The sequence below is a fragment of the Dermacentor variabilis genome, chromosome 1 (assembly GCF_050947875.1).
Source record: "Dermacentor variabilis isolate Ectoservices chromosome 1, ASM5094787v1, whole genome shotgun sequence".
NCBI lineage: Eukaryota > Metazoa > Arthropoda > Arachnida > Ixodida > Ixodidae > Dermacentor > Dermacentor variabilis.
The window spans coordinates 287,566,349-287,710,527 of record NC_134568.1 but is presented as its reverse complement, the minus strand read 5'-3'; the positions used below and the strand labels follow the sequence as shown (position 1 = coordinate 287,710,527).

The 144,179-nt window shown below is 46.9% G+C and overlaps 1 protein-coding gene across 4 annotated transcripts; it reads left to right on the top strand.

Annotated features, from left to right (window-relative positions):
* The first annotated feature begins 24,676 nt into the window (after positions 1 to 24,676).
* LOC142566775 (monocarboxylate transporter 5-like) lies at positions 24,677 to 141,889 on the top strand. Of its 4 annotated transcripts, XM_075677659.1 has the most exons (6): positions 24,677 to 24,789; positions 29,898 to 30,005; positions 117,758 to 117,985; positions 136,015 to 136,158; positions 139,169 to 140,344; positions 141,378 to 141,889. In XM_075677659.1, the coding sequence occupies exons 1-6, from the start codon at positions 24,750 to 24,752 to the stop codon at positions 141,536 to 141,538; spliced, it is 1,857 nt and encodes a 618-aa protein (XP_075533774.1). In that variant the 5' UTR covers positions 24,677 to 24,749; the 3' UTR covers positions 141,539 to 141,889. The 4 variants fall into 4 exon arrangements, with proteins under 4 accessions (XP_075533774.1, XP_075533781.1, XP_075533786.1 ...); XM_075677666.1 differs by lacking the exon at positions 29,898 to 30,005 and having other exon boundaries at positions 24,682 to 24,789; XM_075677671.1 differs by lacking the exons at positions 24,677 to 24,789; positions 29,898 to 30,005 and adding an exon at positions 41,078 to 41,159.
* Positions 141,890 to 144,179: the final 2,290 nt, after the last annotated feature.

Genomic DNA, 144,179 nt, shown 5'->3' with positions numbered 1-144,179 from the left:
GAGAGATGGTCTGCAGCCATTGGAGAGGGCAGTGATCCGTCTCAATGATAAACCTCGAGCCGGCTAGATAGCATGACAATTTCTGAACGGCCCACACGAGACATGCACACTCTTTCTCGGTGGCGCTATACGCCTGCTCACGACTGGTCAGCTTACGACTAGCATACAGGACGGGGTGTTCTACTTCTCCATTTTCCCGTTGGCACAGTACAACGCCCATGCCTCGCTCACTAGCATCGCACTGAACAATGAACCCTTTTGTATAGTCTGGCGATCGTAGCACAGGCTGGTTTGTTAGGGCACTCTTTAGGGCGCTAAAAGCTCTTTCCTTTGTCTCGTCCCAGACGACTGTTTGAGGCTCTGACTTTCTTAGAGCATCCGTCAGGGGAGCCGCGATATCAGAGTACCTGGGAATGTACCTCTGATAGTAGCCGGCGACACCTAAGAACGACCGAATATCGGTCTTTGTGCGCGGTTGCGGAAAGTCTCGCACAGCGGCCACTTTTATTTCAGAGGGGCGGCGACGACCCTGACCAATCACGTGACCGAGGTAGACAACCTCGGCCTGTGCTAACTGGCACTTAGGAGCCTTGACTGTCAAGCCCGCTTCGCGCAGGCGGGTTAGCACTGCCCGCAAGTGTGCCATATGCTCAGACCAGGATGCGGAGAATATCGCTACGTCGTCTAGATACGGTAAAGCGAATTCTTGCTGTCCCCGCAACACTTTATCCATGAGGCTTGAAAAACAGTATGGCGCGTTCTTCAAACCAAAACTCAACACTTTAGGACGGAATGTTCCCATTAGTGAAATGAACGCCGCATACCTACTAGCCTCTTCTGTAAGTGGAAACTGCCAATAACCCCTGACAAGATCTAGGGTGGAAATAAACTGAGCGCTACTAACTTTCTCAAGGCGCTCCTCGATGTTAGGGATCGGATAAATTTGATCCTTAGTGATGGAATTAAGCCTGCGGTAGTCGACGCAAGGACGAGGTTCCTTGCCCGGTACCTCAACTAAAATCAAAGGGGAGGTATAATCACTCTCACCTGCCTCAATAACACCGAGCTGTAGCATTTTCTTTACCTCAGCCTCCATAATATCGCTCTGGCGGTGTGACACCCGATACGCCTTGGATCGTACTGGCTCTGGGGAGGTAAGTTCTATGTCATGAGTAAGGACAGAAGTCCTACCAGGCCTCTCAGAGAACAGACCTTGAAACTCTTGTAATAGCTGGTGTAGTTCGGTTTTCTGCTCAGGCGACAGCGGTGCTTTACTGATAAGGTCACTAATGACTTGACCGGTGTCTTCCCTGTTCGTCACTGAGCCTAGTCCCGGAAGCTCGACCGGAAGCTCTTCAGGAACGTTTACCATCATGCACACCACTGCTTCCCTTTGTCTATAAGGTTTGAGCAGATTACAGTGGTAAACTTGCTGTGCTTTCCGCTTTCCTGGCAGACGTACCACGTAGTTAACGTCCGACAGTTTCTGAACAATTCGTGCTGGGCCCTCCCACTGCACGTCTAGTTTGTTGTTTAGCGATGTGCGCAATATCATGACCTCATCGCCCACCTCAAAACGACGGGCCCTGGCTGTCCGATCATAATAAACCTTGGCCCTCTGCTGGGCCTTTGTCATTGCTTCACCTGACAACTCCTGTGCCCTTCTTAAGCGTTCGAGGAGCTTAAGCACGTACTCCACCACGACTGGGTCGTCGCCCCTACCTTCCCATGATTCTCGAAGCATGCGAAGCGGAGATCGAAGCGAGCGACCGTACACCAGTTCAGCTGGCGAAAACCCCGTAGCCGCATGCGGCGCGGTCCTTAAAGCAAACATCACCCCAGGCAGACACAGCTCCCAGTCAGTTCGATGTTCAAAACACAACGCTCTCAACACGCGCTTCATGACGGAGTGGAGCTTCTCAACGGAATTCGACTGTGGGTGGTACACTGAGCTGTGTAACAGCTTTACCCCACACCTTTCGAGAAAAGTTGTCGTCAAAGCGCTAGTAAACACTGTGCCCTGATCTGATTGGATTTCCGCAGGGAAACCAACTCGCGCAAATATGGACAGTAGTACATTAACTATCTCAACTGAGCTGAGTTCTTTAAGCGGCACTGCTTCAGGGAACTTTGTCGCTGGGCAGATCACAGTCAAAATGTGTCTGTACCCCGTGGCTGTTACCGGCAGAGGTCCCACTGTATCAATAACGAGCCGTCTAAAAGGCTCCGTAATGATAGGTACCAATTTCAACGGGGCCCTCAATTTGTCCCCTGGTTTGCCCACCCGCTGAAAAGTGTCACATGTCCTCACGAAATGGTCTGCGTCCCGAAAACACCCTGGCCAATAGTACTCTTGCAAGAGACGGTCCTTAGTTTTCTTAACTCCTAGGTGTCCGGACCACGAACCCCCATGCGACAAGCGCAACAGATCCTGACGATAGCATTGAGGCACGATCAGCTGATCGAACTCCACTCCTCGGCGGTCTAGATACTTCCGGTACAGGACTCCACCTCTTTCCACAAAACGCGCAGTTTTCCTGGCGATACCTTCTTTGACATTGCAGCGTATGTTTTCTAGGCTACCATCCTTCTTTTGCTCGGCTATCAAAGCCGACCGGCTGACTTTTAGCAACCTATCAAGTCCGTCTGACGTAGGCGCGATGAGCAAATCAGTAGATAGCTCTTCTAACTTTCCCGTGTCGGGCGTTTCCTCTCCAGTATCTGGCGCCTTTAACGTTACAGACTCAAGTTTATTCAGTTCGGGCGTGCTCTGAATATCAGCTTGCTGCGCCTCTGACCCTTTTTCGTTGTTTGATAACGTCGGCCTCGCAACTACCGCCTTTGCAGCGAGCTCCCGAACCTTCGATCTGGTTAAGGCCTGAACACTAGCTTCACCAAACAAAAGCCCCTTCTCGCGCAGGAGGTGATCGGACCTGTTTGAAAATAGGTACGGGTACTGGGTGGCAGCATAGATGACACTGCCGCCTCTGTCTCAAGAGCTCCGAAAGGTCCTTCAATAAGCACCTTTGCTACTGGCAGACACACGCTATGAGCTTCCACGGCTTGCTTGATCCACGCGCACTCGCCCGTGAACATATGGGGTTCTACATAAGACGGGTGAACTACATCCATCGTAGCTGCGGAATCGCGAAGCACTCGGCACTCTTTCCCGTTCACGAGGAGGTCTCGCATGTAAGGCTCGAGAAGCTTCATGTTCTCGTCAGTGCTGCCTAATGAAAAAAACACAACTTTTGGTGTTGTTTCCGGACACTGCGCCGAAAAGTGACCCGGCTTCTGGCACGTATAACAAACGCGCGCTTGCCTCATCTCGAACCGCTTTCTGCGTTCGGCTTCGGCTGCCGCCGTCTCCTTAGGTTCGGTCGCACTGCTTCCACTCGCATCCGCACTACACGTGTTCCCCTTTGCTCTCATGGGTGTGAACTTCGGCCTCTCAAACTTCGAGCCAAATTCACCCTTTTGACCGTCCTTAGCTCCGCGAGCCCGACGCGTCACAAACTCCTCGGCTAGCTCAGCGGCTTTAGCCACCGTACAAACGTCTGGCCTATCCAAGACCCAGTATCGCACGTTCTCCGGTAACCGACTATAAAACTGTTCTAGCCCGAAGCACTGCAGAACTTTATCGTGGTCACCAAACGCTTTCTCTTCTTTGAGCCACTCCTGCATGTTCGACATAAGCCTATACGCAAACTCTGTATATGACTCACTTTTGCCTTTCTCATTTTCCCGAAACTTCCGACGGAACGCCTCCGCAGACAGCCGGTACTTTTTTAGAAGACTCGATTTCACTGTGTCGAAATCCTCTGCCTCCTCTCTATCCAAGCGAGCGACTACGTCGGCCGCCTCGCCGGGTAACAAAGTGAGCAAGTGCTGTGGCCACGTTTCCCGAGAGAACCCCTGCTTCTCGCACGTTCGCTCAAAGTTAACCAGGAACAAACCAATGTCCTCTCCAAGCTTAAACGGCCGCATCAGGTCAGTCATTTTGAACAATACTCGTTCTCCTGCACCGTGTGCCTGACTTCCATTACGAGCGCGTTCCATCTCTACCTCGAGACGCTTCATTTCCAAAGCGTGTTCGCGCTCTTCTTTTTCTTTCTGTTCTTTACGTTCACGCTCTTCTTTTTCTTTCTGTTCTTTAAGTTCGCGCTCTTCTTTTTCTTTTTGCTCTTTAAGTTCGCGCTCCTGTCTTTTTGCAGTCTCCCTCTCTTCAATGGTCTCAAGGCATTCCGACAGCTCGTCATCCTCAGCCTCTAACTCAAGAATAGTCCTTAGCAGTTCAGGTTTTCTTAGTTTGTCTGAGACATCCAGACCCAACTCTCTTGCAAGCTCCAACAATTTCGGTTTGCGCAACGACTTCAAATCCATGGCTGCTCTGAATGCTGCTTTCTCTACTGCTTACTATTGTCTTGCCGCAAACTAACCCGGCAGCAACGACAACCACAATTACCAGCTCTGTTTCTGACACTAACAAAAGCCTGGCAAAGCTCAGAAGAAGAAAGTCCCGCACTCACCAAACCTCGCAGGCAGGAATTCCGCGCAGTCGTTCCGCTGCAGGCAACCAGTCGTCACACAGGGCTCGTTGCACTGCTCCCGGATCGTCGTTGAGCTGCTCAGCATACAGTCAACTGCATCTCTTCGCTGCTGGCCTCCGTTGTCGCGATCTCACCGCTGGCAGACAGTTGTTTGGTGTCGGAGGCGATCCCACCGCTGCCACCAGATGTTTGGATCGCACCGCTGGTGCGATCGGTTGTTGGGAACTCGGCGCTGACGCCCGTGGTTGTACCTGGGTCGCAAGCCCCAAGGGTAGCGTTGGCCTGGCGGCCTGGGGTACAACTGGAAGCATCCGAAGGTCCCGGCAAAGCATGAGTCGACTGGTAACAACAAAACAACTTGTTTATTTTAACATCGCAAAGAGTTGGCGGTCAGGTTGACCGAAGTAGAGAGACGGGAGAGCACTTTACTCAACAGAAGAAATCGGAGCCCTCCTTTTGGCGTCCGGGGGCAGCTGTTTTTATACTCTCGCAGTTGAGGGCAAGAAGGAACCCCTCAATAGACGAGCACGTGAATGTACAATGGGCTAATGGTGACGCACACTGTCGTAGCGCTGCCGGTCGGGCACAATGACTGGAATGAGAGGGTGATCCCTGCTTTCGCATCGCCTGGTTCAGGCACAATGACTGGAATGAGAGGGTGATCCCTGCTTTCGCATCGCCTGGTTTGGGCACAATGGCACATACACTCACACACGCACATGAAGACACGTGGCATCGGAACATGCCTGGAAACGCCTGGAAACACCTGGCGGGGAGCGTTGCGGCGACGACGAACGGGCCAAAATGTCTGCCGCCCCGCCGCAGTCGCGCCGGCAAAACCGCGTGTCGCAGGCGAAACGCAACAGCAGTCAAGAAAACTCAAGCGAGAGCTATTCCAAACTTCGAATGCAAGAAGTTTGGACACTATGCCAACAATTGTCCAGACCTGCGGCAGGGGTTTCATGAGTTGAAGCCCCAGAAAGAGAGCAGCGAATTCGTAGCAAGGGCGGAGATAATTGTATCGGACAGTTTTCGGCCGCAGGTGGAGCAGGCTGATAAGGGGCACCAGCAAGCGGCGTCGCAAGTGTTAAAGGGGGTAGATTTGAAAGTTGGGGAAAATTCCGTCAGGGATTGTCTCGATTAAGGTGCAGAGGTACCTGTGTTAATGACAGAGATGGTGCCCGAGGTTTGTAAGGGCAAGAGTTCAGGTAAAATTAAGTTAAAAGGCACATTTGGTCAGGTTGTTGACGCTGAGTTGCTTTATGTACCACTGTCTCTAGGCGGAAAGGATGGACGCAGCCACCAACACGTGCTGACTCTGTGTGCAGACACCTAGGTGTTGTCACAAGGGATAGCGCATTGTTAATGCCATAGGCACATGAACTTCTTAAACGCGTGAAAAGGGAGCTGGATGTAGAAGCGCAGGATATAGCCACTATCGAGCAAGTGTTTATCATCAAAGATAGTGCGGTCGCATACTGGCCGGCAGGGGGTCCAGAGCTCGATGATGAGACGGAGGAGATTATGATCGTGGTGTCAGTGGGCCTAGCTGGAAGTGAAGCTGTGGGTTCAGATGATGTAACGCCGATGGCTAGCTTCAGGGCAGAACAGAAAGAGGACGATTCGCTGCATGAAGTTTGTATGGAAGCAGTTGAATGTGCGCACGGAAGGAATGTGCAGGATAGATTACCTTTTCATGAAAAGAAAATAATGGCCAAATTCAGAAGAAATGGGTCTTGCCCGAATCCAAAAGGACAGAAGATTTAGAACTCGCGCACGACAGACCGAGTGGGGAATCCTTGTCTGAGGAAGAAACGAAGCAAATGATTAGGAGTTTCAAGCCCTGGAAACAAAGAAGGATCTGAGAACTGGGCTCGGCTTTGTAACGTATTACCGCGATCATGCTCCTGAATATTATAAAGGTGCGTGCCCTCTCTCTGAGTTGCCCGACTGTGGGATACCCAAGGTGCTCCCCACAGAATGAGTAGGCAGGAAACGCATTTTGTGCAGTAAATAATTCGTTAGTATCACTGCCGCAGGTGGTGGCCTCTGGTCATGGTCGCGATTTTATGTTGACAATCGATGTTTCCGAGACACCGGTAGGGACCTGCCTACCGCAGCTACGAACACCGGTCGCATTCATTAATAAAAGGTTGGCGGTAGCACAGGCAAAGTGGTTAATCATAGAGAGAAAGGTGTTTGTGGCCGTGGAGATGCTAGGGAGGCTTCGCACTACTTGGAGCGAGAATAAAGGTGGCCACGGACCATAATCAGCAGGCATTTCAGGCGGGCTCTAGATCCACCAACGCGAGGTTGCTGCGCTGGTCATATGCGCTACAAACTTGCAAATTTGATAAAGGTTAGGGTGAGTAAAAGCCTGATACGGGAAATGCGCAGCCAATGTGGCTTTGCTAAGATCTTGCGTGTATAGGCCTGTGTATGTGCGCGTGCAGGTTAGTACGCACGTGCCCATTTCCAGTGTTCGCGGGTGCTGCGGTCGACAAGCCTCAAGGCGGACAGCGAAGCTATTTTGTCGTTTTTACCACAGATGCATGGTGGAGCTGAGAGCAGATTTGTGCCCTTCCTTCATGAATTATAAAGGTACTTCGTGGTGTGTTGTGTGGTGTTTGCGGGTGGTGTGTGTGAAATGTCACGCTGACAAGTATCCCCGTAACATTCTTGGTGGGGAGGAGTGGAGTTCAGCGTTGTTTGTGCGGGCGGCTGCACGTAAGGGTCACGCGGAGTGGCCAGAAGAGACGCGTGGTTCGACACCAAGACGGCTGCTGAGAGTTATAGCCATCGAAGGTGGGGGAGCCGTGGTTTACGAAGAGCGCGTAAGCGAGTAGACTGAGTCGGGGCTTCCGCCGGTCGCTTCGCAGAAGCAGTGCCGTGGCTTTGAAGGCGACCCCTCGCCGCTGAACCGCACCATGCCGAGACATTCCGCAAACGGACCAGATGCCCTAACGGGGCGTGGAAGTGTTTTCTGCGGGGGAGTGTGCCTTGCTTGTTTGTGAGACAAGAGACTCGTTGCACTGCAAATGATTTGTGGCAACGGCCTTGACGTATTAGAACTCCGGCTAGTGTCACCTTGGAGCCCCGTTTCGTGCACACTGCGCGCACCGCAGTGTGATTGGACGAACGATGGGGCGAGGGGGATGTTGGGGATGCTTTTAGGTGCGTGCAGGGCCATTGGAAGGGGATTCGGTGGAGATTAGGTTAAGAGAAAGAAGACCAAAATTGTAAGGTGACTGTAACCTTTGACTCGTAGTCTCATGTCTGTGTAAATAGTTTCGCCTACGCAATAAATAGGCCGTGATTGAGGCCACATTGAACCATTCGCAGCCGCTTTTGTATTTGTCTGTAATGAAGTTTTCGTTAAATCGTAACGTACTTCGCGTTATACGAAGTACATTACGTATTCATACTGAGACTTACTTCATGTATACCCATTGCGGGAACTCGGACGTGCAACGTTGAGGGGGCCCATTTCTGCATCTACGCGCTCTTATCTAGCAGCATAGGCTTTCCTTCCATTATCGAGAGACAGTTTCCTGAACACATGCGCCCGGCAAGGCAAACGCCAATTCCTCCTTCCCTTGCGTGGGCCAGCCAACTGGATGAAATAAATAAATAAATAAATAAATAAATAAATAAACCTCCCTACCGTATCGTTTTCTTCATGTTCTCTCTCGTTACGTTTCTGTTTAACTTTCTTTGCGCTTCTTCGCTTTGTACCCGCGCCGCGGTGGCTCAGCCATTATGGCGCTTTATCTCCTGCTGGCCACGAGAATGCAGATTAGATTCAGTGCCGCCGCGACCGCGTTCCGACAGGGCGAAATGGAGAAATGCATGCGCACGGCGCGCCAGTATTTCGGTGCCACGTTAAAGTGCCCAAAATCAATGCACGGCTTTCCACTATACGCATGCCTCATAGGAAAGCTGTTGCTTAGGAACGTAAAACCCCATAAATATATTACCCAGCTTTATAAGTTATCTTCGAGAGCAGCCGTTCACCCGCTGCAGGTGGCATTGCAGTTTTGCCTTTTCCTGCTTTGCTTTCACGGTTCGTGTTAATGCCATGCACGTCCCCGTCGCCCTACCCCGCACTCACCGTCACACGCGCACTTCAAATTGCAGACCGCTGCAAACTCAGGCGCTGCGTGTGATCCACGGTCGCACACAGCAGCTGACATAAATTTGGCACGTGTTTTGAAAGGTAACGCCATCTTGTGAATCCGAGAAGTTGAACGCTCGAAGAAAATAACGCCTAGTTTGACAAAGATAGTCTTCTGTTTTGAAAGGTAACGCCGTCTTGTGAATCCCAGAAGTTGAACGCTCGAAGAATATCACGCCTAGTTTGACAAAGATAGTCTTCATCGGTCTGTCAATTCGTTTGTGCAATCCAACAATGCGTTCTACGGCTGTAGGCCAATGGGATCGGGTGTGTATTCTAGTGGCAGCGTGCGGTAAAATGGTCATAACATATTTTATTGAGGGATATTCCAACATAATACTCGTCATAAAGGGTGTCATACCCAACCGTAAGACCCTTCCCAAGGCTCAGACTACTCTACATTTCCCACACTCGGCAGAGATACCCCATTCATGTCCTCACACGTGCATCGTCCTTCACTTCGCTCACACGGCTTGTTTCTCTTTGCCTTCTTTCTTTCCTCCTTTCTTTTCCTTTCTTTCCTTTTCTTTCTTTGTTTTTTTTTACAGGCAACATGCGTGTTCGGTTGTCAATTTCCCGCAGCGCAACGTCAAGAAAATTTTATCTCCCGATGCAGGTGCACTTCGCGCATTAAGATTACACGAAGATTGCATGCTGCCTTGACGCCGGTGTGCAACTCGAAACGATTGCGAACCGTCGGAGACGGGGCTCACCAGTTCGCAGAGCAATCTTTCTCTGCTCTTATCGCTGTTTGTTCCCTCACTCGTGCCCGGGCACCAATAACGAAGACGAAATGAAACGAGAAAGCAACATCTTGCGTCCGTGATCAAAGCCGCGGGGTCAAGGAAGTCTGCTTGCAAGTACTCTATGCGTTCGATGTCGACTGTCGGCCGGCATTCGTGGTGTTCCCACGAACGCCAGCGCCAGAAATTGGCCACCATGCCACCACGCCAGGTGGAAGCTGCCCGCCAGCTTGCCATTGGCTTCGACATTGCGTAGAAAACGGCTGGCTCCCGGCGTCTAGTCAGCTAACGCAATTCCCACGGAGCCGTCGCGACGTATATATTTACTCGTACGGAGATGCCGCCGGCCGGAAGTTTGAATGGCCTTGTGTCACGCTCTGTTCTCGACGATATCCGAGTAATGTAAAGGCAACTATGATGCCACGGTAGATGTGGCGCGAAACTATGCACGCGGGCACAGGACACATAAACGAGAATAAACGCCCCAAGTTTATTTTGAGCAAGCACTTTATGCAGCGGGTTGGAAAGCAGGGGCATCTTAGATATAGGAGGCGCAGGGACGCTTAGTGATATGACCCCAAGGACGAAATTCAGCAGAATGCAAGGATAGTTACGTGTCAGTGAAGACAGTTATTACTACACTTAATGCAAAACGCTTCGAGGGTTTCTCTTGAGTTTAATCTCCCCAATCACACCCATTGTTATACGGAGTTTTAGAAATGGCATTCCCCAAGCGGCTTAGCGTACCCAAAAGCCCTAAATCCTTTGCATTATTTTGTATACCCGGCCGATAGTGGAACACCGTAGTTCTTAATTTTGCCGCTATACTTGCCATCATCACCTGTTCCGTACCACAGCCTCGCTCTTTGCATGCCTACCTTCGGCTCAACGCTGCCGTGAGTCGGTCTCCTTGCGTAGCTCAACCTGATAGTGTGGAAAAGCCTACTTCCAGAGCGAGAGAGGGGGAGGAGAGAGAGAGGGAGAGGAAAGGCACGGAAGTTAACCAGAAGCGAGTTTCCGGTTTGCTACCCTGCACTGGCGTGGGGGATGTAGTGGTTGTGAAGACGACAAAGAGCGAGAGGAGAAAAAAAAGGAACAAGAAAAAAAGAAGAAAGAGAAAAAGGAAACAGGTAGCAGAAAAGGCGTGCCAGTCACAGGCGTTCACACAGGCCGATCGATTTCAAGAAGCGCAGTAGCGCTTGCACGGCCTTCTGATTCGATGTTAATTCGCGTCGATGTTTCTGAATTCTTTCTTCCGACAGAGGCTGGTCGTCCAACTGGTTCAGCACTACGGAAAGCGATTGTCTCTGCACACTTCGCTGCCGGCACTGGCAAAAAACACGACGAATCGTTTCCGCGTCGCCGCAATCGCCACATGCATGCTGCGGTGTCGGCCATTCCTATGCGGAACGCGTAGGCAGTGGAAGAATGCCGCACCCAACCATATCCTACACAAGAGGGTCGTGTCTCTTCGGGGAAGTCTTGGTGGAATTCGGAGGCTTAAGGTTAATTCTACTCTGATGTAGTGCATTGGCGTGCAAGTAAGCGGAGCATCCTTGCAGCATCTGTCCTAGACAGCGGGATCGATAGGCGGTTGTCTTCTGCATAAGCTAAACGAGCTGCTTGATCGGCGCGTTCATTGGCGATCATACACCACAGTGACTTGGTAACTGAGTGAGTGAGTGAGTGAGTGAGTGAGTGAGTGAGTGAGTGAGTGAGTGAGTGAGTGAGTGAGTGAGTGAGTGAGTGAGTGAAAACTTTATTGAGTTCTAGTAATTGTGTTTTTCTGCGGCTGGGGCGGTTTCTTCAGGGGAGTCTTCCTCCTTGTGTCTCCCCGGAGGTCTTCACCCGCTGCTTCGTCCGTCCTCTATCGTAATGGTCGGCCACGCTCAGTCCAGGGCTCCGCTGGCCTCTGCTGTCCGTCGTGCACGCCGCACTAGACATAGCTGGTCTTCGCAGCGGTCGTTGGACGGCAGTTCTTCACATTGCTCCGCACTTGGGTGTGATATTCATTCATTCAAATAGCTCACAGGCTCCTTTACATGGGAGTATTGTATGAGTGGGACAATATGCATGACAGTCGCATATGATTGGGACTGCGCCAGTTTGTTGACATGCCCGTGTTACGTGGTATAATGTGGGTTTCTCATTGCACCATCCTGCTAAGGGACTTGCGCGGTGGGGGTACCGCTTCCTGCTGGCTCTGTAATTGTCTAAAATGGCCGAGTACTCTCGGGGTACAGGCGTGGGTTCCTCGAGGCTGTCGACGTTGGACGCTCGGGAATTTGTGTACCCTCGAGATATCCTGTCCGCCTCTTGGTTCCCTGCCACCACCCTGTGTCCCGGTAATCATACGATCTTGTGTGTGATTGCTTCATGTGGTTCTGTGCCTGCTTGTTGTGTTTCACAGTCTACTGAGCAGGGTATGCGGAGTGCTCGGCGACTGATTCTGCCATGCAAGTAGTTGCGGCAGGATGTTTGCGAGTCCGAGAGTATTGTTAGAGACTGTCCGATCCGATAGCCCTCCGCTGCCGCTAGAGCAAAGGCCACTGTAGGCTCGACAACCGGGCAGTCTTGTAGCGAAACCTATGGTTTTCTCTCATAGCGCCGAGTCGACCATCGTTGCTACTGCATTCTTGCTTCCGTTTTGTCTGGTATATATGGCTGCGTCGACATACACCGTTGTCTTTTGGGAGCGTAAGTTTTCTGGAGGTATTCGGCCTTTGCCTCCCTGCGACCTTGGAGACCGAGCTCTCCTCCAGAGACTCGGCTACGTTGAGCAGATACGGGAAATCTCGAGGGCCGAAGCTATCCCCGACGAGTACCGCAGCACGCTTAAAATAGCACCAATCCCAAGGTAGCCGCTGAAAAATTATTTAATGTTCTTTCTCAGTCAGGTGGTGTATGGCTTCTGTGATTTCAAATACCAACTGTTCATGCGGACCACGCCGTAAGACTGACAAACACTGTAGTGCCGTCTTCGAGTCGCAGAAAATCGACCATTTGTGTGTTGGTTCGTCATTAATGAAGTGTAGTGTGACTCGAAGCGCTGCGAGTTCTGCTGCCGTCGGCGTTGTCAAGTGATATGTATTGAAATTGATAGTCAGTGTATATGTGGGTGTAATGCTGGTACTCGTCATTTCATATGAGTAAGGTAAGCTGTTTAAGAGCCGGTGATGCCATATCTGCTTTTTTCCGGCCGCCAGGTATTGTCAGGTTGATCTTTGGTTGAATGAGGCAGCAAGGGGGAGTCGAAGGTCTCGCGGCAGGTGTGAAGCAAGATGGTATAGCTTCACGATGTGCGGATACCGTTCGGCAGAACTAGGCACGTGGTCTCTCCGCAGGTAGAGAAGCTAGATGGTGGCAAGGAGTGCGGGCAAGGTGCCTTACGTGCACTGTTCGTGCTTCAATTGTGACGTGGGTCTTGATGAGGTGATTGCAATAGTTGCCCCCGTTGACGCACTTCGAGAAAGACCTAGACAAATACTGAGCGCCTCAGCCTGAACACTTTGATTAGTACGTATGCTTGTTTTACATGCATTAGTCAATACTGGCAAACTGTACCGCAAGAAGCCGAGAAAAGATACTCTATATAGTTGCAGCACAGCGCTTGTGGACATTGCCGAGGTCTTTCCAGTGAAGAACTTGAGAAGGTGACAGATGCCTGTCAACTGCTTCTTCATGTACAAAACATGGAGGCTCCATGAGATATCTCTGTCAATTATGACACCCAAGAATTTGTAAGACCGTACAAATTGTATCATCTGCCCATTTATTAATGCACTGCAGTGCGTCATGGGCTTACGCGTAAATACCACAAGTGCACAATTATCCGATAAAATCTCCAGGTCTTGATTGCGGAGGTAGAGTGTAGTCTGAGTGGCAGCCTTTAGGAGCCTTGCGCACAGCTATAAGCGCGTCACTCCGGACGCCCAAACACATATGTCGTCTGCGTACATTGGTAATTCAACTGTGTTTGGAAGGTGGTCAAGGAGACCAATCAGCGTGAGATTGAACAAAGTAGGGCTCAGTATGCCGCCATAGGGGACGCCACAGTAGGTGTAATCTACAAGGGTGTGGCCGTCCTCGGTGCTCGCAAAGAAATATCGCGAAGAGAGATAGCTATGTATTCATCTAAACATCCGACCACCGAGGCCTGCCTCTTCGAGAGCGGTGAGGGTGCCTTCATGTGTAAGGTTGTCGTACGTCTCTTTGACGTTGAAGAAAGAAGAAGCGCAGAGACGTTTACATCCTTTTTGCTGCAGAACGTAGGTAACTAGGGCGGCGACATTATCAATCAATGAGTGGCCACGTCGGAAGCCTGCCATGGCATCTGGGTAGACGTTGTGGTATTCCAAGTACCACTCTAGGCGTCCGAGGAGCATACTCTCCATGACTTTGGCCACACAGCTCGCCAATGCAATCGGGCGATACGATGAAAGCTCCAACGGAGACTTGCCAGGCTTCAGTAGCGGAACTACGCGACTAGTCTTCCAATTTGGGGGAAGTGTGTCAGTCAGCCAGGATTCCTTATACATTGCAAGCAGAGCACTCCTCGTCCGCTCACCCAAATGTCACAGAGCTCTGCAAGGAACTCCGTCATGTCCTAGGGAAGACGTACGCGGCTGGCTGCACAAAGCTAGTGCCGCCTTGATTTCATGGATGGAAATGGTAGATCCAAGCGGGGGTCACGTGGTGGCGGGTAGATGATGGATTATAATAAGTTGTTGCAAGCTGTGAGTTGTCCGGATAATCTGGCACAGAAGCTTTCTGCGATATCAATATCTCGTCGCTGTTGGAAGAGGGCCAGAGCCTTGAATGGAGACCGCTGTACGGGTGGTGTCGTAAGCCCTCGCACTTCCAGTATTTCGCTTATCCCCTATAGGTTCCAGTGCCACCAATGCAATAGGGAAGCTCGACGATATTATCCAGCGCATCTCACTTTAACTGAATCATACATGAATGATACATGATGTGGGCACACTTTTCAGAGCACAGAATCCAGGAAATTGGCCGCCATTCCCGCTTTCACCATTTTAGAACACGTGCACCGAAGCGACGAGTCATTGCTTGACTGCAGGTAAGAGGCCCAACAGAAATATTGAATACGTGGGACTCTATGGCCGCGAGTGCGTGTGTAAAGGCACTTCACGGCCGTGCATGTTATCTAAAGTAGATTAAGCCTCGTCAACCATAACATGTTCCGTCACTCACTCAAATTGTTTATTAACATTTTAATTGATCTTAAGGGCCATGTAGCAAGGACATAATTTGGTTTGAAGAATTCGCGCAGTTTGAAAAGCATCATGCATTGCTGAGGTCTTCAACGACGAAAAGTTGAATTTTCTTTAGCTCCGATTCTGCAACAGGGCGCTCATGCAGCGACGGAAGCGCTGCCCACGTTGTTCTCGACACTGTCGTGATGCCAGACGGATCACTCGGATGGCTTGTCGGGGCATCCAATATGTCGTCGCGCGCTGGTAACGAAAGCGACGGTCGCTCGGTGAAAGATGATCTTCGCGAGATGTAAGAGGCGCGCAGAGGCGCTGAAGCCGTTTACGCAAAGAAACTAAACGAGATGGCAAGCATCACGTGGGTAGTGCTGCGCACTATTTTTGAATGGAAGCGGGAAAGGTGACTTTTTGCCATTGGAGACCTTAAGAAAGGATGACACTTTTAAAGTTGCGTAAATTACTTTTGGCATCCGCAGCGTCTTCCTGTGTAGTAAGAGGAGGAAGAGAAAGGAAAGAAAGGTAGGGAAATCAACCAGACGCAAGTTCGGTATGCTACCCTATGCACGTAGGGAAGGGGTTTAATGGATGAAAATAAATAGAGGGAGGGAGAAGGTATAATTACTGCAGACACGTGCGTTTGTCCACCATTTCACGCCTACAATCGGTCACTGAGGCCAGTAGATTTCATGAACCGTAGCAATGCCCGCGTCGCTTTGTAAGCCTGCGACGCGTGGGGCCATGGTCGACGAATTTTTGCCTTTGAAAATGACCTGCTCTCTAATCGGTTTAACACACTCCAAAAAAGTCGCGTTCGATGTCGTAAAGATTACAAAAACAAAACACGTTTTCGGTCATCTCTTCACAGTTGCACGAGTCACAAATGGGCGTGTCGAACATTCCAATAAGCAATGCGTAGGCTTTCGTAAAATCCACCCCTAAACAGAGGCGTAACAGCAAAGTTGCATCATAGCGGGAGGAGCGCGATGGAATCTGCAGCTTCAATTTAGTATGAAGCCTGTGGAGACTACAGTTCGAGGCAATGGGAGTGTTACACGAAGCTTGAGTCTTGGTTTGAGCAACGAAACGAACATCTCTCCCAGCGTCTCTCATTGACAAGGGTGTGGGAATTGTCAGGGTTTCCTTGTGGACTGACCGGGCAGCGCCATCAGCAAGATCATTAACGACGATCCCACAGTGTCCCGGAAGCAATAGGAAGATGATGTCATGTCGGTTTGTGACGATTTGATGGAGATATTCTCTAGTCTCAAACACCAGTTGTTCATGGGTCTGGCGTCGTAAGGCTGGCTGCAGAGTCTGAAGAACTGCCTTGGAGTCACAAAAACCGACTCACTTTCGAGGTTTTGCGTGTGCGATGTAATTGATAGCAGCACGTAGGGCGGTAAGTTCTGTTGCGGTAGATGTCGTTTTGTGGGACACATTGAACCTGATTGTGACTTGCAAAGGCGGGATCACAACAGAGACAGACCCATTGGTGTAAATGTGCGTCATTTGTTCATGCGCCTCGTTGAGTAATACCACTGTCAATTGTCGTAGAGCCACTGTGGATTGACGATCTTCTTTGTAATTTAGAGGTATACGTGTGGCTGTCTTAGAGCACCACAGGGCAACAGTGGTCATGCTACTAGTGTAAAGCGGGACGGAAGGTAGCCTTGTTCTGCCGCAACAAGTTTTGAAAATGTGGCTTCAGGTCCTTGCGCCGGCGAAGCAGCAATATAGTGATTGGGGACGCGACAGAGATATGGAATGTGTGCACTGAGGTTGTCAGCTGTGATGTACGTTGGCATCAAGTAGTCTGTAGCAATCGTGATTGTTGCATGAGTGGAAGCGCATAGTGGTAGTCTAAGACATTTCCGTAGAGCCTGGCCTTGCAAACTTTCGAAGGTGCGAATATATAGCAGATTGAGCGGCGTTCAATAATAGCGTTCGGTCGAAGCCTGTTGAATACTGTATCTGATCACGCGGAAGCAGCCGTGAAGTCGTGATCTGACTCCGTGGGCAACCGAACGCAGGAACTTGCCCTGGGTATGCGACAGAATCCATCGGCCTCTGATTTTGAGAACGTGTGGGCTTCTTGGTAATGACGAAATTGAAACTAGGAAATCTCAGGTACTACTCCTCAACCTCAGCCCGCGTACTATCAGCAGAATGGCACTACTTGTTCTCACAGTTAATGTGACCGGATGTTTTCTACGCAAGCACTGATGTGAAACGAAACTGCTTAAATTAAACGAACTGTTTCTTTTAGAATGGTATACTGAATATATCATGGTATGTAATTAAGCGAAGAAACGGACCTTTTTTTCCTGCACCTTGTCCCCACTTTGTGGGTGGTGTCTGCTGGCTGCTTTCTTGCCGAGTACACAACTTGGGTCACTGGGTGTGTGCCACTGGAAATGTGGCGCTATATGCCCGAACAGATAATAAAACTTAGTGCTCTGTCACTCCGTGAAGAAGGATGACCAGCGAAGCTGAGCATGTGGGCCCCTTAATGGCGAACTGCACCTCCGCCGCGGGTCGCCCCGGTGTCGCACTATCTTCGGGATCGGCCGACGTATGGGGAGTGCTTACAACGCCTGCTTCACCTCCGCCACGGGTCGGTTGCGCGAACGAGCGCGCAAATGTCGCTCTTTCGCGACGTTTGCGCACTGTTACGTTTCGCCTACGACGCGCGGTTTAGCCGGCGCGACTGCAACAAAGCGGCAGACATTTTGGCCCGTTCGGCGTCGCCGCTACGCTCCCCGCCAAGCGCGTCCAGGCATGTTCCGATGCCACGTGTCTTCATGTGCGTGTGTGAGTGTATGTGCCATTGTGCCCGACCGGAGGCGATACGACAGTAGAAGTCACCTTCTCCTCCCAGCCATTGTGCCCGACCGGAGGCGATACGACAGTAGAAGTCACCTTCTCCTCCCAGCCATTGTGCCCGACCGGAGGCGATACGACAGTAGAAGTCACCTTCTCCTCCCAGCCATTGTGCCCGACCGGAGGCGCTACGACAGTAGGAGTTACCTTCTCCTCCCAGCCATTGTGCCCGACCGGAGGCGATACGACAGTAGGAGTTACCTTCTCCTCCCAGTCTTTGTGCCCGACCGGCGGCGCTACGACAGTATGCGTCACCTTATCCCATAATCACGTGCTCGTCTATTGAGGGGTTCCTTCTTGCCCTCAACTGCGAGAGTATAAAAACAGCTGCCCCCGGACGCCAAAAAGGAGGGCTCCGATTTCTTCTGTTGAGTAAAGTGCTCTCCCGTCTCTCTACTTCGGTCAACCTGACCGCCAACTCTTTGCGATGTTAAAATAAACAAGTTGTTTTGTTGTTACCAGTCGACTCATGCTTTGCCGGGACCTTCGGATGCTTCCAGTTGTACCCCAGGCCGCCAGGCCAACGCTACCCTTGGGGCTTGCGACCCAGGTACAACCACGGGCGTCAGCGCCGAGTTCCCAACAGGTCGTACCAGTGGTGCGACCACAACAACCGTTGCCATCGGTGGGATTCAAACAGCACCCATTCGAGCTTCTTGGCAAGTCGCCGCTCCTTGCGTTCCCGCTTTTCTTCCTGAGAACGAACTGCACGCGGCCGAGCCATCGTGAGTCCAAAGGGCAACTGATAAAAGCTCTGGCGCAATCTCGACGTCGGGGAACGCACAACATACACGATTGGTTGGGGATACAATGATGTCTCATTCTACTTGGGCCGCGTCAACCACGGCGCGTACGACCGCAGGTGGCGTCTGACGCGGACGCCGGAGGAGAAGGCTTGAGTTTTGTGTCGACACACGGACACGATCCTGGGAAAACTAGCCCTTAACAGCTGCGCTGTAAAAGTGGGCCGCTGGATATGTACCCAAATAGGCAACTTCGGACTCTAGATAAGTTTGGACACTAGGTATGTGAAACTGGGCACCTGCCGCTTGGGGGTACGCGAACATTCTCGACCACCCCTCCAGAATGGGCATGTATCACTAGGTAAGGTGCCCGAATATAGAAGCAGAGCAGAAGGCGAGAAGTGAAGTCGGAGACGGAAATGTGAAAAAGTCGGCTACAGAAGAGTGAAGAAGTCAACAGAAGCAGCTGAATGTGAAGAAAGAAGTGAAGAAAACAAAATGAGACCAAAGCGTGCATTGAGCGAGGAGCGTTGAGTTACACTGTAAAAAGAAAAAAAAAGCTGTCAATTTGAAGAAAAATTACCGAAACTTTCTGTAACGCAAAGAAAATTTTCTTTCAATGCTCTATGACAGAAGCCTGTTAAAAGAAAAAAAAAAAGAAATCTGTTCTTTTTGATGTCCATGCAGCCCATAAATCGAGTCAAAACTGAAATATAACTGTTCTAAATTATTGCAACTGCATCAGAAACTATAAAATAAAATTTCAATTTTTTTTCTTTTCGTACAGGCAGTTCTTTTTGCATATACCATGCACGGCGCGCTGTTTGCGGTACTGGTTTGATACTCCGTGCCATAATCAAGATGGCTGCTCTTCGAGTCAAAGCATGTCTGCATTGCTACGTTTCTCCTTTCGCCAATCTTAATAGGTGAGTGTTTTTTCCTTTTAAGTATATTACAAAGAGTGCACGACGTATTCTTTTACACGATACGTTCTGCGTGTTCATGACATAGAACAGGAGTACAATGCGCTCAAGGAAAATTCAGGCGGACAGTGACAAAATTTAGCGACTGCGTGTTCCGACATTTCAGCGTACGTTGCGCTTTGTAAGACAACGCGGGGTTTGGGTCTTAAATTTAGCTTTAGTTTTTTTGTTATAGCACACGTAAGGACTAGCCAGTGGGCTTGACAAAGGTATTATGGTCTATTCTTGCCTTTTCGGAATGTAGTTTTTGCTGTGGCTGCTAGCAAGAAAAACAAAACGTGGGTGAGTTCTGAACAAAGTTCATCCAGCGACGTTAGCTCTTAGCTACGATCAAGTGTTGAGTTTCTTGAAGTGACCGGAAAGTGCGACGTTTTTTTTCTTGTGTAATATTTTATTTTATTTATTTGGATGCTGGCACATGAACCCGGCGGGTATGAAGGCACAAGGCATCCAGTAATGGTTTTGTTGCTTCATTAGCTGCGGTTGGAGTGTTTTAGTGCGTTAACGTCGGGAAATGATTCTGCCTGGCCACTGACTACGTCGTTTCATTTTGAAAATAGTTAGCGGGAACACTGGACCGCGTGGCTTTGTGCCCTAACTGCGCATTTTAAACGCACAGCGCAGAAGGTGCCAGCACCTGAGCCACGAAGATATGCGGTCGTCACGCTCGTGGTCACAAAGAATTGCTCGCATGTCGTCCGCTAGCCTCACTTCCTAACTCTGACAAAGAACAACTAAGTGTACTAATTATGAACTACACAAATAAGAAACAAATGGTCAAAATTTGCATAAGTTGGACTGCGGCAAAATATTTAGTAAAAGAAAGTAAGAAAATGCAACATTTCGTCATTGTTTCGCGTAACTAATACGATACAGTTAACGTGATGTGTCAACTGCTTTACATTATCGGGACTATTTTCTGCCTTCTGTCATTTTGCTTGATATTGTTACAAAAAATAGCTGACGTGCGATTTGTTTGCAAAGTACACCCGGCGACAAAAGTTTACGGACCACGGGATCTGCGAAAACATTCAATTCCCGAGCAGCCTGGAGCAGTAGCCAGTGAAACTGTACGCGATAATGTTAGCATATTCTAGTCGAGGCCCGAAATGCAAATACCAGACTGCATTATGAGGTTGCGGAGATATTCAGCTTTTTCTCAGATCTCGTGGCCCGCAATACTTTGTCGCCGGCTGTACGTACGGTGCACTCGAAGGGTCGTATATGTGTTTATATATAAAATGCTGTAAATATCTGGTACTGAAGCAAATTTTCATTTTCCGTGTCTTCTCTTGTTCTTTAGTTCGAAAAAATAAAAAAACGCGCGCGGAGCACATAGCACAGTTCGGCCGATTGACGTGGATTATCTGAAGAAGTGGACTTTATTTCAGCGACAGAATGGCAATCGCCAGGTAGCTGATTAAAACGATTCACTGTATAACTTCATAATTATTCTCTTTGGGGCATATGTACGAATTCAGAAATTGAGGCCATGAAGCGATCAAGTTACTGCACTATAGCAGAAATTCGAACACTAGTGCCACTTTCAAGACATCCGTTTCCAAAATCTGCTAAAAAAGCATTGGCGTTACAGTTAAACTCACTCTGAACCATTTCAATCATGCATTAGAAAAGCTATAAGCTGGAACGTCCATGAATTTCACTGCAGACTTGAAGGCCGGATATCTCAAAACTCTCGTGAGGCATAAGATGGGGTCACCTGGCGCAAGTTAGGGATAATGATATCGCCGGGAGGGACCTTCGTCCTGCTGTAGACACAACTAGGTTGCTAATGACGATGCTACTAATCATCGATGATCATCATCCTCTCCAAAGTGTTGCTAGATTTACGATTTCTGCTAAACAAGCATCACTTCGCCACTGATCGGCTTCAATTTCACAATTTCAACATGTGCCCTAAAGTGAATAGTAAGATTAGTTTCGAAGAATCATCAAAAACGAAGTCATGAGAGAATGTGGATATTCGTTTTTAATATCACACTAACTGGCTTCATGGTTTTAAAAAATGTTTCAACGATAGTCGCACAGACGGTTTGTTAATATTGTCATGAATAGGTGCCATGCATACAAACAAAACCAACAAAACAACCATGATAGTGGGAGGGGGGTAATTACACTTGCAACTGAATCGGTGGAGCCCAACCTGGGAGCTTTTTCTTTGTTTGTCTTCATTGACTGTTGTTCCTTTAAAATGAAGCAATCGTCATTTCGAGTGTGTCTCTTTTTGTATGCTTAACTGTGTTTAAAAAATAAAATCACTGACGCCTAAATTAACATGAGGGTCACACATACTCTAGCTTCGTGCATACTGACAACAATAAAATGAAGCTTGTCAATGCAATGTTCTGTTAGGCTTTTACATTTTTGAAACAAACAGCGACCACCAACGTAAAGTTATCTGTGTTTTGCGTATGTGTTTCTTGTGTGTATATATATATATATATATATATATATATATATATATATATATATATATATATATATATATATATATATATATATATATGTGTGTGTGTGTGTGTGTGTGTGTGTGTGTGTGTGTGTTTTGTGCATGTGTGTTGAGAACGTGTTGTATGTGTTTGTGGAGGGGAGGGGGTGCGCGTACATTTTGTCCTATGCTGGGCGCTGCTCGTTTCAAAGTGTGTACGGTGCCACTGACTGGTCACGTACTAATATTCTGCAGTTACCTGAAAAAAAATAGTCGTGTGACTTGTATAAACATTATTTGGAATAAGAAATAGAAACAGCGCGACACAGGATGAGCGAGGATGAGTGAGTGACGTCACACACGGTACTCAGATACGTAGACACTGCAAGGGTTTGTTGACCACTGTTCACTAAAATAGTCTTATGCGAAAGTGCTTCACTGAGCTCTGTACAATCATGCTGCTGGTAGATGCATACTATACATCCAGTGTTGTTTTTCAGGTCAGTCACAGCATCACGCGTTGAAAGTGGATCCAAGGTCCAGAGCCCAAGCACGCAGCACGGCCTTGCACCAAAAGTTGTCTCCATAAAGAGATGTCTTCACGATTGAAGTTTTAAACCAAACGTTTTCAACAACATAATGCGGAGGTCACGTCGAGTTTTTTTTTTTCAACACCATTATGGTTTCATATGTAAGCTGGTCCTTTTGCACTGTAGTAAGGAGTTCGCTGTTTCTCTTTTGTTTTCATGTGGCTTATTTAGCCATCAGTATTTCTTGCTTTAAAATAACATACTTTTCTATTTTTGTACGAAACAAACTGTAGACTGGCTCTTCGTAGCATCATTTACCTGTGTTAGCTCTGCCACCTGCTCTTTGTCACGCATGGCTCCATGAAATATCTTGTTCCTTGGTTTATAGGGAAATAAACAAGCGCTAAAATGAAATTAGGTTAAACGATTTTCAGGTGAGAACAGTTGCTATTTTGCCAGTCAGCGACGACACTTGAACCAATGTCTGGCTTTTCACAAAAGTTCCTTTTCAAATCAAAAAGGCATTCGCTCGTACCTGCATTTTGAAAATACGCACATCTCTTTAATGTACACTTCACAATACCTAGACACTGTGACAGAATGCGCACTACCATGATGCCTCATACACACTTCACACCTAGAGCTTGATGCTATTGAGTGTCGCAAATTTGTGCATGAATACATGCGGTGACCAATTAAAAAATATTTATTGACAGGGTCGGGGGAGTTCAGTAAACTGGCTATCAGTGCCTATTATACACAAGCACGTGCGTATCTATTTATTTTTTTCTGTTCTTCCTTCTTTACGTACGCGTGCGATCCATGGCAAGCGGAAGCTTATCTATAGCCTGGGAAATTCACTTTTAAGCTGTTATAACACCTGGAGGAAAACCGATGTTGCTTGTTTCCTGAACCTAGTGCGCATAAGCATTTCTATTAATATTCACATTCATCTGTCAAGGGATCGTTTGATGTAAAATGAAACAAAAATGAGTTTTCTTCTGCAATGTCTTAAATTACAAATTCTTTCTTACAGCGACTGAGAGAAAAAGCGCTTGCCATATTTAACAGCAGCGAAAAAAAAAAAGACACGCACGAGCACTACGTATGACCTTTGCCTTTTCGCGCTACAGTTAAATATTTTCAGCTGTTACCACACAGCCAAATTTTTGTTTTGAGACCAGCTGCGTATTTATATATTTGTTATTTATAAAGATTCTGTGAGGCATGATAGAAAACTCAAACAGGAGAGAAGTTCAGAGGGAAATGGATGCTAGAAGTGATAAACAGTTGTCGAACAAGGAATATCGACTGCAGTCAACGTTTCGACAAAGAAAATTCTCTTCGTGAAGGCAGCACCTGCCCTCACGAAGAGAAATGCCCTTTCAAAGCGTTGGCTTCAGCGACATTCCTGGCTCGCCCACTACTCACCACGATAAAAAAAATTGTCTTTACACATCAAATTTCTGTGCAGTGGAACAGAAAAGAACGTCATGTGGCAGAAACATGTAAACAGAAAACAGAACTTTTTCTCTAATACAAAACAGATAACTGTCACGCAATATTTCTGTTATGGAAAAACTGAAAATAAAAGCTTGTTAAATAACAGAAAAATGAAAAATAGAAAACAGAGCTTTACAGAAATTTTCTGGCAAGGCAGCTGCCAGAAATTTGTTTAAGGAAATATTTGTTACAGTGTACATAAAAGTTAAAAGGACAGAAAACTTGATTACCTTTCAGTAAACATCAAAGAAAGCGATCGCCTAGTACAGATTCACACATGTGTGTGGAATCCGCCGATTTACTTATCCTTTTTTCCACTTTTCTGTTAAGCCAGATGACTTCTTCTCAAAGTTCATTGTCTGTTGGTGCCATGCGTCAGCGTTTTGTGAGATTGGCTCCGTGGCGTCGCACTGAACTTATCTCTATTTTCTTCATGTATTTTCCTGCGTTTTATCGCATGTCTGATGGCGCCTCCATTGCCAGTACTCCCCTTTTTTTCCGCGGTCGAAGACCACTGCAAGGTTTGTCGCAGGTGTTCGTCTAAGGTCCCGCTATGTCCTTTGTTTCCCGCCGGTGTCAAATGCCAGCGTGAAGTCATGCGAGCCAGTAGCGTCTCCGGTTCCACGCCGTTGCCCGTTCTTTCAACTCGCATTCGCGAAGTCGTGTTCGGCTGCCCTATGGTGTGATATTCACTGTCTTCTCTCTTTCTTCTGCTTCCGACCAGGTCTCTCGTAGTGTGCGCTTTAAAGCTGCTTCTAAGTGTGGCAGATGGTCTGCCATACTATGCTCGTCACTCTCATGAGTCAGTGCGAGCTACTAGGAGAAAGGTGACCACAGAGAGCAAAAGAGAGAGAGGGAGGAAGAGAAATCAAGGCAGGGAAGTGAAACACAGCAGGTTTCTGGTTGTGCTCTCTATACTGTGTGGCAGTGTACAAAGTGACGGTAGACGGGGAAAAGGAGATGGTGAAAGAAGGAGCACCGTCCGCACACACACGTGAAGGTGTGTATGACAACGCTGACTAATCGTTGTAGAATTCTGATGCCATTCAAAACCGACTTTGCCCACGTCTGCTGATAATGTTTCTCTTGCGATAGCTAACAGTCGTGCAACGTGTCTAGCCCGTTAGAGAGCGTTGTTCTTTGCACAACATAGCGAGGGCAGTTTGAAAAAAGGTGCGCCAACTTCTTGCTACACCCATAGACCTTACATTGAGGCTATAAGTTATTCCACAAATGAGCGCATTATTAAACACCGGGCCAGAGCCGTCACGAAAGTGGTTAGTCATGGCGCCAAGGCGAGCGGGAGACAAAACTGCACATGGGCATCCAAGGAGTTAAGACACTGGTTTGTGAAGTCGACGGCATTTCAACGCCAGGGTTAGCTCACGGGCACCCGCACGAAGGACATCGACTGATTTTGATCTCGGTAATAAAAATCAATTTTATGAATGCTGATCGGGTAAGTGCTCTCGATCATACCCATCGGCGACGCGGTAACGTGGTCATAGCCACTGAAATACGATGTCCTTCGCTTCACAGAATATAGGGGGGTGAATTTTTCTTAGTCAGGGAAAAGCTGCTGCCGGATTTGTGGTATATGAAACATTTACTTAGATTCTATACCTCTTACGTCACAGTGGCACATACCCGTCCTGGAGTATCGGTGAAGAATGGGCAAATACCCAGTGAAACCCGCTCAGTTGCAGATTATTTATTTCTTATTTGACAAATACTATCACCCTCGCGCAGGCTACTTAAGGGTGTGGGTTTCAAAGTGCACAAAAACGTACAGATATCACAGTTACTTGCAGAATACAACAAAAGGTACATGATGCAAATAATCAATCCTCGTGAGCAGAAAAATACTCGTCAAATGGCGACAGAATACAGGCGGTCACTATCACGCTTTATGAAACATACAAGTGAAAGAGTACATACCAACTTTTTTTCTATGTGAGGAAGTGCGAGTCCACTTTCGCCACAAAATTGTCTACACAGTCCATTTCGACAACTTCTCGAGAAAAGGCGTTTTATAACTCTAGAGACCTCGACAAAAAAATCATGAGCCATTCCACTCTTTGAAGGTGGATGCCCAGCGAACCTATTAAGCGCCCGACACAGAGGTGACCCAGAATATCGAACAAAGGTACGAACATCTTTATTGTTCTAATCTGTGGTCATCGTGGCGATATAGCTACGCACACACATTCGCGTATCACCTCTGTTATTAAATGCGTCCGTCACGCAATACAATGAATTGCTCATACCCCCGTAAACGCGGCCTCCCCATTACGGCGACAAAAGAGAAGCGAAATTGTACGCTGGAATGATCAGCGCCAACGGAGTCAGCTGTGAAAGAAGACGACGCTCGAGCCATTGATGATGATAGCTTTTTGCACTACGGAACCAGCTGCGGAAAAAGAAGGCGACGACGAACGCGCGAACAGTGGCACTAGCGCGTTTGCGCGGTTGGCGCCGATAATTTTTAACAGCCGTTTTTGAAAAAAAGTTGTAGAAAACATTTTTTTCGAAAACATCTGTTCTTACCCTTGTGCCTGGGACCTCTTTTGGTTCCACGTGTGACAAGGGTAATTCAAGGGCGCGTTAGAGGTCCCCGAGCCCACAGGAGTATGTGCAATTGGACTTGGACCCTTTCTGCACTATCACCAGGACAGGCGCATATGATCATTTTTTTGTCAACATCTCGGACACATTTTTTTCCAGATCCTAGCGACAGACAGCCTCGCTGTAAAAAAGAAAAAAAAAAGGAATTTGAATGTGTCGCTGCATGTGACATGCAGCCTGAGGTGCTTATCATAGCGGTGCCTAGCGGAATGGCAATGGGGCAGTTTCAAGTGCTCGTGATTATTGATGTTGACACAATCGTAACAAAGCACGAAAAGGAAGTTCATCCAAGCCACTCGTCGTCGACAAGAAAGTGTATAGGTATTCCTGCTACATTTCGGAGAGCACGCACGCTAGCGTGGCGGGAAGCGGCTCATACACAGCTGCTACGCATACACACAAACCGCAAGTCAAGGGAATGAGGCAATGAAAGCTCCGCCTTTATTATATATATATATATATATATATATATATATATATATATATATATATATATATATATATATATATATATATATATATAGAGAGAGAGAGAGAGAGAGAGAGAGAGAGAGAAAGAGAGAGAGAGAGAGAAGAACAAACACTTCGAATGCAAGAGGAACCATAAGTTAGCTTCTCCGTGACTTGACAGCGGTGCTGACGTTTTCGTGTTGTGGAGTTGTAGTAGACGTCAAATGGGGTATACGGAAAATTACACTTGGTCAGACATATTTCGCATGACCACTGCTTTAATTGAACTAAAGAAATAATAATAATATTTGGGGTTCTACGTGCCAAAACCACTTTCTGATTATGAGGCACAAGAAAGCAATCGATCGATTGGTGTAAATGTGCAGGCAGCTGCTCTGATTTTCGTATAAGTTGACGATGATGATGTGGACTGCTTCAGAGCTGCGTCAACGACATTTTACTCATGTTTTGTTCGGCTTTCTTGTGACGTTGAGAAGGACAATGCGCACCTGAAATAAATGCAGTCATGGACGGTTCTGGTAGCGCATGCAGCGCGATGAGAGCACGGTGCATTCAAATAAACTGACACCACTTTGCATGCAAGCGCGCGCTGGAAACCTTTCAAGTTCTTTTATGTAATTAGAGGGCAGAAACATCAGTGTTTATGTGGGTTATATAACCACACAAGGTATCTGACGAACAGCTGCCGTAGTTCTTTGCAAGGACTACGATCAGCTCTTTTTTTAAGCGCACATAAGGGCTATTGATTTCCTTACTCTATCTTTCTTTTGGACAAGAGAGCACGTTTCTATTGCAACAACGATATAGGTATCAGATATGCGATCCTTCTTACCATAGGCGAGGCCACGCGGCGCTAATGTAGACTCCGTCCTGCACCTGTGTATAGAATGGTTCCGCTTCCGATACTGCCTGGGTATAAATTTTTTTGTCTTTGCATGCAATGAACCTTTAAACAAAATTTATTTTTGAATGCAATGCATCCAGGAGAGAAAGCTGCTTCAGTTGCGTTCTCTTGTTATACGTAACGCCCACCATGGTATTCTTAACAATACACATTAATTTAACTTCTTCAGGGCACAGTACTATGTGAATCAACACATAACAGGATTGATTCAGAGAGGGAATTCCCTGTCTTGATGTGTGCAAAGGACTGACATCTCAAAGCAACCTTAAAAGGAACCTAAATAAATATACTAAATAATGTACTATTTCTCAACCCCCTCTACAAATGTTTCGTTAAAACAGCGCTCAATATATAATAAAGATCTGCTAAACATAGCGAGTGTTTTTAGCTAACTTGTGCCAAGCCTGACAAAATCCAGGTATGCGCTACGAGAATACAACCAGCTCAGTATTATTCACTGTCCTATTGAGCAACTGAGGGTATATTTAACATGAGCTCAAGTCATTAGTTAGCAAAAACAATTTAACCGAGTCTAAACATCTAAAAAAAAAAGGGTGTTAAAGCGTAGGATTTCTTGTTGGGAGCCCTCAGAAAGGAGCACGATCATTGAACCTATTATTCTAGTTGCCAACGCCAAGACCAAATGGTGCGGTATCTATAAAATTGAACCGGACAGGCGGTTTCCTATAGTATGTTTCGAGTGAATGATCGCGGACGGCATAGCGCCTGCGAACATATGCTTTTGTTTTATGTGTTCGGCCTACTTCAAAACTTTGACAAATATTTGCTAACAGTGCGGAGAGTGAGGTTTGGAGTAACGATGTGACGAAGGTTTGGCGGGCCGATGTCTTGACACATTGCAGACGCAGCTACTTTCATCCATTCTAACGGTGAAAGTCGCAACGTTTTTACTCCGGCAGTATCATGCCTGAAAACTGAAGAGTGAATGGACTTTTTTTTCAATAATTTCTAGCATCACACGTTTTGTTTATTTTCAATAGGCCTTTATGCGCGTGGAGAAATATTCATAACATGGCAAGAACCTTTCAGCAGAATCTTAACAGCGCTTCATGTCATTCGAAGATGAAGTATGCAGAGCGACCACTTGCTTCGCGACCTTTTGTCGGTATCGTCAAGCAGGTGTACAGCTTCATCGACCCACAGTGTTCACCAGAGCTAGAAGGCTTGCAGCCCCTCCGATTTTACAAGAAGCTTGAGAGAAAGCAGAGGCGGAAACAGAGATATACGAATACTTTGAAATTTGCGTCTCTCATCGGAAGCGCCCACGTATGAGAGTAAACGTTTTCTTTGATGTCTCTGAACATGAGCCGCCTTCGGTCTTAAAAGACCGGGGTGACATCTATTATAAGACGTACTGAGGATTCAACGAATGCCATCAAACAGACCGCTTTTTCGCAAGCAAGAGATGCAACGCCTAAATCTTACTAAATGCGGCTCGTGTGGGTCACAAAGAAGTTGACTTAGGCTCTCGCTAATTTCGAGTTGCGCAACCCTGCTCTCTATACAAACATTTGCCTCCGCAGCTTGGATCCGAGTCTACAGCTCCGTCTTCCTACGAGAATATTGCGTGCTGAAGAAAAGCTTCTGTGGCGCCCGCGCCTCGGCTTGACCTTCTTAAACGCCTCCTCATTCCGCAAAGGAATGGCTGGCACCCCTACACGAGACAACTTTGGCTGCGAGGAGACGAATAAGCATCCTATTTATGAATGGCCTCGTTACAGTGCGCCAAGACGAGAACTCTCTACCACACTAGAAAGGCTGGACAATCGTCTCTTGTCGGAAGAAAGAATCCTCGGACACTCGTCCAGACCGTCCTCAGCACAGAAGGCCTTCAATGCGTTGTTGCGCTTTTTCAGGACATTCGGACTTAGAGAGTCGTTGTGTGCTACACCGCGCTTATGTGTTTGTTATAAGTTAGGCTGTGGGGTTGAGTGTCTCTTTCTCCACGCACACACACGCACGCACACCTTCATCGCAGCTTAATCGGTATATTCGTTTCCCATGATGCTACAGTGGCCTGGGAGGCACTGAAAAGTGATGTCATGTCCTTTTTCTGCTAGTTGCTGATATAACTGCCTTATTTCCAGCGCAAGTTGGTCTTGTGCCACACGACGTAGACCGGATAGCAGACAATGCAGGGCTGCCTTCGAATGAAGATCTGTCACCTTCGTGGCCGCAGCAGTCGACGTTATTCGGTGAGAGGTTTTAAACTCAATGGTCACGGCTTTTTCGGGGAAGATTACAGCTCGATCTTGCCAATCCGTGAACAGTTGTCAAGCCATCAGTGTAAGTCTGAAGATGGTCCTTGCATGGCTCGTCCAGCATGAGTAGAGGCAGCTGCTCGAAAGTTGGCGGCTTGAATACTGCTTTCGTTCGAATTCCTGATACCGAGAGTCGAAGTCGTCGGTGAGCCAAACACCAAGGAACTGATAGCAGCCTCTCGCAGGCGTATAATCTCTAGGGAAGCAGTAACGGTACGCCGATATTTCCTGGCAAAAGCAGGCACTGGGCTGGTTTTTCGGCAGTGAGGCGAGGTTGTCGAAAGGGGCGCGGGGAATGTGCTTGATGTGTGCTCTGAGAACTTCCAATGTCATATGAGTTGCGACTGGTTAATCTTGAGCTATCACAGTTCTTTCCACTGTCGATGTGCAGCGCGGCAATACAATAAAAACTCCGAGTGCCTGCGTCCGACCACTCTCGATTGTGCGGATGTTACTACTGCGGGTATTACTCAGTACAGGTAAGCTGTACCTCAGATACCCAAGAAGCAACGCCCTGTAGAGTTGCAAAATGGCGTGCACTGACATATACCCCATGTTTTCCCTCCAAGAAAATTGAAAAGGTGTGAAATGACCGTTAAACGTTTCTTCGGGTAGGCAACATGGGGACGTCAGCTGATGTCTCGATCAATGATTGCCACTAAGAAACTGTGCGTACTGGCGTAACAGAGGTTTTGAAAATCGATAAAATGGCGTAGGACGTCATTGGCTTCCACGTAGGCGCGACCAGCGCACATTTCTCTGGTGAAATCCGGAGGCCTTATTCGCTAAGATACGCAGATATTGAAGTCGCGACTTTTTGAAGCCTCGCGCGCACCTGAGGAGGTGTTAAACCTGACGTCTACACGCAGATGTCGTCGGCGTACAATGACATCTGGACAGCCCTTGGTGTTCGTTCCACGAGACCGATAAGATTAAGATTGAAAAGTATGGGGCTCAAGACGCCACCCTGTGGAGCACTACAGTGTGTGTAGTGTTGAGAGGTCGAACCGTTATTGGTTTGCGCAAAAAATAACCTCATGTGTAAGTAGTTGCGGGTGCACACATACACTCGGCCACCAAGGCCAACCGATTCAATAGCATTAAGTATGGCGCCGCCCAATTGCGCTGGCTATAGTTGCGTAGGGAAGGTGACGGAACGCGTCATCCTTGCCGGATTGGAGTGGTACCTGGAACACTACAAAGTTTATCCAAACGTTATGGCCCGTTTTCGACGTCTCCACTGCTCCGTTGATAATCTCATCGATCTGGTCACTTACGTTCAACATCAAAAGATATGTAACGCCCCGAATCTGCATAGGAATGCGGCCACTCCAGCCGGTAATCAAACTGGGGACCTCGTGTTCAGCAACGCAATGCGATAGCCAGTGCCCGATCCATCGCGGAGGCTAAATGCCATCAAATAATCGATTAATATGGCGTATTGATTATGGATTTTAGCCTACAATGCAGTCGTCTGCAAAAAAAAGAAGAAAAAGTGCACGTGAGTCGAACGATAGGTATATTAAGTAAATGTAGAAAAGAAGGGGCCCCAGGACTAATCTTTGCAAGACGCCGTGGAAAACAGGTCAAAAAGTGGTTTAAATGTTGCCATCCGGACATATTGGAGTCTTTCTGAAAGGTAAAAATCAATCCACTGTGGGACGTGAGCATACTTTAGGAGTAGTCGGAGTTTTACCATGTACGTGCTATGTGATATTCGATCCAACGCTTTTTTCATTCAATAGGATGACGATAACGATTTTTCGACGTTCATCTACCGAAACGGGATTGTAAACAATAAAAGAAGTTGCTCGATTCTGTGAAAGAGCTTAAATGCTCGGAAACAAAATTATCCAGACGCCTTCTACACGCGCATAACGAGAAAGCTGGCTTGTAGTGCATGACACAAAATTCAGTACCAGTCTCCTGACTACATTATGCCAATTTCCAGTTGTTAGGAATCTGCATTTTATCAGCGCTAGCTGTAAATACGATACACAGATATTTGCATCACTGTTCAGCCAATCCAACGTAGAAAGCATTTACAATACCGTCCAGTCCAGATGATTTCTTTATGTCTGAGTGAGTGAAGTTGAAGAGTGAAAAACATCCCGCGTTCATTCATTACGAGATCCAATAAATTACACAGCTGAAAGAGCTGCTGCTGGGCAATTTCTGTGTGCTCATTTGCCCCATAAACCTGCTCCTGGAAGCTACTCCGGCAGGGATGGATCGGACTGTAAACAAGTGTGCTTTTCTTTCGTCCCTGGTTAATTTGTCCTGATCTATCTGCCAAGGAAACGCCATTCGTGCCCTGTCGCCAACAGGCGCGGTGTCACCGCAAACTGTAAGCCGATTGCCCTCGTTGGCCTGCACTCTGCGTGATGCAAGCCAGCGGGAAAGCAACGGCACGTGCGAATGGCCATTCGAGACGCACGGTTCGCGGATTCTTTGCTCTGCGTCTGTGCGTGTGATAGAAGAAAACAGTGCGAGGTGAACCGGGCGAAAGGAGTTACATGTCGACAGTCATGTGACGATTGCCCTAAATGGTCTTTTTTAATTAGAGCAGCAACCCTGTGTGTCTCTATATACTGCGAAAAAATAGGTTCTGTAGCACGGCGTTCGCGAAGAGTTTAGAAGCCACACTACGTGCAGTTGTTGACATTGCCAGGAGGCATTCTGGGCGCCCTGTAAAACTCACTACTCCAAGGTTCAAAATATTCAGGGCAGCAGACGTCATCGCTCTCTAGGTGTTCGGAGTGCCAGAAATGTATTAGAAGCTTTATGATCAGTCACAGTGGCTATTCCTGTCATTGGCGCAATGTCTCCAGAACGTTTGAAGAAGTTTGTCGTTTTAAATGATTGCCCGAGACCTGGAAGAACTACATCAGAGGGAGAGGTGGCGAGGGGAAGAGGCATAGAAGAATGGCGTAGCCGGAAGGACAGGACTGTGACCGTTAGATCGTAGGAATGAAGGCGCATGCCGACAAATTAAGGTCAATGTCCGCGGGGCGCATACGACAGAAGGACATACGCATGCAGGAGGGGATGCTGCCGAGTCGTTGTATTGGTGAAATGATTTACCCTGCTGTTACAATGGCAGGATATATCAGTGGCACGCAAGTGTCCTGCCATAGCCCCCTCCTAGTGTCTGGCTTAATATATATGAAAGACCTAATGGTGAAACAAGAAATGAAATTGATTTCATACTTTCTGCCGATCCCAGCATAGTGCAGGATGTAGACGGGATAGGTAAGGTAAAGTGCATTGATCATAGGTTATTGAGGGCTAGGATTCACCTCAATTTGAAGAGAGAAAGAGTCAAATTGGTCAAGAAGAAACAGGTCAACCTAGAGGCAGTAAGGGTAAAAGCAGACGAATTCAGGTTGGTACTTGCAAAGATATATGCAGCTTAGATCAGCGAGATGAAGATGACATAGAGGTAATGAATGACACCGTAACTAGGCTGGCTTCAAAGGCAAGGCACCAAAGTAACCAATAGGCAAGCTCTCCCAAGTAACAAAGGACCTAATAAAGAAACGACAAAGAATGAAAGTGTCCAACTCAAGAGGTCAGATAGAATTCGCGGAACTGTAGAAATTCATCAACAAGGAGAAAATAGGGGATATTCGAAATTATAACGTGGGAAAGACTGAGGAAGCAGTAAAAAATGGACACAGCATGAAATCAGTGAGAAGGAAACTTGGCATCGGACAAACCAATATGTATGCACTGACAGATAAGCAGGGCAATATCATCAGCAATCTCAAAGATATAGTAAAAGCAGTGGAAGAATTCTGAACTGACCTGTACAGTACCCAAAGCAGCCACGATACCTCCATTCGAAGTAATAATGAACAGGTTACACAGAGTCCTTCTATAACTAGCGATGAAGTTAGAAGGGCCTTGAAAGAGATGAAACGGAGAAAAGCGGCAGGAGAAAATGGGATACCAGTCAATTTAATCACAGATGGAGGAGACATAATGCTTGAAAAACTGGCGGCTTTTTATACGAACCGACTACCGACTTCAAGAGTCCCAGAGAACGTGAAGGATGCCAACATTATACTAATCCACAAGAAGGGAGACGTTAAAGAATTGAAAAATTATGGGCCCATTAGCTTACTTCCAGTATTATATAAAATATTCACCAATATAATCTCCAATAGACTACGGGCAACACTGCACTTCAGCCATACAAGGGAACAGGCTGGTTTCAGGAAGGGATACTCTGCAATGGATGACATACATGTCATTATTCAAGTTATCGAGAAATGCGCAGAGTGCAATCAGCCTCTCTGTAGGCTTTCATAGATTACGAAAAGGCATTTGATTCAGCAGAGATACCAGCAATCATAGAGGCATTATGTAATCAAGGAGTACAGGACGCTTGCGTAAATATATTAGAAAGTATCTACAGAGATGTCACAGCTACCTTAATCTCCACAAGAAAAGTAGGAATACACCTATAAAGAAAGGGGTCAGACAAGGAGACACAATCTCTTCAATGCTATTCACTGCGTGCTTGGAAGTAGTACTCAAGCTATTAAACTGGGAAGGCTTAGCAGTAAGGATAGACGGTGAATATCTCAGCAACCTTCGGTTTGCCGATGACAGTGTTCTATTTAGCAATACTGCAGACGAGTTACAACAAATGATTGAGGACCTTAACAGAGAGGGTGCAAGGGCGGGGTTGAAGATGAATATGCAGAAGACAAAAATAATGATGAATAGCCGGGCAAGGGAACAAGAGTTCAGGATCACCAGTCAGCCTCTAGAGTCAGTGAAGGAGTACGTTTACCTAGGTCAATTAATCACAGGCAACCCTGATCATGAGAGGGAAATTCAAAGAAGAATAAAAATGGGTTGTATCGCATACGGCAGACATTGTCAGCTCCCGACTGGAAGCTTACCATTACCATTGAAAAGGAAGGTGTACAATCAGTGCATTTTAACGGTGCTCACATATGGTGCAGAGACTTGGAGACTGACAAGGAAGCTTGAGAACAAGTTAAGGACCGCGCAAAGAGTGATTGCACAAAGATTGCTAGGCATAATGTTAAGGGACAGAAAGAAAGCGGTTTGGATCAGAGAGCGAACGGGTATAGCCGATATCTTAATTGACATTGAGAGAAAAAAAATTGAGCTGGGCAGGTCATGTAATACGCATGTTAGATAACCGTTGGACCATTAGGGTTACAAAATGGGTACCATGCAAGAGAAGGGAAGCGCAGTCGAGGACGACAGAAGACTAGGTAGGGCGATGACATTAGGAAATTCCCGGAAGCTAGTTGGAATCGGTTGGCGCAGGGCAGGGGTAATTGGAGATCGCAGGGAGAGGCCTTCGGTCTGCAGTGGACATAAAATAGGATGATGATGGTGATGATGATGACATATACTACGTAGATGTTTTGTGTATTTCATAGTCTTAAAAAAAGTCACAGGCCTGCGCGGCACACGCAGCACAGTCACAGCGTAAGCTGGAGGAGCGCCTACATCACGACAGGCTTCGCGGCGAAACATCTTCGCGTCGTTTTCACGAGTGCGATCTGAACTGTCCGCCCAGCGTCGACGGCGAGCTGCGCCTGGCCCTGCTCTCTGCAAAGCGGTCTGCTGAGCCGGATGATGGCTGGTTGCATCCGCGTGCGTAGCTTTACGAATCACTTCTTCAAGTTCGTGCCTTACGAGGAGACGCCATAACATGTACGGAAGAGCGAACACAGGTATCCGGACTACGTGTCGCACATGTCACATCCCTTGACCCGTGGCACTGTGCGTTGCTGTTGGTGATGGGGATGAGAGTGATGGCATCCCCTTCGAAACGGGATGGCGACAAATAGTCGCCTAGCCTGCTACATATAGGGTCAGCTACATACAGCATGCAACTGCTATATGCAACTGCTACATGTCGGGACACCTTGTGGAATATAACGTATCTGCAATGCAAAGTTTGTACGTATCGACGCTACGCGACGCGCATGTCAAATGGCACAAGGCGATGGTAATGATGACGATGCTGATTTAACGGCATTCCCCTTAGAAACGGGGCGGTGAAAAACAGTCACCTAGGCTGCTTGAATTAATTAGGTATGTCGTACATGCTTTCCATTACATCAACATTTATACATCTGGATAATCATCTATTCCTTCCTCAAGACTTGTCTATCTACCTTGCACCGCTGCCTATGCAGCTGCTACATGGCGTGCCACTTGGTGTAATAATATGCAACTGCAATGCAAAGGGAGCACGTATAGACGCTACGCGGCGCGAATCTCACATCGCAAGCCAAATGCCATGATACGATGCTGACGATGATGATCATTTATACGCATCCCCTTCGAAACGCGGTAGTGACCTAGCCAGCTTGATTTAATCAGGTACATAATGTATATTTTTTCTACCATTCTTGTATACATCTCCTTAAACTTATTTTTCTTCCTCAAATATTCTTTAACTGCCTTGTATCGCTACATGGCGTTCTGCCTGGTGTAATAATATGCAAGTGTAATGCAAAACGAACACGTATCGACGCTACGCAGCGCGCCTGTCAAATCCCGTGTCTTCTCACGCGCTAGGACACGTTTATATGGCATTTTTCCGCCGCGTGCTAGCAAGCACGTAAGCACATTCAAAAATTTCACCGAATCTTTGCCACGTTTATCTGGTGTTCTACGTGGGAGCGAACATCAAGGACAAATTTGTTCCGTCGAGTAAAGAAAGGTGGTCTGTCGGTGTGCCACTTGTTCCTTCAGCAAGTTGTATAACGTTTCATATGGATAAGGGACGTAAGAGACCCGTTTCTGTGTTTTTTTTTTCAAACCGTGCTAACAGTTTCAATCCCTGATTTTTTTGTTTCTTCAACCATTGGCCCTCATTACACAAATTCAAGGTTCTTGCGTGAAGTTGTAACGTCCTATTGTTTTCTTAGGACAAGATTTTCCCTTGAGTACCTCTCCAATATAAAAAGAAAGCGTCTAATGAAGGATCTCATTGTGAGTGTGTTCCCTGTTCCATTGTATCGGTTAATGTTTCAAGAAAGGCCTGGGCAAGACGTACTTAAAAGGGTTCAAAATATGTGAATACCAGTAAACGTTAAAATATTTTTCTTCAAGATTCACACGGGAACCTTGCCTGTTAAAACGTGGTTAGAGGAAAGAGGGATTTATGTGCCACGGGGAAGCAGATGCTTTCTGTGCAACAAAGCGGAAACGATCGAACATGTTTTCATTGATTGTAGTAATACCATATTCTTCTTGGATATATGACAGAGAACATTAAAGATAGACCTACCCCTCAATCCACATGGCATTCGTTTTTTACCACCTGAAAGCGGTTTTGAACAGATGGATGTTATCTTTTTACTTGGGCTGCACGCAGTCTGGCGTAGTCTGTTGGCATATAGACATCGTGGTGTTAAAGGCCGATCTGTGTATGAATATTTTGTGGAAACGGTTGTAAAGGTGCGTAACGTGTACAAGACGAATGACTGCGATGAAGCTGCAGTGTCAATGCTTGATACTTTAACCCATATAAAACGAGTGGGCTGTATGATCACAAACTTTTTTGAGGCTTGTAGCCAAGGTGGAAATAAAGAAAAAAAAAAGCTGGCGTGGCTCTAAGTGTTACAGTAGCTGTCTCCCACAAAGCGGGCCCGCGTTCGAACCCGTTGGGAACTGGGTCTTTTTTTCTTTTCTCTCAATCGCGGCGATAGCTGCTACGGACACCGGCGGTGGCGGACACCATCGCCACATAAACGGCTGTTGGAATGAGCACATAACAGCTTACGCTGTAAAATACAGAGGCACTGTATTCGGGCATTGATGTATATGTGCGCAGTTCATAAACATTATATGTGTCTTATTAGAAGTGGTAATTAATTATTGTGGGAGCCTTCATCCTGACTTCCGCAAACAAGAGGAGGAACGGCTTTCCCACATAACAATTCATCTCCAGATGGCGGAATTTCGCGCAACTTCGTTAGCCTGAATCGAAATCGGGAGGTTCCACGCGAAGTTTGGAATGATATTCAAGGTCTCTCATTGGAAATTGCTATGATCTTGCATGGCTTATCATTTAGAATACCGGAAACAATATGTTTCCTCAGGTGCATTTACTTGCGAACTGCAAGGCATTAAAGGCAGTGTACTTCAAAGAAGCCTATTGAGACCGCTGTTGTTTTTTTGTTTACATCAATGAATTATGGACGCCTTCGCATTTCCATCAACTGTTTCGCCGATGCCACAACATCGCGGATTTCAGGCCGAGGTGTTTTACCTAAATTTTTTTCTTAGGAAAAACGATATTTCTAAACTATGAACTCAAACGAAGACAAAAGCAGTCCTCTTCCGACCTAAAACAAAACTATCACATTGCCTTATATCCACCTCGGATCCGATACATGAAATAGTGGATTGCACAAAGATATTGGGTGTGACCATTTTCAGTACCCAGCTGGGACGAACACATAGGTGAAACACACATAAATCCGTGCAAAATTATTGGTTCAATTAATAAAAATAAAGACCTTTTACCTGAACGGATAAATCTTTAAATCTAGAATTCCTTATGTTAGGCCAGTTTAATATGTCCTCTTGGTTTCGGGAATGACGACAAAAAAAAAAAAAAAAAAGACAGCTCATCAATTTTTCAAAAGAAAGCAAATCGGGTAATGAGGAACATTCCATTTTATTCGCATACGCAAGAAATCTTTGATCGATATCTGATAATGAAAATCAATCACCGCTACAGCTACCACCTTACGTAATCTTACTTCATAGCTAACACCGGCAATAACTCATTTAATATCGACCTGCCATTTTTAAAGAAAAGTATAGTACATCTACAATACACGATATTCAGAAACATGGTTTCTACATACAAGTCTAAACAGTTTTCTTGCAATCGATGACTTACACACTTCCCCATTTATTAGAGAAATTCTCAGACAACTGCATTGACCCCACGTGCATGCCACGGAAAACATTACATGATATAATAATAAAACGAATAATTCAGGTCATAGCGCTGGATTCACAGGAGCAAGAAAGATCTGCAGCACAAAGGGGAAAACATTCAGTGACAGTATAATATATGAAACACTTAAAAACCTCACAAAGGCAAGCGAAGCGAAACATGCAATATCATTCCAGTGGATACCAGGGCATTGCAACATTCCTGGCAACACAGCAGCCGATGAAGCAGCACGACAAGCGCACCTCAAAGATGATACGACTCGGCTCCCAATATCAAAGAATGAATTACGCTGCAACATAAAGACAACGTCTTTCAAAATGTCTAGAAACACTTAGCTTGACCAGAATTCTAAGAGCACGGACTTAACCATATTGATCCGTTCATTGAATTCAAATTTTCAATATCATTAGACAGAACTATAGAAACCCTTATTCATCGTTTAAGACTAGGCACTGCCTACACAAAGCATTTCTTACGAATTGGCCGAAGCCGAAGGCGCTCGGCCGAAGAATTGGCCGAGCGGAAACCCCCGAATGTGATTGTGGATTTGTAGACGAAGATATATATCACCTCCTTCTAGATTGACCACATCACGACACACCAAGATGCCGACTTAAATCAGCGCTAATTAAATTAGACCGCAGACCTTTCAGTTTAAGGAAACTTTTGGGCCCTTGGCCAACAACGGCCTTGCAGGAGAGCGCTTTAAAAGCACTAAAGACTTTCCTTGAAGACAGCGGCATTGTTGGACGTTATTAGGGCTTTCATTGTTCCCTTCATTTCAATGTCACTGTATATATGCATCTGTTTGTGAATTATGTTGACTGTTCTGTTGTGACTGTATGCGATAATGCATTTACACGATGTATGTACCACCCGCGGACTAGACACATTATTATTAGGCGACAGTATCGTTTGTACTTTTGAGGCTTTCATCTACATAAGTGTGGAGACATTTACCTTGTATATTGTATGTACCACGTGTTCCTTACGTCATAGTCTTCCTGCGGAAACGTTGCGTGATAAGTCCTGGTGCTTGTGTGAAAAGATTATTTGATATGCAATCTTGAACCCTGTATGATGTATGACGGAATCACCCAAGAGATAAGGAGTAGGCGGCGCCTTAAATTGTGCGCCAACATCTCCTTATATCATATCAATAAAAAAAAAAAAACGACAAGACGTGCACTAACTATCACGTGATTTTATTTCAGAAGAGTATGGTGCTTATACAGACAAAACGAGTAGGAATCATCGCACGCGCATACCAACATTTTCCAGATATGCACTTTCTTTTCTGCTCGGGGTAATGGACGGGGCGCTGTGGCACGTAGCGCCTTCTTTTGTAATCAAGCTTGCTTCATAAATCTCTCACGTAACCTTACCCGTATTTTTAAACACGACAGAACAATCCTTAAACAGTGGTTTACGCCCGCAGTCGTCACAGCGCACGGAGACATGCCCTTCCCGATAACAGTTCAGTTTTTGCTTATGTTCCCTTAACTTAACATTAAAGCATCAGCTGTCTGCCCTTTGTACACTTTGCAGCATGATAAAGGGAAGCGATATACGACACCTTGTGCACAGTGCACAAACGGCGGTCGGTGATTCTTCGCGCATCCTCGACGAGTCCTAAACGGATCGGATGCTGATATCCGGATCGGATAAACGGATTATGTATGCTTAACAGCTCTTGCGGAGCTGAAAATACGACGTCCCCTTCCACTTTTCGGGCCACTTTCACACGGTTTAAATAAAGTTAAAGAACTGAAACATCGAACCCATGACCTCGAGCTCGACAGCGCAAGGCCACAGCCATTAAGCTACCGCGGCGGGTGTCAATAGAATGCAAAAGGCCAATTTGCCGCCAACGGAATGTACGCTCAACGACCGTCAGCAACTATACGCTTCATGCTTACCGTGGAGTATGTTTTCTTCTGTGTCAACATTGTGATCCTGGTGTGTGAGGACTGCACTTTTCCAGTATTCACTTTGAAAAAAAAACAAGGACGTTGAACTGAATTACAGAGGCGATGGCAGCGAAGAATGTGAAAATCATGGAGATGTTATCTGGCACATGGAAACTGCAAAGCTTCACATAGTTGTTTCAAAAGGTAAGTTTGCAAAGAGTGACCAGAGACACAAATATGACGTTCTTGCCCTGTATGCAAGACCCATCGCAGGCTCAACAGCCTTGTGTACTCTTTGGTAAGACGATAAATGAGTGCTGCACGTCGGGCGACCAGGGAACGCTTCCAACTTTAATAGGACAGAAATAGAAAGACGCATATAGCAGTGGTGGAGAGCGAGTGGAAGGAAATACAGGGAGGTCTACACGGCGCGTGTTCGGTTTGCTACTTTGCACTTGGAAAGGGGTAAAATGAGATAAAAGAAAAAAAAATGAAGATAGAGCGGTAACACTTCTATACTCTTAATCTGATAAACCCTACTGCTACCTTTAGTGCCACATAAATTATATTTTATAAGTTACAAACGTCGTTGTTTTGATGTCTTAATTGTTTTCGAGAGCTTAAATGTTTCTAGGTGCTGCAGAGAGTTCATGGCCTGAATATACAGGCTTCGCACCATGTAACCCTGACGTGGTATACCTCTGTATTGTCGAAACCTTTATATTTTATCCTATAAGCGCGAAAGAGGGCAAGAAGGAACTGGATGCGGCGACGAGGATCAGCAGGAGGACATGCAGGGAGCACGTAAGCGCGCTACTTGTGCCGCGGTTCATTTCGCCGTTATGCTGCGCAAGTTGGAGCAGGTCGCGTTCGAGTTGCACCGAAGAAGTTATGATGCATGTCACACACACACAAATATGTTTGGGACATTCTGAGCGGCTGCTGCGACTAGCAGCCATGGCAAAAAGGTCTGAGGTTTTACGTGCCATTCGTTCATTCGGAAGGCAGCGCTATAGCGCACACATAATGGACGACTACTGCGACCACTGTCCCAGCAGCCACGACAGGATCTCTGAACTCGGCTAGTGAACTTTCGTAGTAGCCCACTTGTCCAATGTCAGAACCCTGAAATATCGGTTACATCTACAGTTACAATCACATGTTCTCTAAAACGGACAGTCTTTTCATGTTATAAGATGTTTTAACCCGTGCCGTGACGGCCGCTCACGAGTCCCCAGTGACAGCGATTTCTTCTCTTTTGAGTGCTCACTTGCACGTGTGAACCGAAAGGGGGGCGGGGGGCACCGGGCAATTAAGGCTTGTTTCGTACGTTACCTCCAACACAAACATATTGTTGAGTACCTCATAACCGCTAAGAAGTCGACGGGCTTATTTTATAAATGACGACAGTGCCAAGCGTATCTAAACGTAATACCGTTTTCTTTTCAATGGCAGCAAGCTGCACGGTGGCTGTATGGGCGAGAACGTTCTTGTCAGAGGTCCTGGAGCACGGTGTATGTTCGTCGGCTTGTTTGTTTTTATAACTAGATAAAATCTAGCTGCAATGACACTTTCGAGGCATGAAAGGAATATTTGCGAAGGCTTTCACATTCTAACGTTGGTCGAAGCACACCAAGAATATTGAATAAACATAGCAGTGACCCTTTACCTGGAGTCATGAACTCAGCTTTGTACGGTATCTTGTTATTGCTGCCTTTTTAGCATGCCCTAAAGGTGTTCTTGACTTGCGCGTCACTGACAACGCTAGTGTATGTGTTGCACAAAATTAGTCTCTACGAATGATAATGGGAAAAAAGGTCTGGGCTTTTACGTGCCAAAATCCCGATCCGATTATGAAGCACGCCGTAGTGGGGGATTTCGGATTAATTTTGACCACCCGGGGTTCTTTACCGTGCACACAATGCACGAGACACGGGCGTTTTTGGCATTACACCCCTATCGAAATTTCGCCACCGCCGGGCCGGGATTGGTTCCCACGCCCTCGCGCTCAATAGAATGATAATGGACAGCCCTGAGATTATACTACTTATAATGGCAAAAAGTGGCGTAATGAACATGTTGTACATATGAGCACATTTTTGTTTTTGTTTCGTGTTGCACATTTTGCGTCATAATGTAGATTTGTCCCTGTTTCATCACTTCGAACGAAAACCAAGTAATACGGCAGCAAATGGAGCTAGCGCCTGTCTGTGCTGATTAGCAGTCAGGCTTTTCAGTGTGCTCTAGTATGATATTTGCAATGACTGAGCACATAATTTAACTATTGAATGGTCACAGCATCAACTTTACTCCTAGCGCATGACAGATAGTTTAGCGCACCTGTATGCTCTGTGGCCGAGCGGATATTTCTACTACTATGACGTAAATGTTATGTTTTATGCAGACTTCAGGTCTTGTGTGTGCAGACATGTTAAATGAGATTGGAAGCAGGAGCATAGTGTCGTATACCACGGTAAGAAAATACACAAAACATACTGATGCACTTTGTGTCATCAAATGCATTCAATATATAATTCGAAGACTAGTATAATAATGCAATATTCAATTTTACATTTATAATTGATTATATACACCTAGATGTGATTAGTTGTACTTGTAGTTTGTATGCTGTACCATTAGCTTTCATAAATGTATTCCATGTGTACGTAATGAGCTGTAAAATACCCCATTACAGGGACCTCAAACTCTAGAGTAACAGGCGCGGCCTTAGACAGAAAACTGCGATGCTTTCTTCATAGGGGCAGTGCAAGAGGCATCGCATTTAAGCAGTCCGCAAGGGGAAATAAACCACCAGTTGTCTTATTGACATTCATTTCTGTAATTAACTGTAATTAACATTAACATTGCTTACAAACTTTAGCATGTCCAGTATCTCTCCTTTTTTCACGTTGTCAAACTAAAAAGATTGTATTTCGCTTACACATCATATTTAGACATACTCTATCCGTGTTCTACTTATCCCATGCATTTTGTTTATCACTGCAGCGCTCAACCGTTGTTCGCATACACTATGTAATGAAACCAATATATGTTGTCTTTGGTGACTCACGTGCTTGATGACGCCACCCTGAAAGTTTGTAAAATTTATGATAAACAAACTCGTTCATTGTTTGCTCACCGTTTGCCTGAGCGCAGGTGACGTTGTAAAATAAAGCAAAAATAGGTAAAGGAGGCGATGTTGCACTTATTTTAGAATAGCACAAAAATCTGCAAATGTGCACCTTTTCATGAAGCTGGCGATACTAGGAGCGTGTAGCCGGGCGTACATGCAGGGCTGCTCGTCTCGCTTACAAACCTTCAACGAGGCCACTTGATTTCAGAAATTGCAGCAATACATACGCTGCTTTCTGCACCTGCGATGCATGAGCCAACAGGGGATCGTGACAACAGGGGATCGTAACAGGGGAAATTCTTGAATCAAGGGCGACAGTAGTGCAGAAAAAAAGAAAGAAACGCCCTGGCAAAATTGTGTAGCCTTTAGTAAGCGTAAAGCAAAGGACAGCGCCTCAGCTGTTAATTGAGAGCCGGATACTTCGCAGTGACGGTCTCACGTGCTTTGCTCTTCCTCGCTGTGTCTGTAGCTCGCTACTCGGCCGTGCTCGAAGCTCGTTGCGGTATCTCGATCTTTGCTGGAGGTTGGCGCTCCTCCAACGTGCCAGCAGGACGTCGAACTCGCTCGGCGGTGGATTTCTTGGCCTTTCGTTATTCCTTCTGGTGCGACGGTCTTATCTGGCTGTAATCTTAAAGAAGAGGGCCGTTTGCGTGCTGCTTTGTATACGCACGTAATGCCATGCATCACGCTCCTACTTGACTGTTATCTTGAAATGCCATTCTGTGCATTGGGTGCTACAAACTCGTATTTCTGTACACGAACTATGTACATTATAGCACTTAAGGGTATGGATACGTGCGCAACACTACGTGTTCTTGAGATAAGGAGTATCCAGCGCGTTATTCGCGCGCCGACATTGTTTTATGATGTCAATCATAAAAAAAAGAGAGATACCCTATCACTCTGGAAACTTTTATGCTCGTAGTTCTTACCGCTTTCCTACAACAAACCTTTAAAAATATTTGCACTTTTCCGAGAAGCTCCATAGGACATTGACTGTCTTTGAACAAGTTTTGACGACATTTAGAATTTAATCATGCTGAGAACTCTTACGACTCGCATGATTTTCTATACGTAGATTTTTCAGACTCCCACAGCTTTTGCCTCGTTATCTTGTTTTGTTACATTTGTACATTGAACTAGCCTTACTGCTAACCTAACCTCGCAGCCTGAGACTTTGAATATGCCGGACGCAAGCATACATGACTTTGGAATCCTGGAATGAACTGTTAAAAGCTCATGCCCTAAACAGTACGTTGTTTTGCGCCGTGTCCCTTGCAGGGATTCTCCCTTGGAGCATGGTTTCCATAATAAGTACTCCTACGCTGCGCGTAACGCAGCCCTTGATGTAAGGGTTCCTCACAACATACCCGCGGGTCATATCTAGCCTGATGGAGTTGACTAGCACTTGAATTGCCGCTGCAAAGGCAGACGGCCCTGGACAAGATGAGCTGCAACGCCTGGGGCGGTAGTTGCACCGAGCCGCAGCCTTCGACAACGAGAGCCGAGCTGTGACCGTCTTTCGTTCTCCCGCCCAAATAGGTTGCACATGCCACCGTAAGCAGATCCCATTCACTTTCGTTCTACCTATAGTCTGAACCCTGTCATCTTCCAACTTCCAATTCTTAGTTGACTTGATCGTGCCCTCCCCCCCCCCCAACACACACACACACACAAAGAAGAGAACCATGTGCGTCACCAAGCGAAACATCACTGGCTTACCACGTCGGCCGGACCATAGTGGCTCACCTTGAGTACGAAATCGACCACCTTTGTATTTTCCCCCTATCCCTACCGTTACCAGCAAACTTCGTTCCAAGGAGCAGTAGTCTTCCGGTTCTCGCAGCCTGCACGATATTCACTAGGGCTACCGACTGGCTCACGCCGCACATCTCATCGCACCATCGCACATCACGTGTAGTGTTTAGATGCTGCCCATATATACAGGCGCGGACGGCTGTACGGCTGTAGTGGGCCCGTAATATACATATACCAGTATCTGCAAATCCTTATACCGTGTGTTGTAGGTAACGCGGACCAAGAGGTTGGAAAAAATAAATAAATAAAGGTATGAGATACCCCGATGCGACCAGCGGTGCTTTTTAAGTAGTCGCGTCGCGCACGCTGGTGAATGTTTATGCTATTATTGATTATATCTAATTAGTCCAAATTAAGTGGCTAAATTTGCAATTACTTGCATAATTGCGTAAGCTCCAATGCTAACTGGTGCATCGCATTCGAAAACACCGTACTCAACAGTTGCCAGCTCGCTACGTTTTCCCCAGTCATCTTTCCTTGTTTGAAAGTTGAGGCGCAAAACGCGGAAAACAGCGCGAAGGCGGGCCCCCCGTGTTTTGCGCGCGCGACAACAGCACTCTCAAAAGGGTTTGCCGTAGCCAGCGCTGTAGCTTTCCTGGTTGATTTCGCTGAGCATCGGACGACCACCTGCATGGTGACGCCAGGCATTCACGAGAGAGAGAGAGAGAGAGAGAGAGAGAGAGAGAGAGAGAGAGAGAGAGAGAAACGATGCATAGAAATGCAGGGAGGTTAACCAGAGGTAGTTCCGGTTGGCTACCCTGCACGGGTGGAAGGGTTTAGGGGAAAAAAAGAGAAAGAGAGTGGAAGATAGATAGATAGAATATATATATATATATATATATATATATATATATATATAGAGAGAGAGAGAGAGAGAGAGAGAGAGACGAGCACCAACAAACCCCGTACAATATGGAGCGGTAGGGTGCGGCGTTCCTAAAGCCTACCGTGAAGCCCTGCAGACCGCGGGAACATTAGTAGGGCCTTCAGCGCGACTGTTCTTTGGGAGCACTGCCCTAAAGCATTTAGTTCTGATAGTGGACGATAGTCCAATCGGTCCAGCACTCTGCACATCACTTCTCTTTGGGCACTATATCGCGCACTGACACAGATAATGTGTACGAGCGTCTCATCGCTGCTGCATGTATCGCACGTGGGGCTGTTGGCCATTTCAATAAGGAAAGCATATGAGTTTGTAAATGCAACGCCTAGCCACAGACGGTACAGCATGGTCTGGTCACGTCGTGTTAACCTAGGCGGTACATGCATCCGTATATCCAGAGTCAACGAACGCAAACGACACATGGCGAAAACCTTCGAATCTCACAGGGGCAGAGTACATTCATGGGACATCAATCGCAGCCGAGCCGTATTCTCTTTCGCAAAATTCTCTTTCGCAAGTGTCATCTACGATTGGCCATCGGCGCGGCTATCGCCGCGTTATCAAACCGATCGCTCTTATGAGTGGCGGGTGTCCGAACGCTAGCCACTCAGGAAATTCGATCATTGAAGAAAGAGAAGCTTTGAATACTGATCCTAGTTCACTCCGAGGTTATAACGAGACAACATATCTATCACTTCTAACCTAAGTTGTTCCGCCATGTGTCCCTCACAGAACTCCTTCAAGATGAATAATTTCAAGTATTAGCCACCCATTTTGTTCCTATTGTACATTCAAGCCGAGGAAAGCACGATCAAGCCCGAATGCAAAGTCGATCTTCAACGCGAACGTTCGACTTTTCAAGATTCATGAATTTCTTCAAGCTTGATCTTGGCGTCATAGTATACAACCTCACCTTAACTGTAGCTACAGTAACGACTCATTCCGCCAGCAGTGGTTTTAGGCTAGCAGATGACCAGTCATACGGCTGAAGGCAGAGTCCTCAACAAGTAGAAACTGCCTTCTGTTCTCCGTGACAAATTTTATGTAGCTTTTTAGTGTCGTTTTCTATGTAATGGGTCATGCGACACAAACCGGTACGATGTCGGCCAAAACATACTTTGAATAATTACGTGTAAGTGCGCCTAAGATGCACCAACAGTTGATACCTATAATGCACTACGTGTGTCTTGTCCTTTCTTTCGTGCTCGTATCTTAGGCGCATTTACACGCATTCATTGCTTTGATTATTGAATTGCCTCAGCTTTGCAGCAGTAGACGCTTCGTAGTATGCAGCAGAACTGATAGCTGCAGGTGAGCTGGTACCTATTCATACTTTGGGTCGCGCATGAAGCCACGGAGGAAGGAAAAAGATAGAAGGGAGCATACCGCAACGCGATTGAAGGCAGACGTGCAGGCCCAAGACGTGATCGCACGCCAAAGGGCGCGGTTGGTTTGGTTTTAGTGTTCCTGCTCTGCAGGCAGAGCCACGGCAGGGCAGCCGAACAAGCGCGCACCGAATAAAAATTACTGGCATAGTTAGCTACTGGGAACCAAATGTCTCAGCTTGCTCCGTGATCTCGACGCAAGAGGTCCCGTGTTCTGTGGCTTCACGCAGCGTTCGCTTGCCAAGGCTGGCTGCGCGCGACGTAACGCTCCCTCCTACATTTTTCCTTCCTCCATGCATGAAGCACACGGACGAAAGAAAGGACCAGACGACACCAGTGCAAACTCTCAACTGCGCTCATGTCGACTGGTCCTTTCCTTCGTCCGTGACTTTCATGTGCAACCCAAAGTATGAATAGGAATGCTTCGTGGTAATTTGTTGCTGACCGTTTCACTGGTGCCACATTTTCAGCGAGCAATTGTTCGAACTGATCTTTGTGAAGCAGCTGAACTGGGCACTGCGATTTCCCGCTGTGGTCTCCAAACACTTCGTGCTAGCAGCTGCCGATCAGGCACATCGACTTCTTCGGGGCGATCTGTTACTTAATATTCCTTGCGGGATTCGTTCGGTCGCGCCTAAATTAGCGTAGGCACATGGGAAAAGAAACACGAACGGAAATGGCAAGCTTGGCGGCCTTGGGAGCAGTGCTAATTGCTGCAAGGGAAGCACGACCGAGACAGAAGACTTGGCATAACTCACAGGGCGCTAACTTGCAAAATACTTCCACGGAACCACAGGTATAATGCACAAATGCTTGGTTAATTATTAAGGACGAAGGCTAAAAGACACAGCCAAAGAAAAATAAAAGGAATATACTGAACATAACGTGGCCGTTTTTTTTTTGTGCTGAATATATTCCTGTTGTCTAAAGCGCACGAAGTGCTGCATTGATTATCTGATAGAGATAAAAAGGGCATGTTGAAGCTCATCCCACCTAATCTGCAGACGCGGGGACATCGCCGCAGCTGCGGCTGCTGTCCCAACTGCTGTGGCTATGTCCATGCAAGAACAAGTCCACAAGAGAGAAGTTACTTAGATGTTCCGGGATACGAATAGAGCAGACTCCAGACTGCGAATGGTCAGTTATGAACAATAAATTCCACAGACCATTTATGCAGCATTGAACAAGGGCCTGCGTGCATTCATTTAATTATAACATCCCGTATGACAGCCCCGTGAGGTAAAAAGAAAATTGACAAAAAGAAGTAAAGTCTCGCCTAAGAAAATTGAATTGAATAGATTAGCACATTCAGCCCAGTTCAAAAACTACTTCTCGCGCTTCTTTTTACTCCCAGGAGCCGGTTAGCCATACAAGCACATGTCGGAATCAATATGAAGCGAAGCGTTAGTAAAGCGGTTGTATAAATGCTACAACACTAAATGTAATGAGTACAATTGTGTTTATATTCATCCTATGCTACCTGCAACCTCACGCAATGTTTAAGTTTATGCATTACGCCGTTCACAAGCTATGCCGAAATGAAAACCCAAAATCAGGCGGATGCACACTGTCAGACATCTACGCATGACTAACGCGATGTATGATGCTTGTCGAAGGAAGAATGGGGATGAGAGGTGTATGGGAGCAGAGAAGTACAACGCATATCTAACTACGCATGACAATTCTAGGGTCGAATTCACAAAGCTTTTCACTCGTAAGTGCTGTTTGCCATCGGCCCCCCGCCCTCGCTGATAATATAGGGTATTTTTTTTTTAGCTGCACCAAGTTTTTAAATATTGCCTGTGGCAGATAGCATATTTGAAGAAGAAACGCTGTTGTATGCATTCAAGGGCACAGAATAGAACTGGAACATCAACGCATGTCGTCAGACACAATGAATATTAATATCTCGAAACTGGTGCATCCAGATAATTCGTTCTAGTTGGGTGCTCCATCAAACTCACCGGCTACAATTCGTAGATTAAAATATGTGCCGAAAAGTAATTAATTAGAAAAGTTCATTAGCGTAATTGTTTTATTTATTCAATTAAACATTTTGATTTCTCGTAGACGTAATGACCGCCTCATCGAGTATAATTTAGATGAAGGGTTAGAATTGTGCCATCTGCCAGAGAATTTTTTTAAATTTGATGCAGCAAAAAAAAAGAAAAATACTACGTCCTTCGTCACGATTCGCTGGTATTTTCTCTTAGGAACAGATTCAGTTTAAGCTAAACCTGTCTTAAAAAGTTGTTCTTTTTAGCTTAATACTGATTCCCGCGCTTATGTGGGAATCGGTATTAAACGACGCTTTCGTTAATGTCTGCTCAAATGTAACTGTAACTGTCACTGTAACACAGTAACTGTGACAGTAACTGTCATGCAAATGTAATGCTAATGAACTTAAATGCTTGCAGAAAATGACATCAATGAAGTTGTATTTCACGCAAATAAGATGGTAATGACGAAAGGGCAATGCAATGTTTAACCAAACGTAACGCGGTCGGGCAAGCGGCTAGGCAAATGTAACGTAATGACGCAAAAGTTTCGATGCGGGCATGGCCTCTACTTAAGGAAGAAAGAAATGCACATTAAACGCACACAGTTTCTTAAGAATGCGCATCGTAAGCAACGTTATTTTTCGTAATCGCCGATACGAGTAAGCAGTACCATTTCACACTCTTGCACGGGCATCATGTTATGACGTGAAGGAATGCAGGCTCGCATCTTCTCAAATCTCTTCCTATTCTTCGTGTTGTTTCTGACTCTCGCCAACGATGAGAAGCGGCGCGTGCGTGGAGAAAGAGGAGACGCAATGATATACGTTCAAATTTTCGATTGCTTTTGCGAACACGTGGCCAAGCGCACCGCCACTTTTTCACGTGGAAGTGATGGCTGGCTGGGGTGACGGCTGACAAGACGCACACCGAAGACGTTTTCCATTAAGGTTGGTGATCACCGGTTTTACGCTTTTCTCAGGTCGACATTGAAATCTCCGGTGATGATCAACGGTGTCGCTTTGCCGTGGCTGTTATCGTAGTCAGTGATAACTGCACCCTTAGCATACCGAACACAGGGCGAGGGAGTCTTGCTTTTGAGTTCCCGATGGACCAACGTAAATGGCGCGGTCAAGGCAATGTCCACTTTCCTCACAGTTCTGTCGGGCTATGCAGGCGTCGCCGATACTGTCTTTAAAGATGCACTCGGCCTCTGTGTCAGCTCTCTGTGTCAACAGTAAATATACTCTCTCGCAGAGGAAAACCCTTACATAATGCACAATTCATACGGAAGGAAAGAATGCGAGAGGACAGAGGGCCTTTCCTTCCGTATGAATTATGCGCAAGTATATTCCTCGACGAAAGAATATTTCACCAACCAGCCCAAGCAGCTACATTGTAACAGCTCGATCCACGGTTTGGTCGCATTCTTGGCTGGTTGCTTGCTTGCTCCTTTTACCATGGTGCTTGCCCACTACGGCGATGGCTCACGTTGCCAACCTAAAGGAATAAAATGTGTATCGAATTAAAAAAAATTCATCACTTGTTCGTAAAGTCCAGGGGCGCTATTCTTTTTCTATTCCAATTCTGCAATCAGCCCTCCGCGATTTGTCAAAAACTTTTTTGAACCACCCCACTTCACCTGTCTGTCATGCGACGTCACGAAAATCGCGATAGCTCGCCTACTGATATGACGCGTACACACTGATTATCCCTGATTTGACTGAAAAAAAGAAAAACAGTTATTTCTAATTCGACGCTTTTGCGCCATTAGCCCTCGACTATTGGTCAGAAGTTTTCGGGTTGCATCCACTTCGCCTGCCTGTCACGCCACGTCACAAAACCGCAAGAACTCACCGCGTCAAAGTGACGTGTACGCGTTAAAGATGCATTAATATGCCGAACAAAACTGAACTTTCTTCTGAATAGATGCAGGCTGCCCCTTTCCGAAAGGAATAAAAGATGGCTGCCGCCGATCGCTCAGGCGCTGGCTACTTGCATCTGCCGGAGAGCATGGGTTTATGTGCGTATAATAAAACTTTTTGCATGGCTGTGTGTAACGTTTGCGAGCACTTTCGGCACGATTACGACCTCGTTCTGCCAACTGTTCTTTGCTGAGGATCGGTTTTAGCGTCATTCTTAAGCTTCCGTTGCACGCCGCCGCGATTTTCGACCAGCCACTGCAAGCTAAGCAAGGGAAAGCGGACCAATCGCAGACGCCGGTACCACCCTCTTCATCCGCTTATCGATTTTCAGTGCAGTGGCTCGGACTATCGAATCCCTCTCCACTTGAGCGTGCTCCTCACCTCTTGTCAGCCAATTAGATAAGACAAGCCGCTCAGTGTAGGCAATGTTATTCGTTTTTAGAGCAAACAAAAGTGACTTCCTAGAAATGAGGAGAGCGTTTGATTGATCTCTTCAGACAAACCTGCGGGTGACCGCCCGATGCTTGCGTCGGCGGTTACGCAAATTTGACGTCAGGAGATTGGAATAAAGACATATTGGAATGGTTTTACGTTATAGGACCCCAGGAGTGCGCCACTGCCTTCTGATATAAATGAGGTCACTGCTGAATTAAACCACGCAATAATTAGGCACTATGAACAGTTATTTGCTAAAATTAAAAATGACCCTTTAGGAAGGTATGGGATGAAGTTAGGGACCTAATTTCAAAGAAATGAGAGAAAACAGGAATAAACAGCAGACGTGGGGTCATTGGCAGGCAGAGAAGCAGCAGCTGCTTTTAATGAATATTTTGTGTACAGAACCCAGCAGAGCGACAGGATGGAACCCGTAGCCATTCCTGCACTGAATGAATTCAGTCTTACTAACTCAGTAATACTTACATCTGTTAAATCTGCAGAAGCTGGGCAACTACTGCATAAAGTCAAGAACAATGTTTCCTTGAAATATCATGTGGATATAATTGCGCCTGTCACAGATCACACCATAAGGAGAATGCCTGAAAGAGGTATCTTTTCAGATCGCCTGAAGAAAACGCGAGTATGCCCAATTTACAAAGGAGGAGATGAACATTTAATGACAAATTACCTTCCGAAATCTGTTCTACCTGTTCTATCAAAGGTGTTCGAGAGTGAACTGAATGTTGAATTACAGAAGTTTTTCAGTAAGCATAGCATAGGTAACCAGACATGCAGTATGGTATCAAAAAAAGAAAAGAAGATCTTGCCAAGAAACTCTTCTTAACATCAAACATGACATACTAACTATCGAAAACAGAATGTAAACATTACGGTTATTTCTAGACCTCAGGACAGCATTTGATTAAGAGAGAGAGGGAGAGAGAGATAAGAAAGAAGGCAGGAATGTTAACCAGTATGTCACAATATATTAATGAGTAAACTGGAACAGTATGGTGTACGAGGTATCGCACCGGAACCTTTACCACTTCACTTAACCCATCGTTATGAGTCATCATCATCATCATCAGCCTAGTTACGCCCACTGCAGGGCAAAGGCCTCTCCCATACTTCTCCAACTACCCCGGTCATGTACTAATTGTGGCCATGTTGTCCCTGCAAACGTCTTAATGTCATCCGCCCACCTAACTTTCTGCCGCCCCCTGCTACGCATCCCTTCCCTTGGAATCCAGTCCGTAACCCTTAGTGACCATCGGTTATCTTCCCTCCTCATTACATGTCCGGCCCATGCCCATTTCTTTTTCTTGATTTCAACTAAGATGTCGTTTACCCGCGTTTGTTGCCTCACCCAATCTGCTCTTTTCTTATCCCTTAATGTCACACCCATCATTCTTCTTTCCATAGCTCGTTGCGTCGTCCTCAATTTCAGCAGAACCCTTTTCGTAAGTCTCCAGGTTTCTGCCCCATATGTGAGTACTGGTAACACACAGCTGTTATACACTTTTCTTTTGAGGGATAGTGGCATCCTGCTGTTCATGATTTGAGAATGCCTGCCAAACGCACCCCAGCCCATTCTTATTCTTCTGGTTATTTCAGCCTCATGATCCGGATCCGTGGTCACTACCTGCCCTAAGTAGATGTAGTCCCTTACCCCTTCCAGTGCTTCGCTACCTATCGTAAACTGCTGTTCTCTTCCTTCTCTTCGTTATGAGTAGGTTAGTATAAATAGTGATGTTATCTTACGCTGAAATAATAAAGGGTGTTGTACAAGCATAAATTGTTGGACCACTTGTTTGTAATCTATATTAATGACCTGTGCGACATCCCGAAGTCTCTTCAATTAGTTTTGTGTGGAAGACGATACTAACATATTCTTAAAGCTACAACTATAACAGAGGTCGAATTGAAATGTAACAATTACCAGAAGCAACTGTCATGCTGGTTACGACAGAATAAGCTACAAAGGAATTCTTCCAAAACGAGATATATCATATTTGCTCCTGCTAATAAACTTCGTAATTGCAATGGAGCTATTCTCTTTGAAGATAGGACGATAGAGCAGTGAATATGTCTTAAAATTTGTCGGAGTGTTGTTCCAAGAAGGTTTGGCCTGGAGCACACATATCGACAAGATTTCTATGGGACTAAGCAGAACTGTTGGCTACTTATATAGACCAAGTTCACTTGTTCCTCCATGGCTGAAAAGTTCCTTACACTGCGTACCTTTTTTACTCAGGATTGCAATATTGCCTATTAATCTGGGCCACTACTTTGCATAAAAGGAACTATAATAAATTGATAGTACTAGAAAAAATTACGCCAGAAATCATCTCACGATGACTGTCGATGGTAATGCGATTAGCATTCGAGCAATGTAGTGACATACGATATTTCTGAAGTCACATTTATTTGATAGATGTGCTGGTCATTCTGCTACTTTCGTTGCTTAAGCTATATGCGACACACTCTGGTATCGTCCTACTTTGCTGTGTCATTTGCATACCAAGCTCGCCACGAGCACGGTGACATGGCGTCGACGCAGTGACGAAGTTAAATGACGGAGAAGGAATGACGTCGACGGAACGACAAAGAAGTGGCATAACGACGACGGCATGACATCGCTAAATTGACGATGACGACACGGACGTTTTTTGCCTTTCGCCCCCATCTAAATGCGATTTGATCCCGCGACCTGGTGCTTAGCAGTGCAACACCACAGCCGCTAAGCCACCGCGGGGGTTAATCAGATCGCGAAGCAGGAATGACAATGATTAAACGACCACGATGGCATCACGACCACGAGCACATACGTAGTGGCCAAAGCGGGTAGTCCACTTGGGCCACTGGGCCAGCGTAAAGAAAGAAAGAAAGAAAGAAAGAAAGAAAGAAAGAAAGAAGGAAAGAAAGAAAGAAAGAAAGAAAGAGAAAAGACAGACAGACAGACAGACAGACAGACAGACGACGGCAAACCAGTTATATTACTACAATTCAATACAATACATTAAAGAAAAATCACAGTACATCCAGAATGTACCCGCCAATCTGCACTATAGCATGCGTCGACACATTGTGCGTACGCCAAAAATAAGAACCAATTAGGAAAAGCAACTACTCAGTTACCAGGCGGCTTCAATATTAAATCGCCTACGTGATTATCGTGACGAAATTATGGACGGTTCATATGAATCACCTACATTATTTTTCATTAAAACAATATTGCGTTCGTCTGAATGAAGCCGTAGTATGAATCATCAGTATTATTATTTCCTGTCTTCTTTTTTTCAAATTAGAGTTCTATCTTGAAACATAGTGTAGCTTGAGTGTACTCTGTCGGATATTTGTATTTTTATAAATGTTTATGTAGCGAAAGTAAGGTTGCATATCATGGCACCAGACTGAAATGTCGTTATGGCTGTGTGATTTGTGGGCTGCGTATTGCTTGCGTACCGAATTGTTGTAGGAGCAGAAGCCTTTGTCATGCCATACGGCCTTTAGCTTCTGCTTTTTTCTTGTTATACATAGCAGACAAATATAAATCAATTCATTGAAACTTCTAGCGCGCCTTTCCGCTGTATATTTCTTATTTAAGGGGAGTGATAATTATGTAACCACGACACGACCAGGACGGAACGACAGCAGCAGCATGACGTTGACGGCATGCCGACGACTGCATGATTACGGCAACGTGACGACATAAAGATAAATGCACGACGACAGCGAGGTGACGGAGATGGCATATGACGAATGAATGACCATAGAGAAGTGACGACGACGGGATGATGACGTCGTAGTTACTAGGAAATATTATATCCAGTACTGGTCTGCACTATACCAGAACGATGAAGAAATGACGACGACGTGGCCCCAGGGGCACACGACCAGAAGCATATATCCAGTGGCGCATGCCCTGTCCCCCTATGATTAATATACGTTGCGATATAATCGGTAAGACAGCAGCAGCCAGCAACCTAAATGGGGAGAAGAGCCACATAAAGCTTCGCTTTAGAAACCGGGAAGATAACGCCTACGATTACTATCCAAGCATGCGAATAAACGAAACGCGTCATGTACGAGACGTGTACTGCATCCGAGCTCCTCTGCCGCGCTTCGTTCTGGACACGCTGCGCCTTCTGGCAGAACTGCCGGCAAGTCCGCGCCTGCCCAGTGGCACACACACAGTGACCAAAGTTGGCGTCAGAAAGGTTCGTTGAAGACTGGCACATATGCAGTGGCACATATATCCAATGGCACACGCCCGCGGCAACGGCCCACCTTTTAGACTGCACTATCCTTCTGATGGGCCCATATTTTTGGTGGAACAGGTGGATAGCTAGATAGGCGGAAAGAAAACTGATCTGACAATTCCAAGGGGGCTATTCACATTAAAAGTCAGTGTCAGTCAGATGACAGCTGCAAGAGCGCAGCTGTCATTAGGACCCGTATTCAGAAAAAAGCTTTTACGTTAGAATTGCTTCAAACATATGTGTTTCGCGTACCGGCCCATATTATTGTGTTCCTGTGGTTCTTGTGTGCGCTGTGTTTTGCACCAACGAGGAGCGCCGTGCGTGCCTAAACATGAACACTCGAATGCTTGTGCGCTGATCAGAAAAAAATTTTGTTATGTGTATGGTAACTTTAGAACCCATCAAAGAAAACAACGCTAAATATACGGACGAGAAAAAAGACAGGACTAGTGCCGACCGTCAACAATTGCTTTTATTGTGTGTGCACAAATACATAGCTTGAAAAGTAACGGGAGTTGAGGGGAAGCGAAAGAGGGGGAGAATGAAGCAGGCACGACCCAAGGTGGGCCCCCAGTCTGAAGCAGGCACGTACCCAAGGGGGGTCCCGGGCACGCCCCCCCCCCGAATTTAAGACGCATACCACCCCCCCCCTCCCCGCCCACGCCACCACTTCTCACACACATTCCTAAAGCGCCGCCGCATCAATGTTGAAACTTGACAGCTATTCGGTGGTCAACAGTTTGCTGCCTTTTTTACTTCCTTTGGATGACGGTAGTTATCGGCATCTCCAGGGGTGTAAAGGCCAGTTTCCTCATCGATTCGGCTCCTCATCATCGAACTCGAGATGCATTCAGTTGTCACCGTCTTTTCGACGGTGGCGCGCATCGTTGTTGGTTCGTTATTTCAACCTTTTTGTTTAGACTGATCCAGGGATCAGGAAAGGGATTGGGTTCGTGGTCAGCTGGTCTGTGTGCACGTGAAACGAGTTACGGCCAGAGAAAACGCCAATTGCGTTTAACTTTTCCTTTTGCTTCATTATTTCCTCGAGTGACGGCTCGCCGCGACGCTGGCAGATCGTCGGAACCAAATCCCGCGATATGGGTTAAATAAAGTGCAAATTAAAATAATACGAAACAGCGTCCATCATTACACCCTGCAATAATCCTTAAACTCATAGGCAATATGACTGTCACTCGTTAGCTAGTCTGGTTTTCCCTTATTGTAGAGCTCTTTTCTTGCAAAATTGCCAACTGGAAAGAACAGTCGCAAGGAGGTGAGAAATTAAGCGATCTACTAAGGCAGAGAGCCAAGGCAACAGCCAAACAGGAAGGCAAAGCGAAAATTAGCAAATTGAACCGTTGTTTATGAAAATATTTATGGATCAATATATTTTTATTTAGAAAGGACGTAGAAGAGAAAAAGGAAGTGGAGAACAGTTCCGTGTGTTCTGAATGATGCTTCTACCGTTATCATTCGAGCCGCCTAATGTAGCGACTTCTCTGCTGTGCTTATGTGGGTGTTTTTCTAACCTTCCGTGGTGGGCCTAGCACGCCTAGAATCACAGCGTCCTGCGCCCTACGCCGTTGTAGGGGACTGGCAGCCACGCATCGTTACGTAACTTCCCAAATAACAATGCAAGTCGGTTGTGGCACTTAACTTGGTAGAGCAGTAAACGAAGGATCCAAAAAGACTTATTGTTCCGCAAATATATATTTCTCTATAAATCTTCCGGAGCTAATTAAAAAAAATTGCTATAGTCGGATGCAAATTAAGTCTGCAGTGAAGCCCCGCCCACGCCCTCATAACTGCCGGCCGCTGTTCCACCGCGAGGCTGCAAATAATTCGTACTTCAAACTTTTCCTGTTACCCAAATAAGGCGGTAACCACAAAAATGAAATTATTAGTGCGTAATTTTGTAACTTTTCCCTCGCCTATTATAGTGGAATGGCCAAAGCCTAATTATTTATTGAACTGAAATAACATGCTTGCTTCGCTGCAACTATTTATTGTCAAGTTTCACTTCAGTTGGCAGTGAAGTTTCATGATTAAAACAGTTTCAACAGTGAAATTAACAGCACCGCAGACTTTTGAAGACTGAAATGCTCAGACTCCATACACTTTGCCCTTGTCTGTTGCACACCTCATTGCTTCCGCCTATGAAGAGACTCTTCAAGAACAGCAGACGCTCCGGAGGAATCAAGTACGACGTCACTTTGAAAAGGCCGCATGACAACGATTTTGTTTGCTTCTGTGATTGGCTGACGAAGTAACAAAACTCCGCGCGGTTTATGTGCCTTGGTGTCCAATGGCTGTTTTTTTTAAGTTGTATTCTGCTCAAATAATCTTTATTTTAAACTTTGGCTTCTTTACTTGTTCTTGGCAGTGTTCTTCCTCTGGTTCTTTCCTGCGCATGTCCATTTGACATAGATTCTTGTTTGCCAAGTAAAGGAGAGGTGTATGGCACAGGCGTACATGTAAAATACACCTTATTTCATTTCTCTTTTGTGGGTTTACGCGTTTTTATGGCGAATGGTGGCCGTTATTCACATTTGTACTAGTAAAGGTACCTCCCCCTCATTTGCATAGAAGTTACCTTGGGTTGGGCACCCCTCGAAAAAAAAAAAGAAATCCTGGGTACGTGCCTGGTCTAAAAAACGAACGAATAGGTCATGATTAGTACCGGAGAAATCTGTACTCCTTGTCGGTGACGAGTGAAGTGGCGCTGACGCATCACGGCCCTTTGCACACCGTCGTAAAGGTTTCAAAGATTTCACGGGCGGGATTGTCTCGATAGCTGCGGAGAACCTTACTCAGGGGCGCACCTTCCATTTGGCGCAGTGAATAGTCTTGTTGTTCCCATTCTTATTCTTGATGTTGCACGCATGCTCCCGCAAGCGGTCATGGAGACACCGTCCTGTCTGGCCGATATACGCGCTCGCCCTGTTTCCTTCTTTACTCGAACATGTCTTTAGCACTGTTTTCCGCAATGGATTCGTAGCAACAAGCTCGCGTTCATACCCTCTTAACTTTAGAACTGTTGTTGGTGTAGTTTTTTTATCTATTGTTTGTTTGACGTTTCTTTTAGCTCATCTTTGAATTAAAACAGAAGTACCCGGCGTCTAAAACACCAATATCTCCTTGCATTCAATTAATCATTATAATAAAAAACGCATTTGCAAGAGAAATTTCGGGCGAATCCCGATGCGTGACATATTATTAGCGAAGGTGGCCAGCCAATGGCAAATAAAGAAAGAAAAGCTGTGAATTCGGTATGGGTGACCGGTGGCAGCGACCCCCACATTGAGGGCGCGCTGCAAGCCGCCGTCGACGCAATAGAAGACCAGCTGGAAGGCACCGGACTGAGATGTTCGCCGAGCAAATCGGAGCTTCTCATACTCCCACCTACCAAAAACAGCAGAGGCAAGACCAGACAACGCGAAAACGAAAAAATCAGAATCGTCACCAAATCCGGCAACGTGATTCCCGAGGTCGGCAAAATTAGGATTCTAGGCATGGTCATCGAAAAGCACGGAAGAAACGGCGAAACCATCACCAGTCTCAAGGCAAAAGCAGCCAACGCGATTCGACTCCTCAAACGAGTCACTTCCTGAAGGGCTGGCATGAGAGAGGAGAGCCTAATTAGGCTCGTCCAATCTTTCGTCATCAGCCACGTCGCGTACGTTGCAGCCTACCACAGATGGCTGCAACACGAACGAAACAAAATCAACGTGCTCATCAGGAGAGCGTACAAGATGGCGCTGGGTCTGTTCGAGTCCACGAGCACGACCCGCTTGTTACAACTCGGGATACACAATACGCTCGACGAAATAGCCGAAGCGCAACGGACCTCTCAACTGGAGCGGCTGTCCATGACCAAAGCCGGGAGGAAGATACTGGACGATCAGGGAATTGGACGCTCGAACGAGGTGGAGATGAAGCTCCCCGTCCCCGAAGAGGTCCGACGCCAGACCGGAATCGACCCCATACCGAAGAACATGAATCCAGAGTTCAACAAGGGAAGAAGAGCGGCGAGGGCTAAGGCTCTCATCGATCAGCATGCCAACGACAAACACGCGCGGTAAGTGGACGCGGCCGAATACCAACGGAACGCCTTCGCAGCGGTCGTCATAGAGGCGTCAACCGGCGCCACGAGGACAGCAGCGAGCGTGAGAAGCGCCGGAGCGGAACAAGCGGAGGAGGTAGCCATCGCCCTGGCCTTCGCCAACGCTGACTGCCACACGGTGCTGAGTGACTCAAGACAGGCGGTGCGAAACTTCGCCAAAAGCCAAATCTGCAGGGAGGCTGAGCGCGTACTGCTAGCGGTCAAACTATAGAAGAACGAAAAGTACGACTGAAGTGGTTCCCGGCGCACGCGGGCGACGCGTCGGAACGCAATGAGAACCATAATGAGACGGCACACGCAGCGGCGCGAGCGCTAACCAACCGCGCCCCGGCGACAGACCGTCCGACGTGGTTCGGAACCAAGGACCGCATGACGGATTACAATGAAATCACAAAGCCCTATACCGCCTGGCTCGCAGGACTCTCCCACCCCCGCACCCGAGACTGAGTCGAGCGGAGGCGGAAGTACTAAGACAGCTCCAGACCGGATCGCTACCGAGCCCGAGACTGATGAATCGCATGTACCCCGAAACATATCCGACAGATATGTGCAGAGTCTGCCGGAGGGAGACCGCAGACTACACGCACATCTTGTGGGACTGCGTCAATTATCCAGAAGAAGCAAAATCAAGAACGCTCCCACCGCGGCTCGAGGCAGCCGCGAAGAGCTACGACCGAGACGATCAGCTCTGGGCCGTTCAGCAGGTTCTCGAGGCGCTCGAAAGGCACGGACCCAGCGAGCCGGCAACGGCGAGCGGAGACCCGCGCCGAGTAACGGCGACTTCGAGGATGACGTAGGCCCTCGTCGGGGCGCGCGAGCGCCCAACTGCAGGCATAAATAAAGTTGGCTCCAATCCAATCCAATGTGAATTCGGTCCCAGCTTCGCCCTGCTTGCAAACGATGTGCCACATGCAGTAAGCTACGTCACAATGGAGGCTTGCCGTTATGTCGATATCCACGCGTCTGAATTTGAAATCAGCTGACAGGGTGTCAAATTTGATTATGAATATCTCGGAACAAAAAACGTTCCAGGATAATCAAACAAAATGGAGCTGTCCTTAAAAATGATTTTCTTTACGTTTCAAATATAAATATATACCACAATCGTGATAGCAAAAAAAAAAAAAAAAAAAGGTTAATTGAGACGTTTTTGATAATGTGTTTGCTGACTATTTGTCGCAAGAATGTCTGCCAAAGCGCATAAACTGCCGGTGCAGGCAGAGTTTGCGTACATAGAAAAGCAGTTGTATTAAAATTACCGTTAGATTAGCTTTAAGTAACCTGTACTTATCTACGAGTTTTATGTCGCGATTTAATGTTTTATTACGTAGAACACATCTGCGCCCACTGCCATTATTTCGCGGGGATCAATACCATGCTATATACACTGGCTTGCTGTGGCCTACTCGGCGATACAGTTCTGAAGGACGCGATACACGGGATAGTAGGCTACGAAAGCTTCGTCAAAAAAAAAAAAAGGAAAACTCAGTGCCCTTTCACTCTGTGAAGAAGGTGACCAGCGAAGCTGTGTATCTGGGCCCCTTAATGGCGAACTGCACCTCCTTCGCGGGTCGGCCTGACATTGCTGTCACTTTCTTCGGTTTATCTGCCCACGTATGGGGAGTTTTTTGCTTACCACGCCAACGACACGAAAATTTCCTCGGACGGTAGAGGTACACAGCTTCGCTGTAAAAACACACTTGAGAAACAAATGGCAGAACCGAAGACTGTCAGTTGAAATTATCGCGTTCTCTCCAGAAAGAAATAAACACTGCAACGTTCCGATTTCCCTCTTGTTCAAGCAAAGAATAGATTCTTTTCCCTCGCAGTTTTCACCTTTCGGATCGTTAGCGTTACGGCAGTTTGTACTGACCTGTTTCTCGGGATACGAAGCACGAGATGATGAGGATGTACCAGGACAATTACACTCTAAGAAAAATCCCGGGGAAAACGGGAGCATCTGGGCAGTTAGTCCTAAAAAGGGCGCTTTCGTCCCTCAAGGGACTAAGTGGTGCATGAATGTGCGTGCCATGTGCAAATTTTGGAGAGTAAGTGTTTAGTCCCTGGTCGGAAAGAGAGCAACGGGAGGACGAACGACAGCAGTTACTCCCCATGAACTCCGCTGTTTTCGTCCGTGTCGTGGACTGATCTGGCGAAAACGGTATTTTCTATATTATAAGTCGTGAATAGTTCGAAGTTCGCGCACTGTCTATTGAATTTACATGCCAAGTAGCACTTTGCCTCTTCGTGAGAAAAATTGCGGGAAAATTAAAAGCTGGAATGTGAAGAGCCATGCCCTTCGTGCGCACACCATAAGTGAGCGATACGCATTAAACGAGCAAGTCATTGATAGACTGCTAGATTTTTTTTTTTTGGTCAATAGTACCATTCCTTCCGTTCCAAGGAGAGTACAAGCTTAAGTGAAGCGACGTGTAGCTCAAACGGGACACGCTAAGCGACTAGAAATTGGCCTTCCCTGTCGTCTTGGGTGTCCCCCGTTTAAGCTCGCTGCACGTATACATCGCGTAGTGCCTCAGTTTAAATCGCCCTAAGAGTAATCGAGCAGATTTCTTTTCGAAGTCGCTTATGATTGCCAGTACACTCAACGTTAGACTTTCCCCGCATAGCATACACAAAATGCCGAGTCGCGTTTACATTGCCGCACCTGTGTTCCCAAGCTTAACCTTGTCTCAATATCCTGTCCTGCTAACCGACTTGCCGTGGTGAAATGGTTAGAGTACCTGACTTGTGAGCGCGAGGACGGGAGTTCGGATCCTGCTTTCCGGCACCTTTTTTCAGCTCAGTAATTTTTTTATCGGGATATAAATGCCTGATTTCATTAATTCCACCTTTGCGGAGCATCGGAAAGAATCTCCGTTACTCCCTTGAAGAGCATCGGAAAAGGGCAACTGTTAGCCCTCGAAGGAGTAACAGCATGGGGAGTAACAGTTCATCCCCTCACACTTACCCCCTAAAGGGAGCCAACCAACCCTGATGCTGGATATATTATCAGTGAAGGCGGCCGGCCAAGGTCAAACAGCATTTATGAACGAAAATGTTATGTATTTGGCCCCAGATAACTATGCCCCGTTGGATAACGGACAAAAACTCAGCATGGATCTTGTTGCAGTATACCTGCCTCGTACTGGGCTGCATGCTTTTATCGAATGTTTCCGAAAAAATTGTTTTGCCTCTGCTCTGGCGGAAATTCCAAGGGATTAAAAAAAATTAGGCATACCAGCCGGCGAGGAAGGAATTTTCTGGCGACTTCTGAGAGCAATTATTACTACACATTCCTAGACATACATTTTATCACTGCTCCAAGGAAGGAAGGAAGGAAAAAGTAGAGAAGGAAAGGCAGGGAGGTTAACCAGTTTAGCGTAACCGGTTTGCTACCCTACACATGGGAGAGGGATGGGTGCGATGAAAGATGGGGAAGGGGGAGAGAGAGAGAGAGAGCACATAGTACAGCACACAAACATCGTCCGGTAGAGTCTATCAATCTGGCATTGTACGTGATAACACTGTCAGAGCCGCTTGTCCAATCCCGTCTCTTTCAAAAACTGAAGTAGTCCCTTCGTCGCCTTCACCTGCGATGTCTTCTGTCGGCGGCATGTGAAAATCGTGTCGAGGGACAATGGTCTAGTGTCAAGGTGCGCGAGAACGGATGCCAGGGACTGTCGCTGAACATTATATTCAGGACAGTCGCACAGAATGTGTTGCAGCGTCTCCTCGCAAAGACAGGCATTGCAGAGAGCGTTGTCGGCCATTCCAATGCGGAATGAGTAAGATTTCGTGAAAGCCACCCCTAACCATAAGCGATAAAGCAGAGTCGCCTCGCTTCGGCGGAGTCCAGTTGGCATATAGAGATGCATCAAAGAGGGCAGGTGGTATTGACGGTTGCTCTGGTTGGTCTGGCTGTTTGGTGTGCACCATGAAGAGAGCGTCATCTCCTGTGCAAGCACTCGAAGTCTGCTAGCTGCGTCGGATCGTGAAAGCGGTATGGCCTCTTCTTGTGCGTCTTCAAGAGCTGCCCGAGCTGCATTATCGGCGTCTTCGTTTCCAGTGACGCCGCAGTGACTTGGCAGCCACTGAAACGTCACGTGGTGTCCTTTCTCCTGTAATGTATGGAGTAGGCATCTAATATCGAATACGAGCTGTTCGAACGGCCCGCGACGCAGAGCTGATAGTACAGATTGTAGGGCTGCCTTTGAGTCGCTGAAGATGGACCATTGTCGAGGTGGCTCCCGACTGACGAAACGGAGTGCAGCGCGAAGAGCAGCTAGTTCAGCAGATGTCGATGTTGTCGGGTGGTCAGTCCTAAAGCTGATGGTAATAGCTTTTGCTGGGACAACCACAGCACCGGACGAACACTGGATGTTTGTGGAACCATCAGTATAAATGTGTTCACTGTCCGCGTACCTCTCGTGCAGAAGAAGCAGAGACAGTTGTTTGAGGACAGGCGACGACAGTTCAGACTTTTTTCCGATTCCTGGTACACTGAGATGTACTGTGGGGCTGATAAGACACCAAGGGGGTATCGATGGTTTAGATGCAGCGGTGAAGCCCGAGGGAAGTTTGTCGTTGTACTTGTTGATAGTTTTAGAGAATGATGATTCGTGCCTGTCTGAAGGTAGTGCTGCAAGGTGGTGATAGGGAGCACGTGCAAAATGTCTGATGTGCGTTCTCAGGGCTTCCACCGTAATGTGAGTTCGCATTGGATGGTCCCGAGCAATCGCAAGAGTCGCCTCTGTTGACGTACATCTGGGCAAACCAAGGCAGACTCTGAGTGCTTGAGCTTGTACTGCCTGCAGAACACGAATATTTGTCTTGCAGGTGTTGTTCAGTACAGGTAGACTGTATCTTAAAAAACCGAGAAAGAGAGCTCTGTAGAGTTTAAGCATTGCGTCTACTGACATCCCCCACGTCTTCCCTGTCAAGTATTTGAACAACTGGCAAGTAGCTGTCAGGCGCCGTTTCATGTAGGCCACGTGTGGGCTCCAACAGAGGTCTCGGTCAATAATGACGCCAAGGAATCTGTGGTTTCGGACATAGGAAATGGTCCGCCCATTGATTGAGATGATATAAGGCGTCATCGGTTTCCGAGTAAATGCGACTAGTGCGCATTTTTCAGGTGAAATACTGAGACCCTGTTTACACAAGTAGTTCGCTGTCAAAGTGGCCGCTCTTTGAAGTCGCGCACGTATCTGAGGACGTGTGACTGCCGAAGTCCAGACACAGATGTCGTCAGCGTATGTTGAAATCTTGATGGTAGTTGGCAAGCATTCAGCAAGTCCAACAAGAGCGAGGTTGAATAGCGTCGGGCTGAGAGCACCGCCTTGAGGAACGCCCCTGCTGGTATAGCGTCGCGTAGTTGGGCCATCGTCAGTTAACACATAGAATGATCTTGCAGACAGGTAACTTGCAATCCACAAAAAAACTCGACCACCTAGGCCAACCGTCGCAAGAGCGTCGAGAATGGCCTCATGTAATACGTTATCGTATGCCCCTTTCACATCTAAGAATAAAGCTGCAGATAAACGCTTACGGGACCTTTCGTGCTGGACATATGAAACGAGATCAACTACACTGTCGATGGAAGAGCGGTCACGTCGGAAACCAGCCATGGAAAGCGGATAAATCTTGTAAAATTCAAGGTACCATTCCAGGCGGCCAAGGATCATCCGTTCCATTATCTTTCCGACACAGCTGGCCAGTGCTATTGGGCGGTAAGAGGTGAGTTCTAATGGGGATTTGCCCTGCTTTAAGAGTGGCACCAGGCGGCTTACTTTCCATTCGTCAGGAACATTTCCCTCCTGCCATGAGGAGTTGTAAAGGCTCAACAATTCTATCCGAGCGGACTCTCCGAGATAGCACAAGGCCCGGTATGATATACCATCTGGACCCGGAGATGATGAGCGCCTGCAGAGAGCTAGTGCCGCTTCGAGCTCCTCCATTGTAAAAGGAAGGTCCATGCGGCAATCACGGGAATGGGGGACGTCAGCTCGGGCTGGAGGATCTGGACGAGCCGCTTGGTCTGCGATCCGCGCACAAAAGTCTTCTGCGACATCGATGTCTTGCCGCCCTTGGAAAAGCGCTAGCGCCTTGAATGGAAAACGCCGTTCCGGAAGGCAACGCAGACCTTGCACCGTTTTCCAAATGTGAGACAGTGGCTTGCGGGGGTCGAGTGTCTGGCAAAACGTTGCCCACCGTTCCGACGCTAATCTATCCATACGACGCTGAATCTTCTTTTGCATCCTCCTGGCTGCCCTAAGGTCATGGATTGATTTTGTACGTCGATATCGACGTTCCGCCCGGCGACGAAGCGCTCGAAGTCGCTCTAATTCTATGTCGAAGTCATTTCGCGTGGAAGAGATCGTCATCATGCGAGTGGCGTTTTGCATCGTCATTTTAATCGTTTGCTCTAACCCAGAGGGTAGGCCCTCGCGGCAGGCATCTTCCATCTCAGATTTGAAGTTGGCCCATTGAATCGTCCGAATGGTATTCCGTGAGCCTGATGTAGACGACATGCCTTTGATGTTCAGATAGGTGGGAATGTGGTCACTCCCATGTGTCTCAATGTCTGGAAACCACTTCACACATCTGGCGAGAGAGTTGGAGACGAAAGCAAGGTCGAGGCAGCTGCCGTATGTCACGCCTCGAAGAAAGGTGGGGCTACCATCGTTCAGGAGAGTAAGGCCATAGTTGTGGGCGATACTTGCTAATATTCGTCCTCTTGCATTTGTCCTTGTACTTCCCCATGCTGGATGGTGTGCATTGAAATCTCCTATGATGACCCATGGGGCGGGACAAACACTCAAGATATCCGCAAATCTTTTGGTATCGAAATTGCTGGAAGGCGATATATACACGCCTATGAGAGTAAACAAGAGTTTGTTCTTTTTAACTGTGATGCATAGATATTGATTGTCGTCGTGGGGCGCAATTGGTTGCAAAACATAGGTGAGTTCACGACGAACAAAAACGACGATTTTGCTGCATGCACCGTTTGTTGATGAGATGATAAACTCGTATCCTGACAGTCTTATTGGTTTCGACAAGTTGGGCTCACAAATGACGATGAGTGGAAACCCATTGGTGTAGACAAACTGACGAAAATCTGAAATTCGTGATTTTAGCCCTCTGGCGTTCCACTGGATGACGGACGCTGCTTTGACTTCTTTCCGGAAGGATGGGGTAGGAGTAGCCATCTGTCTAGTTGAGGGATGCAAGCACTGGGCTTACGGCGTCCAACACTTTAAGTGCGCTTCGAGCAGATGGTGTCCTCATGTCCACTAAAAGCGTTCGAATGGCCTCCATGAGAGAACGTAGCACCGAGATGACTTGACGGTCTGTTTTAGGTGAATCATCCATGGCCGGAGAAGGATCAGGTGGGGCCCCGACCTTCTGAGGTTCTGTCGCAAGGGAGCGGCTCGGTAGCGTAGGCCATTCCTCTAAAGATAGAGTCTTTTCTGTTTCCTTCGTGGAAGTGGTGGGCCCTTTCGCGGCGCGGCTAACTGGCACCGCAGAGGAGTGGGTACTGTCACTTCGCGCATGCGTCTTCTTCGAAGACGTACGATGGTGCCGACGCCGACGCCGACGCCGGACTACTTTGGCTGCCTCCCTGTGGGCCGAATTGTCTCTGGCCATTTGCTTGAGAACCGCGCGTTCCCTCTTGATGCGGGGACAGTCTTTCGACGAGGCCGCGTGAGGGCCGCTACAGTTAGCACACTTCAGGACCGTGGCACCGCAGGTCTGTTCTGCATGAGGTTCAGCGCAACGGGGACACAGTAGCGAGTTGGGACACACGCCCTTGACGTGTCCTAGCCTGAAACACTGATGGCATTGAAGCGGCTTCTGGATGAATGGTCGGACCGGATGTCGAAAATGTCCGACTTTAACGTGGGATGGGATACAATCCCCCTTGAATATTACTTTTACGCAGCGCGTATTCCCAAGGCGGCGCACTTGCGTAATGATCGTGCCTTCGTATGCCGGCTTGATGAGGCTAGGTAAGTCATCATTAGGAATGGCTATGTCGATGTCGTAAATCACACCGGCTATGGATGTGTCGTCGATCGGGATAAAGGGGCGCATTTTGATTCCGCCTAGCTCCGTGATCGCTTGAAGTTTTCCAAGCGCGCTCGCGTTGTACACGTCTATGGCGAGTATATTCTTGCGTGGATTTATTCTTATATCTTTAATTTGATCCGGCACCGCACGTTCCAGAAAAATGGATAGGGCTTGCCTGTTCAGCAATCGTAGGTTGCTTGATGGCTCTTCCGGCATATAAATGATGACGTGTGGCCAGCGCGCAGGCCTTGACCTCATAGTCGTTGTGCTCGCAGGAGTTGACGGCGCTGTGTTGACGATTTTTCTTCTCGCCCTCTTACTCCGGACGGGTATGAAGCCGTCGTCGGATGAGTCGTCCGACATGGAGTACAGCTCGGTGTCTTCGGTGTCGCTGGGGGAGCCAACTCGCTTCCTTGCGGTTGACGGCAGTGATGACGTCTGGCCAGGCGGGCCTCTAGCATGCTCCGCGTCCATGGCTGCAAGACGGGGAGGCGAGGCACCTCGAAAGCCGAAGATTTTACCAAAAATTCACAGAGCACAGAAACAAGTGTTCTGCCAAGAAGACACTTCGTCGTCTTCCTCCATCACTGCTCCAAAAAGTGTTCATCGGTTATGGGATTCACTGGCTAGCTTGGCTACGAGAGACGCCGTAGTGGAGGGTTCTAGATTAAAAGTGTGACCATCTTTAACGCGCCTCTAGAATACGCGAGAGTCTTACGATCCCTTCACATAGGAATGTTGCAATCGCCACTGGGAACCGAACCCGGAACCTCGCGTATAGCAACAGAACGCCAGAGCCGTACCGTGGCGGGCGTAAGAAATGCGTTCCTGGGGAAGCTACTCATATATGTGAATACATCGTCAACGTTGTTGTAGTAAAACATACGTGTGTTTTTTTCTTTCGTTTTCTTTTATTCACGGAAAAGAGTGAACATAGAACTTTAATGACAACAGAAAACTTAAACCCACCTATTATAAGTTGGGTTTGTGACTCCGCGGACGAGTGTGACTAGCCTATAGGGAGGGTAAGGAAAACTAAAAGAAAGAAAGAAAGAAAAGAAAGAAAGAAAGAAAGCCCAATTGATATGACTTTTGCAGACTGGTCAACTTCCATTTAAGTTTGCACGGCGTACATATAAATTTGCTAGTGCCTGGTGCGAAGTCTGACAGATAAAGAGAACGAAAAATGTCACGAATCGGAAACAGAACGGGGGAGGAACTTGGCTGGGAATATCTTTATTTGAAGAAGAGGCCACCATAAGGCGAGCAGTAGATATGATCACAAGGCCAGACGGAGAGCATCTAGAAGCACGAGTAATACGAGATAACCGAAGAAACGCTGCGGCTAGCGCAGGATACGTTCGACAAAAGGCCTGCGTAATCGTTACAACCCTGTTCTCTACATGCAACACTTGCAAGAAGTCAGTGGCCATGGTACCACAGCTACTGCCGGAAATCTTTATCTGATCAACAAAGGGAACCACGGACAGCTTTCACAGAGCGTTCGGCAAATGCGCACCTGTCCCACTCTCTGACAGCATGCCATACGAATATTCCTGGGCGTTAGTAAGTAGGCGGGTCTGCCCGATGTACGACGTTCCATAAGTCCGGGGAGATTCGCATTCCCATACTACCCGCGTAATCTGCAATAAGCCATATGTGCTTGTCACCGCGGCCTCGTTCGTGCTGCCTGTCCGCAATATGTGTTCAAAGCTGAGCAAACTTGCGTGAAAGTCACCTCGTTTGCGTTAGCATCACGTCAGTGTGGCTGAAAGGCGGTGAACTGTTTGTACTTGGAACGGCTCCAGCGGTAGAGGAGAGACTCAGCTATTTTGCGTGGCTGTCACTTTCTCGCCGCTCGCGACATGACATTGTGCGCATGTACGGGGCTCATCTAAATGTTATAGTTTTGCTATCCAACTCGTCAAATAAATAATTAGTAGCGAGCCGAGCACTATACCGATTTGTCTTTCTTTCTCACAACCACTCGCCCCCCCCCCTTTCTTTTTAACCTCTTCTAAGTTTTAGAAACTACAAACCAAGAGGCAACGAAGAGTGCACGAAAGAAAAGAAAAAAGAATGCGATAAAACGCACATTAGCCGTCGTTTCTTCCTTTGCGGTCCTGCGCTGGCTTTCTGTGCTGAATCATGGATACGCAACTCGGCTGGCAAGCCAGTTTATTCAACAGTGAACTGAATTGCCCAACGGTATAAGTCTCTCTAGCTGGTAATGCTTCTTTTTCATTTTTTATGTCGCATCTTGTAGTTCGTGGGATCTTGTGGCCCATAGGCAAAGCACATGTGCGTTGACCTTGGCGCAAAAGTGCGAAGTGACGTCAGTCGCAGCTCCTCCTTTGAAAATTAAGGCATCCAATATACGAGGGCGCGGGTTCACGACACCATTTGACTCGCGGTCGACTTGAGTCAATCGTGATAAACGAGTGCTGCGGCCACCGCAGACAACCGGCAGCGGCTGCCAGTCACAGACCGGTCGCGAGCGATTGGCGCGCATAAACGGCCGGCGTGAAGTGAAAGTGAAGGGAGGCGTCGACGTGCGGGGGGGAAGGGCACAATGCCGAAACGCGAGATTCGAGGTCTCCTTAGCCGACGCGAAATTGATTGCGCACACACTGACTCGCCTCTAAGCGAGCGTGGCGAGGGGAAACGTTGAATCAGCAAATGAAAGGCCGCAAAACCACCCAAAGGGGATGAACAAAAAAAGAAAGAAACAAGAGCGAAAGAACAAGGAGCATACAAGGAGAATCTGGGAGGAAGAGAGCATCGCTTGGGGCTCGTTCGTAACGCCGCCACCGGGAAAAGCAGACGGCGTCACCGCGGCTTCACAGCGCGTTGCGTAGCTGCCGGAGGAGCGGCAGTGCGCGACGTTCCCTTTCGACGGCCGCCGCACTCATCCGACCGGTCTCTCCGCGCGTACGCTGCCTGCGGCCGACAGATTCGGGAGTCCCCCCCATCCTTCTCCGTCGTTGCCGGCACTGTGACCTGGCGCTGGCGGCTAGCGCAGACCCACTTTTGCGCTGATTCCGAGTCGTCATCTCCACCCGCTGCACAGGTGAGCTCGTGGCCCCCCCGGCCGCGCAACGCACCATGACAGCTCCCGCGCGCGTGGGTGCTTTTCTTTTTTCTTTTTTTTTTTACTGCACATTTCTTCGCCAAGTTTATGTTTGGTGTCTCACTGTTTTCTCGCACGTGGTTTTCTTCCTGAGGACTCTGCGGTCAATCGTGTCGGAGGAGACCCGGTTGCGCCGCAGTGACACTGAAAGCTGCATGCGAATGTCAAAAGGCAAAGGTGCATACCATTCTTGTTTTCTCTCCTTCTACGAACACGATGTTATCTTTCGGGATCGATTAGTGAAGAAATCTGCACAGCAAGTACTACTTCCATTCTAGCCACTTCGACGTACGGCATGCCAGGTTCAGTTTCGATATTTGTACGGCGAGGAACGTTCCCACTTGAATTCATTGTTTTCTGAACATAGTATGTCTATGCAAGAGAAAAAAAAATTTAGAAAATAGAGCTTGACCGAGTGTTCCATCCCGCACTGATTCCAGCGACCATTTAGCTGCATTTACGGGCCTACGGCAGTGATGCGCGTGTTTATAGCGGGGCAGTATCAGTCATGAGTATAATTACAACACACTATTTACTCCGTAGAATGACTGGCAGTATGTGAGCTCAACAAGTGTGCAAATCAGCTTGGAGTCTCATAATTCAGGGCCTGTATTCACAAAAATATTTAACACTAGAATTGTTCGCAAGAGCAAGTTCCAGGGAATTCTGATGCTGGACATATGAGCGAAGCCGGCCAGCCAATGGCAGAGCGCACTTTCTGAATTCGGTCCCAGTACTGCATGTCACGGAGAAAGAGACACATCCGTTTGACAAAGCGGCTGCCTATGAGTTTCTCCTCAAATTTCAAGTTTCTCTATGTAAAAATTTAAGTTCATTATTACTGCAAACCTACTTCGTGCCGTAAAAGTAATGTACTGCCACCCTTTGAATCATGTGTCTTAACGACCTCCATCGACTTTTCCCCGACATGAGCACATTGGAAGCAACACTAAGTGCATAAGTTATTTTGGTCACTGACGTGGTTATCAAACGCTTATTGATAGCTCATTGAGTGTGAGATAGAAGCGTCCTCAGCGCTCAATAGAATTCATGCGCGTACCACGGGCGTGTTTGACGGTATGCGCCGATGAGTTGCACATCCCGCGTCGTCACCTGCATTAACTCAGTGATTTAGCAACAGCGAGCGGCTTAGCCGTCATATAGGACGACGTTTCACTTTATCCACTGGGTCTATTTGGGAGTGATATGGTGTGTACTGAAAGCGATGTATGGTTTTCTGCGGCATTCGAAAACAAGATTGCGCTCAGTTGACAAGAGTTATTCACTTTATATTAATTTAGGGGGTTTACGTGCCAAAACCACTTTCTGACTATGAGGCACGCCGTAGTGGGGGACTCCGAAAATTTCGACCACCTGGGGCTCTTTAACGTGCACCTAAATCTAAGTACACGGGTGTTCTCGCATTTCGCCCCCATCGAAATGCGGCCGCCGTGGCCGGTATTCGATCCCGCGACCTCGTACTCAGCAGCCTATAAGAACATGGCCACTGAGCAATCACGGCGGGTGTTATTCACTTTGAAACATTGAATAGCTGGACAACACCATAGGCACAACGAAGTATGTTGTCTTGGATCGCTCTTCATAAAAAAAAGGAAAAAAAGAAAAACAAGACGCAGAGCGGAGGACCAAATTTTCTGCCTTGTCCGGTGGTAGCGAGGTCGGCCAATATTTCCTGCACCCTCTTCGCGTACTCATATTGGCCACTAGCGCTTTAGTGCTATTGTAGTACTATCAAGCATGACACGGCAAGAGAGAAACTCCGGAGTCCCGGTCCTGGCCTGCACTTTCTGCTACAGCTGCAACTGAGCTCATCATGCGTAACAGCAAGTAAGCTATATATATTATTGCTCATATGAGAGACTATAGCGTGGCATTTCCAAACTTCATTTGTTGACTGATTGACCAATGCTTCGTTTTTCTTTTCTTTCGTGCTTCCTGCCGTTAACATTGCACATTTCAGTTTAACTGACAATCTTGCGCTAGTGTAAATTGTCACTGTGACTTCCACACTAATTGACGTCATTTGTTACTGCCGGCAAGCCGTGGTAATTTCGAGACAAGCTTTCGGGCTCGAGTCAGGCGTTCTTCCGTGACCTGCACGAGCCTGAACGGCCGTTAACTGTCGCAACTCCGTCTCGCGTCCTAGTCTCCACCTTATGGTAGTTTTTACCCTTGGCGATCCTCGTTTTTCTCTTTCCTCCCTTGCTTAACGACAAGAGAAGAGCGCTTTTCTTTCTTTTTTTCGCTGTACTCGTCCCATTCCATCCGCACATTTATTATTGCCCTCGAGGCTGACACGCCTCAGTTGATGCCTCGTCGCGGGTGAGGCACGCACGATGCGCATGTCGTGGTGCAATGCGGAAGGTTGGACTGCCAAGGACAGCGCGAAGAGACAGCGGCTCCGAGCAGGCATTTCTGTGGCGCGTCTATGCGAACCTTTCATATGAACATCCATGCGTCTTAGTTGAAGCATGGCCGGTCGCTGTATGCTTGACAGTGTGTCGGGAAGAGATGAGGGATGAACATCGAGGATGCTGCTTCTTACTAATAGTTGCGTATACGGTTCTCTTCTGTCTGGTGTACGCACATCGCATCATTATTTTTTTTTACATTCTTTTATTTTTATTTTTCGTTCCTATTCAACTGTAGTATTTTCGCTCTGAAGTACCGTCCTGGCTTTTTTTCGCCCACTTCTTTTTTCTTTAATCTTTAATTGTATTGTAGCCCGCAGTATCTATTTTAGAGTGAGCACTATTACTGCGACAGTGGTTAAGTGCTTGAAACTATAGTTTGCTTTGTCCGTCCTTCCGTCTGTGCTTTTCAGCTACGCTGAGCACGACCGCTGTCGTCATCGACGTTAGCTGTCGTCGTTAGGCCGTGTCCTCATCGCCAGCTTCACGGTCGCCATGGGCAGTAAAAAAAGCAAAAAAAAAAAACTATTCATCGCTGTTAATATGGTCATACTCGCGCGGCAGACAACCAAGTCCCAGCAAACCGGCTTACATACAACGGCATTTCTCCTCAAAAGTGGTGTCAATGGGCGCGTCCTTGCTCCACGTAATCAGACAACAAATCACGACATCATACCAGCATAATTTATAGTACGTACTCTCTATAGTACTCTCTAAAGTACGCAAACCTGCCACTATAACAGTGTATGGTATTCAACACTTCCATAATGGAGGCGAAACACCTAAATTGTTGCAACACACATCAGGTGCTACGTACGAACAGGGAATCCCGCGCGAAGGATAGCGCCTGGGCAGGAAAGAGCAGGTCTCTTTCTTCTGCAGCGCTTCTGCGCTCCCCTTTGCAAAAATCATGGCAAACCAACTAGCTCAACAGCTTACTATCCTAAGAAAAACTATGCCTACCACTACCACAGGGATTCGAACTCACGTCGCTGCAGAGGTGTGAACTGAGGAGCCGGACGCGCTAACCATTATGCTAACGCGCAACAATAGCGCTTGGTAATTTGTGCGAAGGCTTGCGCTGCACAGAGGCTGAGTGCAGTGACATCTGTGCATGTGTTTCGGTCACTGATGAGGAAAATTAGTCCAATAAAAGGACAACGCACACAGGAATACAAGACAAACACTTGTGTGCGTTGTCTTTTTGTCGCGCTAATTTTCCTTCAACAATGCAAGGCCAACTATCGCAACAATTAATTCTTCTGGATGGATTTCGGAGTTCACAAGTTCACTCTATATATAGCAGACTAGGATGGCGTTGTGGGCATCGTATGGGAGTTGTTGTGGTGGTGTATTTGTGTGTAATTATTCGTCGTCATGGCTGTGAGAACATTGCCGGCGGCACAAACGAGGCGTACATGGCAATGATGAGGATTAGCCTCAAACATGGCACATATGTGCTTTAATTGAAGGATGCGCCAAGGGTCAGGCGGTTCGTGTAAAACGGCATCGAAAGTACCGACGGCCGTCACAATGACGAAACACAGAAGAGACAAAAAATAAATACGATGCACGGTATTGTCTGAATCATTTACTCGAAAAAAAAAAAAAAGGATAGCTTTGGCGAAAACTGATATCACAGGACTTTCGCCATACAGATGTGACTACAAGGTTCTAGAAAACTAATGTACATTCGAACTCAATGGAACGAGCGCTCAAGTCAATATATGTATTTGCGATATTATATCATAACATGCGATACAGCATACATCACTACATTCAATGCATGTACCGAAACCAAGTTGTGTGCATTGCAAAAAAAAAAAAAAGAGAAGTCACGGTATGATTTATCCTAACAGGATTTTTCTTTCTGTAATAGCACAAAAGATAGTATCTGTTTATATATTATTCCAAATCCTATTTTTTACTACATTCAGTTAACACATGTAGGGTCTTCGGGTGCCGCAGGAGTACGGACCACCGGGGGTACGAACTTAGCGAGCCACAGGGCCGCGTCAGCCGTCAGCTTCTAGCGCTGCTGCGCGCGAGCTCAGGCCACAAGGAGCTACCGAGCGACGCACGCAAAAACACAGTATTGCCATGAGTCAACGGAAACCATTTATTGCATGCGGCAGCGCCCGACACCCGGGGCGGCGGGCAACCAAAAGGGTCCCGCACCTAGGGCGAAAAATAGTCAAGAGCGTATTTTTTATTTTACCACTATCCTTGTATGTTCTTTTTATTTAATTTTGTATAGTGCGCATGAAAGCGTCTTAGTTATCAGAACGAAATGTTAATACTACTTTCTGGGCTGAGGTAGCAATTAGCTACTGCATGAAAGGCTCAGTTATCTTTGGTGCATTAGCCCCTACCAGCTTCCTTGCCAGACTGGTAGAGGGGTATTTAAGAAGAGGAGGATGTGGGGATTTGCGCATTTGTCGTGCCAATGCGTGGGCGCATTCACCCGTTCTGCCATCCCTACGCCTCACTCGCTCCTCACTCCGAACGGGTTGCGAGAGGTGGCGCTCCACTCGCGATGGTTCGTGGTGAGGCTGGGGCTAAGACTTAGCCCCGGCCTCACCACGAACCATCGCTAGTGGAGCCTTTAGTTACAGTGCCAGGTGTAGTTACACGGTGCCTTTGCCCGTGCGGGGAGCGCGTACCTTGTGTTGATCCTCTCCGGACGCTAAGCCGAAGAACGGGCGCTATAGGCCTCGCGCGAGGTCGTATACCACGCCGAGCCGCACTTATCAGAGGCCCGAGACGAAGGAGATTGCCCGAGCTCTCGCGAGTTGGCCCATTGGTTATCGCGAAAGCAAGGGCCCTATAACGTAAAACTGTTCCAATATGTTTTTATTCCAATCTCCTGACGTCAAATTTGCGTAACCGCCAACGCAAGCACCGGGCGGTCACCCGCAGGGTTGTCTGAACAGACCAATCAAACGCTCTCCTCGTTCATAGGAGGTCACTTCTGTTTGCTTGAAAAACCAATAACATGGCCTACACTGAGCGGCTTGTCTTATCTAATTCGCTGACAAGAGGCGAGGAGCACGCTCAAGGGGAGATGGTATCGATGGGGACGAGCCACTGCACTGAAAGTCGATGACCGGATGGAGAAGGTGGTGGCGGCGTCTGCGATTGGTCCGCTTTCCCTTACTTAGCTTACAGTGGCTGGTCGAAAATCGCGGTGTCATGCAACGGAAGTTTAAGAATGACGCTGAAACGGATCCTCAGCAAAGAAGAATTGGCAGAATGAGGTCGTAAACGTGCTGAAAGTGCTCTAAACGTTACACAGCCACGCAAGGAGCTTTATTATACGCAAATAAACCCATGCTCTCCGGCAGGTACGAGTAGCCAGCGCCTGAGCGATCGGCGGCAGCCATCTTTTATTCTTTTCGGAACGGGGCAACCCGCGGCTATTCAGCAGAAAAGTCAGTTTTGTTCGGCATGTTAATGCATCTTTAATGCGTACACGTCACTTTGACGCGGTGAGTGTTTGCGGTTTTGCGACGTCGCGTGACAGGTAGGTGAAGTGGGTGCAGCCCGAAAACTTTTGACCAATAGCCGCGGGGGCTAATGGCGAAAAGGCGACGAATCAGAAATAACTATTTTTTCTTTTTTCCGTCAAATCATGCACAATCAGTCTGTACACGTCATATCAGATGGGGAGCTATCGCAGTTTTGGGGTGGTCCAAAAAAGTTTTTGACCAGTCGCGGAGGGCTGTTCAAAAGGGGCACGTCGCTGCTCTCGCAGCGACGTGCCCCTGACTATTTTTCGCCCTAGACGCGTGACCCCTTTGGTTCCCCGCCGCCTCGGTACCGGGCGGTTGTGCTGTGTTGGGTGCCGTCGGATGCATTAAAGGTTTTCCGTCCAACTCAGGACAATACTATCTTCTTGCGCGCGTTGCTCGGTAGCCCTTTGTGGCTGACGGCCGACGCGGCCTTATGGATCGCTAAGCTCGTACCCGCGGTGGTCTGTACTCCTGTGAGACCCGAAGACCCCACACACATTAACCACACACTCCCCTCCCGCGCTATAACCGGCGGCTTCTCGGCCATTCCCCCGTAGTGGGGGACCGCAATTATTTGAGGAAGAAGCAAGCATAAAAAACACGATGACGGTCTCCACTGTGAGAGGATGCTGCTGTCGAAATAAATGAGCTCAGAGCCGGAGGAATCGCTGAAGACTGTAGTTTTTTTTATGCTTTTACTTTTCTTTCTTTCAGGACAGCCACAACAAAGGGGTTCAAACTTAATCTCGCGCATAGCCCTCGGCAGGAAATTTGCAAGCTTACATTATTTGGCAACGCCTTGGAAGAACGAAACGAACTAGGGGAAAGCCTTACCTCACACAGCCAGCCTTGGAAGCTAACTCTCTATGAAGCCATTCCTTTCTCTTTTTCCCTCGGAAAGTCGGTCCAGCACGTGACTGAGTGTCAGCCTATCGGCCGAGAATGTTTGGTTCCCGGCAGCTTTTTAATAGACGCGCACCTCTTCGGCTGCTCTACCTGCAAAGCACAGACAGACCTCCTGAAGCACTGAAGCCTATGGTGTTGTGACGTGACATATGAATGCGTTGGGCCGCCTCGTTTGGCTTCGATAGGCATAACCAGATCGTGGTTTTTGGCACTTAAAACCCCTGACTTTCATTAATATTTTGGCTTTAATCGTGTTGCGGCGGTGCTTCCTGCTAGTTCTTTCTGCACTCGAATTGTAAACGCATACTCGGCACGGTTCCACAGCAGGGACTTTGAACGCAAGGCTTGTTCAGATGCGCCGCTACGCGTTGTAGCGAGCAATGAACGAAGTGCCGAAGTCCCGGATTATCCATGTAGAGGTGGTGGCAGTGTCATTCGCGGCGCCATCGCGCAATTAATGTCAGTGCTGGCGGTGCTTCGCGTGTGTTCGACCGCCAAGAGCGAGCCTATACTCCGGCTCGCCTTGGCGTTTTACTGCACGAATCTTTTAGGATGAAATGGTGAGATCTAATTTATACTGGGTGAAGCACAGCCCCGTTACAACTTGACAGCGCGTGTCGGATACACGCCCTGTTAAGCTGCCTGTGAACCACTTCAATCTCGCTGCGATTGATTTTGCCATCACTCATATCTGAGAACTTTAAGAGTCGGTGAAAACGAGTCATTCGAACGGCTCTCGTCATGTTATCTCCCGTATTTATTCTCGTCATATTTTTATTCACAATAACAGAAAAGGTTATTGGAAACTGCCTTTGTGAGCCAATGTGACTTGCACACGCTACACCGACTTTCAACGCCGCTAAGGGTACATACGATAAGAGGCTTTGTCTACAGACATGTCCTATACATTCCGCCTATCGTTCATCTAACCATTAAATACATTGGTAAACACATGCGATCTAGCAAGGCGAAATACTCCTGTAATTCATAAGTTCTTGCACTCATCGCACATTTTCAAATAGTAATTCTGGAATTATATATCTTGTTCGAGATACAAAATTTAGTACTCGGCTAAATATTTCGTCGGTTTGCTAGGTTTAGTTAAGGATCTATGAGCCATTACGAGCAATGCGTAAGGCCTACTCGACATTACCAACAAAATTGCCGACACCTAAATGTCATCCATCAGCTTAGGCAGAACATGTTAGTGCACTGACTTAAAGCGAGGGAGTTTTTGTTCGCTTAGTCCGAGCCACAATTTCCATTACTATAGGGTCATTTGTCGGCGCATAAATACGGTTATACGACAACGTTCGCCACTGCAGTCAGCCTGGAAGCAACACTTCTGTGCCGGCTTTGGCTCGGCGGGGCATTCACGAACTCCTATTAATTCCGCATTGGAATGGCCGACAGCCCTACTTTTAACACCTGCGGCTGCGAGGAGACGATTGAGCACCTCCTTTGTGACTGTCCCTGTTACAAAGTGCCAAGAAAAGGGCTCGTGACCGTGCTCGAAAAACTGGACAATCGCACCCTTTACAGAGGAAAAAGCTCTAGGACACTGGTCCAGACGGGCTTCGGCACTCAAGGCCTGAAGGGCTTTGCTGAAGTTTTTAAAGACATGCGAATTGTGCGACTGCCTTTGAATGTTGTAGTGCGTAGTATCGCGTTACTGTGTGAATATTCTTGTTTCCATTTTTCCCCTCTTCTTTCTCCTTTTATACCCCTTTCCCTAGCAAAGGGTAGCCAGCCGGTACTTACACTGGCTAATCTCCCTGTCTTTCCTCCCCTTTGTCTCCTTCCTTCCTCCTTCCAGGATTCGTAAGTGTTAAATTAGGAAAGTTACATGGCCGGCGCAGGCTATAGTAGTTCCGTAAGTGTGCATCACAGAACAATAACTAACTCACCCAGAAAGCTGTTTTTTTTTTTTAAGAGCAAACAGAGTGAATTCAAAGCATGCTCTCCGTGATAGCGTTAGTTGAACGCATCTCACGACTCACTTTGCCAACAGCTGTGCCACTGGGTGGAGATGGCATATTGCGGTCGTATGCCTGTTAAAGCGTCAGTCGCAAACAAAGTATACCGCGCGCTTCGGCAATGCGGCAGTCCTCTCCGCAGCATAGCGCATGCGTCGGCAATGCGCCGCACAGCGCGTGCCGAATCATCGCCCTGCGTAAAATTAAAGGGCAAAAGAACGAGCCTCCATGACGCAAATTGCCTCCCGTGCGCAGTACATGCATCTTCGTTGGAGATGTCAAGACGAAGCGTGCAGTGGGGCTCGTCCTCAATGAAACGTTATAATGAATAAGTGATGCTCCTGTTCCTTGCGTCCAAGTAGGCATTCTTTTCGCGCAACAGAGTAAAGAAGAAAGGCTCGATACAACGGCTAATGCAATGGCGTTGCTCCTACGCAAGGAAAGTCATATACAGCTTCTGGGAGCTTCCTCGTTACTCAGGAAGCTCGACTTGCTTGTATATTGAGTGAATGTTTGGTGCGGGCCTCCTGCGAGCAGCGGGAGAGCAGGACGAAGCCGGTTGGGCCTTTTCGGGGCCTTGTAAAAACACTGACGTCCACTCCACACACTTCACGGGGAAGACACGCTGTGACACTTCGCGCGTAACCATTTCTGATATATTCTTTTTTTTTTTTTGCCTTCGTGTTTTATTCATGCAGGGAACAAACCACCGGGCTTGACGGCCATAGTTCTTGTGTCCGTCTCTCGTAGGCTGGCGTAAGAACGTTTCACGAAGTTTTCTGCGACGTTGTGCAGCAGAGCACTTTTGCAATATGGCTTGGCTTGACGCAACAAAGATGAATAATACCGCTTGTAGGAAACGACGCCACGGCGACCGACGTAGCATGTCGTCGCCCCTGCATTTATTCGGCAAGGCAACAGGGCGAGCGCAGTGGCGGCTGCGGTGTCTACCACAGCCAGTGTCGTGTGATGGCGTTCTCCGTGACTCGGGTGCCACGATGGTAACAGTGATTACGATGGCATGTGATTGGCAATGAAGATGATGCTGCACATTGCTACACCCCCTCCCCCCCCCCCCCCCATACACACATGCACAGAAATGAAGAAAAACATTCTGAGGCTTAACGCACCAAAACTACTATGTGGTTATGAGGCACGCCGTGAGGGCGGACTCAGGATTAATTTTGACCCGCTGGGGCTCTTTGACGTGCGCCCAATGCACGGTGCACGAGCGTCTTTTTTTTTTTTTCGCATTTCGCCCCCCTTCGAAATGTGGCCGCTACAGCCGGGAGTCGTACTGGCTACCTCGATCGGGCTCAGCAGCGCATGCTATAGCCGCTATGCCACCACGGTGGGTCAGAAATGAAATCGAAATGAGAACGGTGAGGCGCACATGCATATTCCCCGAGAAAAATACCGCATATTAAGAGTGTGAATGAAGGTGCTCTTTAGTGGCGCAAGGGCGCGGTATGGCCAAAGAGAGCCCATTAATAGTGTGTGTTGTTGAAAAAGAGCACCGGTTTTTGTCGCATGAACTCTTGCGCCATTGCTGTGGGAGCCGCGTGATGGCCGAGGATCGAGATGTCGAGAGATCTTGGGGAGAAGTTGTGTTGCAAGGCACGCGGCACGTGGCAATGTCGTTAAACGTCTGCAGGGAGGAGCCGTGTCACTGTTGGCACAGAAGGGCAAGCAGACAGCGGAAGTGGAGCTCGCCCGCCTGCGCACAGGGCTGGTCGAAGCAGACACGACGGCTTTTTTGTCCTTTGGGGAAGGCACTACAGTGTGGCTCGTTCGGTTAATGTTGACGATGTGTCAACAGTCGCGCCCTGGGCGTTCGCGCAGGCAGCTACGTTGGCGGCTTAAACGAAGGACCGTGCATTGCAGACTGCCTTGGCGAGTGCTGGTGCTAGAGACACATTCGCCGCAGGACTCTAGGGAGCGTGGGTTGACGGGCGTACCAGGCAGACTGCCGCGTATACAGTAGGGTGAGTAATCGCTGGGTACTTCGTCGCGTGGCCACTCGGCTAAGCCCTGATGGTGAAGAAGCTTCATTAGTGCCAAAACCAGGCGGAAGAAGTGGGGTCATACGCCACGAGGCCATAAAGGTCGTAAAGCAGGGCTGTGGTACGATGCACCGTTGTTTGCCGTTTCTCAGATCCTTCTGTGCTACTCGTCTAAGTCGGCACTGTGCAAGAACGAAAGAAAAGCTTCGTAATGGTGGTTGCAATATCTGGATAAGACTGTGGCATTCAAGAAAGGCCTGGAACACGGTTGTCCTAACTGTGCGTAGATTGATTATAGAGATGTTCCGAGAATATGCAACACACTGATGTAGATACAGAGTTATCTTTCCTCTGTCTGCTTCGCCCTGTCTGTTTTTCGCACGTAAAGCTTACGTTTAGATTTTGCCGTATATAGCTTAGCTTCCATAGCGCCTCCTGTAACATAATTTCTGTAATTTCTGTAATTTTTTAATAATTTCTGTAACAAGCAATAGCATCGAACGCCTTTTCGGATGGCACAAAACTGAAATGTCGTTCATATTTGGAAGCTCACCTTGCTTATACGTGGATGTGTGCATTGCTGTACGATAAGCACCCGTTCGGCCAAACCACACCTCCCATAAAGCCACTCGTGAGCGAAGCTAGACCGCAGCAGCGTGTCTGTTTTACTTCTCGTTATGTACACGAATCTCTGCACGAAAATGGCGTGGGCATGTCAAAACAGCCTGGGCATCATCAGTACCTTTAACGGTGTTTACGAACGACGCAAGAACGTGGCGCGACCTTTCCTGTCTAAACTGTTCCTGATGCGAGCGGCGATGTTCGTTGTTTACTTTTCCCTCTCGTTCAGCCGGAAAGCGCTCGGAGTCAATTGCTTCGCCAGAAAAATATAAGCCACTGAGAAGAGAGCCTGGACGTGTCCTTGACTTTCTGACGTGCCACCACTATTGACAGTTGCGATAGAGATAGAGCTGCGGTCAGGCGTGAAGCGCACGCCACGGCGAAAAGAAGCTAGGTAAACGTTTCGGTTTCGAAGCAGTGCGCCTCTTCAGAATGCAGTCCAGGCGGATTTCCAAGGTTGCAAAAACCAGCAGCCATGGCTTGATTCGTGGGGCGCAGTGAGGTTCTCTCTTCATTAATCAGTGAACGATGAAGGCGACAGTTTCATTTTAGTCTTACAAAGCAACACGGCGACGATCGCCGAGCATGCGCTTCGCAGCTACAGCCCAGAGAAGATGGCGGACGCGGTCAGTGTTGCCAGATCACTAAGGATTTTTAATATGCCCTATAGCCTCACACCAAACTTGCGGGAATGAATATGATCTAGAAATGCGCATTTATCCTGCGTTAGGGAAACGGAGGGCTGACTTACGCATACCTGCGCGTGCTTAGGAATATGAAGTGGTTCAACTATCTGACTCGTAGGTTGATCCTTGTGTTTCATCACGATAGCGGTGCAAGCAAAGTCCAGCGCGTCACCACATGTGCGACAATGGCTAGACAAATGGGAGCTGTGTGTGCCTTCTGATGAATTGTGTTGTTCTTTCGGGTGAACGATGATACAATGCCCAGTCCGGCCAATCTAGACCCCACTACCAGAAAGTGGAACTTTGTACACAACGTCATGTACTTAACTTATACAACTTACACGTATAAAACTTATCTACACAACATACACAACTTGTACACAAGTGGAACCGTGTATATACAACTTTTTGCAATTGGAAACCTCACATGTGAAACACAAGCCACGGCCTCTTTCTTTAAGCACCTTGAGAACGTTAACCATCGCCGTGGTGCAGTTCGACCCTTCCACAAAAAGCAAATGGTTGTCGACGTAGCTGAACACACGCGAAAGCAAGCCTGTTAGGCCTGACTCAAAAGGAAAGGTTGCTCAGCACTGGTGCCACCCTGGAGCCAGTATGATGCCTGAATATTGAACGTACAGACTAATTACATATTAATCCACAGAGTTGGTAATTATGGAGCCTGATACTGCCTGCATAATGACACTCCTGGGAAATCTAGCAGCGCTAACATGAGCAGTCAAACGGCAATAAGGGAAAATCGGGCCACTTATCGATGCCTTGGCTAGAGAATCTTCAATTTCATTTATAATTAGTCCTTTATGGCCAGGCACCCACATCAAACGCACGCTTCTCAAGTACCCAGGTAGCAATGAATGAAACGTCCTCATTACGCGAGAATCACAAGAAGCAGTAAGGGATGAGCACAATGATAACGAATCAGTGATTATCATGGCTGACGTAATTGATGGTCCTAATTTGCGTAATGCCAGCGGGTGCAATCACTCCTGAAACGGACCGCGTTATTGTCTTCAGTTACCGTTTCCTTAACGTATGTCATCAATTGTCGCGAAGAAGAATATTGAAAGGTCTTGAACGTCGATGCTAAAACGCGCTGGAAGTCTTGCAAATGCTTTTTGCAATTGCTTTCTGCAATAGCATTTAGACACGTTAACAATTCTGGCCCCTTTTCTCAGATGTAATACAAGCCAAGCAGTTTTTTTTTCTTAGAAATAGCAAATTTGTAGTAATTCTGCACCCGCACTCGGTTTCGCACCATCTCAAGAAGGTTGGCAAAAGGTACGAGGTTGATGTGTTGTCCGCAACAACAACAACAACAACAACAACAACAACAACAACAACAACAACAACAACAACAACAACAACAACAACAACAACAACAACAACAACAACAACAACAACAACAACAACAACAACAACAACAACAACAACAACAACAACAACAACGACGACGACGACGACGACGACAACAACAACAACAACAAAAACAACAACAACAACAAAAACAACAACAACAACAACAAAAACAACAACAAAAACAACAACAAAAACAAAAACAAACTTTTGCGACGATGTTTTGCGTCTATTCAAAGTAGGGCTGAAGGCAAACATGTCCATCACGACAGTGGGACTTTAAAACTTTAAGCCTTAAAACGCTCCCACAGGTTTGCGCCCTGCGGTGCTGGCGTTGTGTGCAAGGTTCCACTTTCCGGTAGTGGGGTCTAGATTTGGCGGAATGGGCATTGTATCACCGTTCGCCCGAAAGAACAAGAGAATTTCATCAAAAGGCACACCGAGCTCCCATTTGGCCCGCCTCTGTCGCACGTGTGCGTGGGCGCCGGATTTTGCTATAATGCCGCTATCGCCATGGAACACGAGGATCAGCGTACCCGTGAGATAGTTGAAGCAATTCATATTCATAAGCCATCGCATGTAGGGGCCAGTCCTCCATTTCCCTAACAAATAATCAGTGCGCATCTCCAGGTCATATTTAATCACACGTGTTTTGTGGAACGCTATTGTAAAAGGTGTTGGTTGCTTCTTCCTCCGTTATCGTTTTGGCGCGTTCTCTGTTGTATATATTCGTCACGCGCATGCAATGAACTTTCGGTGCAGTGCTTGTGTCGTCCCGTATATTCCTGTCTGTGTTCATTTTTTGAGCTGCTTCATCACGAATGTAATCAAACTCACCCAGTTTTCTGTGCTTGTCATCTTGTTGCACTCTGTCACTTAGCCATTGGCAGTAGCATGGCAAGTTGAGTACTGGTTCCACATAGAGGTGCACAAGCGCGAAAGAAAAAAGAACCTGGAAATTTAAAAAAAGAAAGTTTTTTTCTGCTTCTGGGAATTAAAAAAAAAGAAAAAGAAGGTTAAAATATATCCGCTAAAATGAAGCGCATTGAAATACTTCCCGTGAAACTTAGGTTGCATTACTTTAAGAGTATAAAAAAGTTCATGTGACGTTATTTGCTATGACACAGTTCCGTAAAAAAAAAACACAAAAAAACGTACACTGACCGCATAATTACGCTACAAGTTTCGAGTAAAAACCCAAGGACGTTTCAGCTCGCACACTGAAGTCTTGTTCACATTAATCTTGATGTTACATCACAATAGTTTTTTACGTGACGCTTTATGCTCCTCCATTAAAAAAAATGTACACCGACCGCATAAGTACGCCACAAGTTTCAAGGAAAAAACAAAGGACGTTTCAGCTCGCACACTCAAGCCTTGTTCACATTAATCTTGATGTTACATCACATTAGTTTTTTACATGACTCTTTGTGCTCCTCCGTCGTTTCTTTCCTTCGTAGCCAACATCGACTAGGCGTCAGTTGTCGCGGGAATCCAACCTTTCATGCATGAAAAAACGTTTTCGCTCACAGGGATCCCTAACAGCTCTGGTTTCTCCATGGACGCACATGCACCGGCACGCTGAGCAGACTGTGCCGCTGATCAAGTGCGATGTTGCGCACGAGCTGAACGATTGGCATATTTCTATGCAGCATTGTCCAATAGCTACGCTGTGCTTGCGCATCTTGACGCCAAAGCACAATCCTCTGGTTCCGCCCGAATTTCCACCGTTTAGATACAAAAGCTCGCTCCCCGCTTCAGCCTTGATCTTCAGAAATAATTACGACAGCATACATTGTTCTCTGTAACGGAACAGCTTGGCTAAGCTTTCGGTCTCATTCTACGAAGGAAATCCTCCATACAAGTTGCCTTCCTTGACACTCATTTTTATCTGCGAGGCTTTAATGCTGCCGTCTTCCGGTGGCGGGCTGTCTGCCTGCTGTTGCGTTTCGCCTGCGACACGTGGCTTTGCCGGCGCGACTGCGGCGGGGCGGCAGACATTTTGGCCCGATCGTCGTCGCCGCAACGCTCATCGGCAGGTGTTTCCAGGCGCGACTGCGGCGATGCGACCGCAAAGGATCACCCTCTCATTCCAGTCATTGTGCCCGAACCAGGCGATGCGAAAGCAGGGATCATCCTCTCATTACAGTCATTGTGCCCGACCGGCAGCGCTACGACAGGGTGCTACGAGATCGTGCTCGACATGGTGCTACGGCAGCGCTACGACAGTGTGCGTCACCATTAGCCCATTGTACATTCACGTGCTCGTCTTTTGAGGGGTTCCTTCTTGCCCTCAACTGCGAGAGTATAAAAACAGCTGCCCCCGGACGCCAAAAGGAGGGCTCCGATTTCTTCTGTTGAGTGAAGTGCTCTCCCGTCTCTCTACTTCGGTCAAACCTGACCGCCAACTCTTTGCGATGTTAAAATAAACAAGTTGTTTCGTTGTTACCAGTCGACTCATGCTTTGCCGGGACCTTCGGATGCTTCCAGTTGTACCCCAGGCCGCCAGGCCAACGCTACCCTTGGGGCTTGCGACCCAGGTACAACCACGGGCGTCAGCGCCGAGTTCCCAACAGATCGTACCAGCGGTGCGATCCAAACATCTGGTTGGCAGCGGTGAGATCGCCTCCGACTTCAAACAACTGTCTGCCAGCGGTGAGATCGCGACAACGGAGGCCAGCAGCGAAGAGATGCAGTTGACTGTATGCTGAGCAGCTCATCGACGATCCGGGAGCAGTGCAACGAGCCCTGTGTGATGACTGGTTGCCTGCAGCGGAACGACTGCGCTGGACTCTTGGCTGCGAGGATTGGTGAGTGCGGGACTTTCTTCTTCTGAGCTTTGCCAGGCTTTTGTTAGTGTTAGAAACAGAGCTGGTATTTGTGGTTGTCGTTGCTGCCGGGTTAGTTTGCGGCAAGACAATAGTAAGCAGTAGAGAAAGCAGCATTCAGAGCAGCCATGGATTTGAAGTCGTTGCGCAAACCGAAATTGTTGGAGCTTGCAAGAGAGTTGGGTCTGGATGTCTCAGACAAACTAAGAAAACCTGAACTGCTAAAGGCTATTCTTGAGTTAGAGGCTGAGGATGACGAGCTGTCGGAATGCCTTGAGACTATTGAGGAGAGGTCAAAAAGACAGGAGCGGGAACTTAAAGAACAGAAAGAAAAAGAAGAGCGTGAACGTAAAGAACAGAAAGAGCGAGAGCAACAAGAGAAAAAAGAAGAGCGCGAACACGCTTTGGAAATGAAGCGTCTTGAGGTAGAAATGGAACGCGCTCGTAATGGAAGTCAGGCACACGGTGCAGGGGAACGCGTATTGTTCAAAATGACTGACCTGATGCGGCCGTTTAAGCTTGGAGAGGACATTGGTTTGTTCCTGGTTAACTTTGAGCGAACGTGCGAGAAGCAGGGGTTCTCTCGGGAAACGTGGCCACAGCGCTTGCTCACTTTGTTACCCGGCGAGGCGGCCGACGTAGTCGCTCGCTTGGATAGAGAGGAGGCAGAGGATTTCGACAAAGTAAAATCGAGTCTGCTAAAAAAGTACCGGCTGTCTGCGGAGGCGTTCCGTCGGAAGTTTCGGGAAAATGAGAAAGGCAGAAGTGAGTCATATACAGAGTTTGCGTATAGGCTTATGTCGAACATGCAGGAGTGGCTCAAAGAAGAGAAAGCGTTTGGTGACCACGATAAAGTTCTGCAGTGTTTCGGGCTAGAACAGTTTTATAGTCGGTTACCGGAGAACGTGCGATACTGGGTCTTGGATAGGCCAGACGTTTGTACGGTGGCTAAAGCCGCTGAGCTAGCCGAGGAGTTTGTGACGCGTCGGGCTCGCGGAGCTAAGGACGGTCAAAAGGGTGAATTTGGCTCGAAGTTTGAGAGGCCGAAGTTCACACCCATGAGATTAAAGGGGGACACGCGTAGTGAGGGTGCGAGTAAAAGCAGTCCGACCAAACGTAAAGAGACGGCGGCAGCCAAACGCAGAAAGCGGTTCGAGATGAGGCGAGCGGGCGTTTGTTATACGTGCCAGAAGCCGGGTCACTTTTCGGCGCAGTGTCCGGAAACAACACCAAAAGTTGTGTTTTTTTCAATAGGCAGCACTGACGAGAACATGAAGCTTCTCGAGCCTTACATGCGAGACCTCCTCGTGAACGGGAAAGAGTGCCGAGTGCTTCGCGATTCCGCAGCTACGATGGATGTAGTTCACCCGTCTTATGTAGAACCCCATATGTTCACGGGCGAGTGCGCATGGATCAAGCAAGCCGTGGAAGCTCATAGCGTGTGTCTGCCGGTAGCAAAAGTGCTTATTGAAGGACCTTTCGGAGCGCTTGAGACGGAGGCGGCAGTGTCATCTATGCTGCCACCCCAGTACCCGTACCTATTTTCAAACAGGTCCGATCACCTCCTGCGCGAGAAGGGGCTTTTGTTTGGTGAAGCTAGTGTTCAGGCCTTAACCAGATCGAAGGTTCGGGAGCTCGCTGCAAAGGCGGTAGTTGCGGGGCCGACGTTATCAAACAACGAAAAAGGGTCAGAGGCGCAGCAAGCTGATATTCCGAGCACGCCCGAACTGAATAAACTTGAGTCTGTAACGTTAAAGGCGCCAGATACTGGAGAGGAAACGCCCGACGCGGGAAAGTTAGAAGAGCTATCTACTGATTTGCTCATCGCGCCTACGTCAGACGGACTTGATAGGTTGCTAAAAGTCAGCCGGACGGCTTTGATAGCCGAGCAAAAAAAGGATGGCAGCCTGGAAAACGTGCGCTGCAATGTCAAAGAAGGTATCGCCAGGAAAACTGCGCGTTTTGTGGAAAGAGGTGGAGTCCTGTACCGGAAGTATCTAGACCGCAGAGGAGTGGAGTTCGATCAGCTGATCGTGCCTCAATGCTATCGTCAGGATCTGTTGCGCTTGTCACACGGGGGTTCGTGGTCCGGACACCTTGTAGTTAAGAAAACTAAGGACCGTCTCTTGCAAGAGTACTATTGGCCAGGGTGTTTTCGGGACGCAGACCATTTCGTGAGGACATGTGACACTTGTCAGCGGGTGGGCAAACCAGGGGACAAATCGAGGGCGCCGTTGAAATTGGTACCTATCATTACGGAGCCTTTTAGACGGCTCGTTATTGATACTGTGGGACCTCTGCCGGTAACAGCCACGGGGTACAGACACATTTTGACTGTGATCTGCCCAGCGACAAAGTTCCCTGAAGCAGTGCCGCTTAAAGAACTCAGCTCAGTTGAGATAGTTAATGCACTACTGTCCATATTTGCGCGAGTTGGTTTCCCTGCGGAAATCCAATCAGATCAGGGCACAGTGTTTTCTAGCGCTTTGACGACAACTTTTCTCGAAAGGTGTGGGGTAAAGCTGTTACACAGCTCAGTGTACCACCCACAGTCGAATTCCGTTGAGAAGCTCCACTCCGTCATGAAGCGCGTGTTGAGAGCCTTGTGTTTTGAACATCAAACTGACTGGGAGCTGTGTCTGCCTGGGGTGATGTTTGCTTTAAGGACCGCGCCGCATGCGGCTACGGGGTTTTCGCCAGCTGAACTGGTGTACGGTCGCTCGCTTCGATCTCCGCTTCGCATGCTTCGAGATTCATGGGAAGGTAGGGGCGGCGACCCAGTCGTGGTGGAGTACGTACTTAAGCTCCTCGAACGCTTAAGAAGGGCACAGGAGTTGTCAGGTGAAGCAATGACAAAGGCCCAGCAGAGGGCCAAGGTTTATTATGATCGGACAGCCAGGGCCCGTCGTTTTGAGGTGGGCGATGAGGTCATGATATTGCGCACATCGCTAAACAACAAACTAGACGTGCAGTGGGAGGGCCCAGCACGAATTGTTCAGAAACTGTCGGACGTTAACTACGTGGTAAGTCTGCCAGGAAAGCGGAAAGCACAGCAAGTTTACCACTGTAATCTGCTCAAACCTTATAGACAAAGGGAAGCAGTGGTGTGCATGATGGTAAACGTTCCTGAAGAGCTTCCGGTCGAGCTTCCGGGACTAGGCTCAGTGACGAACAGGGAAGACACCGGTCAAGTCATTAGTGACCTTATCAGTAAAGCACCGCTGTCGCCCGAGCAGAAAACCGAACTACACCAGCTATTACAAGAGTTTCAAGGTCTGTTCTCTGAGAGGCCTGGTAGGACTACTGTACTTACTCATGATATAGAACTTACCTCCACAGAGCCAGTACGATCCAAGGCGTATCGGGTGTCACCCCGCCAGAGCGATATTATGGAGGCTGAGGTAAAGAAAATGCTACAGCTCGGTGTTATTGAGGCAGGTGAGAGTGATTATACCTCCCCTTTGATTTTAGTTGAGGTACCGGGCAAGGAACCTCGTCCTTGCGTCGACTACCGCAGGCTTAATTCCATCACTAAGGATCAAATTTATCCGATCCCTAACATCGAGGAGCGCCTTGAGAAAGTTAGTAGCGCTCAGTTTATTTCCACCCTAGATCTTGTCAGGGGTTATTGGCAGGTTCCACTTACAGAAGAGGCTAGTAGGTATGCGGCGTTCATTTCACCAATGGGAACATTCCGTCCTAAAGTGTTGAGTTTTGGTTTGAAGAACGCGCCATACTGTTTTTCAAGTCTCATGGATAAAGTGTTGCGGGGACAGCAAGAATTCGCTTTACCGTATCTAGACGACGTAGCGATATTCTCCGCATCCTGGTCTGAGCATATGGCACACTTGCGGGCAGTGCTAACCCGCCTGCGCGAAGCGGGCTTGACAGTCAAGGCTCCTAAGTGCCAGTTAGCACAGGCCGAGGTTGTCTACCTCGGTCACGTGATTGGTCAGGGTCGTCGCCGCCCCTCTGAAATAAAAGTGGCCGCTGTGCGAGACTTTCCGCAACCGCGCACGAAGACCGATATTCGGTCGTTCTTAGGTGTCGCCGGCTACTATCAGAGGTACATTCCCAGGTACTCTGATATCGCGGCTCCCCTGACGGATGCTCTAAGAAAAACAGAGCCTCAAACAGTCGTCTGGGACGAGACAAAGGAAAGAGCTTTTAGCGCCCTAAAGAGTGCCCTAACAAACCAGCCTGTGCTACGATCGCCAGACTATACAAAAGGGTTCATTGTTCAGTGCGATGCTAGTGAGCGAGGCATGGGCGTTGTACTATGCCAACGGGAAAAGGGAGAAGTAGAACACCCCGTCCTGTATGCTAGTCGTAAGCTGACCAGTCGTGAGCAGGCGTATAGCGCCACCGAGAAAGAGTGTGCATGTCTCGTGTGGGCCGTTCAGAAATTGTCATGCTATCTAGCCGGCTCGAGGTTTATCATTGAGACGGATCACTGCCCTCTCCAATGGCTGCAGACCATCTCTCCCAAAAATGGCCGCCTCCTGCGCTGGAGCCTCGCTTTACAACAATATTCCTTTGAGGTGCGTTACAAAAAGGGGAGTCTCAACGGTAACGCCGATGGCTTAAGTAGAAGCCCCTAACGTAGGAATCAGCCTCAAAATTGTTTGTTACTGATGTTTTTCTTCCTGAGGCAGGATTTTTTTTAACATATTGCTTTTGTTTAGTGTTTCAAAGTGATGATATGCTTTCTAGTGCAATTTTTCAATTTGTGGACGCGTTCTGAGTGATGCTAGACTACTGTAAGGAACTAGGCAGTGGTATAAAAAGGGGAAAGAGCCTGGCAGGGCTTAGTGAGGGTTGTGCCGTGCTTGCTGACTGAGCGGTTGAGTTTCAGCGTAGTTCTAACGCTTGCCGGGAACGAGAACAAAAATGTGAACTCTCCCGAAGTCACTTTGCAGTGTCCCGTGCGAACCTGAACAAGAGAACGAGGCCTTCTCTGTGCGCTGCGCTCAAGAAACGTCGAGGGACGCCCGACTTCGGTTATGAGCATCATCGAGCGACATCCCTCCGGACAGCGGATGCAGTCCCCTGTCCATCGGGATCTCCTTCCCCCGGCGGGGCGGTCTGTTGCGTTTCGCCTGCGACACGTGGCTTTGCCGGCGCGACTGCGGCGGGGCGGCAGACATTTTGGCCCGATCGTCGTCGCCGCAACGCTCATCGGCAGGTGTTTCCAGGCGCGACTGCGGCGATGCGACCGCAAAGGATCACCCTCTCATTCCAGTCATTGTGCCCGAACCAGGCGATGCGAAAGCAGGGATCATCCTCTCATTACAGTCATTGTGCCCGACCGGCAGCGCTACGACAGGGTGCTACGAGATCGTGCTCGACATGGTGCTACGGCAGCGCTACGACAGGGTGCTACGAGATCGTGCTCGACATGGTGCTACGGCAGCGCTACGACAGTGTGCGTCACCATTAGCCCATTGTACATTCACGTGCTCGTCTTTTGAGGGGTTCCTTCTTGCCCTCAACTGCGAGAGTATAAAAACAGCTGCCCCCGGACGCCAAAAGGAGGGCTCCGATTTCTTCTGTTGAGTGAAGTGCTCTCCCGTCTCTCTACTTCGGTCAAACCTGACCGCCAACTCTTTGCGATGTTAAAATAAACAAGTTGTTTCGTTGTTACCAGTCGACTCATGCTTTGCCGGGACCTTCGGATGCTTCCAGTTGTACCCCAGGCCGCCAGGCCAACGCTACCCTTAGGGCTTGCGACCCAGGTACAACCACGGGCGTCAGCGCCGAGTTCCCAACAGATCGTACCAGCGGTGCGATCCAAACACTGCACAACTAGAATGGACGCACTCATTGAGCAAGATCTTCAATATGATACTGCAGTCAAGAAATAATTTGATTCACTAGACTTGAGGTCAGCCGGGCAATTGGGGTATGTATTAAAGAGAAACTAAAGAAGCGTTCTAGGTCGAACTGCATTAGCAAATAATGCTTCAGCAATGTCAAAGCGGCCACTTTTACGGTGAGAGGAGGAGGCTTATCTTGGGCAGATAACATGCAACACCCAAAGACGGGGCGGCGACGCCGCCCTGAAGTTCCCCCCACCGGCTCGTCATGACGTCATGGATTTTGATAGCATCTGCTGGAGTCTACAGTTTGTCATTAAGGAATGACTACCTTTGCATTCTCGAAGAACCAATGGACCCAACCTAGCGAGTTTTGAGAAGTTTTCATGCGACAGTATACGGGAAAATACTTCAAAATCTCTGACGTCACACGTACTGGCGTCGATGTTGGGGAAATTCAGTAAAGAAATTTCGGTATTAATTTTCTCAGTGGCCGAGACTTCCTAGCGACATGAATTGAAATAGACACAAAACTTGTTAAGGCCGGATGACAGCAAATATTTTGACTGCCGCTTTCCCACTGTTCCGTGCGTCTAAAGGCGCCCAGAGGTTTGATCCAGCTTTCGCTACGGCGAACAGGCATCATGAAATTAACCACGTCGCAGACACAATGCATCCGCATAAACAGCTCCGGAAAACTAAACTTCGTTAAGCGTACAGGCAGTGCACCAGCACCGATTCGCTAAAAGTGCAAAAGATCGGTATCGGTAGATACATGGTCGGTAGGTGATAATTTTAAAAGTTACGAAGAATATCTGAAAAATAAATAAATTATAGAGTTTTACGCGCCAAATCCACGATCAGATTATGAAGCACGCCGTAGTGAGAGACTCCGGAAATTTCGACCATTTGGGGTTTTTTACCGTGCACCTAAACTTAAGTATACACGGGTGTTTTCACATATTCGTCCCCATCGAAATGCGGCCGCCGCGGCCGGGATTAGGATATTTTTCGAATGTTTCGGAAATTTTCGAGGGAAAAAACTTCTTTTTCATTGTTTCATTCACGATGTCAAGAGAGAGAGAGAAATAGAAGAGAAGAAAGGCAGGGAGGTTGACCAGACGCATGTGCCGTTCGGTAATTTCACATCATTGTCAACTCCACAAACTTTACTTCTACTCTGTCACCCTCATGCACCTTTCACGCACCTTTCACGCAGCCAATTCTGTCAACTCATTGCAGGACGGCGCATATACTGAAGGACTTTACCATAGCACGCCGTTGCCCATGAGTCGGAAAGCTCTTTCTCTCCCCAATCCCCTTCCCCACGCAGAGCACAGCCTGTCAGCGATGTCTGTACGTCGGCCAAAATCCCTGCCTTTCATTAAAGGGTTGTCTCTTCTCCCACATCCTTAGCACTGTCAACTATGTGTCGACCCGCTTTTGCGGAGCAGTGCTCCAGGTCAGCGGAAGGCACATATTGACCGCGATGTGAGCCGCGCGCGCGGCGCAGTCGGCTGCCGCAGGTCGGACGCTCGAACGCCCGCGAAGAGAGCGAAAGCGGAGAGAGAAAACACGCACCGAAATCTGAGGCACATCGCGGATACGAGAAGCCGGCCTAGGTGGCCGCGACTGGAGAGCAGAGCGCACGCGAAAACTCGAGAAGGGCTACGTGAAAAGCATCTGAAACACGTGGCGCCCAGCGAACATGGCGCTCTCTTTCTCTACGAACGCGCTGCTTATGACCCACCTTGCCGAACGCGCCAAAGCAACGCGCAGCTGTAACGACCTGGCGCACAGGCGGAGCAAACTTCATTCCTTAGTCATGTATGTACATACGCCGGCAGCGCCCATTCCGAAAGAGCGTGTCGCTCAAATAAAACGCACAAGCCCCATAGCAACAAAACGAGAAGAAAGTTAACCTAATTAGCGCGGTCTCTTATTTTCTACACCCTACTCGAAAAGTGTGTGCCAAAGCACAGAGTTCATTTGTTGCTGACTTACAGCCATCCTGCGCAAGCCACTATCCACGTGGCTTAAAACGGCGCCATTAAGTTCACACTTGGTTCTAATTGTCTTCCTTCGTACTAGACAGCGGCGCTTTGAGCGCCCTTGTGCAAGAATTAAGCGCTGCAGTATTAGACGCCCCGAGGAAGACGAAGAAGTAGAAAAAAAAAAACATGCGTGCGATGACGTCGAGCCGGGAGAATGAATTCACCCTGCACTTCCCCATAAAACTAGCCAGTATTGCGGACAAGTGAACAAGCTAAAGAGCACCGTCCTCGCGTAGTGTTACTCCAAGCAATGAAGCTAGCTTCAGAGTAATTTTCAGCGCCTGCAATAGGCGTCACGCAGAGTTTCCGACGTCCGGCGCATGTCATTACGAGAAGATGGGGAGACTAGTATTGCGTGCGCGCGAGGCGTGCACACACTGGCGTAGCGAGATATCCTTTCCCGGGAAGGGGGGAGCAGTGCTGTGCGCAGATGCGCCGTGCTCTTCGGGGAGGGGGCAGGGAGAGTGCTTTACGTGGAATCAACCACATACCGGCAATAAAGACGAGGGCGTGCTGACGCTGTCTCAGCATCGCAATATCAAACCAAAGCCTGCTGCCCCTTCACAAACATGTCCCCTCGCTATAAGGAGGCGGCGATAATCGTTATGGTCATCTGATCTCAGACCCATTGTGTGTGCCCCGTGGAAACCCGTTGGGACCATTTCTGTTCGTTCTTTGTATCAACGACATTGTCTTTATCGACAGCTGTCCGAGCAAAGTCTATTTTCTTTTATAAAACCAAAGGACACACACACACACACACACACACGCACACGCACACACGCGTATTTTTTTATCGGGTAAAAATGTATACGTGTTCTCATCTATAGCATTTGTCAAGAGTCTACATGACTGCAGCCTCCAGGAACCTAAATAGCAGCGGAGCAGCGAGTGCATGGTTCTGAAAATAGTTGTTGGTCACGGTCGCAACTGCGTCGTTATACTCATTAGCCGCCTATCAAGCCACATCAATTTGGACATCAGTCGGTTTCTTAGTTCATTGCGCTAGCGGCACTCTATAATACGCGCTACGCCTTCATTTGCATTGCCACATCTGCATTGGCACATTCATAAAGAGATATTTCTGCTTGGGCCACGGAAACGCTTAGTGAAGGTGGCACCTGGTCTACAATAACTCTGTTCGTTTGGGATGGACGCGCAGAGGAGAATAAAAAAGCAAGACTCTTTAAATTAAAAGGAGTAAAGCCCATATACAAAGAAAGTGCAAGTCCATTAGCACCATTAGCAATGTAAATGCAGCGCTTCATGGCATCCGTTCTCGTTTATTCTGTATTCGTCATTTTATGCGCTGGTTTTACTTCCATTATCATGTTAAACCAAGTAGCCCAGCGATGCACGTTTCCACCATTAACAAACGCCGTTCTGTAGCCCTGTCTTTGATTTGGATTGATTTGGATGGAATTGGAAATATTTGCAACTCATCGCGCCAATCTCTCGACGACAGTAGACTGGCGATTGATCGGAGAAATAAGGTGAGATAAAACGAATAAATTACAGCAATTCATTGCTGTAATTTGTTTATATAGTGACGTCTATATCATTTTTTATCCTGTCCTATCATGCGTAATTCGTACCACTTAATATATTTTTCTGGTTATTTGTTCTTTATCTGAGAAACATGGGGCTGTAGCTACAGTAGCTACAGCCCCGTGTTCCTTAGATAAAGAACAAATAACAAGAAAAATATATTACGTGTACGAATTATGCATAATAGGACATGACAAAAAAAATGATACAGACATCACCATGCAGCTTTAAACACTGAACGAACCAGATACTCGAAGACGGGGGGTTGAAGTCTTAATAAAACAAAAAGAACACGAACATCTAAAAAACAATAATTCAGTAAGCGCTAATACAATGGCCTAGAAAACATCTCTCATTCAGGTACAGCATTCGGGCTCGTCTCTTAAAACCATTCGTTCGCTAGCTCACCATTCCGGAATTTAAAAAAAAAAAAGCATTTCCTAAATAAAAATGTGGTCTCTGAGGTGACTTTCTCTGATGCGAAAACACTTATCCGCAACCAATACCGGAGGCAGCTCGTAAGACTGCAGCATACATTTTAGAAAGAGTGTCCGCACACATAAGTTTACAACTGGGCGAATGCAAGTGACGAAGATAATCGGTTAATTTATTGAAACTAGAAGCCTTAGCGACTGATATGTTTTACAGGCTTCTCACAAATATGCCAGCATGTCACTTCCAAACCAAGGCAAGATTACGCAGCCCACGCATCAACTGTTAATGAGTGTGCACAAAGATAACGGTGCTCTATATATAGAGCACCGTTATCTTTATATATATATATATATGCTCAGCCTGCACCTTGTGCAAACAGTTCACTGTTGCCTTCGACTAGCGTTCGCAGCAGCTTCCTCCAGGTGCGTCAACAAAAAGGATTAATGCATTTCGGTCTTGCTGTCGTCGGTGTAGTGGTTTATTTTCCCTACGTGCAAATGCCATTGCGTTTGCAGGAAGTGCTTTGCTGTTGGGACAGTAGCACCTACCGGCGGCCTGCAGCTGCAACCGTGTGAAAAATCAACGTTATCCATGCCAAAAGGGGGCTAAATATTTCACCAGCTTTATATTCTCGCTAATATTTCAGCATTCTCTGGCTATCGGATCTGTTCCATTCGACTGGCGGTTTGGAAAGATCCTTCCACTCTTCAGAAGAAAGGGTGATGGTTATTGTGCCAATAACTGTCCTCCTACAACTATTACCAGTGTGTGCTCTAAAATTGTGGAGCATATACAGTTTTCTTTTTTTTTTTGGCTGCACCAAAATTTTTAAGATTGCGTGTGGCAGATAGCACATTTGTAATCCTTGATCTGAATTAGTTGATCAGGTGGCCATTACTTCTACGAGAAATCAAAATACTTATTTAAATAAGTAACATAATTACGTTAGAAAAATTAGTAACATTATGGCCACCATTTCAGTCTACGAATTATAGCCGGTGAGTTCGCTAGGCGTTCTCAGCTGGAACGAATTCTCAGGAGTGCACCAGTTTGGAGAAATTAATTTTCAATGTGTCCGACGAAACGCATTGGTGTTCCAGTTACTTTTGTGCTTCAATGAATAAAACAGTGTTTTTTGTTTTGTTTTTTCCAAAAAGTAACTCAAACGTCATTGCATTCCGTCGAAAATGTTGAAAATTATTATCTCGAAACTGGTGCAGTTCGGAGAATTCGTTCCAAGTGAATACGCTTTGCGAACTCGCCGGCTGTAATTCGTAGATTGAAGTAGTGGCCGTAATGTTTACAATTTTTAAAGACAATTTTAAAACTTTGGCGCAGCTAAAATAGAACACCCTGTATATTACATTCCAAGGTTACGAGGTTTCCACATCTGTCATATTTTTTTTTCCATATTAACCAGCACGGCTTTAGAAAAGGTTATTCCTGCGAAACGCAGCTTGCTATATTCCTGCATGAGCTCAAGATTAAAAATCCACATTTAAACATTCCTATTGATGCTGTATTTCTTGATTTTGAAAAATAAAAGAATTTGATAAAGTACTTTACTTCCGCCTGTTACTTAAGATTTCACGACTTAACCTTCATCCCTCTCTTTGTAATTGGATCTCTGCATTTTTAACCGATCGCCAACAGCTTGTCATTGCTAATATTTTTTCATCACCCCTGTCCCGTGTAATTTCAGGTGTAATGCAGGGTACCGTACTAAGACCTCTACTTTTTCTTATATATATTAATGACCTGCCTCTTGACAGTTCTTCTAATATAAGACTCGCGTATTTTACCGTCCACTAGCGAAAGCATCTGACGTTGACACTCTACAACATGCCATCTTGTTAACACAAGCTTAGTGCGATAAATGATTTATGTCACTTAATCTTAACAAAAGCTCTCTCATCTCTTTCAACCGCCTCCTAATTACACAACTCAGACCTATCGCCTTTATGATCACCCCATAGCTCTCACCAACCCTTTCAAATATATCGGCATTCACTTTTCTCCTGACCTAACATAGATCTTATATGTTGCTGAAATCAGAAATTCGGCTAACAAAGCATTTGAATACTTACACCGCAACCTTAACCTAGCACACCGTTCTGTCACACTCCTCGCCCATGCAACTTTCATACGTCCAAAACTCTTTAATCCTCATCAAGTAAACTTAACCAGCACACTTGAATCAGTCCGAAACCGTGCGACTAGATTCGTGTTTTCTAATTATACCTATAACGTCAGCGTAACTGCACCGAAAAATCAAGTAGGTATTCCAATCTTAGCCTCTCGCCATAAGGTAGCGAGTCTTTTTTTCCTTTATCATAATTTCTTTCACACGCTCCCAGCAGGTAACCACTTTATACGGCCAGCTCATCGTATCTCCCGCCACAGCCGCGCAAATGCAGCTTATCCTGAACGTTTTATCCACCGGCTTATAAAACGGGTACAAGCAGCCCGTCGGCCAGGCGCCCGGCTTTTCACTTGTGCGCAGCCTGGGAGAGGTTTCATGCAGACCACTAAGCTTGTTTTGCAAGAACGAAAACTAACAAAGCACCACAACTCTCAAAAACAAAAAGAAAGAAATATAGAAAGACTACGATCGGCCAAAATGAAGTTCATGCAGTGCGTTATTTAATATTGCCATTGTTTCCGAGAGGATTGAGGGCCGGAAATGATGTTCAAAAACATGGCGTAATCAGTTCCGGCACCTTTTGAAATCCCGTGCATGGTCATATTTTCGCCTGCTTTCGGAACTCTATGCGCCACGTGCTTAGCATTCCGCGCGTGGAGGAATGCGCACGATGGCAGAAGCCATACGTTATTCTGCGTTCTGCTCGCTTCCGCTCTACGCCAAGTACGAGCAGCGTTTATTCGCTAAAATTGTGAAAGCCGCGAGAAAAGAAAAAAGACAAAAAAAACTAAAAGCTCACTAGCATCCATATGAGCGCACGCTGCGCAAAGATTCAAACAATGATGACTCACTGAAGCAGATGTACGAAATTTTAATGAAGCAGCCACGTATGGCTGCTTAAAAGATTTCGTCACTGCAGACTTTGTTTTGTTTTGTTTTTGTTTTTAGTCCTATGGTCGTTCAGCTGGCGTACAAATTAGGAACAGGAGTAGCATTAATGAAGATAGAAGTATATAAAAAAATGGAAATAACCGATGTGAATATTAGCAGATGCCTTCAAGTTCTTAGTTAGGAATGGCAGCGATGGAGGCAAGAAGGTGGTTTGCGTCTCTCGAGGTTCTCTGTGCAAATGAGTCCGAACAAATTAATATTAGTACGACGGGGGGGCTACACGAAGTATTTGGGGATGATCATTACGGCATGACACGTACGATGGCTGATAGAGCATTTCATCTTAAGGGTCTGATAAGGATAAACTATTCTGCGGGAGAATGAAGCATAGATGAAAACACTCCGGGTGCAATACGAGGTCATGCAAGTCACGCATTATTCTTTTTTTCATTGCGGAAACACTATAGCAAAACGAATGTATTATTTGGAAATAATTGGACAGGTGATGCGATTTCCGCCGGATCATAATAGCTTTTTTTCAAGTGTTAGCTGACTTAGGGTCCAAAGTTGGGCCAGCATGCTCAAACTTGCAGGTTTCACAAGCGCGCAACTTAAGAATGTACAAAAGAGGGCATTCATGGGACAAGCGCTAACTCGCAACTAAAATTTATTCGGAGCAGAAGCCTGCGTATGAAGAAGTGAGGAAGGTGCGCGAACTCCAACAGCGCCTCAGTGGAAAGGTCTCAACGTGCGCCTTTGTAAAACTTGCAAGTATGAACCGTTTAGCCCAGCAACGCCTCATGTTACAAGGCGTACTCAGGCTTGGGCCCGACCAAAGCTTCGTAAAGTTCAAACTTCGCGAGGGCGACGGCGCGTGAGAATTTGCAACCTAAGAAGCTTAGCACGCGATTAGTGTTGTACATGCATTGCCCACGATAGATTCTAGGATACTTTAAGAGGTCACGGCTACTAGGGGCGTGTTAGAGTGACATTAGAGGTGAAAGAAGGTTGCGAAACACGCATGCTTTTACACCTATTAAGTTCGATTGGCCGCTCTGAGAACCAACAGAGAATGCGGTCAAGATCAGTCTTCAACGCAGTACGGCAGCAGGAACGCAGACATCAGCCAAAAATTTGATAGCTGAGACTTGGCTACAAAGATCATCTGTATATATAGGAAACAGTAATGCCGGTGAAGTTACTTGAAACGTTTCGGCAGACGAGCCGTGTCAGGGTGAGTATACTGAACTAGTACTTCCGCGTTCATCGTCAGATGTGCATAATACATTTTTCTACATTTCCGCACGGAAATCGAATATCAGTGCTCCATTTTTCTGCCCGAATCAATCAAAATCCAAGAAAGAATAGCATGTATAAAAGTTTTGTAATGCATTATAGCCCATTGAATATATGGAGATGATCAAATGATCCGCGTTGGTTCTTGCTACTAATACTTACTTTTGGTCATTTAAGAGTGAAAGAAAGTGCTGAGGTAAGGACCCTCAGATAACGCGTACAGCTTGTTGCAGCTTCGTGCTCGATACCTCCTTGAAGAGGGACAAATGAGGAAAATAAAAATAAACAAGAGTGCGTCTTCTGATACGGGACAGCGTTGCAGGGAACCGCATCTCCTCAGCAGTTTTTATTTTGTTACCGTTATCAGTGCTTTATTGATCATTTTAAGTGAAATAATGAAGCCCGATTCATTACCACAGATACGAAAAACTTCCACGAGTTCTAGATATTGTAAGAAAAGAAAAAGTCGCAGTTTCGCCCGAAAGGCAAAGCATTGTTTGCGACAGCAAATTTGTATATACAGCTATACGAAGTAAGGATAGTAGTTTTATCGGCCGTATAAACTTGCGAACATTCGCTTACTAACTACATTAACAAGCACGGTGTCACGCGCGCGCAGGTAAACATCAACACATCTCGCTCGATGACCGCGGAAGCTCGCTGTCAAAACGCTGGAAGTGAAGCGCGGCAGCAGCAGCGAACGGATTGACCTTCGTGCTGTCTCTCGCTGCAACGCGAACTAAATGTCGAAAGCATAGCGCATACGAAGCTACCGGCACTCCGTGTACTTTTTACACATCGCCGATCGCTTTGAAGATGATGCTCGCGCGGGTGCGCACTTTGTCCACGTAGCAGATCGCTTGCAAGATATGGCGCCCGCATGGCCGCAGCGTAAGCAGCAGCCGCCGGAGTAGAAGCCCCCCCCCCCCTTCCCTTCCCGTGCCTCGCGCGCGCGAGATTGAGCCGCGATCGTCGGCTGACCGTCGCAAGCTTTCACTCGCGCTTTTACAGCGCATGGCGCGCGGCTACAATGTTACCGTGTTTGGACTTTATACGAAACATTACGGCGACGGCAACGGTAGAAATGCGCTTGGAATGTCCATATAATCGCTATCGCAATAAAACGCTAACGAGGCTCTCTTTTTTTCAGGTCTCTTCTCATGTTCACAAATATTTATATCTCGGGTCATATCGAGACCTCATGTGCTCCTTTTAGTTTATGCGCTTGCACTAATCAACTTCTGATTTTACCTAGCTCCTATCTTATGTTATCATTGATATTATTCATTGCCACGTATATAAGAGTAGCCGTAACCAGTATATTGTATCTAAATTTCCTTCCTTTACTGTCATTTCAATGAATAAAGGAACTTGCACAAATGCGAAAAACGCCCTGTTATTGCTATGTTATTGTTATGGCGGTCGGGCAAGGCCTGACTGTCCCAACGTGGGAGCGGCCCGCAGCGCGCTCAGTCGCGTACCTCAGGACCTTATTAAAGTTTTGCATCCATCCATCCATTGCGAACAATCTTTCATGGGGTAAGGAAAGCCCATGGCTCAAACATTTTGCTTCTCTCTAGCCAGCGCGAGCACGTGTCGCGATTGATAGCGCTGATCCTGACACGCCAAAGTGGTCGAAGGCGCACTCTTGCAACGTGCGTTTGAATGCCTGCTCTACAGTCCAGTATATAAAGCTTTATGTAATGCCCTATAATACACAGCGCACGATAAATCGCACGATAAATAAAATAGGAAGATTGTTCCTGAAATTCTGCCACTGGGGGCTTGTATAGCGTGTACCGTACGATGCTGTACCAGAAACAATTTTGCACGAGCCTTCTAATTAGTTAAAATTTATTTGACGGTACCAGGAAAGATTCGCTTAGAGGAGAAGCTGTGCGGCAGTGACTCCGTTGCGCTTACTTCAGTCCTTGCGTTTTAAGCCGAGCGCCATTAAATATTTAGCGTCTCTCTATTCGCGCTCGCGCTACATAACAGTGCAAGTACAATAGCACTAAGCTAACAAATATTTTTTTCTTTGAATGGCATCAAAAAACGAGACGTTGACACCAGGAAGTAGCGTCAGCTACTGCTTGTTACATGCGAGAAGTAGATAAATATCACGTCACGGGGAAAAAAAATAACACCGCAAGAAAGTTATAAACACTACAAACACTTGAGACAAAAACTAAAAAAATTTTGCACTCTTTCAGGCTTATCTTGTCCACCAACAGTAATCGCCATCTATCTTGAGCGCATTTCCCTTTTTTAACACTGCGCTCCCGCGGTACTTTCATACCGCTAACAGCATGGGCGTAGCATTCCTGACAGGAAAGCGGCGAGCGCAAAAGTGTATATAAAGGAAGATTGATGACAATGATTGTTGGAGCCCCAGCTCCAAAGAATGAATATATATATATATATATATATATATATATATATATATATATATATATATATATATATATATATATATATATATATATATATATATATATATATATGATACTGGCTTTCGGAAAGGAAATATATGCCACATACAATGCCATTGTGACCGAGCAAGAACGTTAAGTTGTGGTCGACAACAAGACTGGCCTCCAAAACTTTCTAGATTGACAAGTGCACGTTTTCGAGGTGTTTTCGTAGACCACAGGTCCAGAGCCTTCTTTGTGCTCACTGTTGGTCTCCGATCAAGCGAATAGAATAGGCGTGTAGAGTGTATTCCCTCTCGGCATTTCTTTCTTAAAACGATATCATCTGCAGTGATAAACTAACCGCGATAAATAACGCTTCCCATAGAAACCACTCACGTTTTAAAGCTCGCAGCCGCTAGGGGCGCGTGCTGCTGATGTCCCAATTTCCTGGTAATGCATCTCTCGCGTTTATTTGTGGGAATCGGCCTAGCACAAAGCTACATTCTTCTGTAAGGCATTGGGGTTGATAGCTCGCCTGCCTCTAGTGGTTCCATTGATGAGTAATAGAGCGCCGATATGAAATGACCCATGTGCGGGGTAGGTGATGACATTTGTAGGACACGAAAGTTTAGCAGCCCAGAAAGAGAGAGAGAGAGAGCGGCATTGATATACTTGACACCTTGGCTCTTACAGAATAGGTTTCTAGGAACGACCTCTTAAAGAGGAAACATCGTTATCATGCGACTTTGGACAAAGAACCGATCATCGCAGGACAAGTTGATAATTCAGCTGCTTTACAGCTTACTGGCAAATATCATCATTACAAAAGATAGCTCACTTCCAACGCCCTTCATATGCTACAACCGACTCTGTGGGATCATAATGCAATGATGCAACTGATGTTCGACGAAACGCTTGTATTATCACGCCTGTTTCCACCTCCTCACGTACGCCCTTGCAATTTTTAATAACGTCGCGCGAACGTCGACCGTACGACGGCGTTTGAGTGACCTGTAGCGGAGAAGTGTGGTGTGATCGGCGACAGTATGTGCGGGCGCGCCAGGCCATTTCCAGCTCTACTGCCTACTGCTGAGCTGTTCGCTCCAGAAGTGCATTTCAGTTTTTTGTGCAAGTAATGTCCGCCTCTTCTAGTACAGACCAGCTCATGGACTAGAATTGTGCTATCTGCCACACAGAACTTTTTTGGAGATTTTGAAAGTGTTCGCTGAAACACCCTGTGTATATGTAACCGCGCTTGCGGAGCGCGACGAGGCAAAAACGACAAAGTTAATGTAAAGAAACCTAAAAAGAACGAAAGCTAAACGCATACTGGTGTTAACAATCGATAAATACTAATCTTTGATCCCCTGAATACCATAAAACATTGAATGTCCCATAAAGCACGGCAAGAAAATCGGGAAATGCAGTTCAAAGATTGTATGCGTGATCCCGTTTGGTCTGTGACAAGGTTTATGTTGACCCATCGGGCCGTCGCACTGACGTATACGAAATGGGAGCATCAGAAGTCACTGAAATCATCTGTGCCATCCTATACTGCAGAATATGCGGGTTCTATTCCGTTTTTAATGAAACAAATATATCTTTTAAAAGTGATAACCTGCTCACACGAAAATTAGTAGAGACCTTATTATAGGAAAAGAGGAGATGCCTGCGTGAGCCATCTTTCTTTCATGACATACTATAAGAAATTTGAATTTATCTGTAAACGCATGTGTACGTTTGTTTTTCGGTTTATTTCGGTTTACTAGGTTAGGTTTTTCCTATAGCGCTGCTCCGACATTCGTGATTTCCTCTGTATATATATATGAAATTTTTTTCAATAACATTATTCAATTGCGAACAAGTTCTTGTGTTGTAGTTCCACCGCTGCTAGTCGTTTTCGTTGTTCGAAAATGTAAACGTGACGCATGGAATAACAACAATGCTATGATTGGCTAACGGGTGGCAGCAGATATATAAACCAGCACCGAGCTTCAAGAACTTAAACGAAGTCTGTATAGTAAAAAGCGAAAGGCAGGATTACTAGCAGGGCAATAACTAGACAGCCATAATAAGTAAGCACAGTAGTTTTATCGGCCGTATAATCTTGTAAACACTCGCTTACCAGCTAAATTAACAAGCATGGCCTCATCGCGCGCAGGCAAACATGCACATATCACACTCGATGACCACAGACACTCGCTGTCACAACGCCCGCGTGCGGAAGCGCGGCGGCAGCAGCAAGTAAAGTGACCTTCGTGCTGTCTATCGCTTCAATGTAAACTGAGCGGCGAGAACACAGCGCACGCAAAGCCACGGGCCTTCGGCCCGGCTAGACTCCGCCCCCAAACCAGATCGCTTTCAAGATAAAGCCAGCGCGACCACGCGCAGCTGTGCCATACGCTGTTGCTTCCTCCCTCGCGCGCTCGAGATTGAGCCGCCATCGCCGGCTCACCCTCGCGCGCTTTCACTCGCACACACAGTACACGGCGCGCGGCGACGGTGCTATCGCCCTTGTACTTTATGTGGACCATCACGGCGACGATGACGCCAACGGCAAAAATGTGCCTGCTGTGTCCATATAGTTGCTATCACAATAAAAAGCCACTGTCCTCCCGCTTCACCACCGTGGACGCCATGCACATGAAGCAGCAGGATGACATCCGCAGGCTACTATGATTTTTATCTTATTTTCATTTAATTTTATTTGGTCCCATTTACAAGCAAATGAAGGGGGCCAAGGTAAAAGCTGCTAATTGGCAGCTTGAGTGGTCCCTGGCCCCCTTTACATATTGGCAAACCGGTGGCAAAGAACACTTTCAGAAATGAAAAACAAATAACAGTGGGTTACATTACTTAGAGTAATTACATTTCTTTCACTGTGAATACACGTGGTTTTACTGAACCATGGTGATTTAAATCGTAGTTTTCGCCAGACAGATGAGCTCCGATGGTGTCAAGGCATGAATGGTAATGCCGGCTTTTAGATAGGAATTTAGTAGGCGTGGCAAGGTATTTGCGACCATTTGATGGCGGTAATTTGTTCTCGAAAAAGGTATGAGCCATTTTTCATGGCTGCGCGTCTGATATATGGGTGTATTTTCTTTTAAGTTTACTATATTTGTTATTAAGTTGCTTCTATTTTTTACCTGAAAGTAATAGGTGCGTAGGAGAGTTTGTTTGTAGAGATGATGACTTTTTGTTATGTTGTACTTGGTGAAATGACCTTCAGTGTGTGAGTTGTACGGAACATTTGCGATAGCGCGTATTATTATTATTTTTTTGCATCAGGAGTTTTTAGAATGACTGGAAGCTGATGTTGTGCCCCATACAAGATGGCAATAATTTACGTGCGAGGCAATCAGTGCATTATAAATTATCAATTAGCTGACGCTTGTAAAAGGCAGCGATTTCGATGTAGTATACCTGTTATGCGGCTCAGTTTTTGGAGTATAATATCCACGTGAGCGTCCCATTGCAATGTGTTGGTAAAGAATACGCCAAGTACTTTTACCGTGTCAACAACCTCTATTTTCTCAGAGTTGTAAAATATGTTGTGGGTCAATGGAGTACACGTACCTCTTCTTTTAAAGATGACTGCTTGTGTTTTATTCGAGTTTACTTTGAAAAAGTTGTCCTGGCTCCATTTTGAGAGATGGGTTAAGAGATTGTTCGCTTCGCCAATGAGGCCTGTATAAGAGTTGTTTGATAAAAAAACACTCGTATCATCTGCGTAGTTTATGAATTTTGCTTCTCGGTGGATAAGAACTATGTCGTTTATGTAGATGTTAAACAGAAATTGACTAAGGATACTTCCCTGAGGGACACCTGTTTGTATTTGTCGTGTAGATGATATGCTAGTGTTTATAGACACATATTGCTGCCGATTTTTAAGGTAGAATGTCAGTAACTGAAGGGGAAGGCCCCTGATGCCATATCTTTCAAGTTTGAGTATTAGGAGGTCATGATTTATGCAGTCGACCGCTTTTGTGAAGTCTATGAATAGACCAATTACAAACAACTTATTTTCGAGGTTGTGAAGTATATATTCTTTCTGTGCTACAAGCGCTGGTTCTGTTGAATTACCTTGTTGAAAACCGTATTGAGCGTCTGTTATTAGTTTATGTTCATTGCTGAAAGATGTTAATTGGTTAAGAATGATTTTTTCAAGACCTTTACAAAACTGCGGGGGAATAGATATCGGACGGTACTTTTTTATATCGAGTTTGTCACCTTTCTTATATAACACAATTACTTTTGCAATTTTCATTTTTTCCAGGAAAAGTACCTGATGTTATGCACAAGTTATAGATGTAAGCTAACACAGGTGCAATGTCACAAATCAGGTGTTTGATAGGTCTTATTTGGAGGCCATCAGCATCGCAGCTACATGAATTTTTCAGTTTGAGAAAAACTGAACAAACCTCGGTAGGGGTTGTCGCTTGAAAAAAAAAATAGTGTCCATAGTTGCAGGGAATTGAAATGTATATGGTGGGCTCTGTGATGAATGGGAATCAGTGTCTGTAAAGTAACCATTAATTGCGTTAACTAAATTATCTCCGGTTAAAAGGCATCCGTTTACAGAAACTTTCTTTATAGGGTCAGTGTTTTGTTTGCGTCACATTGGTTCGTTTAACTTGTTCCACATCTTCTCTGCATGTCCATCGCATGAAGAAAAAGTACGCAAATAATAGCGATTTCTTGTATTTCTTAACTCTTTATCTAATTTATTTCTAAAAATTTTGAAGCATTTTAGATCCTCGCCGTTCCGAGATTTTATAAACCTCGCATAAAGTTTATCTCTTTTCTTTATTTTTTTTAGAAGCTCTTTAGTGATCCAAGGTTTCCGATAAGCTTTGTGGTTTCTTTTCTTGTGTATGAAATGTTGCGCATAAACAGCTGAGAATTTCTTTAAGAAAATGTTGTATACTGGCTCAGCCTCGTTTAGTTGAAAAACCTCCTTCCAAGATACTTGTCTCAAGGCATCTTGAAAGGCAGTTAATGTGTACTCGTTTATTGTCTGAAATGTTTTTTTTTTTTCAATGTTATCTTTTTCGGTTTGGTTTGCTCTTGTGTGTATAAACATGACTATTGGCATGTGGTCACTAAGAGGACAGTTTAAGACTCCACTAGTTACTAAGAATGGATTATAGTTGGTTATAAAAAGATCAAGAGTAGTTTACGTAGTTTCTGTTATTCTCGTGAAGGTTTCAACTGCATTTATACATCCGCTTGACACAAAAATTCTTTGAAATATCGTTTTCCTAGCACCATCGGAACTCATATAAATCATATGATGATTCTGGTCACTCGAAAGTGATAAAAAATGGCACACATTAAATAAAATTGCACCCCACGTGGGAGGCCTAAGCCCAGCCACCATCTCTTGCTGGTTTCAATAAAGTTTATTCAGTCAGTCGTGGACGGATTGGTTATCAAACACCTTTCCCTCACCCTCGCTTTTTACTTGTCTTAAAATGAGTGTACTTCTTAGCAGAACACCCTTGGGTGCAGCCTTACTGCGTTTTTTTTTTCATTCGTTATTTTGGCGTGCTGGTCATTCGAAAGCAATGACTTGGCTCAAATCACCGGAAAGTAGCTCGTACGGCTTGTTACTTGCTTAAAAAGTCGAAGTGCCACAGCACTCTTAAATTCCGTAATGTGTATGTTTCGCACATAACACCCTTTTAGCACCCCAAGATAGTGAATGAAAAAAAAAACGCAGTAAGGCTGCACCAAGGGTGTTCCGATAACGAGTACACCTATTTTAAGACAATTAAGAAAAAGGGAGAGTGAGGAAAAGGTGTGTGATAACCAATCCGTCCACGAGGGTGCAATTTTCTTTAATGTGTGCTATTTTTTATCACTTTCAAATGACCAGAGGTCAGGTTCGAAAAGGGCTACCAAAAAAAAAAAAAAGACTAGCTTATCCTCTTTTTCATGCTCGAATCTGAACTTCAGCCTCAGAAAACACTCCCTAAACACCTTAATTAGATGAACTACGTTGCTAGAAAAAAAAACATTCATTCCCATAAAAACAATAAAGTATCTTCCCCTCTTGTTTCATTCCCCTACCTTTCATTTATCATTTGCTCTCTCTCTCTCTTCCCCTCTGGTTAACCTCCCTGCCTTTCCCCTTTCCTCTCTCTCTCTCTCTCTCTCTCCTCGTAACCAAGAAGCTTAAGTTCCAGCCCAATGAAATTATGCTGAACAGCCTGATCTACAACACTTTTAGATAGGCCAACTGCAATGTATACCCCCTTGCCGAAATTTTGTTTTTTTTACAGCTTATCTAAAGCAGTTGTGTGTCGCTCAGAATAGGTGAAACCCTTGAAACAATACAAATTCCTTGGTGTACGTGTATGTGTGCGTGTGTGTGCTTGCGTTATCATGACCGTTTACAGCACAAACCAATTTCTCTTACATCTGTACCCTAGAAAATTATGAAGCACGTAATTTTACGCATCTGGTGAACTTTCTTAAAACAATTAAACATTTTCGTAACACCATTTCAACGTGGATTTCATTTTTTTTCTTATGGCTCTCAACATCATTACTTTGCCATTGACATGCACGGCTATGTTGACTCCGATTTTTTTTATTGACTGCTTCATTTTAGACTTCTGCAGCGTTTGATAAACTTAGTTACTCGTTGCATACTATGCGTACGAAGCTTTGACCATGGTATTTTAATCTGGAGTCATGTATTTTAATCTCTTGAGTTCAATTGGTTGCAGCTAACGGCATTAACTGTCCTACAACCTTATTAAACTCTGGTTTTCTCCAGGGTTCAATCATCAGTCCTTTATTATCTGAATTCTATTTCTGATAACGTTAACGACATGCGACAAAATTACCTCACAAACAAATTTGTTTGCCGACGGCTTTGTATTATTATTATTATTATTATTATTATTATTATTATTATTATTATTAGTAGTAGTAGTAGTAGTAGTAGTAGTAGTAGTAGTAGTAGTAGTAGTAGTAGTAGTAGTAGTAGTATTTGTTTTGAAAACACATGTACAATTAACAGGAAAGGAAAAGCGAAGAGCAGCCCGGCAACTGCCACCGGAAAGGTCACAACGCCTGCCTACTCTTCAGAAGGGACGTGACAGCAACACAGATACGGAAGATAGGAAGGAGGGGAGAAAAGAAAGAGCAACAGGACAAATCTAAAAGATAAAAGTAGAACACATAATACAGATCACACACATTAGGGCTGGTCACTGAAGGTCACGCAACTACAGAATGGTAAATAGAAGAAATAGTATCGACGCTACAGCTGAAGTTGTTAATCCTAGAAAAGTAAGTACAGCGCGATGAGCCTGATCGCATCGAGATGCATGATGATTAATGTCTGATATTTCTTGTCTTGAATCTGAGTTTAGTAAAATTTGTCTGGTATCGTCTTTGGCATACTGTATGTAAGTGCAAACATACGAGAGGACCTCCCTTTCATTTCCCGTTCCCGGATCTTCCGTTCCCAACTATCCTTTAGAATGTGACGCGGTACGAATATCTTGGGGCCGGTATTATGTAACAATTACTCTCAGTCACTTCAGTTTTGCTTTCTTATCATTCACCACTCATGACTGGGCAACTCTTGATAATATAGGTGATGCGCCGTTCGGACCGCTGAGGAAGCGCGAAAAAGAAGAGAGTCGGAATAAAATTATTACTCGGCCTGGTGTCCATATGATCAGCAATCAAACATGGAAAATGCACATGCAGTTGAAAAGGTATAAAGTTAGCCGCATGCTATAGAGACACATTCGCAAGAATCTCTACGTTGCGCCACCATCGGTGAAATCATTATTCCACGCCGCATTCATTCGACCACCCGCTCGAATAGGCATCTACAATGTGCCTGCTAATCAAGTTACGTAAGTTCACGCTGTAGAAGCAGTACAGAATCGCTCGCTCTACACGGTTTGTCCTAAATATCACCGTACAGCAATCGGAAGCCTCACGAAATCCAATTTAAATCCTACACCGCTGGCTGCACGAAGGAAACAATTCTGCATCTGCCTTTTATACGGGATGTATGATATATCATCATAACTATATCCCTTAGGCATTACTGGTTATACGCACAAGCAGATACTTCTTTGCGCACACATCGCCCACGAAATATGAAGGCTCCCCACTCTAATACATTCGCACACAGACGTACATTCATTCCTTGCAAAAGCAATTAACTGGAGGAATTTACCCATATCGCTAGCATACACAGATGCCGCTCACTTTGAGGGCCCCCCGCCATGCCCAGCCGAAACATGCAAAGTGTTACTGGGATCGATCCCCGAGTTTCTTCGTACGCCGGGCCATGGGTAGTATATGGTTTAATTCCAATCGACTGAGCAGTGCCAGTGAGTGCAAATCTGCATAATGAAATAATAAATCACAACGTCAAAGCTGTATAATTTCGGCTCATATTTATCTGCAAAGCACACAAACCTCCTAATGTAAGAGCGCATGATGTTCAACTCCTCCTTTGATTTCATATACTATTTGAGCTGCACCATTCTTGGGCAACTGGGCGTCTGTCACAAGTTGCTCAAGCTTAATACAGCACGAAATTTTGACCGACGTAGTTCGCGCGCGTAAATGTCTGTTCTGCGTAATGAAATAATAAATCAAGGCATAAAATATGCAACTATAATGTCGGCACATATTTATCCTATAACACACAAAGCTCTTCATAGAACAGCGCACCATATTCGACGGCCTCCGATTTTCATAAATTTCTTATATTTGGCCTACCTCTTTCTTGAGGCACTGGGCATGTGCGCGATTTAGACCGATACTCCAAAATTGGTATGTGCCACTGATTCAATGGATATAGAATGCTGAAGTATATATATACTTGAGCTAACCGGCTGGACTCGAGACCGTTTCGGAACCGAAGATTCTTGACTATGGTCATGCGGGTTGCTGGCGCAGAAAGCAGCGAGGGCGTTACTGCAGCATACCTCGACAGGTCCCCGCAATAGTTTATAGAGTTGCTGCGCGTTCGTTCAGGTGTGCGTGCAACTATAGTGCTCTCTCGTCCCTTCTTTTCAACTCACTATCCCCTCTCTCCCAGTGCAGGGAAGCAAACCGGACCCGCGTCTTGTTAACATCCGTGCCTTTCCTTGCTTCTCTCCTCCTCTCATCGCTGTTCTTCCCATCATGGAATCATGACATCGCTGCGTTGATGTCTCACACGTTGCATCCGCCTGACTTGTGGTTGCACTTCGGATAGCTTGTGAATGGTGAACTGAATAAACAAATATGGTCATAAGGCTCATGTCGCGACCTGTTCGGTCCAACGCCATAACGTTTCTTCGTCGGAGTGCAACAAAATAGTCATCATGCTGTCGCCGTCATATGTGCCGTCACCGTCGTCGTCGCCTTCCTTCATACACACAGTTGCTCACTCTACGCAAACATGATCGTCCGTCTGGCAACGCTTTGCAGAAAACCAGACGGCACTGTAAAGCCAGCTACTTGCAAAGTTCTTCACGTAATATCGATTGCCACGATGCGTAAGTTTTTTTGTGCACTGGAAGTTGTGAAGCACTGCCTCGGGAGCGTACTATCGAAAGAGTTTTTTTTTTCGAAAGCGTTTAGTAGTAGCAGAGACAAGCAAATAGAAACATTGCGAGGCGATGGCACGAAAAGGATAGCTATATACCCTCGCCGCAAAACAAACTCTCGCCCATTTCCTCGACCAGCGCCCGCAATGAACATTCCTTCCCTTCGTTCTTCGGTGTTGAAGCCGAGAGCCAACATCACGTTTATGTAACGAGCCTCCCCCTTCCTCTCCCTGCCTACTCTCTCCACCTTGCCGTTCCCATCGCGGCGTATTTCAAGCGCCTGCTAAGTTCGCTTCCACGTACCACGGGAATCGGCGGTTGTTCGCGTTGTTGCTTCGGCATGTCGTGGTCTGTGAAGCTAAACAATTGTACAGTTTCAGTATAAAAGGGCTGCTACTATTTTCTTTTGCTATTATTTTCTAAATTCATAACGCACCATTTTTGGTTAATTTTAGCCTCCTATATTTTTCTACATTTGCTAAATTTTAAAGTATCATTCTCTCTCTCTCTCTCTCTCTCTCTCTCTCTCTCTCTCTCTCTCTCTCTCTCTCTCTCTCTCTCTGCGCGCGCGCCCGCGTGTGGGCGTGTCGCATTTTTCAGGCAACTGTCGTAGACAAATTTCCGATGCCCTCTTCGCTTAACCAAAGGACGGCGATGACTATATCCTTGTGAAGGAGTCATGTGCAGCGAATAGCGGCTGCTGAACGAATGCGGTGTGTCTGAAGATGGGCAAAACACAGCATTTCTTTACTACGGAGCTGTGATACGCTAGATTCTGGCGGTTTGTATGCGCAGGCAAAAACGATGGCGGCCATCCCAGAGCAGAAAGAGCTAAAGCATAAAGCAAAAGCATATCGCCGGGTTTGCCTCAGCTGCGTTTAATCGCGAGAAGTGTAAAAACGTATTGTGACAAAAAAAAATTCGTAATAAAAAAGAAATAAGACCGAAATAGACACTGTTTAGTATGGATTGCGGTATGACGTCACGGGCTCTATCGGCAAACCACGTAATCTTATCTCAGTTCCCTTCCACCCGTGCAATGGGTAGGCCGCGCGCGGTGAGGATTGCGGAAGAACAGCACGCCTACGAAGAACACCGTCGTGCAGAGAAGCGGGCGGGCACGTAATACGGACAAAGATCGTGCTGCAAACGCCAAGCGTATGCACCTTTCGTTGGATCACCCCTACCGACTCCACTCCCATCGTCATTGTGGGTGATTTCAACATAGACTTGTCTCGGCCAGACGGAAAGTGGTTCGTGGTTGTTTCTCTTGGAAAGGCTCGGCATTCAGTGTTACACAAACATCAGTGTGCCCACGATGCGCCACCGGTCGTGTGTAGACCTCACATTGGCCAAGAGCGTTTCCAGTGTCGCCACAGAGCCACTGGCCGTATATCGCAGCGATCATAAAGCGATAGTCACCTTGGTGACCAAGTAATATATTAAAAAAAAATCAAACAAAAGAAGATTAAAAATGTAAAAAAAGTATTCAGTATGCAATTTAATTTGAAAAAATTGTGAAAGAACGAAATTAATTGCGGTATATGTCTTATTTTTAATCAACGTATTTATCATCAACGTATTTATCACCATATATACAGCCAAGCTGGTCATTCGCCATCACACAGTGGAATGACTGAGTATATATATATATATATATATATTCTAAATGCGATAGCATTATGTGCCCCATTACACGAAAATTCGTCGTTGTCGGCGTCATTACCGGGCGATGGTACCAAAAATGACCAATGGCGCAAAGAGTTAAACACGTCAAAAATACTCTGACTGACGTCAGTCTTCTCAGGCAGGTTCCTGTAAGCAAAGTAATTTCGAAAAGAGAATTTCGACATCCGGTCCGGGTGGGAACCGAACCGGCGCCTTCGGGCTGCAAGACGAGCACGCTTCCCCGACACCACGGGGGCCCCCCTCTTGTGTTGTTGACTAAAGATGCGGCCAGGTACGTGCGCCATTCGGCACGTGGCAACGCAGCCAATGGGGAGGTGGTGGTGGCTCCGCGTGACGAGTGTATAAAGTGAGTGCATAAAATAGAACAAGCGCTAATGTCCAACTGAACGCCGCTGAACAGGCCTTCGGGTTACGAACTCCTCGCGGACAAGCGAGCGCGTTGAGACGCTTGGCGCGTTCTCACTCCGCCTTACCGAGGCGCGTTCTAAAGGCGAGAGCTTGCGCGGACAAGGAACGCGCGAAAAAAAAAAAATAAACATTTTGCCAGAGGGACTTTTAATAATTTCGCGTGCACACGCACGCAGTCTTAAATGCCTACGCATTTTTTTTTTCTCAAAATGAAGCTTGTAAAACGTGAGATCTTCGGCTTCCAGTTGCCGTTGTTATCGCAACCTTGTGGGTAGCCGCCATCTCCATGAGCTGCAATAAGATTCTGTGGCTAACGTGTTGCGGTGTGCTATTACAGACTCTGGCTTCGCAGCGCGAAATCCCAGCCGCTTTTATCTCGGCTTGTCGACGAATTTCTAGCGCGTTAATGGCCGGCGCACCCGTGCACAGCCGCGCGCACGCACGCACGCACGCACAGCAACAGCGCAGCCGTCCTTATCGCCGTGATCAAGCCAGCGCCACTACTGATGCAACGTCCCAAAGGGAGAGTGAGAGAAGCAAGGCTCGAGGCGGTGTTTGGGCGCTGCAGCGGTGGCCCTATTTGTTCGAGCTGACATTTCATTGCGAAAGCTTCCGTTCGTTCATAAAAAAGAATAATCCTGAAAGGGCGTGGCACCTCTTCTCCTTTCCTCCTTCCCTCTCACCAGGTGAGCCAGGCGACGGCTTTTGCCGTAGGAGAGGAGAGCCCGACTTGGAGAAAAAAAAATAGAACGAGAACATAGAGGAACTTCGGTCCGTGGGTCTCGCGGCAGGCAGAGAGGCAGCTGCCAAGGGGTTGGGGAGCGCGCGCGCGCGACCGTCAGTTGGAGCGTTCTCCTTGTGGCGGCGATCACATCCCCCATCAACGCCCGGCGCAGCGAAGTCGGCACAGAGCGCGCATCATCCGCCGCGGACCTCGTCGCACTGAAGCGGCGCCCTCGACGCGGTGCGATCCACTGGTCCGACTGGGACTAGAAGGCAGCGTTTCTCCATCTCGCTTGCTGCAGCGCCAGCCGGAACAGCAGCCATGGGTCTGTCGCGCAAGCCCGCGGTGCGTGCGAGGCAGATACACGGTCTGGTCGTCGTGGCGGCTGTCTTCTGGATCAACATGTTCGTGCTGGGCTTACTTCGCGCCAGCGGCGTGCTCTACGTGGCCATGGTGCGCACCTACCAGTGCAGCCACGAGCAGGCTTCGTGGCCCTTCAGCCTCGCAGGGGCCACGCTCTGCATGACAGGTGAGCGCACTCCTCGTTGCTGTCGACGCTCTTCGCGCTCTCTCCTGTCTCCCACGTAACACCTGCATGCGCGAAGATGTTGCAAGAGCGCTTGACGGCGGTGCAGGGGAGACGGTGGACAGCTAACGTTCTCTTCTTCTTCCTTTTTTTTTTAGCTTCGAGGCATGTTATCGGGAGGTGAACGTATGTGTTAGGAAACGAAATGCCAGCGGCGGCTGATATCAGTAACTCAGTTGTACGGGGTAATCGCCAACCTAATGAACTAAAGTTCACTAACGAAAATTTTATCTTGTAGTTTGAGGGCTCAGGTGGCAACTGTAGAATAAAGCACCGCCTTTTGTTCAAGAAGACGCAAGTGCCAATTCAAGATGCCCATCCTTAAGCAGCGAAATGCATTGGCGTGCCCCACGGCCTTGTCCCGAGGAGCTAGAAGAGACCCTCTGGGGAAATGCCACGGGGACCGCGAATGCTGAACATTTTGGCGGCACCCGTCTCTAAACCAAGAAGTCGGAACGTTTGGCTAAGTTGAGTGAGAGACAAAGGGGGAAAAGAAGTGCATACAAATGGATCTGGAGTGCTGTGGGAGTGTGATCCGACTCGTATTGGTGCTCCTAGTCGTGCTCCGACTCCTACTCATGCTCGTAATAGTACTCGAACTCGTGCTTGTACATGTAAACTCTCATTATGTGAGTTTGTAAACAAACCCTTTTTCTCATCTCTTCAACGTCGCCCCGGACCTCTCGGTCGCCCGGCTCCTGGCACATTACCGGCCACGAAAGCAAAATGCCGCTCGCACACCGAGTCGCAACAACTTGTTGACCACGGTAGGATACGCTACCCTGGGTCACAACTGCAAAACAGCAGTGGGATAAGCTAACCTGGTCCCAACAACACGCACATGAGCATGCGCTAAAACCAATTTTCGCCAGGGAGAATACATTTAAGCTCACTTTTTTTTCTGGCGGACCATTTCCGATTGAAATTTTATTTCAATATCAGCTTCTGAAACGCAAAAATTTTCTCCAAGCGCTTGAAGACATTCCTTGAGTTAAGTTCGTCGTTTGCTATAACTGCGACCACGTTTTCTACTGTTATGTAGAACTTTTACAACAATCATTACAGCATGGTCGTGTATGTCCACTGATGGTAGTATAGGTATTTGCATAGCACATTTATTTTGCGCTTTGATAGTGTGATTCTGCTTTGTCAATGCCTGTTCTTTCTGCCTTTTTGTTACTGTGACGGTGTCTACTATACTCACGCTTGGTGATGCTTTTGTCATGAATCCAGTCATTCTTGGGCCAGAGTAGAGCCTATGGTATATTGACATAAAAAATTACCTAAACATAAAATATGCGCGTACTCCGTTTCATACATAGTAGACAACGTTACGAAGGATAGAGAGGCTTCTCTAACTGCTAGCCTTCGCGATCAAAAACATTGCGTCGCATATGAAATAATTATATCGGTATGGTGTAATGTAATCTAATGCAACATTATGTCGCATACTTTTTGTCTCAACATATGACGTAAGTATTACTTGGGAGGCTTCGCAGATATAAACCCATAACTTACCACCGAACAAACAAAGTGTCTCGTTTCTGTGACCAGGTGCCACGGTGCAGCGCTTGCGCTCGCGACATCGTATACGTGTGTAATTTGACGTAGCCTTACCTTGGCAAATTTTTGTTTTAATATATTATTTTGCTATTCTTAATAGGAGAAAATATGGATATCAGCAGGCCGGTCGCAAAAACATCGAAGGCTTTCTCTGAGAAATCCACCACACTACGACTACTTCGCCCTGTCAACAGGCGGGCCGAGAAAAGGAAATTAGAGAGAGACTCTAGAGGGCAGCGCACAGAACGCGATGGGCATTAAATAATAATAATAATAATACAGCAAACTGATTGGCGTTTAGCCAAGCGTGAACGAGTTTGTTAAGATATCCCGACAGATAGGATATTGCTTTCGAACTAGCCTTGTTTAGCTAGCCGAGCGGGGCAGATTATCTATTTTTTCAAACCTCTATAAGAACCATTTGCACCGACAAGGGTCAGAAGGTGGTAGACGTGCAGATGCTGCACGGCATACGAATGCCAGCAATTTCTTTTTCTTCCTTTCTGGTTTTCAGAGGACAAACTGGCGAACGAAGAGACGTAAGCGAATCTTTACGCTAACTACACCTCACGAGAAAGAGGGGTGCAATATCGTAAGCGAACAAATCGAGCCAGCTATACGCGAACCGTTGCCAGCATTTTATGTTACAGCAACCGCACCGACACAGATACCTCACGCCGGCGGACGCACGATAGCGACATCCGTAAACATTCTATACGTGGCGTTCCGTCTCGCATACTAAGCGTAACCGAATAGAAAACTGTGCCGTGGATAAATTGCGTAATAATTTGCATGCGGCCAATCATTATAGGAGTATGCTTAACATTTCTTAACGAGCTAAGCTTGGTAAAAGGCGCCAAAATCTACACAGGGTCCCAGAGTAATTGTTCTACTCTAGGAAGCTGTGTTCAAGCCGCGTAATGAGACACTCGTGTAAAGATAGAGCTTTTTCTTTTCTTTTATTGTGGAGTGCTTAGGAGATGTTGGCACCTTTTATTGGCGCCGGCAACTCCATTTTTTTTTACATAGACATATCGCCTAAACGCACTATAACTAAACGTCAACTCGAAACCACAGTAAGACTAAATCCAGTCCCATAAGCACTATGGTTAGCAAAACGAGAACACGGTAAAAACAGGAGCCAACATTTCGACAAGTGGTCGTTGGCTGCTGCTTTGACCTTGTTCTCGTTTTGCCCATCGTCTTGAATCCCCACCTTCCCGCCTTCCCCTTGTTTTCCCTGGAGTGCTATAGTTAGTCACTTATAACGGTGTCTGGTGTAAGTATTTAGACTCGGTTTCTTTTTGTACCCGCTTTCCATAGTATCTGAAGTTGGTTTCTTTCATAACGCACATCTGGTAAAGTCTGTAGTGTGTTTATCTTTACGAACCGGGTGATTTTTTGAGACTTAATATTAGCCCCTCAAGGACCATTTCTTCACTGCTGGTCCCGTATAGCGCATTATTTGGGCGAGTAGAAGCCGCAGGCTGCTCATTATTTGACCAAAATTAATTAACTTGTTTAATTACTGTTACAAGGCCCATATCAACATGGCGTTATCAGCCAAGGGGCGCCGCGGGAAACTTAAAACGCGACGGAAAGCAAGCGAGCCGTTCTTAAGATCAACTGAGCGCAAAAAGAGCGCAAGACGCGATGCCCACGTGATGCTTGACGTTGTCGTGACGCAAAGCAGCGCACTCACTGCGATGGCTTTCGCGTGCGGCGCTCAGGAATCTGATCTGTCGTCGCGCGCTCGTGTCGCAAGCGACCGTCGCACGCCGACAGCTGCACCGAGATGCGCTTCGCGTGATAAAGCACGTGGACGGGCGATGAACCCGTTGGCTTAAATAAACGAAACGAGGCGCGAAACATCACGAGGGCATGGCTTCCCAATGTTTCTTGTGTGCCCGGTTTTCAAATCTGAGCGGAGCAAGAGGAAAAAATGATCCTCAGTGCCTCAGAAACGCGGCTCGCTGCATTGAAGCTGCGTAAGTTGTGCAGCGACTACCCGCAAGACTGTCACTGCAATGTGGGCCTTAAGTAATTAAAGGGTAATTAATCAATTGTATTTAATTAGCAAACTGCGATGTCTGATTGCCCATCTATTGTTCGCAGTAGTACAGAAAAGAAGTCACCATAGCGCTTAAGCTTTATTGAAAAATCTGTTTTCACTAAAAAGAAAAAAAAATCACGCAGTGTAACTTGAAGAGGACACGTGCCTAGATGATGCTTACGCGCGTGCCTATTTAGGAACGGCCCTGCATGCGTCAGCGCATAATTCCTCACAGCCAAAGTTTTCTAATATGAAGGTTGAGGCATATAACACTGCGTTAGGTCAAATGCTGTGTAAAAGACTTACTTGGAAATTTCTGTTACCGCAGGGCTCCTCACGGCTTGCAAGAAATAATAAACTCAGAAATGTGGTATGCGCAAGCATGCTTGTATTTGCCTGGCACTATCTATAACTTAGAAGCAGCGCTTTCTCGCAAAGATCCAAGTAATATGGAACGTAACGTTGCCGAACGTTATGTGCAAATTGTATTGTATAATATTATCGACACACACTTCGGTAACGTTATACGAATGTGTCATATAAAAGTTAATGGCATGTTGCCTTACGAACGCATTAATAATAAACATCGTATACGTTGAATTTCTATGTCGCAGTAGCACTGTCGCTTAAGAAATAACTGTATCGCAACAGCTCACGTCGACAATAGTGCAACGTTACAATAACAGTTCGTCTGCCTCGGCCACCTGTTTGCTTGCCCCTTCCTGAAGCAGAAAGTCGTTCTGCTGCAGTACGCAATCGACAGTGACTACGGCGTTCCTTCATAGAACAGCGGAAAACACCATGTTTTCATTCCTGCATTATGTAGTCTATGGGCTCGTATGTGCGCACTTTTCCACCCACGTTTCTTTCAGCCAATACGTTAAGACCTGCAGCACTACACACTACAAGCTCACTAAAATGGGGTGAAGAAAGGGACTCTGTTCAGCCGTCGAATGTGCTGGACTTGTTGCATGGGAGCAGAAGAATAAGGGAGGCAGGGCGGGAGGCAAAGGCAGGGAGATTAGCCAGCAGATAGGCCGACTGGCTACCATGTGCTGGCGTAAGGGTGTAAAGTGTATTAAAGATCGTGAAGACGACAGGAAGACACACGAGCAAAAATAAAGACTCGCTCCCCTCCCCCCAAAATACTAAATAAATAAATAAATAATATAACTGTACACGGCGACGACTGTCCTCGTGCCCACACTCAAGCATACCAGGTGTTTCTGCGAAGGCGTTAAGCAATTTCTAGAAACCGCCTGTGGCCCAGATAGCACAATTCTAGTCCGCCCTTGGGCTGGTCCCCTCGAAGAGGCGGACATTGCGTGCACGAGTAATCTGAACGTGCAATCGAATAATTAACAAAAATTGGCCAATTAAGCTTTTAACTAGTTACCTTTAGGCACACACTGCAATTTAAATATTGTAGCCTGCGAGTTTACAAGGCGGATCCACCTGGAACGAATTCTCAGGATGACATCTGTTTCCAGATAATAACTCCTGAACTTTGTGAAGAAATATATTGCGGTTCAGTTACTTTAGTGCTTTAATGCATAAAAGGGCGTTTTGTTGAAACATTTAGAGGAACAACAGTGCATTTTTACCGCAAACTTGATGGCGCATATCTCAAAAATGGTTTCATCCACAGAATTCTTTTTCAAGGGGATATACCTTGCAGTTTCGCCGGCTACAATATGTAAAGTACAATGTCCGCGAGGTAATTAGGTAAACACTGAATTAGTGAATTTTGTTAATTCTTCAAGTACACATTTCAGTTACTCGTGCAAGTAATGTCCACCTCTTCGAGGGGATAAGCTCAAGGTCTAGTATTGTGCTATCTGCCGCAGGTGGTTTTAAGAAAAATGCTTACTGTCTTCGCAAAGGAAGGAAGGAAAAGTGGAGAAGGAAAGGCAGGGAGGTTAACCAGTTCAGCTTAACCGGTTTACTACCCTACACGTGGGAGCGGGATGGGGGGGATGAAAGATGGGGAGGAGAGAGAGAGAGCGCGCATAACACAGCCCACACATCGTTAGTTACAGTCTGTCACTCTTGCGCGGTACGTGACATCACTATCACAGCCGCTTGTCCAATCCCGTCTCCTTCATAAACCGAAGTAGTCCCTTCGTCGCCTTCAGCTGCGATGTCTTCTGTCGGCGATATGTGAAAATAGTTGCAACTGACAATGGTCTATTGTCAAGGTGCGCTAGAACGGACGCCAGGGACTGTCTCTGAACATTATATTCAGGACAGTCGCAAAGAATGTGTTCTAGCGTCACCTCGCAAAGACAGGCACTGCAGAGAACGTTGTCGGCCATTCCAATGCGAAATGAGTAAGATTTCGTGAGGGCCACCCTTAGCCATAAGCGATAAAGCAGAGTGGCCTCACTTCGGCGGAGTCCAGTTGGCATACAGAGATGCAAAAACACGTGGTATACCCAAGAAGGTGGACGTTGAGAACAGCCGTCGCAGTAGCTCAATCAGGCAGAGCATCGGACGTGCGTCCATGTAGGTTGTAGGTTGTCCATGTCCATTGTCCATGTAACATTGTCCATGTAACATTGTAGGTTGAGGACGTGCGTCCTCAACCTACAATGTTAGTACCTCAAAACAAGTGTCACCCTGAGAATTCGTTCCCCGTGGTTCCACCTTGTAAACCCCCAGGCTACAATATTTAAATTGCAGTGTGTGCCAAAAGGTAATTAGTTAAAAACGTGATTGGTAATGTTTTGTTAATTATTTGATTGCACATTCAGATTACTCGTGCAAGCAATGTCCGCCTCTTCGATGGGACCAGCCCAATGACTAGAATTGGGCTATGTGTATATATATATATATATATATATATATATATATATATATATATATATATATATATATATATATATATAGTTCTTTCTCTTGCGTGCGTCCTCAACCTACAAGGGCCTGTTCAAGTACTGGATCCCAGCAGACTTTCGCTTGATTTATATATATATATATATATATATATATATATATATATATATATATATATATATATAATGTTGAAGACTTCTTCTGAGAAGACCAACGCACTATCACTACTTCGGCGAGTCAATAGGGGGGGGAGCCGAGAAGAGGAAATAAGCAGAAGTTACCGAAGCGAAACTGGAGAACAAAGAAACTGGTAGCCCTGCCACCCGCAGGTGGTGTCGCACGCACCTCCGGTGGCTGTGTTCTTGAGTGCGTGTTCGTGCATCGTAGGAGAGCTATGCAGATTCAAGGCACTTACACGGAAAGACGCAGCGATCTTATTATCAAGACTGAACTGCAGTTCTGGGAAAGTGATAGAGGCTCAATTGTGACGGAAAACACGGCTGAGGTATCCCGTCGCACACAATAATAGTGAACAACATGAAAACAATAAGAACGGTTTCTCTCGACGTGCGGAGCAGTGACAGCGATGGCTATCGCAACTCCAGAGAACCCCCACGTCCAATTACTCCTTCATTTTCCTCGGCAGCATTTTGTGTTGCAACGGGCACTGTTGAAACAGTGCTCGCGCCCCAGTGCGCACCCCTCTCCTTTTTCGATTTTTCACCCCCGCGGTCTTCTTATTCTGATTCTTTGTTGTCGAGAAATAGCCTTTCCATGTGGCCCGATGAATATGCAATAGGCTGCTTTTCTTGGAAGGAGAGGGGAGGGGTCTTGGCTGTTACCATCGCTAGAGTTGTCGAGACACTGCCACGAGACACTGCGTTATGGTCCAGTGGCTAGGGAACTTCCACTCCGACCCGTCAGACTCGATTTCCGATACCGTGGGCACTAAGACTATTTCATTGCTTTTTCCATGAGACATCAGGTGCATAGCTCATCGCATTGTTCGACCATTATTTTTTTTTCTCTCATCCGCTCCTCTACTTTCCTGTGTCTTCACCTTCCCCTTTACCGCATTGTGGAGCGGAGGCCGGAGACACGCTTCTCCGGCCAGCCCTCTCCGCATTTCCACTCATCAGAGCTTCTCTCTCTCGCACTGCATTTTTAAACAATGTGTTTAAGCTATGTCACGTAATGATATGCGTGACACCCAGCTAGCCCTGTAACTGTCCTTCATATGGTTGTCACTGTGAAAAGGAACACATGCACGTTAAACAGGAACGAGGGTGGAAACAGAACGCAGAAATGAACCAGGGGCCGTATACTGTAAAACTATTCCAGTATGTTTTTATTCCAATCTCCTGACGTCAAATTTGCGTAACCGCCGACGCAAGCATCGGGCAGTCACCCACAGGGTTGTCCGAACAAGCCGATCAAACGGTTTGCCATTTGTTGGGCGTGTTGGTAAACTGAAAGCATATTTAGCGCCAGCAAACAAGGATGGATTGTGTTGTCGCATTGTGTTGTCGTCTCCCTTCCGTCCTTGTTTGCTGGCGCTAAATATGCTTTCGATCAAACGCCCTTCTCGTTCATAGGAGGTCACTTTTGTTTGCTTGAAAAACGAATAACATTGCCTACACTGAACGGTTCGTCTTATCTAATTGGCTCACAAGAATCGAGGAGCACGCTCAAGTGGAGAGGGATTCGATGGGGCCGAGCCAGTGCACTGAAAATAGATAACCGGATGAAGAGGGTGGTGTCGCCGTCTGCGATTGGTCCGTTTCTCTTACTTAGCTTGAGGTGGCTCGTCGACAATCGCGGCGGCATGCAACCGAAGCTTAAGAATGACTCTAAAACGGGTCCTCAGCAAAGAAGAGTTGGCGGAACGAGGTCGTAAACGTGTAGAAAGTTCCCCGAAACGTTACACGGCCACGTAAAAAGATTTATTATACGCAAATAAACCCATGCTCCCCGGCAGGTGCGAGCAGACAGTGCCTCAGCGATCGGCAGCCATCTTTTATTCCTTTCGGAACGGGGCAGCCTGTGGCTGTTCAGAAGAAAATTCAGTTTTGTTCGGCATATCCGCGTACACGTCACTTTGACGCCGTGAGTTATTGCGGTTTTGTGACGTCGCGTGACAGGCAGGTGAAGTGGGCGCAGCCCGAAAACTTTTAACCAATAGCCGAGGGCTAATGCCGAAAAGGCGTCGAATCAGAAATAACTATTTTTCTTTTGTTCGGTCAAATTATGCATAATAAGTGTGTACACGTGATATCAGATGGGGAGATATCGCGGTTTTCGTGACGTCGCGGGACAGACAGGTGAAGTGGGGTTGGTCCAAAAAAGTTTGACAGGTGATTGCAGAATTGGAGTAGAAAAGTTCGGAATAGTTTTACGTTATAGCGCCCCAGAACAAGTTGAATGCATACGGGAAATAAAAACTATGAGAAGAAAATTTTGTAAGATATCTTATAGACACCACGCGATATCGATTCGGTCGCTACGCAGAGTGGCGAACGAAAATAATGCTTGCTGAACTTTGCGAGCGGCTGGTACCGTACAGTTCTCAGCGTCCAGACACACCGTGCCAAGTGACTAAAAACCGGCCTACATCGTTGCCTCGAGGTCTCTAAACTCAGTTTACCAACTAGTTACATTGCAGCAAAGCCAGCTAAAGGATACAGACGTCAAACTGATTGTCATCCATATAGTAGGATCTGACTAGTCGAGTATTGTGCAAAAAAAAAAAGTAAAGAAACGCCAGCTTACGTCATCCTTCGTGAGGCACAGCAAGTAATGAGATACTACAACTGTGCCACCGAAAAGAGTCTTATGTTGAGGACGACCAAATATAGAGACAAGTAATCCTAGCGATTCGCCAGGTATCTTATGCGAGACGTCTCGCTTTCTTTCTTTATCTCTGTTCCGGAAGCATAAATCATTTTCTGCTTGCTTACTGCTTTGCATACTAAGAAGATAGCTGACCTCCTTAAAAACAGTAAAAAAATTGCATGTAAATAAACCATACATTGTTAAATTTTATACGGGTGGCGAACCTCCAACAGAGTAGTCAGTCGTGTCGGGCAGGTCACGGATAATAATCATTGAATCAAGGGATTTCCTTATTCTGCGAAATATGTTGAATTTGGCAACAGTATATGAAAGTGTGTGTTTGGGGGGGGGGGGTAGTGGTGGTTGTGGGGGGGGGGGGTGTTTCTCCAATGTTGTAATGTAGAAGAAATTAAAGAAAATAATACTATTGAATGAAAAATAATAATATAACGCAGTGAGGAAGATAACTACGAGTACATCAGATTGTCAACATATTTCCCGATTGTATTATGCTCTTGTCTCCTACAGTGATCCGTCGGACAGAAGGTCATCAGCAGGGTTGCCAGATCGCTCCAACCACAGGTAGCCAAATTGGCCTGCGCAGTGGCCCAAACGTAGCCAAAAGCGAAAATTTTGAGTAGCCCAAAAGTAGCCAAAAAGCTTTGTATTGTTGTGAAGTCATTTCGTAAGCATACTGAATTAATTTTCGGCAAGCCTACCTTAATATTAGTCTTTCCATGCACGATCGTGCGTGACGTCCGCGCGCATCGTCACGGATGCCATGCGGCACAGAAAACACGTGCTGCACAAACGCAAGAAGTGCAGAAACGCAGGCATGCAGGCAAATTTATGAGAAGGCAAATGCGGTCTTCATTGCAAATCCGTTGTTTCATTTTTCCCGGAGCACCAAAAAATCACGAAAATAACCACACACAAATAGCACCGCGCAATAAACAAGCTAAGCAATGGCATGCATTCGGGCGTTCAGTATTATTACTTACAGCTTATGATAATTTCCCCTGAACACCGCACAATGCACTAAACGAAAAACCACAAAATATTGCAAGACAAGGTATAACACAATGGATGGCGGTTGGTGCAAAATCTAGCACGATATATAGCCATAAAAAAGTATGCTTTGATTAAGCATCACGAGCTTATTGCGAAGTGAAACTGCTTGGTCCGTACAAAATGTCAGAGCTGAAACGGGATAAAATTCTTGGCCCGGTTTAAAATCCTTGAAGCAGTCTCCCTTCCTGGCCAGTCCAAACTTCACGTCGAGGAGCGCTAACAATGTCTCGTTCGACATTCCATTTCGAAGGCCGGTTTTAATGAGCGAGACCTGGCTGAACACTCGTTCGACGGCGGCGTTTGATACGGATAGTGACAGAAAAGACAGGAGGATGAGGGTTTGGAGTTTTGTAGGGAACGGATGGCTGTGGTGGCTGTGGGGCAACGGAAGATGTTCTGCGTTGGCGTTGGAGCAGGGGCAATTTGGGCAGCACGGGTCCGAGCGAATTGCCACGTAGGCACCATGCGGCAGGCAGAAAATTCGGCAAATTTCGGTTAGGTTCAGCTCGGTGTTCTCCCTCCGTTCTGGCGCCGAGGTCACCCGCGGCGCACCGTCAACGGGAGCTAAAAGCAACTCGTGCTTAAAACGCAGGACGCCGAAAGCTCACGTGTGGAGACAGCAACAGTCTATGTTCGCTAGCGCGCGCGTGCGGGTATACACCGTTAGTTCGCGGATGGAGCCGTGTTTCCTGAGGCCAGCTTTCTTAATGAAAATTATCAAAAGGCCGCGATCCTTGACCTTCTGACATGCATATGTGTTCTCTCACATAGAACTTGCAAATTTTTATTTTGTATTAGACGCGCTCAATTTCTTTAACCTGCTGTCGTCTGCCTTTCGATTCCAGCGTGCTTTTCATTTGTGATGAACTATTTTTTACTTTTTTTTTACACAGGAAGAAATATGTAGCCCAAAAATAGCCACATATCCAAAAGGAAAATTCTGACGCCAACTCGGACAGAAAGTAGCCCCAATTTGGCCATTAATAGCCCAATCTAGCAACCCTGGTCATCAGTTTTCTGTTATGTCCGAAGATCGATCAGAATTCGTTTGCGATACTTCGTGTAGCAGCGAGGCTAGGGCTTGAGCTTTTTTGGAGCGATATGACAGTGAATATAGAGGCAGCGCGAAAGGTAGTACACGTACACGCATTGTTTCGGGGTTCAAGTTAGAGTTCTCGGATATTGAGGCAGGGACATCACGTGCTCACATGTTGTGCGTTTATACAGGGTGTCCCAGCTTAATTTAGCCCGAGTTTAAAAAATATGTCCGTGCACTCTAAGACGACGCAACCGAATACATGTTGCTGACTATTGCACGTAGTAAATCACACTATTTTTTTGTATTATGCTCAATTGCATAATTAGTCGATTAATTAACCTACTTCGGAAGCAACGACGTTAGGCAAAAAATTACAGCTAGGAAGTTGTAGGGCGCTTTGCAAAACGTCCGATTTATAATTTCAAATTTTCTATCTATTATGTATTAGTGTTTTTCCGCTTATTGCAAATGCCCGCGAAATACACACAGAAAGAAAACATGCCCGCTTGCGCGTCGTGATTGCAGCGCTCTCAAACGTTTCTCGTACAAACGAACATAGCAACTAGCAGGGTGAGCTGCCGCTTAAAAGACGACAGGGCAGTGACGCAGGCGTTGGCGGTGCGATTCACGCCACCGATGCGCTTCCCTCGCGGCGGTTCGTGATGGCGATAAGCAGACGCAGCGACAGCGCACCCCGCTGAAATGTTATATGTTCGTTTGCACGCGGAGCGTTTGGGAGCGGTGCAATCTCGGCGCGCAAGCGGACATGTCACGTAGTATTTTTTATCTCGCGGGTATCTACAGTAAGCGGAGAAACACTAATACTTACTTAACAGTTAGAAAGAAACTGTTTAATCGGAAGTCTTGCAAAGCGCTTCACAACTTCATAAATAACATTTTTTGCCTAACTTCGTTGCTTCAGAAGTTGGTTAATTAATCTTCACTAATTATATAATTAAGAAAAATATAAGAAACAGCGTGAGCAACATCCATTTGGTGGCGTCGTTTTAGAGCGCATCGGCATATTTTTAAACTCTGGCTAAAATTAGCTGGGACACCCTGTATACCCACGCGATCGCATCACTATTCGTGTCTGTCGCAGATACCAATGGCGCACCTTACAACTAGACTGCTGCGTTTGCCTTTGTTTCTGTCACCTAATGTATCAATCGCAGTGATTACGGCGTCAGAACTGCTTGCAAAAAAATTTAAAATTAAATTATCGGGTTTTACGCGCCAGAACAACGATCTAATTATGAGGCACGCCGTAGTGGGGGACTCCGTAATCATTTGGAGTACCTGGGGTTCTTTACCTTGACGTGCACCTAAATCTAAGTACACAGGTGTTTTCGCATTTTGGCCCCATCGAAATGCGGCCGCCGTGGCCGGGATTTGATCCAGCGACCTCGTGCTTAGCAGCCGAACACCACAGCCACCAAAGGCCGATACACACGACGGACCAAATTGCTCTTTTGGACCGCGGTCCGCGCATCACATGATAGGACGTCGCCAGTTCGTGCGGACCGCCGTTGGCCCGCGCAAGACAGCGGCCCTCACGGTCCAACATATCGCCGCGGCTTTTCCCGCTTCAGTTTTGGCGGCGGACCGCATGCAAACAGCAGCAATTTTGGCGTAGCCAACGAATGTTGTCCGGCAACAGAGTGTCTTCAGTCAAATCCAATCTAGCTTTCGGCTCAGCAAAAGCCAGTCGTTTCATGTCCGCCGTTCCGCCTACCCGTGCGGGCAGCAGATATATTTTTTAAACACCCTGTCCTCTTGGAGTGACGAGGAGGTTTTTTATTTTGCATTCCTCGTTGAGCAGTTCCCGGCTTTGTGGGACTCGAGCCGGAATGATTACAATGAGAACGCGAAAAAGCGTTAGTGTAGCTGGTTGATCTGCTCTGCCGTCTGCTATGGCGGTCCGCCGTGTGGTTGTGCTCTGCGCCGGACCGGACCGCGGCGGGCCGTGACGTCGCATCACGTGACCGATCGGCCCGCGGACTTGGTCCTTCATGTGGATCGGCCTTGAGCAACCACGGCGGGTAGAACTGCTTGCAAGCATGCGTGACTGTGCTGCTACCTGCCGACGTTGCTCGGAGAATATTGCGCTTAGCTAAACAATCGGCACATATGTCACTGTCTCGTTAAGTTGCAGAGTGGTTCGACAGCCGCACGGTTTTTTTTTTTTTTTGGCCCTTCCAGACCACAATTTATATTTTACCGTCATGCTAAATAGCTTTACGGCACCCAACTGCGCACGGGAGACAAAACGCTCAATTTTCTTTACGACATGGCGGGAAATTGCGAAGGGCTGCTCGTCGCTGCGCCGAACGATCGGAATCCGCTCGCATTGGAGAACGGGCTGCGTGCAGTTGGCGTAATAGATGAGCCCATAAAGCATCGCAACTTATCAGACACACGCACACAGAAAAGAAAAAGAAAGGGAAGAGGTGGCGGCGAAAGGCAGCAAAATCCCCTTGGAGCAAAATTTCATGCGCACTTCCCCGTCCCAGCACACACATCGTTTACGCACTGGAATGCTTCGGCACAGTATATACGTATAGATGCGTATACGACACGCGTGGACGATGTCTGGGGTGCGCGGCCACTAGTTGCTTCGCAAGGTAATGCGCCCGGCTTCGAAAGATCAGAGGCGCGCAAGGAAAGAAAAAAAAAAAGAAAAAGGAAAAACAATATCAATAATCTGCGAAACTTGAGTGAAACCAAAATAAGAAACCAAGAAACCGGTAAGAAAAGCTGAAGCGAACTGTCAAACTTTATATACCCAGTACTTCAAGACTCCAGTATACGAATTTAGCTTCTTACGGCAGCCCTCATGCACAGGACCGTGACGTCCTATATGTATATACATGCTGTGCAACGCTGACAAACATCATGATAACCACGTATACCGATAATGCGATTATAATGAGGCACGAAGGACTGCACAGATGAGTGAAATTAAGTGTTATAGCGAGGCAAACGGAAGGCAAAGCTGAAAGCAAAATTGGAAATATTTCTTCATGATATGATGTTACTTTCTTGTTTGTTTCTTTGTTGTAGTTCTTTGCGAGGTATACAACAACAGCCACCACAAAACTATTCCGCAGAAGAATAGAAAAAGGTTACCTCAGCTGGACTGAAGAAGCAATATCGAAGGCGCGAATATTTTTGAATATTACCAACACCACTCATCTACTCTTCCATACTTTTTTTTTAAGGGCGAGTAAAGAAATGCAATCAGCCTATAAATCAAAGCATTCAATGCGGGATAAAAGCCGACACAGATGAGAGAATTGCTGTTTGTTCAGCCACAATGTGCCAGAGTAGCACTTGCATAAACAACCTTTGTAGCACAATTTTTAGCTGAACAGAAATAGCGCTTGCACAGACGCGTTGCAAGGAACGCCAATATATGTCACCGGAGATTTTCACTGGCTTTCTTTCTTTCTCTTTCTTTCTCCCGAGATGTGATCCTAGGCTACTTGGGTAAGCGGTCGTCAAGGCATCGAAGGCGCTTGCGACATACTGTAACGTCGCGAGCGTCACTTGGACGCTGGAGTGTCTGCGCAGCGCTTGATCAGTCGCACGGCTGAGGACCCTAATTGAGCGTGTGCCCGTACGCAGGTGTGCCCAGAAAGCGGCCCGGAGTAGCGTCGAAGGAAAGCCATTGCCCAAGCGGCGGCCCGTTTGTCGAGTGGCTTTCCCGGTAGTCGGCAGCCGACCGTTTCCGCGTTGTGCAATTCATCTGTCGCGAACCATTCGCCCCGTATGGCTTGGGCGCGCATTTACATGAGCGCCCTTCTATCCCGGTAAAAGCACGAGCGAGAAACGTATACGCACAATTTTCCTTGGCGCAGGCTGCGGCCCGCTGGGCACGTCTGTCGAGAATGACGGAGTGAGGATTCACCTTGGTGGTGCAGAGCTGCGGCGGGATTTGCTGGAGACCTTGCGAAAAAGATAAAGCGTGGGCAACCAGAACGTGGTCGCTTCACGTGCGACCTTGTCCGCGGCAGACAGAGGAGAACGCACCAACATGTAGTCGTGCACGCAATGGTTCCTGCTTTTCACGGGCTGTCGGAGTGCGCACGCGCTAATTGTCCGTCGCTCGCGAACGCTCCTGTCGTCGGTAGCCAAGTTGTGTTTTGCTCTACGCGTGGTGGTATAGCGGCAACTTTAGCCATCACACGTATTTGGATGCTACCGAACACAAATGAGAGAGATATATACTCCGCTCGTCCTTATAGCGCGTGTGCGATGTGGCTGGCAGCGGTCAGATTTAAGCAGAGGCGCGTCTGCTGCTCCATTCCAGATCGATATTTTACGAACAAGTTATTTTTTTTTTTATAATCAAGCGCAACATCGAGATTGCTGCCGTGCCTCATAACGCTGTTTCACGCTATATACGCTTTGTCTGTCTACCTTCCCGGGTTGGGCGTTGGCTGCAGGGCTCGCTTGTGTATTGGCGTATTTATTTATTTATTTGTTTATTTATTCATTCTTACTTCAATCCATACTGGGAAATTAGGCAGGGTGGCTTAAAAAACTTAAATGATTATAAAACTTGCAAAAGTTGGACACAGATCGCAGCATACAAGACAACAGAATAGTGTTATAACAAGCAGAACGAAAAAAAAAAGTCTGCCTGACATTTGTTTAGAAACGAAAACGTGACCACTCGGCTGAAGAACGTTTGTGAGCAAGTATATTTATGGATATACGCATATGCGAAGGTTATGTGCTGAGATTCCTCTTTCATATTTCATATCTGACGCGCCACGCCACCTGACAGACACGGCGAGTGTCCACAGCGATGTCTGTCATTGGTCATGCTATGTTGTACTTGGATGTGTATACAAGACAACGCGAGAATAAAACGGGGGTCTCCTTCTGTCACCCCAGTTCAGGGCGTTTGGGCTTCACCCTAGGAGCACGTCTGGCGTGCTCTACACGGCGGCCCATCACGACAGGTTACATGTGCACCGAATGCACGCGCCAGCAAATAGCCGTGGCGTAGTTGTAGAGCGCCCGCCTCGGCTGTGGGATGTTGTGGGTTCCATTCCCACCGTCGCCGGGCACCCACTGGTTCTTAAATGCGCATACGTATACCCCGGCCCGGCGTTCGGCTCTCTTCAGGGGTGATACGGTTGGGAAAGGAGTCTGCGCCCTCGAGAGCCAAAAAACCTCGAGAGCACAAAAAACAAAACAAAAGTGATGCTCGGGCCGCTCTTCCCAGGGCTATTTCCCATGTGGCGTCCCAAATGCACTTGTTGGACCCCCTACTTGGACCCATATTGGAGATATGAACCCCCATGAGAGCCGAGCACGAGGCTAGGTAACATCCCTACCCATTACAAAAAAGAAAAACGGTGGGGGTTCCCGCCGTACCGGGATTTGGACTTGGTACCTGCCGCATACAAGGCGGGTGCTGTACCGCTATAGGCGATCTGTATGCTGACCGACAAAATAGAACTAGTAGGCACACTTCTTGTTCTGCGTAATAATAAAGATAATGCGACGCAGAACCTGAACATGTAATGTCGGCTCAGAGGTGTCAGCAAGGCACACCGACCCCTTAACAGTAGAACACCATTATGTTCAACGGGTTCTTTGATTTACTTCCTTTGGTTGAGTCATTCCATATGTTAGGATGCGTGTGTATGTGCCCATTCTTGGCCAATCCTGCACAACGAGTGGCAAGAATGGGTCACTGCGATACGAGAGGTCCTCGAATGTAGCTAGATATGTGTCGCACTTTCTCTTTGCATATATATACACCTCTTATCGACATACATTGCCTTCGTCCTCGTGGTATCGCTGCGCAGACATCCCAAACTGTGTATCCTCCTGAGTTGGTGGTTGCATTTCGCCAAAGTTTGGGAGTGGTGTAGTGCATACATGTGAAAATTGTGAGATTAGTGTTGCGACCTTTGCAGTGGATAAACATATACATTGCATGAGATTATATATCGCATGTGGTGCAATTAAATTATTGTACGCGTCGCCGTTAGTTACATCGCTTTAAGTTATCGGCTTCACATAAATTCCAATGCGTGCGTGGGACCGACGGAATTTTGTTACATATTCTATCGTTTCTATTTTTCGTGCAAAATCCAGAACAAGGAGCAACTCCGCGCTACCGAAAATTTATGCTTCGTATACGCTACCTAATCGTTTCTTCGTCAGCTTTCAACAGGCTTACAATACTTACAAGGAAAGCTATATATTTTTACTAAAGTTGTTTCTCTTAATGCGCCGTTTTTTATCGTTTTTAGTTTTGCTTTCGACGATGAGGCACGTGCCGATGACAGCTTCGGAAATTGCTCTCTTAATGAGCCGTTCCTCTTCAGCTGGTTGATATTGCTTGTGTCAGAAATATTACCCATTTTAAACATGCTGTGATGCGTTTTTTTATCCTGCGGCTAACTATAGCCGGCGACCGATCTCCGAAAAATCTGCAACTTCAATCACTAACGGTGTGCCGATGGGCTGTATTGAGTTGAAATTAATACCTACAGAATGTGCTACAACCATGTTTTAAGTGGCTTCCGCGTGCTTTGTTTGCTTCTTTCTCCACAGGACCCATTGCTGGCGCCCTGAGCAGATTTTTGTCCGTTAGGGCAATCGTGACGACAGGAATCGTCACCACAGGCCTCGCTGTCAGCTGCTGCTTCTTTGCAGAAAACATCGTGGTCGTCGTCGTACTTGTGGGAATATTTTACGGTCAGTGCGGAAATCTCAATGCACAGTATTAGCCTCACTTACCGGGACCAGTAAAGCGACGAGCCTAGAGGTTTGCCTTTGCTGGTAAGACGTGTTCAATGAGTTCGTGCGCAATTGAGGACACGGATTGTACTTGCCCCGTGTCCTCGATTGTGCTCGAACATTCTGGAGCAGTAAGTTTATTGTAGAAACCAAAATCACGGACTCAGTTCGGCCTCTCGGATGTCGGAACTGAGTCCAAAATTCGTCTAACTGGATTATGGTGACATATCCCAAGAGCGAAACACCTTCGATTTCGCACCTTGATAGGTGCCCCGAAAGTGTGTATAACAGGCTCAGATGAGGGTGTTAAAAATGAAAGGACATGCATGAAATAAAATCGACTAAGGCAGACGATATCTTCAAATTTGAATGAACAGGTTGTACGCTTCTCCGCGCTTTTATTGTCGTTCAATTACTTGTTTCTTTTTCGGTGTTGTTTCGCAACGCCTACGCTTGTTTGCAGTACATCAACTCAACGAGAATAATGCCAAACATAACTTCTTGCAGACCCTTGATTTTGCTATGTTGCTTGGTATCTCCTTGTTCATTAACCTTACTAAACAGCATGATTGACAAGAATTTTAATAAATAGCTGAAAAATGGTGCGTACCTGCATACGTCGTCTTTGTGCATTGGGCTGCCCTTATATTAAATTTTATTTTCTCTATCGTTCCACTTATAAACTTAGCAGAATAAACGACATAGCAGGAACGATCCCCTAGAGACAGGCCTTTGACATGTTATGCTAATAAAGACAACTGCCGTCACCATCTGAATTTCGTTGTCAATCAGCGTAACATAAGCATGTATATTCCTGCATGACCAAGAAGCGCGCATGATGATAGCAGATGCCTATTGACTTGGTTGCCAAGAAGTTTAAACATCACATCCGAAAAATGACGCTTATCTCCGTTGTATTTGTGTGTTTCGCTGTGTCGTTTTACTGGCTCATTACTTTTTGAGCTAAACGAACCAGAGTGACTTCATTTAGACGAGCTCACTTCTTGCTTCCCGTAATCAAGCACGACAAGCGGCAGTGCTAAGGCAAACGCTCAATAATAGCCACAGAGAACGCCATTTTTGCAGTAAACTTCTGTCTTGTTAGAGCATTTTACTACTGTACATTTTTTTTTAGGTCTTCCGTTTGTTTGTTATATCCGTTGTACACGTATTGGTACTAGCTGCCGTACTGCCCTGCCTCGCACACAAGCACTGTTGCTTATGCGGGCTGAATATGCAACTGTGAAGAGAATGGATGTAATAAAGATTATTATTTTTATTCTTATATTCTGTGATCAAGCTTAAAAAAAACAGCGATCGATTATCTGCGCAGAAATAATCAGAAATGAGTTTCAGTCCTTATTTGCATATAAAAAGAGAACAGTCAAAACAAAAAAGATGAATGCTCTCCACACAGAGGCCTCTCTTATATAGTAGTAGTTTGGTGCCTGGTTATAGAAATCAGCAGAATTTCGACGACCAAACTCTATCTGTGTGTTTTACCGCTTGGAGAATTTTAATTAGGAACAGGCTGGAAAATTGAGATGTATGGTGCGACTGTTGTCTGGCAATAAAGTTCCACGTCTGCGGCTGGTACATGAAAAGCGCTGCGCGCTCGATCAGCTAAACTTTAGTACAGTCCCTTTTGGTATCGGTAATGTAAACCATTTTGACTGCTCTAGTCGACGACCAATGCTTTTGTTGGAATTACTCATTAGGTACAGATTTTGCACCGCCGTCTCTTCCATGACGCCGTCGACATTCACGAAAAGCTATATACTCAATGTCATCTTGGAGATCAAAAATAAATCGAAGATGACCGATTAACTTCAGAAAATAGGGCGGACAGTTGATCAGATGTCTTTGCATATGGCACGTAGCCATATCCCTAATTGTGCCGACTGTTCCTTTGTGCATTCGTCATGGTCCCAGCTTAGGAGCAAATCTTTTTCTTAGCAAGAGCTTCCTTGAAAATGGGCCGAATGGTCTCGCAGTTAAGTTGTGGTCCTCGCTCCCTTCCGTGAATATCTTTCTGGCAGTGACTGTAGTTCACTGCCAGAAAGCTATTGTAGTGACTGACTGGCAGTTCGAGAACTTGCAGTACGATTTCTTCACAAAAGCTACGACAGTCATATACACCTTAGGTTATGCACATCTTCCTTGTGCTTACGAAATCGAGCATGTCAGACACGCGTACGCGGAATGGGGCGTTTCACTGTGGGCAGTTTTTATCGTTGCACAGGTACATACGACCGCCTGATTTAATTTTTTTGCAAAATAGAGGATGATGAGGACGAAACCGGATGAAGACGTCCCCCCGGAGCAGGATGAAAATTTTCGTCAACTTCGAACCTTTCTGAGATGCCCTTATGGGTTTCCTTTGTTACTTCGTGCTGTGTATATATAGTCGGGTGGATGACAATTTTTTCCCTTTCATGAACTTTCCTCCACCTTGCGGGATTCCGCAGATCTGATTTGTCATAAAATAGAAGAGGTCTTCATGCCAGCATATATACATCTCTATCATGTAACAGAGGTTTAATAGTCGCTGTAATAAGCAAGCGATAGAAGCAGCCCAAGTTAAACTATCAAATTCTGGGTTTTTACATGACAAAACTACGATCTGATTATGAGGCACGCCTTAGTGAGGGGCTCCAAATTAATTCTGAATCGTTCTTTATCGTGTGCTTAAATCTAGATACACGAACTTTTTTTTTTTCATTTCGCCCCCATCGAAATAGGGCCGCCGCGGCCAGGGTCGAACTCTCGACCTCGGGCTCATCAGGGCAACGCAATAGTCACTAAGCTACCACGGCAGGTGAAAGAAATAGGACGGATGCATTGATGTAAAACGGTGCAACCTCTAAAACGAGACGGAAACCTTCAATATATGCAGAAGCAGGCGCGCGCACTTTCTTCTTTTTTTCCCCCTCGATGCCGCGTTAAAGCTCCAATCCGGCTTTCACAGGCGCCGGAACGGGGATGGTCTGCAACCTGACGCCATTGTTGCTTACGGAACACTTCGAGAAGCACCGTGCCATAGCCTGCGGTGTGGCCTACTCGGGCTCCACCATTGGCTCCTTTTTCTGGCCCCCGTTGCTCGAGTACCTCATCAACGAGTTCGGGCTGCGCGGAGCGCTGCTCATCTACGGCAGCACCATCCTGCACGGCGTCATGGGCTCCATCTTGCTGACGCCCCTCTACCAGGCGCCGCGCAAGGAAAGCGAAGCCGACAACGTCAAGCCAGACGGCGAGGACGAGAAGATGCTCGAGCCGCTCCGCGAGAAGTGCCAGAGCCTCGACTTCCACCCGTTCCAGAACGGACACACCAACACGCACGGCGGCAACATCGGAAGGCGACACTCTTCGCGCATGTCCGTTCGCTCCGCCCTGGGTGACGGCGACAGCGCGTGCGCAGTGTCCGTGTCCGGCCTCTGCATGGTGGTCTCCGACGGTGAGCAGTGGCGCAGTCGGGATGAACATCTGGACCGCAGGTGCAGTCCAGCGACCAGTCTGAAGAAGCTGAACGAGCCCGGCCCCCTGGCCCCGCTGTGGGAGGCAGCGCCCGACGCTACTCTGAATAGCCCGCACAACGGGAAGCAGCCTCCGAAGGCCTCGTTGGCCGACGACGGTGGCACCACCTCTTCTCTGTGCGGAAACATCATTCGCGTTGTGCTAAACGACCTGAAGCTGCTGGGCAACCGGTACTTCATCTTAGTCACCACCTCGGCAGTAGGCTTTTTCTTCGTGTTTAGCACGTTCATTATCATCATTCCTGATTACGCCACGGACAAGGGCCTTTCGATAAGCGACGGAGTGTTTCTGCTCTCTGTGTATGGCATATCGGACCTATTCAGCAAGCCGATTCCTGGTTTTTTGGCATACAAGAACATAATGGACAACAAAGGAATATTTATTAGTGGAGGAATCATCACGGGCTCGACAATGATTATCATGCCCTTTATGGATAGCTACTGGTTCTTTGTGGTGGTGACCCTGCTGTTCGGCCTTGTGACCGGTGGACTCATATTTATGACTCCTGTCCTTCTCACCGAGTTCCTTGGACCCCAGCTAGCAGTTATGGCCTTTGGACTATGCAACCTCTTCATCGGCATTACTTGCCTACTTAGACCCTTCATCATAGGTGAGACTGAAGGTGCCAGTAGCTTTTCCCCGCTTTGTTTCTTAGCAGCAACATCAGAAAGAAATACGAAAATACCTTATTATTTATTTATTTGGTTAGTTAGTTAGTTAGTTAGTTAGTTAGTTAGTTAGTTAGTTAGTTAGTTAGTTAGTTAGTTAGTTAGTTAGTTAGTTAGTTAGTTAGTTAGTTCAAATGCATTTGCTTGAGCAGCCATTAAGGAAGTACGTAAGCTGCTAATTTGGGCCAGCACAATTGCTGTTACCCTTCTGCTCTCAGAATATGGACGAAGAAACAGCTTATCAATATACCCGCACATTCTACAGGGTCATCGTGCCGCTAAGTGATCACAAACGACAGCATGCAAACGTTGGACATTAAAGAAAAGGTAGCTTAAAATCAAACATCGTGTTACTGCCCGGACGAAAAGAAATTGAAGTTTGGACGCGCACAATGGTGGCGGATAGATGTACGTAATTAAATTACACACAGGAGTATGCAACTATGCCTTTTAGAGGAAACACGGAATAAAGTTTTTCTAAAAAGTAAGCAAGGCACAGCGAGTGAGACCTGGGCATTTATCGTTTCTTCTGGTGAGACTACGGTTGCTTACTCGCCGTTCCAACGCTTCGGGGTGAAAGGTGGGCTCCCGATCCAAACAGCTCTTTTGAACTCACGAGTGCCGACCCCCATGGCAGCTCCTGCCAAATGCGGATTGGCCCACGTGCTTTCCACGAAGGCTGCTCCTAAGCAAACTTGACGTAGAAAGCGGTTGATTCTTAAAGTGCATTAAAATTTTTCCCAAGAGGCTTTGGTTTACTCTGCAGTGCTTCGCTCATGTTGAAATGTTGCATTTCTTTAAGAACGTTTCCGGTAACGTCAAAAGCCTACCTCGGCTTCATTTGTGCGCAGAGGTGAGCAGAGATCTCCTCCTCTGTGCACGTTCAGATTGCCGCTTGGTCACAGAGGAAGGGGCCACAAAAATGTACACGTACGACTGCAGCCTTTCGACGCGTGCTTCCTTTTCTTTTTCCAGGTTACTTCAAGGACAACTGGCACAGCTATAACGGCCTTTTCTACACCATGGCGGTAGCATGCATTCTGTCTTCGCTCAGTTGGTACGTTGGGCCACTAGTGGACAAAGTATGGACGTTTGTGAGCAGGCCAAGCAAGCCCACCCGGCCACAAGAAGTCTGAAGAATTGATGTGCGCCAAAACTAGGGCAGGACCTTACTAATGTATCACGCTTGCAAGAACGGTGAGACTGACGCCTCAGACGCTGTTTTCGCGCGTGAAGGAATAGGTTTGTCTGTGCTCTACTTGTGTTGTGCCTCGTGAACTGTCAAGGTGCTTGCACAGCAGAGAAACGGAGGCCAAGTCAGCGTTCCTAACTTTACCAATTGTGAACACAGACTGCGACAGCCATCGTTCGGAACTGCATCATTGTTACCCAGCGGTGATGTGCATACATACGCGTCTTGCGCTAAAACCATATGAAGACCACTTTGCATAATTACCTTTTCATTATTAAATACCCCATTGTTGCTGCTTCGGTTATCATTCATTTATATCCGTCCATTAAGCCGATCACTACAGCATTCTTCTAAAGATAAAAGAAATTCCTGAAGGTATTTTGATAAAGGCTGTGGTGAAGACCATATATTAGGTGATCAAGGTTACAGCATGGGCTTCTTTCACTTAATAAAAAAGAAAGAAAGAAAGAGAAAAACAAAAAAAAAACACATTTACTCGCGTTTCGGAATTCTTGGCAAAACAACTTGATAATTAATGCCCTACGAGGATTTGACTTCGTTTATTCTACGCTGTATAAAATCGAACCTTATAGCCCTGCTTCCGCCCAAGAAGTAAGAAAGGAACGAAGGAATAAACATTATAGAAGAAGTGGAAATAAAGATATCGTCTAAATTGATGCGTAAGATAAGTGTCCTGTGCTTCTAGTCCCAGGCGTGGATAGCTTCCATATATAAATGTCCTGTGATGAGCTTTTAGTCCAGGCGTGAATAAGTTCCATATATGACCCCTAGGCAGAGATAACGATTCCTTTTCGTCCGACCTATAGTCCGTTATCACCCGCCGTTCGGGAACGGTCTACTATGGTGATAACGGCCGGGTTTGGCCAGGTGTTGTGCCACACTGCGTGCCTATCATCGAGGCAACGAGCGCTGCATCCCCCCCCCCCACCCCCCTCGTTTTTCTGAAGGCCTTGTGACTGACAACCTGCCAAGTTCTCGTGGATCGAACTGAGGAATCCGGTGGCGCGCCGCACCAAGAATGCTGCCGCGACGAAAGAGGAATGCGACGCGGGTGACGTCAGCCCCACCGGCACGCCTCGTTCCTGCCGACGATTGATTGCCAAGGCGGAACCGGCCCATTGTTCAGTCCCACTAGCAGCCCCGTCAGTCTGGTGCGCTCTTCGACACCGCTACTTGTATGCTATTACCTGCTATATCTGTATACATAATGTATAAAGCTGTTCGTCTCCTCTTCGTCTGCTACAAGAGTCTGTCTCTCATCCTCCACCCCGAGTCGCAATTCCAGGTGAAGCACGAAAAGGAATAATTTTGGAACAGAACTGTTGCATTATTTCAGCCGTAACACATTCGTGCAGGTGCACTTAGTTCCAAAGACCGTGCAACGCGAAACAACTATAGGAGTGTCGCACATGTGTCACACATATATATGTCGCATATATGCAATGTCAATAACAGTGTAAACGACACCTTGAGCTGCAACGCCCTAGCTGTTTGCTTGCACTGATGTAAATAATATTTTGCGAATTTGCTTTAATGCATTGCGACTACGATTCGTTCAGGCAGAAACGTAGTTGCGACTGTATGGAAACAAAACGATGCATCGCAGCATTTCCGGAGTCCCTGCACAGGGCGTGACTTGAGCGGGGAAACGAAACGAGAGGCGTTGAGCCATGTTTGCAGGAGACGCGGCGCCTGCGATGGCGTTCATGGACGGCAGGGGAGCACGTGAGCGGGACAGGAATGATTACCAACGCGCAGTCATGTATATTTCAACACGTTGCCTCACGACGAGTCCCGCGCCGTGTTCAAGGGCCGATACGGCGGCGGCGCGCAGGGTTTTTACGCTGCCGTGCCGTGCGCGTAGCACGCTCGTACTTTCGGCACTGGTGTCGCCATGTAACCCTCCCAATCCCGCCTGCGTAGGCCTGCCTTTTTCACACGACACGGACCTCGCGCGCGCGCGGGGCTTTCACTGAGCACCGCGCTCGGGCAGCCACGGTTGCTTCATTAGTGGGCTTTGCGACAATAGGTGGCTACCGGTTGCTGGCGGAGCGGGTGCGTTGACGACAGCGCTATTTCATGGGCGCCGATTACATCGTGTCGCGCGACTCGCGAGTGAGTTGACGCAAGGACATAACAACTGGTCAGAGGTTAAAGGCCTAACCACTGGCACGCGTCGGCACGCTTCAGCACGCGCCGACAGCGGACGCGTCGGTTGGAGGAAACGGGCACGCAACCACTGGAGAGAACCTCTGACGCGCGCCGACGCTCCTCGGCTGCGGCGCACTATTGCTGGACTATTTTCTCTTCGTCCGTCAAAGTCCGGCCTAAAACAGACTGCTGCAAACTAAGCTTTAAAGGATAAGTTAGTGATCTGTATGTTCTTTTAGATATATATGTATAAAAACGTTTGATTAATGAATGTACGCCTGCCGCAACAGTTCTTTTTTTTTTTCTGCGATCGCGCTCGCGCGTTGTCTGTCTAAAAGATCGCTTTGCAAACACCTGCACGACCATGCCACATCATATCAAAAGCCGTTATACAATTTCATTTTTGATAGCTC

Excerpts from the sequence above, each read along its gene's own strand:
- LOC142566775 (XM_075677659.1), top strand. The coding sequence starts at position 24,750 with ATGGTGAAAGAAGGAGCACCGTCCGCACACACACGTGAAG. Across the intron at positions 30,006-117,757 it reads GCAGCAGTCGACGTTATTCG|CGCCAGCCGGAACAGCAGCC; the intron begins GTGAGAGGTTTT and ends CGCTTGCTGCAG. Across the intron at positions 117,986-136,014 it reads GGCCACGCTCTGCATGACAG|GACCCATTGCTGGCGCCCTG; the intron begins GTGAGCGCACTC and ends CTTTCTCCACAG.